At 50.5% G+C, this 140,758-nt stretch overlaps 4 protein-coding genes and 1 long non-coding RNA gene across 14 annotated transcripts in view; 2 read left to right on the top strand and 3 right to left on the bottom strand.

Annotated features, from left to right (window-relative positions):
• Positions 1-5,450: 5,450 nt before the first annotated feature.
• On the bottom strand, positions 5,451-68,746 carry NDST1 (N-deacetylase and N-sulfotransferase 1). 2 transcript variants are annotated; one of them, XM_007071498.4, is made up of 15 exons: positions 68,435-68,746; positions 29,663-30,515; positions 25,913-26,395; positions 25,055-25,142; positions 23,729-23,883; positions 20,660-20,845; positions 19,788-19,916; positions 19,007-19,189; positions 18,174-18,270; positions 17,604-17,727; positions 16,597-16,771; positions 15,891-16,061; positions 13,064-13,173; positions 10,719-10,821; positions 5,451-10,371 (listed from the first exon to the last, which is right to left on the bottom strand). In XM_007071498.4, the coding sequence occupies exons 2-15, from the start codon at positions 30,170-30,172 to the stop codon at positions 10,252-10,254; spliced, it is 2,634 nt and encodes an 877-aa protein (XP_007071560.1). In that variant the 5' UTR covers positions 30,173-30,515; positions 68,435-68,746; the 3' UTR covers positions 5,451-10,251. The 2 variants fall into 2 exon arrangements, with proteins under 2 accessions (XP_007071560.1, XP_043377213.1); XM_043521278.1 differs by lacking the exon at positions 68,435-68,746 and adding an exon at positions 41,344-41,480.
• Positions 68,747-84,897: 16,151 nt separating this feature from the next.
• RPS14 (ribosomal protein S14) lies at positions 84,898-93,649 on the top strand. 3 transcript variants are annotated; one of them, XM_007071497.4, is made up of 5 exons: positions 84,898-85,053; positions 87,514-87,664; positions 89,124-89,285; positions 90,282-90,358; positions 91,497-93,649. In XM_007071497.4, exons 2-5 carry the CDS (start codon positions 87,516-87,518, stop codon positions 91,562-91,564), a joined length of 456 nt encoding a protein of 151 aa, XP_007071559.1. In that variant the 5' UTR covers positions 84,898-85,053; positions 87,514-87,515; the 3' UTR covers positions 91,565-93,649. The 3 variants fall into 3 exon arrangements, with proteins under 3 accessions (XP_007071559.1, XP_037762128.1, XP_043377214.1); XM_037906200.2 differs by having other exon boundaries at positions 85,006-85,102; XM_043521279.1 differs by lacking the exon at positions 84,898-85,053 and adding an exon at positions 85,054-85,189.
• Positions 93,650-94,148: 499 nt separating this feature from the next.
• On the bottom strand, positions 94,149-99,020 carry LOC122461473. The gene is made up of 3 exons (XR_006283391.1): positions 98,867-99,020; positions 96,430-97,458; positions 94,149-95,835 (listed from the first exon to the last, which is right to left on the bottom strand). It is a non-coding gene; the product is annotated as an uncharacterized LOC122461473 (long non-coding RNA).
• A 699-nt stretch (positions 99,021-99,719) lies between these two features.
• CD74 (CD74 molecule) lies at positions 99,720-112,055 on the top strand. Its single transcript, XM_007071527.4, has 9 exons — positions 99,720-100,297; positions 103,843-104,018; positions 104,954-105,045; positions 105,962-106,024; positions 106,373-106,468; positions 106,867-106,957; positions 108,301-108,489; positions 109,747-109,827; positions 110,594-112,055. Exons 1-9 carry the CDS (start codon positions 100,212-100,214, stop codon positions 110,605-110,607), a joined length of 888 nt encoding a protein of 295 aa, XP_007071589.1. The 5' UTR covers positions 99,720-100,211; the 3' UTR covers positions 110,608-112,055.
• Positions 112,056-114,510: 2,455 nt separating this feature from the next.
• TCOF1 (treacle ribosome biogenesis factor 1) overlaps positions 114,511-140,758 on the bottom strand; it is a 38,241-nt gene continuing 11,993 nt past the window's right edge. For 4 of the 7 annotated variants that reach the window (XM_027833665.3, XM_043521284.1, XM_043521280.1 and 1 more), the window contains exons 6-18: positions 140,684-140,758; positions 139,775-140,041; positions 138,722-139,000; positions 129,075-129,249; positions 126,845-126,993; positions 125,094-125,294; positions 123,962-124,244; positions 123,567-123,652; positions 122,326-122,545; positions 119,731-120,291; positions 117,708-117,817; positions 116,862-116,901; positions 114,511-115,120 (exon numbers count right to left, since the gene is read on the bottom strand). The exon at positions 140,684-140,758 is cut by the window's right edge and continues 20 nt beyond it. In XM_027833665.3, coding sequence (XP_027689466.2) covers positions 116,866-116,901; positions 117,708-117,817; positions 119,731-120,291; positions 122,326-122,545; positions 123,567-123,652; positions 123,962-124,244; positions 125,094-125,294; positions 126,845-126,993; positions 129,075-129,249; positions 138,722-139,000; positions 139,775-140,041; positions 140,684-140,758 — 2,442 coding nt within the window. In that variant the 3' untranslated portion in view covers positions 114,511-115,120; positions 116,862-116,865. The remainder of the gene's footprint in view (positions 115,121-116,861; positions 116,902-117,707; positions 117,818-119,730; positions 120,292-122,325; positions 122,546-123,566; positions 123,653-123,961; positions 124,245-125,093; positions 125,295-126,844; positions 126,994-129,074; positions 129,250-138,721; positions 139,001-139,774; positions 140,042-140,683) is intronic. The other 3 variants (XM_027833666.3, XM_043521281.1, XM_027833667.3) reach the window with 2 other exon arrangements.

The following is a 140,758-nucleotide window of genomic DNA, read 5'->3' on the forward strand; positions in this document are numbered from 1 at the left end:
ATGGCTAGTTCTCAGAGAAGTGTCCTGGAGTTGGGCTCCTGTCCGCCTGTGTCAGGCACTCTGTTCATGGCAGTTCCAAGGCCCCATCCGCATTACATCCTCGGTAGCATCCCCTCCATGCTGTACACTGGGGAGTTTGGTGAAGACCGAGCGTGAAGAAATCATTCAAGGCCTCACCCAAAGGCTGGGACAGGAGGGGGGTGACTTACAGGCAGCCACGCTGGGTGTGTCCAGAGTTCTTTAAGAAGAGAAACGGGCCTGATCCAAACCATCTAATCTCGAAATTCCTCCCTGGCCTCAGTTCCGTATTGGGCCTGTCTCTGGATTCTGAGGCTGCATAGGGATAATGTGACAGGCCAATCCACCACTTCCCCACATCTGAACACCCCAAACTTTAGGGAAGTTTGGATTCAGAGTGACATGAGATTCAAATTCCCTGGCTCCAACCTATCACTATTATGCCCCAAGTCTGAGCATATGAAGGCTCCCAAGAGCTTGAGGCACAACACTATGCCATGCATCATGGCTCACTAGCCATCTCGGCTCACTCCAGGGCCAGAATCTCCCTGGGCTTCGAAAGAGACCAGCACGACTAACCACCTCCAGCTCCCCAGTTATCTTACAACCCAGGACAGCTGCTGTTGTCCCCAAGGCATTGCTGCCAGATCCTTCGGCACAGAGATCTAGGAACCCACACACGTCCTCGGTGCTTGTTGGGTGCGGATGAGACAGGGCCAGGCCAGAGAGAGCACGTCCAGTCGGACTGTCCTGAGATTCCTAGCCTTGGGCATCTCCCTGCCTTGCAATTAGCAGCTGAGCGACAAGCGTCTTCCTCTTTTGTAGGGGCAGCACCACTGGTGGGCTGGTGGGGATGTTGGCCCTGTATGGGATTGAGATAGCAAGTGGGGGAGGCATTGGTCAAGCAAGGCGGTAGAAACTTGTTATTCCTTCTTACACCGGAGCTAGCTGCCCTCACTCCAGTCAGCCCCTTGATGTCCACGAGCACCCCATAACAAGAGAGAGGCCCTGCAATGGCTTGGCTTTGCAGACTGTCTTTGCCATGCCTAGCACAGTCATTAAGGCAGCAGCAGCTCAGGGCTGAGATCTCTGAGCAGGTCACTGCAAGGGGCGGGAGCCTGCCAAATTAAGCGCTTCCTTTGTCACACGGGCGACGGCTTTGAAGTCCGTTGTGGAGACCCGAGCCTAAAACGGGCCCCAGTGCGTCAGTGTTGAGGGAAATCCGTTGGCTTGGGAACCATGCTCACCGCAGTTTCCGGGACATCAGGGACAGCATTTCCCAGCCTGACAGGAGGCGGGTGGCTCATGCTGGCAGCTCCATAAGCTCTGAGCCTTAGCCCTCTGCCTGACCATGCCACGGAGGAAGAGGCAGCAGGGGGCTAGAGCCTGCCAGTGTTTTAACGCTAAGGTGCTGAAAAGGCTGAGCACCCTCCTTACTCGCCGTGGTGCCCCACTCGCATGCCCCGTGCTGGAGTCGGCATGCATGGGACTGCATTGCACCAGGGCTGCTCAAAGAAAAGAATCACAGAGTTTATTCATATTTCTTCCTCTCAAGATTTTTAAGGCAACTTCATGACTTTGAGGCCTGACTCGTGATTTCGGAGTGCCCAGGGCTGGCAGGACTGACCCTGCCTCAGGCTCACCCGCCAGCAGCGGAGAGATCCTCTGAGAGGGTGCAGTCTGCTCGTTGTAAGCCCTTCTGCCCCGATGTTACCACTGGGATGAGGGATCGGGAAGGCACTGCAGTGGGCTAAATGCACAGGCCTGATCATCTCTGGGGCCTGTCAGATCACAAGTGGAACAATTGCAGCACATCTCAGTTTAGCTCCAATCACAAAACTGGCCGTGTTTTGGACCCTTGGTCTGTAGAGTCGTAGAGTTTTAAGGCCAGCAGGGACCATTATGATCATCTCATTCATTGTCCTGTATAACACTCAAGCCAAAGAACCAGAATCTGTTCTCCTGTACGGCCGGAGCTCTGCACTCAGGACTACCCCAGCTGGGATGGTGCAAGTCAGGTGCTGGGTTCCTTGGCTAGAGCAGCAGGGGACGGTGCATTAGTTCTGTGGATACAGAACCAGGCCTGGGGAAATGCAGCAGCGGCTAGTGGGGCTCGAGGTGCATTGGCAAAGCAGCCCAAGTAGCCGGCAGGGCCAGCTATGACAGCGTCAGGCAGTGCCAGGTCTGCACTGCCAGCCTCGAGCAACGGCTGGAGAAAGAGATCCTAAAGTTCTCCCTAACGCTTCAAGAAAGGAAGAGGCAGAATCGTCCCCGTCCCTCCAAATATTTGGGGGGAGAGACAGGAACAACTGACGCCTAGCTGCTCACAGCAGGAACTTGTCCTCAAGCACTACCCAGGGATAGAGTCTTGTGCTGGGTGGATGCTGCCACCTTGTGAACCAGCTCCATCGCTGCATGTGCGGGGAAGACACTGGTCTGGGATCACTCCCCCTTCTCATTTCACAGGAGCCTTAGGGATGCAAGGGGTAGTACCGCCATACAGGGAAGGAACATCTCCCCCCCTGGGGTCACCGCACGCCAAGTCCTGGACCCCGTGGCACATGGCAAGACAACAAGAGAGTGCCCAGCCAGCAGGCCCTGCAGCTAGGCTGTTCTTGGCTGGATGAAGACCTTAGTTCATGGCTGTTGTATAGCTCTCCCTCCCTGGCCTGCCATGGCTACCCAGAAAGGCCCTGGATCTCTAGCAGGTTGTCTTCCACCTGACTAACGAGCTTATCTTCTCTGGACTTTACCTCTCATGTTTGGTAAAGGCTAGCACGGCCACGCCCCAGATTTGATCAGACATGGATCTGAGCCTCAGGGGGAAGAGCAGAAGTTTGTAACGTGGGGCAGACGTACACAGGGGAGGGTCCTCGCTGGCCTATGCAAATGTGTGAAGAACCTCGAGTTAATCAGCAATCAACTCAAGCACCAGAAAACTAGTTGAAATGATATGCCGGTGACAATGGTATCTCAGCAGCGCCAGTAAAAAGAGAAGGGCAAATAAACAAGAGGAAGTCATCCGGCTGGAACATACACAGTAAAAGAACGAAGAGACTTTACCTGGTTTTACTAGGTCAGAGAAACTTGGGCTGAACCACCCCCAAGGACAGGTAAGAATCAGTTGCTGTGTCTTTAACCCAAAGTCAGTTTGCGTCAATACTATCCCAGGTGTAACGCAATTGCTGTAAAGGGATCTCTTCAATCCTGCAGGCTCTTGGTGGCAGGCATAGGTGTTGGAACAGCACCTAGCATTGTCCATGGGGCCTGTGGGCACTAACGCAGTAGAAATAGGACAGGCATTGTCTAGCGGAGCAGGATTTCATTGGAGCTAGCTCCCCCAGCCCCTGTTGACCCCACTGTTTATCGGGATGATGCAATATACCGGGGATTGTGCACGTCCCCCTGGTGCTGTGTGGGTCAGAAGCCCTATTTCACTACCCCTGATTCCCTCGTGGATGGAATGGCAGGGACGCGCGATTGTGGAGCAGAATCCCAGGTCGATCCCTGCTGTCACCATGACACTGAGCTAGCAGGATATGCAGTAGCCTAGCAATAGCCCACTGGGATCCCTGTGGTCACAGGTTTACTGTACACCCCCATCTTGTTGCAACCCGTTGAAATCTAGGCTTCCCCAGCTAGGAACTTGGGGGCTGGATCAGTCAGGTTTGGAAGGCGAGGTTGGGTCTCCCATGTTTATTAATTTGGGCTTATTTTAAAAGGGGCACCGCTAACTGGAAACCTAGTTAAAATTAAATGGAGTTAAATTAGAGGTCATTTCTGGTTCCGTGCCTGAGTCTCCCTGCCAATTACTGGGGTTTTATGATCTCATTCTGCTCTGTTTCTCTTCTCCATGAGAGCCGTCCACAAAGAAAAGGGGAAGAGACTAGCTGGGGAGTAGTTAATCAGCGTAAGTTTGATACACAGTGCTGTCAAATGCACGGAGAGAGAAAAACATTTCCATTCTTTCAGTGACAGTCATCTCCAGGGTTGTTGGGATGGACCGTCAGCACCGTTTTGAGACAGACGGGCGATTGCTATTCCAAGAAGTGGCCGCATCACCTTTACGTTGTGCAACGCTCAGCGTGCACAAACGAGGGGCATTGGCAATTCACAGACAGGGAGCTTAGAACATTGAATGCAGCCTCAGAAACGCTGAAACCTAGTGATTTAAAACTTATTCAATTAGGCCCTTACCAATAGGATGCAAAATGACTATAATCAGGCATTGGGGCCTGTACTTATACCACAGCTGGGATCCAGGAGTCAAACTACTTGAAACCATGGCTTGTGACAGGAACACTGCACCAAGAAACCAAACGGAGTGCTTCAAATTAGGGCTTGCAAAATACTGGATCTGAGCTTCATTGGCCTTCAGTTTTGTGTAACAGAACAGGTTATTTCAAGGGAGAGAGAGAGAGAGAAAACATCTGAAAACCGAGAGTAAACCACACACATATCTAACCTCTTTTCTTCTCAGCTGTGACCATTTGCCTGCAAACTGAGCTTTAAACACAGGGACTCAATCTAGCACCAGATCTCCGCAGTGAGTTTCAGTGTTATGTACTTCCCTGTCATTGACTTTGGGAATTGAAAATCATTAACCAAACCACCCAAAAGCTAACGTGCTGTTCTTTTTTGCTCACCCTGCTGGTACTGGAGCAGCATGGACCGAACAGGGACTTTCCCAAGCTGAGGGCACCGACGCCCCAAGAGGAGCGTGAACGAGTGTGTGTAGGGTACAAGGTGTGTGCGCGGAGAAGCCCAGTGTGCCAGGCAGCACAAGTCCCGCTGAAAGGAAGTCCAAGAACAAGTCGCATTAAAAGCCAATGGCATTTGCACGCCCAGCTCACGAAGGGAACGTCTGCATTCAAACGGGGAGGCGTGATTCCCAGCTCTCCTCGAGCTAACACGCTACCAAGAACAGCGGGGCAGGGGCAGATCTATCAGGTATGTACCTGCCTGGACCCCTTGGGTGTGTACTGGGGTGGCTGGCTGAGCCGCTGCCCTTGCTACCCCGTCTCAAGCTAACGCAGGTGCGTCTGTCTAGATGAGCTGAGAACCGCCTTCCAGCTCAAATACGGCTGCACCGTAGGCCTGCTCTGTGCAGTTTAGGTAGCTGTGTAACTATGTGAGTGAGGGGGTGATTTTTACCAGTAGTTATACTTGTCCCATCCCTGATGTGGACACAGGTATACCCCTCTACAGGTACCTGAGACCAGGACGGCAGACTTTCCTTCCCGTACCTTTATACCACGTAGCTGTGGCCAGGCTGGGAGGGTTGAACTATCCCGGGAACATTCAAGCAGTACAGCACGTGCGCTGACAAGGCCGTAGGATGAACCCCCTTAGGGAGCAAGCCGATCTCTCTAACCCTGACCTTCTGTTTTCTTTTCAAGATATTGTTCACAAGCAGAGGCAAGGCAAGTGACTACAAACAGAGCCCCAGTTTATTAGCAGTTCGTTCAACAGGACCATACGTTATTAGTGAGACAGACTCTCTGAATGCCACCCAAAACGGCTGGGTTCAACAAGGTTGAAAGGAGGGGCAAAGACACTCTGAGATATCCCCTCCCCCATCCTCCCGCACCTCCCCCTCCCCCAGGAAATACCGACTTCTCCCACCTTCCACCCCCGGGGAAATTATACAGAATTTCATGCAAAAATAAAAACGGGAACCCCCAGGGGGCTCCCTCTTTTGTCAATAACAAAAGGTAAAAGAACGGTTTTAAAAAGCCCAGCTATTGGGAGTCTCTCTCCCCACTCGCTCTCCAGCGCCGCCCAGTGACCGCGCTAGCGATCGACAGAGGAGGCGGGGCAGGTACCATTCGCCTCTCGTGAAGTGCAACACTTAGGGACCACTCCAGTGGTGGCTTCCGTCAATACGCACCCGGCTAGGTGGTTCGTTCCTCGGGCACCCGCCTCCGCCCCGTTGGCTGCGCGAGGGCTGGTGGGTAGGAGCGCTCAGACACACTTCCCCGTGAGCTAAGCTGAGCCTAAGACACCCTGACGCAACCGGGACAGACTTGCATCAGTGGCTGGAGAAAGCACTTTACGTTCATCCATTCTAGCCTCGCAACATCCCTCTAGGGACCATGGGCCTGGGCATGCAGGTGGGAAACTGAGGCCCTATTGTGGGATCCTGGCTTTACAGACACCATGGGAGTGAGCCTTCCTCCCTCTTGAAAGGCCGAGATATTTTGCACGGAGTGCTTTTTTGCTGCCTTTTCCTTCCTGCTGCTGCCAATCACCAAGGGGTCGGAGAGTCCAGTTCTCCCCTGGCTCCTGGAAAGCTGACAGCAGCAGCGATAGGAGCTGCCTAGGTGCCAAGAGGAGCATGGGCTCATCTGGCTGTCAGGGCTGCTTCCCTGCTTCCAGCCGGCCCACTCCTACCCTGCTCCGTTCCACCTGGGAAGGTCACAGGTTGGTGCCGTGGTTGCTCCCAGCCAGAGACCGCAGCGTCGCGGAATGAATCAGAGAGGGGGCAGAAGCTGCAGGTTGCTCTTTATACGAGCCTGTGTTGGAGGCTAGCCGAACAGCGACTAAAGGAGAGAGACTAGATAGGACTGGGCAGTCGTAGGGTGCGTCAGGCACTCTCTGTCTCTGCACACGCGGCAGGGCAGCAACGAGCCGGCGGATGAGCACTATAGGGCCAGTTGCTGGAGCTAGCTGTTATCTTGGCAGAAAGCAACGGGAAAGGGTCTCGTCTGTTAAACCCCACGGCCCAAGGGGGCTATACTACACATTGGTGGGCACTGCAATGCGCATCGAGGAGAAGAGACCCTTAGAGCAGGGAGCTCTCACATGGCTGCAATGTGCAAGCGTGTGAGTCCAGCACTCTCAGCAGAAAGAGATTAGCGTGTGTGTGTGAGTGTGTGTGAGAGAGAGCACATGCAGATGCTTAGACCGACCCATGGCACTAGTGATTTAAAACACTCTACCTGGCAGGGCCCACAAAGTGCCCCCTAGGCACCAGCCCCGATTGCCGTTTCAGACTCATGCCCCCACGAAGTGAGTCCCCTTCTCACCCCATGGCCACCGCGGAAGCTTTGCTCTAACCTAAGACGCCTGTTTGAGCGGAGAAGGCAAAAATCCAAGATGGCAGCGACACTGTCAGTGTCATCATGGATATACTGAAAACTCCAGCAAACCATTCGTTGGGATCAACGCTCCCCGAGCCATGGCACAGTATGCACCTAATCCACACGCACAGGACGGGGCGACAAACCAGCCTCACTGGCTGCTGGCGTACGTGCCTGGTTTCACTCGCTCCTTCTTACCGCGCTCAACGAGAGAGAGCAGTCTGCTAGCCTCAACTCATCGCCCAGCCCTGCAGCAAGGAGAAGCTAGAAGAGAAGAGAAGATGTCCTGGGCTCCTCTGCTGTAACTGCAACAAGCCATGGAGCAGGAGAACATGCTGCTTCTCCACAGCCCGGCTCCAGCGGGTGGCGGTGGAAACTGCAAGAGGCTGCATAAGAATCACGCTGCATTTCACCGACACCTTCCCCCTCAAAACTAGAGGGGGACGAGCCGATCCTGGCCTGCCCACGGCTCCTACTCTGGTTATTCAAAGGGTACGTCTACCCTGGAGGTGAGGTGTAATTTTCAGCCTAAGTAGACGTACTCGCGCTCTAAAAAGAGAAGCTGCAGGAGCTTGGCAGCCTGAGGACGGCCCCAGGGGCCTGGGTGCGGTCGGACTCAGCCCACCCTGCCACTTCTGGTTCTAGCTCAACATCTGCCTGAGCCGGAAACGACACCTTCAGCTCCAGCGCGGACGTACCCAATGCCGCTTAACAGCGGCCGGAAGGCGGCTCGGTGCAAAGGAAAAGGCCACGTATAATACTGAGACAAGGGCGGCGTGTGTAAGCTCGAAAGCTGGTCTCTCTCATCCACAGAAGGTATCGCCTCCCCCACTTTGTCTCTCTAATATCCGGGGACTGACATGGCTGCAACAACACTGCATATGTAGAATACCGTCATTGAACAGGGGCTGCAAAGGGAGGCCCTCCCCCCCCCCCGCGACTGCTCTCGTGGGAGGCGAGTGTCTGAGGAGGGGAGGAAGCTTTCGTGTTACTGCAAGTGCCAGAGGGGTCCCGTGGCACTGCTGTTTTAAACAGCATTAGGAACGTGCCCCCGGAGAAGGGGGCTGTCCCAGGATGGGGCAGACTCACAGAATCAGAGCCTAGCTGGTGCAGAGGGCAACGCAAGACCATTAGCACACCCCAGGGACTAGGTCTATGCGGATCTCTCACTCCCCACCATTCCAGCATGGCACCATGAGAGGAAGACGACATGGAACTCAGTGACTGGCACGGGGGAAGCCTGAAGGCCTATGGGGGAAACACTCCTTGCTTTTCCGCCTCCAACCCAATCTCCTTGCTAGGCCCCCTTCCATGTGAACGTACTCAGGTGCTAATGCAGTGACGTCCAGTTGGGGAGATACCCGATGAATTAATCTTAGGCGATTCTCAGCTCCCAAGAGTACTGGGTCCAAGAACCCTGCACGAGCCCTTGGAACCTGCTCCATGAGACACTGGCATTCACGTCATCTTCTACAGTCTCCTCTCTTCATTCCTTGTTGGAGGCACCTTCCCCAGGCTAGGCTTCCCAGTTCTCTTTTCCAAACCTCTGTGGAGCAGCGAGATAAAAGAACTCGCCCCCTCCCACTCCTCCTCCCCAAACTACTACACCCAGGCTCTCCTGGCCCACCATGCAAGCGGCTCATTCAGCCAACAGCACTGTCAGATCAACTCTTTTGGGGTTCTCAGCCTTCCAGCTGGGTCTTCCCTGACCCTGGGCCACCTTCGCTCCTAAGTGAGCGATACACCGTCAGCCTGCTTAGGGATCCAGGACCTTCGCCGAGGAACCAATGGCAACAGCTCTTCGTTAGCACGGCTACCGGCCCCGCCCACACCGGGACAGATGGGGGCAGAAACTCGCAGGAAACCTCAATACTGAAACACCGGCAGTGCATAAAACTGAGAGAGAGACAGAGATGGAGCATCAAGGTACTTATCCCGTCATTAGAAAAAGAATTGTCCATCACTGGTCAGTAGATAGACCAGCCAACCGCACCAGCTGCCCACCTTCATGTGTAACAGTGAATGAGACAAAATAAAACCCTAGTATCTCAGGTACAAACTTGTGGCACCAGAAAAACAGAACAAAATTATTAAAATACTTTAGCTTTTAGTATCCAAGAGGGTCCAACGTGCTCAGAATCCTTTCGGCTGCCGTTAGTCCAATGTCTGCCCTGCCCGATGTCTGCCCCCTTCTGAGCTGCTGGCTCGTATATCAAAGCACGTTCCAGTGACGAGGCTACTGGACAACCTCAGTCTTTTACCACAGAAAACACCACGTATATAAAACGTTGCAACACGGGAAGGGGGGCAGGGTGCATATTTTAACTTCGTAACCACTCTGGAACCAGTTCTCAGTTCAGTACTCTTGCCAGATGGGACAGATAGTCATCTGTCAAGCTCCCACCCTTCAACAAAATAAAATACAATAAAATAAAAGGGGGGGGGGCAAATTCATTGGTGACAAATTAAATATTGCCAAGTCTTAAAGTCTTCTTTAAAAAACCCAGAGACCTCTCCAAGCGTTTAGCGCTAGGTCTTGCAGGAACCCAGGGCACTCCATTCCTTTATGCGGTCTCACTTTGTTTTGTTTGAAACTTAATTGCAGACTTCGGCCGGTGCTTCTGGCTGGCCCCTTTGTGCCTCAGACCTCAAACAGCACATTGTGCTCCTGTTCTCCAAGCTAGCTTTGCAAAGAGTTGTCCACATCTTGGAAGGGTGCTCAGCTCCATTATCTGATGAGGAGAGACGCAGAGTTGCTGTAATACTATCTTAGACGTGGAGAAGTTAGCCCCATCCAGGGGTGGAGAAGCAGAGAATCTTCGGGGAATCCCCCCTCATCAGGAAGTGACATCACAACCCAGGAAGCGACAGGGACCTCAGAAGACAACAGCTCTTGGGGAATCTGCCCTGGGTTTGCAGAGTCAGGCAGTCGCTCAACTTTAAAGGACCTCAGAAGAGACAGTTTGCTCCCGTTCGCCACACGGATGACCACATGGGTTCTCGCTCAAAGACCTTGGCTGACTATTGCTCAGAAATGCTCTTCCCTGGTGGCCTTTCCCTCCCGCTCCTGTCTGTTTGGCTCGGTGTTAGATTTGGGATCTTCTTCATGGGCTCGCGTCACTATTGCTCAGTAAGGCGAGGATAGCAGCAGCTACCTAGCGTTCTGGAGTTCCTCCCGCAGCCAGGTTGGCAGCGTCTGACCCATTTTGTACAGCAGCTTGGAAAGCTCTATATTGTGGTCCCGGTAATAATCCCTCAGGAAGGCTCGTGACTGCAACAGAAAGAGGACAGAGATCATCAATAATGGTAATCGTCAGCGTGTGCCAGGAACTTGCTGCAGTCAATGCATTAGAGTGCTCCAGCGCTTCGGATATGAACCGGACTAGCTTTCCACTATCCACCCACCAGCCCCTCCCTTCCATGCTCAGTACTAAACCAGACTCACAAGTGTAAATGCAGTTTTCTAGTGCACTCTGACGTACATGCCCCTCCACCCCCCGCCCCTCCTGTGTTCTGCTGAGACACACAGATGTTCTACTGTTGCGGGGAAACTATTTTGCAAAAACAGCAAAAGCAAGGCTCATTTAGTGGCAATCATGCAAGGTTTCCTTTACTCACATCTGAATCCATCTCAGGGTATTTCCTCCCTTTGCTTTTCCCCAAGCACTTGGTTTTCCCTCCCTCCAGCAGTTGGCACCAGAATCCTTTCTTTGGATCAAACCTACAAGAAGAGGGGAGAAGTCAGTAACATTTATCAAAACATGGCCAAGGAACAGCTTTGTTCTAAGATCCTCAGGGATGGACGGCTCTCCAGGACATGGGTCTGCTACTACCTCAATGTGTTCATTCACGACGTGGATAATGGAGTGCAGAGCATGCTTATAGAATATGCAGATGACACCAAGCTGGGAGAGGCTGCAAGCACTGTGGAGGCCAGGATCAGACTTCAAAATGACTGTGACAAATTGGAGAACTGGTCTCAAATCAACAAGATGAAATTCAGTAAAGACAAGTGTAAAGTACTATAGTTAGGAAGGAAAAAAAAAAATCAAATGCACAGCTACAAAATGGGGAATAACCGGCTAGACAGCAGTGCTGCTGAAAAGGATCTGGGGGCTACAGTGGGTTACAATTTGAATACGAGTCACCTGTGTGATACTGCGGCAAAAAAGGCAGATGTCACTCAGGGCTGTATTAATAGGAGTTTCACATGTAAGACACGGAAGGTAATTGTCCTGCTCTATTCAGCATGGATGAGGCCTCAGATGGAATACAGTGTCCCATTCTGGGCACCACACTTTAAGAAAGATGTGGACAAACTGGAGAGAATCCAGAGGAGTGCAACAAAAATGGTAAGACGGTTAGAAACCCTGACCTAGGAGGAAAGGTTGAAAGAATTGGGCATGTTTAGCCTTTAGAAGAGAAGGCTGAAGGGGCACATGACAACAGTCTCCAAACGCGTAAAAGGTAGTTATACAGAGGACGTTGAATGACTGTTCTTGTCCTATCTTCAGTGGACACAGAGAAGTAATCGGCTAAGTTTGCAGCATAGGAGATTTGGGTTAGATATTTTAAAAAAAAAACTTTCTAACTATAAGGATAGTTAAGTACTAGAATAGGTTACCAAGGGAGGGTGTGGAATCTCCATCATTGGAGGTTGAACAGGTTGAACACACACCTGCCAGAGATGCTCTAGGTATGCTGGTTCAGTGTGTGGGGTTGGCCTAAATGACCTCTCGAGATCCCTTCCAGCCCTACATTTCTAGGATTCTGTGAGATGCTGGCATAAGAACAGCCAGACTGGGTCAGACCAAAGGTCCATCTAGCCCAGTGTCCTGTCTTCCGACAGTGGCCAGTGCCAGGTGCCCCAGAGGGAATGAACAGAACAGGTCATCATCAAGTGATCCATCCCCTGTCGCCCATTCCCAGCTTCTGGCAACCTTCATGGGGACGCCTTCATCCTTCTTGCAGACCGTCACTGCACTTTGGTTTGTAATGTTGCACAGCGCTTTACAGGACACACCAGTCTGTGTAGACAGCAAGCCAGGCCTGGGGCTAAGTAGAGATTTTTACAGGAGCACTGCCCATGGTAACTTACGGTTTTAATGGCATGTTTTAATTTCTTAAGCTCTTAATGAAGGGCTCTCCTAAGAAAAGTATATTTTAAAAAAAGCAGTCATAAGCTGGGGAGGAATATTCTGTGGCTTCTAAGTCGCAGAGGAGGGAAAAGTCATTAATAACTCAACCCTACCAAGCACTCCCTTTCTTACTATGAAAGGACAAGAAAAGCTGCCAGATGGAACTTCAGCGTGACCCACCACACCACCTCCCTGCCCCGTTTCTGGCCCTGGTGCAGGCAGCGAACCGCTCAGTTGCTGTGTCTAGAACTCACGCATGGGACTGGGTGGGCACAGATGGTCCTTTGCCAACAGTGGTTTCCATAGCACCGGAAACGCAGCACGGCAAAATACTGCCCTGGCCAAGCGGAGAAGGACAGACCCTCTGTCGGGGTCACAAATAAGAAGCGCAAAGGGACACCCAGCATCTGGGCAAGGCAGGCGTCGACCTCCCTTCCTCTGCTGCAAGCTTCTGGCCTGCAGGCAGGGAGCTCACAAAACTGTGGTACTGGTGTCTCGGGAACCGTGTTCAGAAAACCCAGCCAAGCCTCAAGGGAAGGAGGCTCAGGTGCCGGTTCTGGTCCCAAGCAAATATGGCTTTGAGTCCTGGGGCAAAATGTTGCCACACTGAAATCAATGGCAGCTTTGTTGCTGATGTCAGTGGGGCCAGGATTTCCCCTCTACCATGGCGCTAATCCAGCTTCATTCGCGTTACCCAACCATCCCCTTGATGGGAGACCTGCCCCGGGGGAAGGGAGAGAAAGCCCAACGCTTGGAATGACAGGGCCGCAGCCCTGAGGGCCACGCCGGCTGAAGGAGGAAGAGGAGGGTACGAAGAGAACTCACGCCAGGGTTTTATGGTAATCTATGACGTTCGTCACGCCAAGGAACTTCTGGACTGTTTCCATCACTTTGGCTGGTTCCGTTCGGAGCAGCTTGCCATCCAGAACAAGGATCTGCAAGAATAAAACGGGGAGGGGGGGTTTAGTCTGGTACCAGCTCCATGCTGGCTTCAAACTGGATCTGTCCCCGCCCCCGAGAACAGACAGGTGCCTTACATAAGAACGGCCATACTGGGTCAGACCAAAGGTCCATCCAGCCCAGTATCCTGTCTGCCAAAAGTGGCCAATACCAGGTGCCCCAGAGGGAGTGAACCTAACAGGTAATGATCAAGTGATCTCTCTCCTGTCGTCCATCTCCACCCTCTGACAAACAGAGGCTAGGGACACCATTCCTTACCCATCCTGGCTAACAGCCGTTAATGGACTTAACCTCCAGGAATTTATCCAGTTCTCTTTTAAACCCTGTTATAGTCCTAGCCTTCACAACCTCCTCAGGCAAGGAGTTCCACAGGTTGACTGTGCACTGTGTGAAGAAGAACTTCCTTTTATTTGTTTTAAACCTGCTGCCCATTAATTTCATGTGGTGGCCCCTAATTCTTATATTATGGGACCACGTAAATACCTTTTCCTTAATCACTTTCTCCACCCCACTCATGATTTTATAGACCTCTATCATATCCCCCCAAGCTGAAAAGTCCTGGGCCCTGGGCTGCTACAATCTGCCTTAGGTACTTCTATAGCCCCCCCGTGCCCGAGCACCCCACTATCTTTACCCTCAACACCTCTGACAGGTAGGACAGGGCTATTTCTGCCACACACACACACACGTTACAGATGGGGAACTGAAGCACAGAGAGGCAAAGTGATTTGCTCAAGGTCACATGGTGCATCTGTGGCAGGGCAGAGAATTCAATCCAGGCCTCTCCAGCCCCAGACTACCACCCTAGCCACTAGACACAATCCTTCCTCTCGCCCCTGCAACTGACTCCACTTTCCTCAGCACTGGCCGGGCCACAGAAGCCATTCGGTGGCCGGTGGCTGAATATGCGGCAGGTGAAACACGTCACATCAGTGCATGAAGCACGACGCTGATTCTCCATTCACAGCTCGTCCTCTCTTTCAGAGCCCTCAGTGAGCTAGGAGCGAACTACCGCTCAGATGGCCCCTCTCTCTGTCCCACTCCAAGAACACCCCCGTCGGCAGCACTGATGCAGCTGAGGACAAGGCACACTCAATGAAAAGTGCCCACCTACAGAACTCCCTGCTGCAGGAGGAATTCATGGCTTTCCTCCTTTAGAGCACGATGCAAGGCACAAACCTGCATGAGCTCTTTCATCCGCAGTGACTTTCAGGCAAGTCGCTTTTCTCTGAAGAACAGAGACATCGGGGCCACAACCCCACCAACGGTGAACCAAAATCTGTCCCAAATTCTCACACTTACGTGCACAGAACTGCGCATTTACAACTGCAGATGTCCAAGTTAAGGGCATAAAATGTGCACACACATGGTCATTTTAGATGCCCAACTAGCCATGTGCATGCACAAATCCGCCGTTTGCACGGGCACATCAAGTGTACGGTTGTGTGCACACAGCTACATGTGCCACAGTTTCAAAAAAAAAAATCTAGCAACACGTCCTTTCCAGAACCATGCCGAGACTAACTCTTGTATGCAGTGCACAGACAGTATGGTGACCAGTGTGCTGTAACTACACCGAGAGCGGCCCGATCACAAGGTATAAATCCGCTGCAGAGAGCGCTATGAAGTACAGAGCTTGTGTTATTTTTGTCATGCACTTTGATGCTGCAGTCACAGCTAGAAAGTGTCTGAAGGGCATTCAAGGACATGAAACAGTCCCATAAAACTTTCAACACCATACAGTCTGCTGTGCATTTCTTCTGTATTGTGTTGTACTCTCTATGCCCTTTGGTTATAAGCTCTTTAAAAAGGAGCCCTGCAATTTGTTTGGCATAGCATACAGCACACACTCAGCAGCCTGGCATAATAGCCCACCAGTGGTACATAATAATCACCCTCCCATGACCACACTGACTGGTTCCTTCCTGGTCTGGACAAGTTTCAGAAATCCCTTTTCTGTGACAAGAAAAGGAGTACTTGGGGCACCTTAGAGACTAAGAAATTTATTTGAGCATAAGCTTTCGTGAGCTACAGCTCACTTCATCGGATGCATTCAGCTGTAGCTCACGAAAGCTTATGCTCAAATAAATTTGTTAGTCTCTAAGGTGGAACAAGTACTCCTTTTCTTTTTGCAAATACAGACTAACATGGCTGCTACTCAAACTTTACTGTGACATAATTCTAGTCTTTTAATCCCTTTCTGAGTGTCTGAGAGCTCAAAAGTGGGACTGAAGGCCGAGCTCCTGGAGCCAGATGTGTGTCTGATGGGTTGACACCTCTCTGCACACTCGTGCGAAGACACACACCCCCTGCTCCAATGCAATGGATACGAGAGGAGAGGAGACTAATACATTCCATGCCAACTCCATCCCCATGATCTGAGAAACCACCACGGAAACTGGGATTGGGCGAAGAAGATGGTTGTGCGCTCTGGGTCATAAACAGTCACAGGTCCCAAAGGCGTCCTGTTACGCTGAGTTCCTGATCACAGCTTGCCCTAACCAGGGCTGGGTATAGAGAGGATGTTATGCAAGAGGCAAATGGCAGAAGCTCCATGAATCCCACGGTAGCGCTTTGACAATGGGATTCTATGCCCAAACGGTGCAGCACTGCTGTCTCCCCCCACAGAGGGAGTGCTCTCGGCACCGCAGTTTGCGATGAGAACACGGCCCAGCGGTTTTGTCCTTCCTACCTGGTTGGCATGATAGCCGTTCAGCCAGCGCTCAATGTGGGTGGCGTACCAGCCCGGTACGAGGCAGCGGTTCTGTAGTGTCCGGAGCTTCTGAGAAGTCTCAGGCCCAGCTGTGATCACCTCATGGAAGGTGTATTTCAGAGCGACTGGATCATCGTGAGCTCGCTGGTGCTGTTGACAGCAGCAAACTGGTTTAGTTTCTCAGGCAGCATGACAAAACCCCAGTGGTCTGGCCAGCGTTACCGGGATCTGAGTCCAAGGCTGCGTGTGAGCTCCTGGGAGGTTTCTGAGCCCCAGTGCAGTCACTGGGCTCCCAGCGTCTAGCTTGCTGCTTCGCACAGAACCGTGGGGTACGCTGCACACACCACACCCTGTTCTGTAGGGCTCTTTCCTTTCCCTGGGGAGTGTCCCGGCCCCCAGGGTAACTGTTTACCCCACCCCACACCTAACTTAACAGACCACTGGATCACCTCTTCCTCGGACATCGGCCTGAGGACGCCCATCTCCTCCGGTGCAGGCCAGGGCCCCTGCCATGGCTGCCAACCCGCAGCCACCCCGCAGGACAGCGCAGAGCGCGCCCGACCCAGCGCGGGACAGCGGATTTTCCGTTCATTCCCGCGCAGCGCCGCGCCCCCGCCCAAGTCAGCCCCAAGCGGGAGCATAAGGAGCCGCCTTGTGAAGAGGCAGCGACAGCCGAGCAGCTGACCTGGTACCAGGAGTAGGCCCGGTCTGCAGGATTGATGAGGATGGTGATGACCTTGGCCTTGGAGAGCAGCGCGGCCGCCCGCCTGGGGGCCACTTCCGAGTCGAAGTAATTGGCGCTCTTCTCGAAGTAGAAGTCAGAGGTGGTGTTGGAGGGGATGGGGAAGAATTCCATGTACCTGCAGAGAGGTCACTGCATGAGGCGGGGGATGAGAGGGCACTCGGGGAGGGCGACAGAGAAATACACCTGGCCCCCTGCCCTGGAGACAACGGAGCCGGACTATTGTATATCACGCGTTCTATATTCAGGATCCAGCACACGCTACCGATCGCCCCCCGCAGCTGCCCTGAACAGCCACCTCATGTCTGACCACTACCAGTCTAGGGCTCCGGCTCCGCACCTGGGGAAGGTCCTGTCTACACTACAGATCGGAACAGCGATGGAACGGGTTCAGGGGACACGTGTGCTGTGACCCGGACCTGGGGCTCTACTGTACATGTGTAGATCAGCCCCCTGCCAAGTGCAGCTCGGAGCCTCCCACAATGGAACGAGGGCTCCCTGGAAGGGGTACGTCGATAAAACGCAGTGAGGCTGTCCTCTGAGATGATATCTTGGCACCGGGCCCTCCCTCTTCCATCGCAATATAAAGAACTCCGTGGCCACGGCACGACTCCGAAGAGGGCGGAGGTTCGAGTACGTGCCGGTAGCAGGCCCAGTCCACATGGGTAACGGGTGTGTTTATTAAGATGCTCTGCAGATGGATCTAGCCAGGCACTTCCTTTGCTCAGCATCTAGTCACCTTACTGAGCCCAGGGGCGGCTTGGCTGAATGGGTGTCTAGGGCAACGGACAGTCTGCTAGGGGAATTTTGGACTCCTGCCCTGACATGTTGGTCCCATGAGCTGGAGCCACATGGCAAACCCCACGCACAGCTCTTCGCTAAGCTTGCAGCTTCCCCCACCCCCAGTACACCCGGGACCCCGGCGCGGGGTAGCATGAAAAAAGGCCTACCAGTCAATGCCCTTGTGATAATTGTGTCCGTTAAAGAACTGGATCTCCTCAAAAGTCTCCGAGCTGGGGTAGTTACTGCTCAGGTCCGGGTGCATCCCCAGGAACAGGTAGAGGGCTGTCGTCCCTTTAAACGGAAAGGAACCAGAGCTGAGGTCGGAGGCACAGCAGTGACCACCCTGCGCCTTAGCGAACCAGACAACGTTCCCTCCCCTCTTTGCCACAGGCTGCCCCATGCATGGCCGTTTGGGGCACCCAGTTCAGGTTCCCGCTCCAGCCCGGCACAGGTAGGCTTTGCCGTCCTCCAAGGAAGAGATGGAGGGTCTAGGACCCAACTAGAGGAACAATACCAGCTCAGACCTGCCCAGTCCTCCAAGGCCAACAGGCGGGTAGGCAGAATGCAGGGAGGCAGCTGCTGGCCGCCGGATGGAGAACCAGACAATCCCCCGCATAAAGAGAAACGGCACGAACGGTGCAATAGCACAGCCGAAGCGGAGATGCGCGCGCTGGGATCGGCTGCGTCGGCGTCACTGGTTCTGTGCTGCGCAGCTCGATGGAGGGGAACTGGAGTACCTGTTTTCTGAGGTCCAATGATGAGAAGCTTTGGGAACCGGTCACATGTCTTTTCTTTGGACCAAATGTCCTTATGCCGCTTGTCCTCACAGGGATCCTGAAACACCGGAGGAAGAGGATCAAGGAAGCGCAACCAGGGGGCGGCTGGGAGAAGAGGCCTCGATGCCCCATAGGCCTTTAATAAATACAGTGAAGACTACCTGTTCTCGTTGATGATGGGTGCCAAGGTTGTAATGAGGAGGGAGAGCTAGAGGCTGCTGGAAGTCAGCACAGAGCTGAACCCTCCTACAGCAGGCAAGAGTTGTCCAGCAGGTAGGGCACTGGACTAGGAGTCAGGACTTCTGGCCTCTACTCCCATCTCTGCCACTGGCCTGCTGGGTGACCTTGGCCAAGTGACAGCCCTGCTCTGTGCCTCAGTTTCCCTGCTGTAAAATGGCGTTAATGAAACTTACCCTCCTTTGTAACAAGCTTTGAGCTCCACGGATACAGATCTGTGCTATGCAGAATCTGAGTGTTACTATCACATGCCCTTTTCTGCACTCATGTTGTGAGCCCTGGGGCAGGGATATGGTCGGGAGCAGGACTCGGTGTGTTGTCCACCCTGGCCTGGATTCTCACTTAGGAGGAAGGCAGTAGGGGAGCAGAACCTCGCACTCGGCATCGCACGCACTGTGCCTAGCTGACTGGCTGCTCGCTTTCAAGAGAGCCAAATTCACTCACAATAGAACAAAATCCAGCCCTCTTTGCCCCTGGTGCGGTCCTCAATTCCCTGGTAGTCCTGAGCCTCCTGTCCCCCATTCAAGCCAGCCAGCCTGAGAGCATAGCCTCTGTACCTGCCACAGTGGATCCTTCTCCGCGGAGAAGATCTGGAAGTATTTCTGCGCCAGCTGCATGGGCGGCAGCGTCTGCAGCTTCAGGTTGGTCCAGGAGTCGAGGAAGCGGACCAGGTGTCTGAAGGTGTACAAGCCCAGGCGGTCATTGCCGTAATTGGACAGGTGGGTCATGAAGATACTGATCTGCAACGGAGCAGCAAGAGGACAGGACAGGAGTTAGTCAGTGCTCTGAGTCCATCTCAGGACAACTTTACTTTGCTCTCGACACTGGGGAGACCTGGGCCCAGCTCTGAACTGGGAGGAACAAACGGGGACCGACGCCGATGATAAAGTCGCGGGACCCCGGACATGTAACACACCCATTAGGAGAGCAAGGGTCTCTGTCCTCCTCTCGTGGCTGCTTCCCATCACAGCTACCAGCCTTAGTCAAGGAGCAGCGTTTCATGCTTTTAGTACTGAACGTCCCTGGGTCAGACCCTGCTGCCAGCCCAAGCGGGGTCAGTTACAGATGGACCTGAGCCCCCCAGTTTGGGGAGAAAAAGCCACGCAGGAGACTGGGACTCTTTGTCTGGTCTCTGACTCTCACTTTTGAGACCAGGAGTGTCTCTGTGGCCAGTCCAATTCAAGGGCCAACATACTAGGCCCTTGGAGGAGGCCCTGCCCATCCTCCTCGACCACAGGCTGAGAGCCCCTGGCCATCACAGGGAAACTCATCTACCTCAGCCGAGGGGACAGGCCCGTGTGCGCCAAGGGGCCCTTCCAATCTCTGCAGAGCACTCACAGGGTTAAGTAGCACAGTCAGGAACAGCTCCCCTCCATTGATGATCTTGTCCAGTTCACTGGAGCCGCCAGGGTATTCGTTATAGAAGATGGTGTGCGTGAACAAGCCACAGGTCTGCCGCGGGAGTACCTGGGGGCAGAGAGGAGTCAGAGCAGGAAGGAATCCGGTGCTCCTTCCTCACCATGCCAAACTAAGGGAAGATCTGACGGTATCAACCTGCCAGGTATGAGCACTGGCCTCAACATCACCTGGGAACCCACCCCGACGAGATTCTTCTACTCAGGAGGGACGGAGCTGGGCTGCTCCTGCCCCCTTTGGGGAGGGGGAAATTCTCCTGACCTCTGAACCCCACACACGCACATATTTCCAGGGGGGGAAATCTTCGTCTTTTGGGATCTGATACCCCTAGATCTTCCAGGGATGCTGGGAAATCATTACCATGATCTCCTGAAAGAAAGGGCGTCTCTGTAGCAAAGCTGCCACAGCTGGCAGGATGCTGGGGACCCGTACTGCAGAGGTGGGTCTTGTTCCTCCTGCTGACTGAGTCACAGCGCCAAACGGTCCATTTAGCCCACCCGGCCAAATCCACCTGCACCGGCCTCTGTGCTGAAACTGCCGTGGCGGGAGTGGTTTGCGACAGTGGAGACTAGACTGGGGCTGAAATGCAGCGCTTCCATTTCATGCCGCCCAGAGAGATGCGCCCAGCTGAGCGTCGCTGCTGGGCAACGTTCAAACCAGTGACCTACTGGTGTAGAGTTCCATGTCTTAGCGGGAACCCTCTGAGCCAGCCGTGCTGGCAACCTAGCTGATTGTGGGAGGTTTAGGGCAGGGAGGGGGCCCAAGGAATAGCCGCAACGCCCCGTTTCACCTACCATGATCCCATTGTGGACAAAGCCCCGTCGGTAGCGGGCTGGTTTCAGATGGGGATACTCCTCCGTGCTCGTGACTTTGATCGCCCAAACCTGCTTCCACGCTTCATATAACTGCACGTGGACAGGGTACACGCCGGAGTGGTGGGGTGCCACGGCGTACCCCATGTCAGTGGGGATGCCATGCTCCTGAAGGAACAGGAAAGAGAAGGTGACTGCGCTAAGCTACAGAATCGGTGAGCTACAAACAACCCAGCGGAAACCTAACTCTAGCGGAGCTCTTCGACGGACAGATACATCGCTCCGAGGTTTTGCTTTAATAGGGTTGGGTTAGCAAGGACGAGGGGCAGAATTCTCAATTCTAGCTCCCAGAGAGCATGGTCCACTGAGTTCCTTGCTTTGTCTGTGATGGTGGAGGTGAGTATCCATGAAGGGGCGAGCCAGCCCCAGTTAGAGCCAGGTGCGCTGCAGGGAGGCACTGCACAGTCCGACCGTACACGACCCTGCCGATGCACCTCAGTCATGCCCTGCTATTCCAAGCCTGTCGGCTGGGCCACACGGAGCAATGCGACAAGTATCCCCCAGGCTGGGGGTGCCGAGTCATCGCATTTACGATCCAAGCTGGCCTGGAACAATGACAGGCAAAGCTCCCATTTGGTTGGCGAGAACACAGTGCTTAGCTGAACCCTTTGGGTCTCAGCCCGCTTTTGGCACAAGGTTCAGTTCGGGTTCAGCTGGGGAATGAGAGGTGGTTTGCTAGTTACCTTATCAGAACCAGTGTGATCAGCCTTAGTTCGGACCCAGAACGCCAGAAGCGAAAAGGCTAGTGCATTAACACAATGGGCCATTGGAAACTTTAGAACCCTTTGGCGGGGGGTATTAACTCCCCACATAAAATGTTATTTGTCGCTTCTCACCACCCGCCTCCCTCCACGAACACAAAAGGGTGTTGATGTTTTATAGGTTGCAGAAGTTCTCTCCAAACACAGGCACTACCAGGGTGGATCAGACCCATGGTCCATCTAGCCCGGTATCCTGTCTGAGACAGTGGCCAGTAAGCCAGATGCTCCAGAGGAAGACATAAAATACGCAGAGCACACCTAGCTATTGCTGGCTCCTCTGTAGGCTCGAAGTCAAGCTGCTAACCCAAGTTAAAAGCTGAGCTGCTATATCTTCACCACCATTTCAACCCAAGTTAGCTCCCCCTTTTTGCTGCGTAGATGTACCCTTAGTAGCTGGCTGATGTCCTGAAACCTGAGGATGTATAGACAGGCATTTCCCAGCTCATACCACCTTGGGTACCTTATAATTCATGTAACCTGAGTCATCAGCTTCTTAATTCTACTAGCCTCTGCGGATGGAAAACAGGTGTCTTGCTAAATTGCGTTAACTAAACACAAGGTAAAAGCCTAGCGAAGGCCTGGCAGGTTGTAGTTTTCATATGAATTAGCAGGTCGAGGTAAACCCCAGGCTCCCAGGTCAAGATAAAGACTAATTCACCTGAACACTTGTCTTCACTAGGCTTGTACCTGGTGTTAGTGCCCTCAAGGTAAGAGCGTATCCTCCCGCCTAGGGAAGACAAGGCCCTAGACTAGACGTCTAGACGTGTTCGCTACGTCCAGTGAACAGGCAAACGCTGGATTAGGAACTCTGGGCACTCTCCACACATTCGCTCCAGGCAATCAAGCACCAGTGTTTGTAGTCTGGAACAAACATTTGGGGTGGGTCCCGAGTAGCCTTTGCCAACGTGGTAGCTGCCTCCAGTTCATTAACTCCAGTGAAAGCTCTAGTGAAGACAAGCCCTTTGCCGTAGCCCCGGGGCAGGGCTATACTTAACACTTAGATCCACCGAACTACCTCGCACAGCAGTGGGAACAACGTCAGCCTGGTGCGACACGGTTAGGTCGACCTAAGCCTTGCTGTGGGCACAGCGAGGGCAACGGAAGAATTCTGCCCTCAACCGTCTCCTGAGGGGGTGGATTTCCTGCAGGGAAGGAAAAACCCCTTCCCCCGCTGTAGGAAGCATCTACGCTATGGCGCTACAGCAATGCGGCTGCACCACCGTAGCGCCCATCGCGTGGACACAGCCGTGGTCGGCACACAGTTTCGTATCGGTATCATTATTTCAGGTGTGTGCGGGGGAGAGGGATGGGGGGGTTTACTCACAATAGTTATACCGTACAACCCCTACTGTAGATGCAGTTACACCAGTATAAAAGTGCTTACACCAGGCAGTATGGCTTATTTCCTGGAATTTAGCTATATCGGTATAATGCCCCTTTATATCAGCATAAGTGCGTCCACACTGGCACAGGGTTTGTAGGGGTATCACTATATTGGCATAGTTAAAGTAGTACAACTTGTATGCAGACAAGTCCTTAGGCTTAAGTAAGCACCTGTGGAACTCTCTGCCACAGGACAGTTATGTATGGGGTTAAAAAACTCTCTCTGTTTTAAGTTTATTGCCTTTTTTTTTTTTTTTATAAGTGGATATGCCTTGTTCTTCTGAGGGAGGGGATGAACAGCAACACAGGGGCAGCCTTCTTGATGCCACTCACGTTTCAGATCGTCTTTGACCTAATCTTTTTAGTCTCTCCCTGCTGCTCCACAGCCTCTAATGCAGGAGCAGACAGATCGAGAAGTATGAGGAAACCTGTCTTAGCATCCCGCCTAGGGAGCCAGTTAAACTGCATTGCCTGGTAGGAGAAGGAGAACTAAAGGTCAAACAAAACTTTATTCAAAGACACTTGGGGATCTTTTAAAGAGGTTCCAGAGGATTCAGGGCTGAGAGGTCCTCATGAGATTTCACTGCACAGATACAGACAGCAGGATGAGGGGAAGGGAGAGGACAGGGGGTAAAAACTGGAGAGGAGAGAGATGAGGTAGCAACTCCTGCTGCTCTTATGCAATGTCCTTCCTCCTGCTCGTTACCATGCTCCCCACAGAATGAGCTCAGTCTGAGAAGGCAGGAGGAGAGACACGAGACCCGGGGGGTTGAGATGCCATCTTTAACTCCCCAGCCCAGCAAGCATCCCCCATGGCTAAGCACCCGCCAGCTGGCATCTTACTCACGACAGCGAATTTCTTGTTCATGGTCATTTGCTCTGCTAGCACCGACTGGTTGTGGAAGAGGTGAGGCTGCATGTGACTCCACATGTGGGGGAACCACCAGAACTCCTTCACGTAAGACAGCAACAGGTCGTCTCCTTCGTCTTCAGCATCTGTGCCTGTCGGGGCCAGACCATCATCAGCCGCAGCCCCGCCGCGCTAAAGCCAAAGAACTCAAGCCCGGCTCACGCGAGAGCTTGAATGTGCAGCTCAGGTGGGGTACGGGATTGCAAAGGGGGGTGCTCTGAGACTGCCGTAGTGAAATCCAGCAGGCAGCAAAAAGCTCAGAGAAGGGACCTTACACTGCCCCACATGTGCTCTCTGCTGCCGCTCGGACCCCGGGGGGCCGGTGGAAAGGAGCAGCCACGCGGGAACCCCCAGGGCACTGTTGTCATTCTGGAGCAGATCGTTATCTTTGCAGTGACCAAAGGTGCATTTGGTGCTTAGCAACCTTCGCTAGCCCTGCCTCTGTGAGAGCAGAGAGAAATCTGGCTCTTCAGTCACCCGTGGCTCGGAAGGTCCTGAGCCCATCCCAGATAGGCTCTGGCGATGGCATGAGCCACCAGAGCGGAGCACAAATCCCCAGTCCCCAAGATGGATCAGCCCCGTATTGTTACGGTACTGAAGACGGATTATTGTGAACAGGTTCAAGCGTCTATCTAAGCGTCTGTTTAGGTTTCACATTCACCCGGCATCGTACCCCATTGCACGCTGCCCGGGGGAACAGGCAAACTACTGCTGAACGTGGTGACTCTGCGACTGCACTCACATGGCTTGTAACCTCAGCGAGAGACATGCCAGAAGTACCAGGAAGGGAAGAGAGCCCGAGCCCAGCCGATAGGGCCTGGCTTCTAACCCTGCCACTGGCCAAGGTACTTGCTCTCTCTCTCTGCCTGTGAAATGGGGCTAACGGTGGGAAGTACTCTGCCATCTACGGCTCGACAATGCCAGAGCAGCCCTAGGGACTCTGATTGGCCAAACCCAGCAAACGCCTTTGCCAGCTAATGCACCGAGTTCTGCTTGTTTGGTTTTCCAGAGGAGAGACTAAAGGGGCAGGGCCCCCTTCTTTCAAGCTCCTGCCATGATACAACACTGCAGAGGCCCGCGTCTCTCAGGCAGAGAGAGCTCTGGGAAGGGGCGTTGGCAGCTGTAGAAGAGCCTCAGCTGCCATCTCCGTGGTCCCGGACGTCTGGGGGTGGAGGGGTTTTTAAGCTGTGCAGGATAGATGCTGCAGCTCGGCAACCGAGAGGGACAGCAAGGGTCTATGGAGGCAAAGCTGCCCTGCCTCACCTGTGTGGAAGAATTTCCCTGAGTAGCCCAGGTTGAAGGTGAAGTTGGGGATGTGGGTGCGCAGCTCATTCTGAGTGTCAAACAGAGCCTGTGGCAGGGAGAGAGAGACATGACTGGTACCCGACACACATCATCAGGCAGTAACCCGCACCTTCGGCAGTGCCGTGCGCTCCCGCTCGGCGCACGGGGCTCGGGAGTCACGCGTGTGACTTCTGCTTCGTGTACTCTAGCAACAGCAAGCCTGCGGAACGGTTCACACCCCCAGCTGATGCTCTGAGGGCACTAGAACCTCCACGTCCGTTCACTAGGTGCACGATCTGCGCACCAGCGTCCCAGACACAGCCCCAGCCCTTGCTCCGTGCACCAGCGTCCCAGACACAGCCCCAGCCCTTGCTCCGTGCACCAGCGTCCCAGACACAGCCCCAGCCCTTGCTCCGTGCACCAGCGTCCCAGACACAGCCCCAGCCCTTGCTCCGTGCACCAGCGTCCCAGACACCCCCACAGCCCTTGCTCCGTGCACCAGCATCCCAGACACAGCCCCAGCCCTTGCTCCGTGCACCAGCGTCCCAGACACCCCCACAGCCCTTGCTCCGTGCACCAGCGTCCCAGACACCCCCACAGCCCTTGCTCCGTGCACCAGCGTCCCAGACACCCCCACAGCCCTTGCTCCGTGCACCAGCGTCCCAGACACCCCCACAGCCCTTGCTCCGTGCACCAGCGTCCCAGACACCCCCACAGCCCTTGCTCCGTGCACAATAGGATCTGTGCCCAAGTGCACTAAGGCCAGGGATCTCTAGTCACATCAGAATCCGCCCCCCCTCCCCCAAGCACTGCCTGGCTGAGCTGGGACAGCGGTACCTTTACGTCTTCGACCTTCATGCGCGTGCCCTCCTTGCCCACGAAGATGTCATCGATGTCTACCAGGAGGTAGCGGTCGAGGGGAAGGGAGAGCCTCTTGCTGGTCAGGAAGGAGACGGCATCCACAAAGACCAGCTTGTGCAGCCAGAAGTTGAGGTTGTTCCCGAAGAGGACTCTCTGGATGCCGTCGTGCAGGCCCAGGTCCTGCACCACGGTGGTGTGCAGCGCGGCGTCGACACTCATGTGCGGGATGGACTCTGCTGACTTGGTCTTGGCCAGGAGCACCGGCTCGTAGGTGGAATGGTTGGACTGGAAGACGGTCCAGTCCTCTCCTGGAAGCAGGCCCTTCTCCACCTCGCTGGGGCGCGTGATGTACAGGAGCGGGGATTTGGGGTTGATGCTGCAGTCCTTCAGCCCGAGGTTGGAGTGGAGAAAGAGTGGGAAGCCCTTCAGCTGAGCACTCAGCAAGCTGTTCTCGTTGGCCTGCCAGGGGAGAGCCCATGGACTGAATGAGAAAGGCCTCAGAGGGAGGGGGAGGGCCAGGGGCAGGCTGCACCAGGGCATTTAAAGTTGTGCAACTCACATTCCCCATGCCTCCCTTGCAGCACCCTGGGTGCTGTTCCCCCACGCTCCCCTCTGGCTGATCCAGGCCACCTCGGTGCTCAGAAGCGAGTCGTGCCCAGACTGCATCACCTGGACAGGTAGAGGCAGCAGTGCAGGGCGGGTGGGGGACCGGTTTGGTTGGATCCAGAGGGGGCGGGCGGGACAAGCTGAAGGAACACAACCTGGGGAAGCAGGAAAGGCAGCACATCACAAGCTGCTTGCCAGCAACCCCCTGAGAAGGAGCACTTGGGGAACCCCCTGGATTCACACACACAGGCTCTGAGCCCAGTAGCAGCCACACGCTACACAGCAAGTGCCATCCTCTCTTCTGCAAAAGAGGGAGCTGGCCTGTCCCCCACCAGCCACATGGGAATTCTGCAGTCTTCATTCCCCGCTGCGCTCCTGCAATAAGGCACCACGGCCAACACGGCCTTTCATGCAGCTGGGGCACCAAACCTAGAGTGTTGATCTTACCCCTAAAACTGAGAGCTCCCTTCCTGCTGCGCCCTGCACCTCCCAGGCCTGCTGGATTGTGACCCCTGCACACACACCACTGTTCTGAGCAGAGAGAAGACTTCCAGGGGGAGGGCTGTTGCACAGACACATTGTCCCATCAGTTGCTGACATTTAAGCTTCCATCACTTGCCATGTTTTAGCGCTCTCTATTTGGATGGAGGATCCCAAATAGGATCCCATTTCAGAGGCTAAAAAGGAGCCTATTGGCTCGTCAGACACACTGAGCTGCAGACAATTAGAAACCGGTAGCAGAACTGTGGGACAAGGTGTTTGATAAACCCCACAGATTCAGCAGACGTTTCCGCGCCACGATCTCGGCCGGGGAGTTTTCCAGCGCGAGCGTTAGAGCGCACGAGTCAACAAGTTACAGAGCATGACTCGCCGAGTTCCTGGACAGTCAGATCTGGGGAATGCGAACGCTGGGGACAGCTCAGCCCTGCAGCCGGTTCCACACCGTTCACACCCACACGGGGACTAGAGCCCATCCATCTGCACACAAGCTGCTAATTGAAACCAAGAGCTGCGTGCCTGAAAGGCTGCTCCAGAGGCGTCTCTGCCCAGCTGGGCAGGCAGGGCTGGTTTGTGTCCCAACCCTGGCGTCCTTGGACAGCAGAGGCTGGAAGTGCTACAAAGGGGCATGCCTTGCTGCTAGGGTGTGGGGGCGCCAATCTCATCCCACTCAACAGCGGCCCCCGCTGCTCCTCAGGGGAAGGCTCCTCGATCGAAGGGGCGGTGGGGTCGAAAGGAGGCCGCTGGGCGTGTGAGGGGAGCGGATTTCTCTGGCGAGGGTCTGGACAGTCCCCTCACGGGCGGGGAGCACATCTGGAACGCTGATGGCCTCGCTCCACGGGTGGGCCCAGCCAGCCCTCATCCCGCCTGCGCTCCCGGCACCGCAGAGTCTTCCCAAAACAGCTGCGCCGGTGGACGCAAGCCAGCAGCCCCTGGGGCTAGTATTTTATATTTAGCCTATTGGTTTAATAGGCAGAAGGGGTTTCCTCTACCGCTGGCCCTGAGGCTGAATACACTGTCTAGTGTTGGCTCCTGTTCCTCTCCTCTGGCCAGCAATGGCTTAGCCAAAGGGCCCGGGGGCTTTACCGCACTCGCAGGTGCAGGTCTCTACATCTCAGGGGTCACTGCTTAGAAAGTGTCTCATCAGCTACTTATTTATGACCTTCTGGGGGTCAATTCTGGGCCAAATTCTCTCTAGTGTAAACAGGTGAATCCAGAGTGACCAGATGTCCCAAAGTTATAGGGACAGTCACGATATTCAGGGTTTTGTCTTATATAGGCACCTATTCCCCTCACCCCGTCCCGATTTTTCACAATTGCTGTCTGGTCACCCGAGGTGTATCTGCATTAGCTTCAGCGAGGCTCCTCTTGTTCCCAGCAGCAGAGGGCTGGGTTCTCTGTCTGCTCACATATTTGCACCCACAAGGATTTATTATGTCTTGAAATTCAGTCCAAGTGGCTGGACTCTGCCCAGTTTGCTCCAGCAGGTCCAGCTCCCCCCACTGCCTGAAGCTGGGAAATCCTAGTTACAAACAGAAGAGCACGAAATCAGAGGCACCACAGAACCGGAGCTTGGTGTGAACAGAAAAGGGTTCCCAGTGCCACTTTCCCACCAGGGAACCCCGCTGTGCTTCCCAAACGTCTGGAACGGAAGGAAACAGCACATCCCTTCTACTGGGAAGGCCAAGCTCCCCGCCGCTGCCCAAGCTGACTGAAATCCAAAGAGACAGAAAGCAAGCGTGAGGGATTGTTCTCCAAAACTCAAAGGATCACAGGAGAGACCCAGCTAACTCTTTGCACCTGTCCTTGGTACGGGACCCCCTTGCAGACCAAAAGGAGACACCTCTTCCAGCTCTGCTCAGAAACAGACAGACAGCTCCCAGGGACCAGCCGATCTCCCCCTGCTGTCACCAGCAGAGCTAGAGAAGACGGCAGCAGTGTATCCTCATCCCCACACGGGGCGGGAGGGTGTGGGGGGGGTGTCTGTAAATCCGCACTTGGCACCAACTGGAAGCACAGCCCTGGGTTTATTAGGCCCCTGAGGGAGACACTTAAAACAAAGCAGCAGTCCCCATGGAGCGTGCCCGGAGCGCGCGCTGGAGGGGCCTGCTGCTCATGTGATCCTTCCTGTGAGCAAACCATGTCGATCTCACGTCAGCTGGGAGTCTGTTACTCACACAACAAATGCCCAGGGCCCAGTAAGGCCTGGGGAGAGCGTCTGCTAGTGGAATAGTTTGATGGGTCAATCCCAGGTCACCACGCTCCCATTGTAAGCAGGTCAGAAGGTCTCCATATACTTCTCCACCTATTTAACCCACCCCTTTACTCAGACACTCTCTCTCAGAGCTCTGCCATCAGCTGCCTAGCTTAGCCGGGCTGGACCTAACTCCTCCCATGGCCAACCGATTGACTACACCTCAGTGGCTCGTCTCTGCAGAGCAATGCGATGGGACCCCAGCCGAGATTCCCAGTGGCGGCAAGGCAGGGGATCCAGAACAGAAACAGACCCTGGGTACCTCCCAAAGAGCTTGTCTCTGGCCACCCTGCCCTGCACGGAGAGCCTGGTTGGCCTTTTGTCTCCCCAGATGGCCCATTCCATCCCCAAGATGCGTCCCCATATACCTTGAAGAAGCCGACAACCCCCACGCCGTACTCCACGCAGTACTTATCCAAGAGCTCGCGGTTCCAGGCATCCAAGTTCACATACTTGAGGATGTTCTCATAAATGATGAGCGCGAAGCGTCCCCGGTCCTTGTCGGTCAGAGTGGGCATGTCCCCCTTCCCGGGGGCAATCTCTGTCCGGTATTTGAAGCGGCTGGATTCCAAGATGGCAATGATCTCCTGGCCCAGCTGAGAGTACAGGCTTTCCACGAACACCAGCACCAAGGGGTCCGTGCGGGACGAATCAGCCACCTTGAGGGACTTCAAGGGGAGCAGGCGGGAAGGGGCGATCTTGGGTTCGTCACAGTCTGGGCCCGGGACATCCCCAGAGGGCTCCAGGCCCCTCTTCCACCCATATAAATAATATGCTGAGATGAAAACACTGAGCAGGCAGAAGGCAAAGAGCAGGAGCAGCACCATCTGAGGAGACACCTGTCGGAAACCCCTCCGGAGCCTCCCCAGCATGGTCATCCTTGCTTCCAAGAAGCCACTGCAGGTTCCTCCCCACCCACCCCGCCCCCCCTCCTGCTCTCAACCCCCTTCACAGGAAAGCACAGTCATAAATTAAAATACTAGCAGGCTGCGTGTGCGTGTGTAGGATCTCCCAGCCGGCAGTCGGGTATCCCCCCTGTCTTTTTCATGTCACCATGGCAAATCCATTCAGAGTCCCCTGGCAGAGCAGAAACACCAGCAGCGTCCTGGCATCGACCTCACTGCCTCTTCGGGGTCGGGCGTTTCTCTCAAGCGGTGCAAGGGCACGTCGGCTCCCTGGGTCCGTTCATGGTTGCCCAATTCTGCTGCAGCTCCGGGCGCTCTGGAGAGAGAGGGGGGAGACAGGGGCATAAGCAAGCAATCCTGGAAAGAACGCACAGAGGGGGCTGCCTAAGAAGTCCATGCTGTGGGGGCATCACTCAGATCCTTGTGCAACAAACACGGAGGCTGCGCTGCGCCAAACCCTCTGTTTATGCCACAGTGGATCCCATTTAACGGATCCCACCGTGTACTCATTTGCATGCCAGTACCCAGAATGCTTTTCAAGCTCCCAACATGCTGGTGCATCAGCTGTGGGAACAGAGCAGGGAGTCTGTGCGTGTATCTGAGAGGCAGCACAGTCTAGTGGTTTGAGCAAATGGAGGCGAATGTGGAATTCCTGGGGTCTTAATCCCGGTACTGCTGCTGGTTCACTGTCTGGCTTTGGGCAGGTCACAATTGCATTGTCCCTCTGTTTCACCAGCTGTGAAATGGGGATAATACCACCTACCTACCAACCAGCTGCAAGGAGACGGTAAGAGAAGAGCGTGGGAATCTCCTCCCAGTTTAATCCATTCAGAGTCAAATGCAATTTAAGCATGCACACGTGCCCCCATTTAACAACCAGTCTGGTACCATTTTCTCAGCTCTGCATGCCACTTCCAAAGCCTCGGCCTGCAAAGCTGCAGTACTTCACTGCCACGGAAGTGCTACGTGGTGTCTCGTCCTTGCAATGGCCCTCAGCCCAATGGTATTTCAGCCTGAAAGCTCAGCCCAGGCCTGGGTCTTTCAGGATTTTGGGTGACCTACAAAAATTGCCTCAAACAGCCGGAGGTCAGCAATACCCCAAGGTGCTAGGAAGACAAAGCCAGCCCTAGCCACCCCCTGCCTCCAATTTGGGAGAGGTGAGGAGTCACATGAAGGGGCTGACACAGCAGCTACGTATAGATCCCCAAAGTTCAGGTATTTTTAAAGAGTCATAAATGACTGAAAATGCAGAAAAAAAGTGCAGTGCAGAGAAATGCTTTTCCAATACTCTGGGCCCGGCTCCAATCGCATTGACACTGGGGCAAATCTATTACTGAAACCAAGGGAGTTATTCTGAATTTACACCAACAGCCGAATCTGCCCCCCCCCCCCGGTTTATTTGAGAACTAGAACACGTGCTTGAGAAGGGTGGGAGCACGTCCCCTGAAGGAGAGGCCGGCAGGATCGTTCACGTCCAGGCAGCAGAAAGGGCCTCGGCGTTCAAAGGTCTACTTTGGAAAGACACCTGCAGGGAACTCCACACCTCAGAGGGAGGAAGCATCAAGGCCTCAGCCCATCTCTCTCGCCCGCCCACAGCTGTGCGCGAGACCGCAGAATCACACAGGATCTGGCAGAGATCTACCGAGCCAAGCGGTGTCTGTGCCGGCTTAGCTGCGGCGTGCAGCGGACCGCACTCATCTCTCGCTCCCCGGGGCGCCCCCGGCCCTGCTCTGCATGGATCAAACCTGCCCAGAGACAGCCGGAGAGGACAGAGAACTAGGTCAGTGGCTCTCCTCGGGTTTCACACCTTAGCAGGTGGATCGGGCTATTAATAGACTCTGATGAGTCACCAGCCTTACAGGGAAGGCTTTTCCAAAGGCTGAACAACCCCATCTTCCATGTAAATCACTTGGACGCTGCCTGCCTCCAGCTCCCCTCCCCATCCCCCCAGCACTCGCAAACACAACCCACGCCTGCAGCCGACAGACAGAGGCCGTGGGCCCCCGCCCCGGCAGGGACTGCCGAAGGGGCATAGACACCTCCCGGGAAGCCGGCTCCACGCACTCTGCAGCCTGGGATGTGGCGTGGAGGACTCCGCGCTGAGCGAGCGAATGGTTGCTTTCAAAATATAATCCAGAGAAATAATGGGATTACGTTTTGGGTGGCTGAAAAGTAAGAGGGATTATACGTTGCGACTTTGCCTGGTAATCCTGTCATTCCTGCCTTTGCCTGGAGCCAGGCGATCACAGGCCCGCCACTGCAACAGCCTCTGGGCCAAATTCAGAGGGGAGTCGACATCCTGCCCCTTTCACAAGCGAACTGCACTAATCCAGATGCTGTCTGGACTTGGCTATGTCAACACTGCATCAGGAGGCGTGACTCGGCATGTTTAGGCACAGACCAAAGGTGGCTTGAGTAACAATAGCAGGGAAGCCCCGGCACCTGCCCAAGTCAGCCCTGCCTGCCCAGAACCCAGATACGTACTCGAGCAACTGGTCCATTACGCTGCTGTTGTTCCTCAAGCTAGCTTTGATCTAGCTATATCAGAGCTCGCTTGGGTACGTCTACACCTACTGCAATAACAAATCCTGATGGCAGCACAGACATCCCGAGACCCCCATCCACCTACCAGTGGGGAATGTACCTCCCTTCCTTACGCATCACCGGGGGATTCAGCCCAGCAAGCCGGACTGAGTGGGACTCACATGCCAAGGGGCCAGAAGAGAGGAGCGGAGCGGGATAAATAGCTACGGATGTAAAATACAGCAACCCCTATCCCCGCTTCAGGCTTCCCAGCATGTCAGTGACACCAGCCTGGATTTCCTCACTCATCGGGAAGTGGGCACAGGCCGATCTAAGGGAGTCAGAGCTTTACCGCCTTCCATATCGCCTTTGAATCTGGCTCTTCCTGTGTGACATGCGCAGGAGACCGGAGTCAGAAATAGACCAGAACTGAGCCCCAAGAGCTGATGAAGCCACAGGTGCCCTGGCAAGTCATGAGATGTCAAAATAAACTGAATTCTACCCTACCCACCAGCAACACCCACTCCTGGCTCTGGCAGCAGAACAGAGCAACTAGAAATAGAGCCAACTTGGTAGAAAATAAAAGGGGAGAATCCTCACCCCAATCAATGAGGGACACTCCTTTGCCACTCTACCCAATTATAATTAACTAGATACAGAGAGAGATGTGGCTTTCCCCATTCACATTTATACACCCCCTCCCTGCCCTCACTCCCTTTCTTGGTCTCTCTGCACTGTGCAGCCTTCATAATGAATGTGTTGCAATGATGAAGACTTCAAAATACTGATGGAATTCCCAATGCAGTTCAGAGCTGCTGGGGTACACGACCCTGGTTCGGAGAAGGCAGGCTTTGCTCACGCAGCACGTATGGTATTGGTCTTTCACTCCACCCCAGCCTCCGCCTGTTTTTCGTCCCTCTCCACTCTGCCTTTCACCATTTCTCCTAAGCAGGGCAGGAGCCCAAACATCATCAGAGCCATCGTGACCAGGGTGGGGAGGTTGAAGTTAGGCAGGATGAGTTTCTGCATCTCTAATTCCCAGACCTGAATGATACAGACAGTCCGCCAGGTCTAAAGACGGGTCTGAGTCAAACACATCCAAACTCTGAGAAAAACCAGAGTTGGCTAGGAATTTGTCACCTGGGGCACATCTCTGAGGCAATGAGAAAGTGACCAGTCACTTCTAATCCCAGCTGGTCACAAAACAGAAATACTTTTCAAACATTTGTGTGAAAAGTGTGTCCCTTTTTTTGCTCAAAAATTTGAGTTCAACCAACTCTATTTGTAATAGACAAGCAACCTTGGTATGAAGAATGAGATCATCCCCACCCAATCTCCATGCAAGGAAAACAAAAGCATAAACAGTTAGCATTCACTCATTATTTTAAGATTGCATTTTGAGCTTTAGTTGCAAGACTTAATCCCTGAAGAAAACCAAACCCCTACACCCTGCAAGCCAGGTGGAATATACATCATTTTGGGGCGTCATCTCACGTGCTACTTGCAGATGGCCTCACTCAATCCATTCAGCTGAATGTACAGGAGTGAGATCTTTGAGAAATGCTAATTGTCTATTGTGGTGCAATTCTCACTCACCAGGGATGTCTGTTCTGCCTCAATCTCTCTCTGACTAGGTATCTTTTTAGGCATAATTGCGATCTATAGATTATACCCACACAAGTAAACAAAACAGCATGTGGTGATTAAAGAGAACCCCAGCACCAACACACCACAGCCGGACACCCCAGAAGCAGGCCACCGTTACCCTAGGCCAACAGAATTATTTTCAGACCCCCCTTTTTTTGCTGTTCTATATAATAGTTTTTAACTCTGATTCCTCGACAGATGTATTTTAATCATAGCTGTTATTTTAACTATCCAATGTTGTATTAGTACTCCATTTCACCTGCTTCCTCACATACAGGCAGGGCACTTCCTGAAACACACCCGGGCAGGACTTCCATCCCCCACTATTCCCGAGTGAGAACGCAGCGTGCATGTCCCTCTTGGCCCCCGCAGGGCAAAGACAGGACAGCCAGTTGCATTACCCTCTCTCTACCCTGCTTACGCTTTCTAGGAACCCCCAAGGCCGCAGCTCCCCAGGGCACAGTACTGCCTCGCGTTAGCCTAAGCTGACTGCAGACCCAGCGCTCTCTGCCAAGGTGCTGGTGATAATGAATGAGATGCTCCAGTGGCCATGGAGATACCATGGCAACACCACACTACTGGGAAACGCTGCTATACCCATCCTCGCCGACTGTAGGTTAAAGCCAATACCCTGCCCTAAAACAATATTACCCTTTGCAAGAGAAGGGCAACGCCCAGTTTCTTCTGGTCTGGAGTGCAAGATTACCACCTGCTGGAGGAGAGACAGTAAGGAAAGGAAACAGCTGGCCACGATCCCTGCTGTGCAATAGAGCCTGTGTCAAATCTGGGAGCGTTCAGAAGAAATCGTTCAAACACATACACACAGTCTCTACATTAGAAAATTCAGATCCAATGAGGCTGCTTTCCCCTCCTGCTGGAGTTCACAGCGGCCCGCTGGATTAAGAGTGCGGCTGAACACTCCCGTTTAGGCTCCCAGGGTGCATTTACACTGCACCATTAACTCAGGCTCTTGCCCCTGGTTTCAGCCATTAACCCCCTACCGTCCACAGAGCAAAGTCTCTGACCTGGGGGTGGTGGCGCTTTGAGCCTGGGCTAGCTGCCCTGGCTAGCAGGGTGGTGGGGGTGAGAAGCCGGGCTTTGCTTTAACTCAGGCTGGAACACACCCGCTTTGCAGCAAGGATGCAGGCAAAAAGGCCACTCAGTAGTGATAGTCCTCCAGTGCCTTCCCACAATTCCCCCTCAAGGACAGTCAAGTGTTCCCACAACTAACTGGGAAAGAATCCTAGAGCACCTCAGAACAAAGGGCCCCGGGATACGTCCCCCGACACACAATGCAGAAACACTGCAGACATGGCTACGCAGGTCGGGCTTTGCAGTGGGGACACTCACACCTGGGCGAGGCTAGCCCAGCTGCTCACTCCGGTTAACTGTGCAATGCAGACAAAAGTGCAGTGATCCTGGTACAGGACAGAGAGGAGGAGCGAGGCTGGACAGGCCCAGGAGACTGTCCTACCACGCCTCATGAGCCCTTACAGTTAGCTTTGATCACCACGTCAACGTACATTTTCATCTTCAAAAAACTGGAACGAACCAGACATGTGCAATCTGTTAGCAACCCATCACTTGGCTCTCATGTTTCAGCTCTTCCTGCCGGCCTGTGTTTAGGTCAAAGCCTCTTCGGAACAGGGGTCTTGTGTTCTTACCGGTGTGTAAAGCATCATGCATCCCTGGCACGACACAGCACAGACAAGCAGAGTTCCTAAGGCTGGCTGCAGAGATGCCACACGCTTTGGGTTGGATCGACGGGAGGCGACTCGGATATAAACGCAGAGAGATGACAACACGCTCAGCTCTTCCCTGATGTGAGGCAGAGCAGCACCAAACGGGAGATGTTAAAAGGGGAATGAGACAAACAGAAAGGCAGGGAGAAGCCACAAGCTCTTCTTCCCTGCAGGCCTTCTGGACCCAGGCTACAGCTTTCCCTGCTTAACCCCACTGATGATTTCGCCTAGCAGCTGCAGTCCTGCTCCGCAGTCTTCCTGGGTTATAATTCACTTATTATCTTCCCTCCATGGATTCAAAGCACCATAATAAAAACAACAAACTCATCTCCCCCCACGAGGTGGATAGTATCACCTCCATGTGACTAATGGGGAAATGAAGACACAGAGAGGCTAGGTAAATTACCCAAAGCAAGGCCAGCTGCGAAGCCAGGGACAAAATCCAGATCTCTTGCCTACCAACCCTGTGCTTTCACCACTAGACAACACTTCCTCCAAGGGCACGGGCTTCACTTGTGTTCACTGAGGCCCATTACATACCCATTCTGTATAAAACAACCTGCAGACACAGCCGGTCACTTCAGAGCAGGGTATTTTCAAACACAGAGTCAGGGCAGATTGCAAAAGTTCTTTGCAGGTTAATTTCTTTGCAACCTCTCCCATTCCAATCACTCACAACAGATCTCAGTCCCTTAAGCCCAGCTCAGCAACTCCCGCTTAGCAGCTCCATTCAGCCAGTCAGACAGAGTTTCCCAGCGCGACAGCTGTTTGAGTAACAATAGTGCTGCCACGTTTGACCAAATTCCTCCGCAGAAGCACAATAATAATACTTAGCACTTTTAATCTCCCAAGTGCTTATCAGACATTAGTTAACCATTAAACTCCCTCACTCCTCGCAAGCAGAATGTACTCCAGCACTTTATTTTGATGGGAAATATGTACACACGCACACACCGAGTATCTCTAGATCTATATTTATCTAGAGAGAGATGGAACAATTTATCAAGTCACACGTCTTGGCCCCGCTAGCAAGTTCCTCCTCAATTTCTTACTTCTTTCATCATTTCAGATCGTACCATTCCAACCAGCCTCCTTCTGCCACCACCAATCCTTCCTCCTGCATGGAATAAAGTCACAAGCCCTCGTTAGTGACATCAGAGTTCCCATGGCTACAGGCTGCAAAGTGACAGCCAACAGATTTAATGTCGATGCATAGAGAGGCAGAAAAGGAGACAGTTACTGACAGGAAGAGATTATGCATTTGACTTTAATCACCTGCAAGAGAGAGAGACCAGGAAAGAGGGGGGGGGTGAGGGGGGGAGGAAGTGTTACTTTCAAATCAGCCAGGGCTTTCCGAGGGAGCTCTCATTACTGCATAGCGCTTTGAGAACTTGTTGGGGTTTTTTTAATTCAGTTTATAGCAATCAGCCACTGGAATCTTAACATTGAAAGCTGCTTCCTCGCTGGAATTTTCCATCTCTTCGCTGCACACGCACACACACGTCGGCTCCCCTAGGGCTCCTCACAAGCAGATGGCGAGATGCACTGGGTTTGTCGCCGCACCGTTAACGGAGCTCACGAGCGGTTGGCCCGTGACAAGAGGCCAGACTGGCTCTCCGGTACGTGGGCGCGAGTGGGAGCAGAACTCTCCATCGGGCCCATCGGCTTATCCTTGGGAGGTCTTTTAAGGCACCATGTAACTGGGCATCAAGCGAACTGGCTTCTAGTCCTGGCTCTCCCTCTGCGGCCTGGGGGGAGTCACCTTTTCAAACCTGTCCATGAACTTTGGATGCCTCTGGGTTGTAGGTGCCTAACTCGACACCCCTCAGGCCTGATTTTCAGAGGTGCGAGTACGGGTTGCTCCCATGGAAGCCAACCGGGCTGCTCAAGGCATCTCGAGGTGGGTGGAGCTATAGGTGCTCAGCACCTCTGAAAATCAGGCCTAAGATGGTGTTACAAAGTGAGCCACCCAAAAACTGAGGCATCTACAGGCAATTAGGGCCCACATTTGAAGACGCGGGCCCTAGCGTCTTGGTGCCTCAGTTTCACCATTTGTAAAACGTGATACTTTCCCTACCTCAGAGGGCTGTCCTGGAGTAAAACGCATTAGCGTTAATCTGTGCTTTTGAGATCCTCACCTGGCAGGCACTACTGAAGAGCACAATACAAGACAGTAGCTAGGCAGTTTGGAAATCAGCATCCTATTCCAGTCTCTGCCAATAGTCTGCTGGGTGACCTTAGTCAAGCCAGTTCCCCTCTGTGCCTCAGTTTCCCTTCCCACCCTCAGTCGTGTCCATTTAGATTGTGAGCTCTTTGGGGCAGGACCCGTCTCATTGTGTTCATACAGCACCTAGCACAACGGAGCCCCAGTTGAGATTGGGGCCTCTAGGTGCAATTAAAACTAATACTACTGTAGGGTGGCTCAATCCAATGGGCTGCCGCCATTGATTCCAGGTAGCAAAGGGAACCGAAGCCTCCCTTATGGAAGAATTTCCACGGACCCAGCGAAGGGGAAAGAAAACCAGCGAAGGGCGGTCGGATTCCAAGCTGAGCAACACGGTGACAGTTCAATATTCGTTTTTTCCGCCTCCATGGAACAGCGGAAAATAGGTGCACACGCCGAAGCCTTTTCCCTCGGCGCACATTAGTTCCACTCACACCATCAGGTCTGCAGCTTGCCACTAAGGCAGAAACTCGTACTTCGCTTTTGGCCTCTTCGTGTCACCGCCTGGAACATGTTCACGGTCTGCCGCGCCGAGCCCAACAGGCATTAGTCCAGCTCGCTACGCAGCCTGCCGGAAGCAAGTGGCGACGGCTCTCCACCAGCCGGGATGACGCGGCAGCTCCCTGCTTAATACCCTGGTGAGCTTTTCCAAGCCCGCAATGCGCCGTCGAACACGCGTGCCAGAGTGCGCCGCCTCCGTGCGATGCATTACCCCAGAACCGCGCCCTGCAGGAGACTAGAGTCTGAAGGGCCCTCGGCTGGTTTATTGAGGTTGTGCCCCGCTCACTAAGCTCCTCCCCCCACCTCCTCCATCATATTTCACCTCCGGCAGGAAGTTGGTACGATACCGGTACCTCCATAAGTGACGCAGGAGCGGACAGGGCAAGGGGTCTTTTTAAAAAGGACCATCAAGGTTGACAGGCCCAAAATTCCACTAGTGCTAAAAACAGCTTCTTTTCAATCTCCTCCTGCTCCTGAAATCTCTCTGCTCCTCCCTAGGGAGGCTGCCATGTTATTACAGCGTTCGCACACCACTTCCCGAGGCAGCCCGCCAGCCTCGAACTCGGAGAACCAGGGCTCCTGGGGCACCCACAGACAGGTGTGCAAAAGGGGCTCAAGGAAACAAACTGCACAGCCTCTCCCCGCAACCAATTCTGGTCCTGGGAGCCAGCCAGAGAGCTCTAAAATATACAAAAAGAAAAGGAGGCCTTGTGGCACCTTAGAGACTAAGGTGTAGCTGTAGCTCACGAAAGCTTATGCTCAAATAATTGGTTCATCTCTAAGGTGCCACAAGTCCTCCTGTTCTTTTTGCGAACACAGACTAACACGGCTGCTGCTCTGAAACCTAAAATATACAAGAATCCTGCTCTACCGGTTCATTTAGGAGGGCAAAATTTGGACTCGCTTCTCTGCTGGGGGGCAGCGAAAGGCGAAGCTGTAGCTCAGACAAAGCCCTGATGTTTTTAGCACTCTACAGCCAGTCTACACTTCCCCAGCTTTCCCTGCTGATAGAACTGCAGCGGTCGTGAATTATGGAGCACGATTTTCCTAACGTGGGCAGGGCCTCAGGGAGCGAAAGTCTGGTGCGTTTCAATACACCCTGCCTGCCATTAATAGCTGAGCGGGAACGCAGCGCTAGGCAGGTGTGCCTGCCAAAAACAAGCCGGTATGCTAGGTGCAAGAGTAAATTCACCAACTCGGAGGCCGTCCACTCCGTTAGATTTAATAAATCAAATTACCCTACTGTCTATAAACACAGATGATCAGACACATATCAAGGTCCGAGAAGGTGCATTTGCCAAGTCTGCCAAATGTCACCACGAAGCTATTTCTGCTGGTCAATTGGTATTTAAATAACTTGCAACTCTAGATTTAACAAGGATTGTAAGGGTGAAATCCTGACTCCACTGAAGTCAATGAGAATTTTGTCACTGATTTCAAGGGGCTGCATGTCACCCTTTATCTTAAAGGGGCAAAGTCATCTTAAAAATCACCCTTTTCTCTGCAAAGTTTTACTTTCTGCTATTTCGTGTAACCCCTAAAATTACTGAGGAATACCAAAATATTTCTTTCAGTCTGTTTACTCTGTGCATTTGATAACATTGGGATCTAGTCAGTGTCTCTGGGTTTGTATGGGTCTTTTGTCACGTGGCAGAGAAGAAAACTTTTTTTTTAAAAGGGAAATTGTGGTTTTACAACCACAAAAGCTGGCAGGCAGATGCTGGGGTCGGTGCAGCACCTGAAAATACTTTAACCTCATTTGTTTTAACTGGATCAGGTGTCCTTTCAAACAACAGCTGGTTATTAAATACACGTGATCGAAAATTAGGATCTAAATATCAGCTATGGGGATCAAACCACAGTGACATTAAATTTCACAGACATTTGGTAGGTTTGTAATATACACCCAACGTCGGGACCTGGATTACACATGCTGCTGTGGAAAGAAGTAACTGAAAGCCATTTCCCATTCATCCTCTGGGCAGACACCCATTCAATGCCCAGTGGAACAATCCATTCATTCCTTTGATCGTATCCCTCTCCCCAGCTTTCTGCCTTGCTCAGCACGTGTTTGTGGTAGAACCTGTACGCTTACCAAACCCATCTCCACTCACGTTACAGATCACAGGGCAGGAAATCTCTCATCTTTACAGCTTCGCAGCCAAGCAAGGAACTCTTTCAAAATGCTGCCGAGTTTTGCTCCTGGGGAAATTATAAAGCGCGTGCAAAGTGCCAGAAAGTTGGATTAAAAAGGGGGGAGGGGAGGGAATCACACACACACGCCCTAGCATGCAGGGAAGCACCTTTCACGCTGCCCCCATTTGGTACCCTGAAGGCTGGCGGTTCGCCACTGTACTTAACGCAGCCACTCCTAATCTGAGAGCCCTGACAAACAGCATTATCATCAAACCAGCTTTCCAGGCATACCCTCCCTCCCCCGTAGCACTGCCAGCCAGCGTCAGTGTGCCAGTCATCATGAAACATTAACACGGCAGCTCCAAACTCACTCCTGCTTTGCCGTCTTCCCTCCGATCTGGGGCAACTGCTCTCCCAGGGAACATCGCTGCTTTTACTCAGGCTCACCGTAAAGAGAAAAGGGGTGGGGGATGTGCCACAGTAGGGTTAAAGGGACAGGGGAGGGCGGAGAGTGGAAAACTACTGATGGCAGAGACAGAAAACTCTCCCGCTTTTGCAGGAAATTAAACAAGAAGAATGAAAAGCAGCGGCCTCCTCTTTGCCTGCCACTCACACGCGGCCCAGAGTTACACCCCTGAATCGACCGCTACTGTCTCTTTAAAAATTGCGCTAAAGAAAAGGAAATAGGCAGGCATAGCCATGCAAAAGCAGTCTCCCTGGAGCAGCAGGCAGGCGTCCTCATGTGCCCACAAAGACAGCGACCCCACCAACTGGCTCTCAACTCTCCCCAGGTCAGAGGCCACATGCCCACCCGGTCATTTTGACCATGGAGAAGAGATTGGGGCATAAAGGAGGGCAGAGGAGAGGAAACCCCAACATCCCATTAGCCTGAGCAGCGTGAATGGGAACCCCGCTGGGGAAGACAGTAAGCAAAGCGAACGTGAAGCTGCTGGCTCCATTTGCTTTCCCACCGATTTGTACTGTGAAATTCGGAAAAGCCACAGCCCTTCTAATTGCACGGTGTTTTCACACCTACTTTGCACGTGGGCCAAGTTAGGAGGACACAGCTGGGTCCCAGCTACATTGTAACAACCCTTAGCCAAGCTGGAACCAGGTCCCAGACTCAGTTATAAATGTAACACAGCCCAGGTAATTCAGAGCTTGTTGGTTTCAAACCAAGGGAAGGAGTTGTAATTAACCCTTTTAAAATACGATTCCACGTGAAATGGTTTCCGACGGGGTGCGGCTGGCTGGTGCGCACGGGGATGCTTTAACATACAATGCGGCGGCGTAATGGCCCATTTACACTGCAAAGTCCCACTGGGCTGGCATACATCTAGGCTGCAAGTCCCACTGGGCTAGCACGCAATTGTCTGGCAATCTGGGTGCAGGGGCAGGCATTTAGTTTGCACTATGGCTGGGTCAGCTTGGTTATAAAGCCACGATGGGGAGCCATGTAACAGCCTGGCTTAATTCTGTCTTACAAAAGGAGTGTTAGAACAGAGACCCCCCCTACAGGTGCCAGACAGATGCACGCTGGCAGGATTCCATATGTAGTGTGGACAGGCGCCAAACGAACAAGGCAGTCATTGCAAATATTGGGAGGGGGCAGGACATAGGGCCTGATTTGCCAAAGTGACGGGCACCCACAACAGCCACTGAACTCCCTGGCTGCTCAGCTCCAGCCCTGACACTTAAAATTAGTGATCACAATTCAATCAAACAGCCTGCTGGAAAAAAGAAGAACTCTGGAATCCTCCTGCAGCCCATGCGGTTTAGGGCCTGTGCTTTTCAACTGGGCCTGGCCATTAGTCAAGAGCCACTGAGAAAATCCAGGGCTCTAGGAAGGTCATTGGAGTTCAGGCGAAGGGGGTAGGGTGGGTGTTTGCTGGAGAAGGAGACTGCCACGGAGGAGACAGACTGCGGTCCCAGCCAGCACCACTGGGGGTATGCTATTGCCACTCGCCATGGCCATGTGTGAGCCGCGGCTACGAGAGGAGCCAGAGGTCGCTCCTTTTGCAAGGCCAATGTTGAGCGGAGGAAAGCTTGGTACAGCCCCCGCTGGATGCCCGGGGGGTTTCTGCTCACGGCAGAGCTGAGCTGCTGGAATCCCAGTGAGGCTCAGCTGGGGTGGGCGTGCAGGACATGAACATGCACACACTTCTGAACCACGCGACTAGTGAGCACCGGAACTGCCCCCCCCCCCCACCCGACCACCAAGTCTGCTCTGCACGCGTCTGATCTCGGGCTGGCCAGACCCACAAGCCTCCAGAGGGGACCACTGGCTTTTCCTTTATGAGCCCAGCTGTGCCATCTCCTTCCACACCAGTGCAGGAGCTCAACCATCCCCAGGAAACCAGGGGTAGAAATGAAGACAGCCCAAAGCACCTAAAAAATATTCCTCCCAACCACACTACATCAGCGGCCCTGTTCCAAGGAATCCTCCAGGAGCGGGGCCCGCACGGTACTATTTCCTCCGCTTTAACCAAATCCCAGGGGATGGCCCCATTCAGCCAGCCCCACAATCTTCCCTTATGTTCACACAGGCCCTGCTCTCAGCAGTTGCACCTCCAAGGGAGACTGAACAGCTCCGGCTGCATTAATTGGCCACACGGGATCGGTTTATTCTGCTCTTCCAGAGTGTAAAGGGGAGAAATGTCATTTGAAAACCCTGACTTCCCCAACACGCACACACCCTTCACCGGAGACCTGCTCAGCTGGAAGCACGTGAGAGCCCCTGGCGCTTCCCAGCTTCAAGAGCTAAAGGCAAAACAAAGAGGACAAAGTATGAAACCAAATCCTTCGTCTCGCTGCGGGGCTTCCCCTCCATCTTAAACCTGATTCTGCCCACCTTTCAGGAAGGGATTAAATATAAACCTGGACGTGCAGGGGGTTAAGGCTGGTGAATCTCACTGGAAGTCTGCAGCAGAATCCAACTGTTTGGGGAAATATTTGATTTCAGGGGTGAGGGGAGGAAAGCATAAATAACCAAAGTTACAGGTGGAATCAGTGAGCTCAGCGGGTTTACAAGAGTGGGACTGTAAATTAAGCCAACCCAAGGATCACCATGCCGGGGGTGGGAAAGGAATCCACGGGAGTCTAGTCCTGGTTCTTTGGGTTGGGATTTTCAAAGCCATCTAGTCGAGCTGGAGGTCCAGTTCCATTCAGTTTAGGGAACTGGGTCTCCAAACCCCTTACTCAACTTCAGGGGGAAATCGGCATCTGTGCCCAGAGTTCATCCCAGGCAGGCACAGAACCCTGCCACCTGTGCCAGACAACTCAAGGGGCCACTTTTATGCCACGGACGCTCTTCCTCTGGAGATAGTCCCTAGTTTATTCAAGTGACCCTTTCTCCTCCTGTCTCCCCTACTTCCCAGCTCCCCCGGTGACATCTCTCACACCCTGCAATCTCCTATGGCAACTTGGCTCTCACTGAACGGATTCCAATCCTGCTGGCTTGAAACCGGCATACGGGAAGTGGGGTGGCGGTGGGCGCCACTCCCCAAGGAAGGGGAAAGTAACGGTAACTCCTCCTCCCCCATCAAGAAGCGTGTCACTGTCAGACGCACCCAAATACGTTCTTCCCACATCCCCCTCCCTCCAAAATTCCTTCATCTGTCTCCTCCAAGGCTACAGCCCTCGTTGCTCCTTCTCATAAGTGAATTTTGCCTGTGGTTTTTTTAATAAGAAAAGAATTCCTCTCAAACTTGCAAGCTGCCCTTCATGTGTCCCTTCCTCCTCCTCCCCCCACCAACTATAAATCTGATCTTGGAGACAGCAGGGGAGTCTTGTCTGGACTAGCACTCCGTGCGGGAGGGGGTCCCAAGAGATCCACATATTGACTCATTTTTAAAAAGATGAAGCTGAAGGAAAACACTGAAATATGCTGAACCCTGGAGGTGTGACAGAGGTGCTGGGAGCCAAAATGAATGAGCTTTTCTGGATGCAGTAGGGCAAGTGGGAAGAATAGGATTCCTTTGTTTCATCTCTTGGGATGGCGAAGACTTTTCTGATGCTTCCATTACACAGAAATGAACAGTAACTGGATCCTGATGAGGCAGAGAAGATAGTAACATGGGTGATTAAAGATGCAGGTCAACAACTGCAGGTGTATTTTTTTAAGACCAGGATTGGATTTTTGTGTCCTAAGATGTTTGTGCAGAAGTTGTTTAATTAGCTGGTGGCAACAGCTGATTTCCTTGGTTTTCTTTCTCAGCTCTTTCCTGGAGGGAGGGTGAAAGGGCTTGAGGGTACCCCACAGGAAGGAATTCCCAAGTGCACCTTCCTGGGCTCTCAAAGTGGTTTTTGCACTTGGGTGGTGGCAACATCTACCCATCCAAGGTCAGAGAAAAGCTGTAACCTTGGTAGTTTAATACAAGCCCGGAGTGGCCAGTATTAATTTTTAGTATCCTTGCGAGCCCCCACCTTCTGTACTCAAAGTGCCAGCGTGGGGAATCAGCCTTGACAGCATGTTTGTAGGGAAATTTCAAGATGCAAAGCACTGCTGAGAATTATTATTGGAACAAATCCCTAAAGTCTGAAGAGCGTGGGAGTCGATGGGTAATAAGTCAGCACCATCATCATCCTTACAGACAGCTTTTCATTTCCAAAGCATTCTTCAGACAATCATTGCACCCCAACAACTTCCCTGTGCAATCAGATATCATGGCAATGAAGCACAGCCTAAAAACCTAGGTTGTAGTAATGCTCAACGAATGCAATGGAAACCCACAGTTACAGTGGGCGAAGAGGCACCAAAAGCTTTTGTAAGAGTCAAGATGGCCCCATCAGAAGTGGATGTGTGCACCTCTGGCCTGTTCTATGCTTCAAAAATTTAAAATCGACCTAGCTACGTCTCTCAGGGATGGGGAAAATTTTGCACCTGGAGCGCCATAGTTAGTTTGACCTAGCCCTCCATATAGACGTGGCTAGGTCGATGAAAGGATTCTTCCATCGACCTAGCTACTGCCTCATGGAGTGATGGATTTATGACACTGACGAAAAACCCCTTCCATCGACGCAGGAAACATCTACACTACGGTGGCACAGCTGCAGCATCCAAAAAACCTCCAGTCTGCATGGAAGTCTGTCCTGCTTAACCAGCCAGCCTTTGGGAAGAAAGCTGCCTTTCCTTCTGCAGAACTGCTCATGGGAAACTCCTAGGTAAGGATTTTTCTAAGTCCCGAAGTGGAAGCTTTCATGGGTGCAACCCTGGGGCACAAACCACCCTTTAGTTAGCTGGAGTGGGGGTACTCAGACCCTTCCCCTATCCAGCAGGGGGTGTCGTGTGGCACTGGTATCTTTGCACAGTACTCAGAAGAGGTCATTTATTACCTCCACTTTGCAAATGGAGAGGCTCCAACCCCCAAAGGGAGTCACAGCAAAGCCAAGCCTAGTGCTCAGTCCCTAGCCCACAGGAAGACCACGACAGCAAGCGTTATGGCCATAAACACAAAGGAGCTTTGACCACAGCAGGCTGCACTTCCTGCATGTATCAAATGAGTGCTTCACGATGCTCCCACTGACACTAATCCATACCAGACAACAACGGCCTCCACAGAGAGGGCAGGTACAAGTCCCTCACCCCCCACCCTTGTTCAGAGCTCACTGCTGTTCGCTAACAGCTAGGCCGTCACTCTGCAAGTTGTTCTTAATAAATAATTCAGAACCTCCCCGCTCCCGATTCCATTACATACCCTGGCTGCAGCTTGGAGCAGATTCTAGCCACCTCGCATCACAGCACACAGTCCCAAGACAACTAGGGAAAGTAGAAGGAAGCTGGTTTTTATTTGAAAAGCAAGAACCTAGAGGTGTTTTTTCACGGCCAGGATAAAAACCAACTTCAGGTGAGATTTCAGAGCTGAGCCTTCCAGCAGGCCAGGCAGAATCTGGGCCATCATCACTACTGCTGCGGGAAATCAAACCAGAGATGCTAGGTTTGGATTTCTCTCTGCCCTCAACACTGAGCTTACAATTCTCTGACTTTTTCTTCCTCCTCCCTCTGGCACGTGCACAGTAGCAAGGAACAAGAGAAAGGGCCGGAGCAGCAGGATTTTCTGGCATTAATGGGGTACCTACGGCTGGATTAGGGTTCCTTGTTTGTAGTGTGGAGTGGACAACTCTGTTACAGAGCCTAGACCGAGATTTTCAACAGCAGATAGTGAGTTTGGGCACCCGACGTGACACCCTTAAAGGAGCCTGGTTTTCAGAAAGTGCCGAGCATTCACCCTCTGAAAACCAAGCTCCTTTAAGGCATCCCTAGTCACTTCTGAAAAGGTGTCATGTGGTTCCTAACACGGTTCTATAGCCAGGTTGTCTTTGGTTCAGCTGGAGATACCAGCATCAGCCACAGACCATCGGCACAAATTCATCTCTGCAACCACTAGAACCCGACCCTTCTGTCAGTATGGACCCTGTGAAAGGTTCATTTTCCTTTCAGATAAAAAGCTTCTTTGATGATTTTCAACAGTGCCAAATTTGTGACCATTTCTTGAAAGGTACGAGTCCAGCAGTATGGTACGAGTGTGAAAGACAGTCTCCTGGACTGGACCTGTATGTTACACACCTGTTAGTCTGTTCACCTGTGTCCTGGACATCTTGTAAGAGACTCATTTTGCAGTCCACAGGGCTATGTCTTTAGAAGAGAAACATACTCATTTTCCAGAGCCATGAACATGAAGGCATATGGGCTATCTACCTACAAGGGAGAGACAGATGATTCTCCAGAGGACACTGGGTAGCTAGCCCTCTGTCCACAGTGGCACTACCATGTCTACCCTGGCCTGGGAACACAGCTCAAGAGCCAGGTTTGAACACACGCCCAACTCAAACTGTTCTTACCACTCCGAGGTTGGTTGACGTGGTTATGGCCAAACCCAGTTGAAATCATACTGAAAAACAAGCCTATTTGTAAAGAATGGTCCTAATACATTCTATCATGGCCAAGACTAGTAGCCCTGGGCCTTTTCAACTGCATATTTAGGCCTACATTATGCTATGGGAGCATTCGTAAACAAAGAGCATTAAATGATGGCACATTCAAACAAACCTGTGCTAATCCAGCCGTAGGCATTTGCAGTTACCTGGATGCTAGTACACACTGTTACATACCTGCGGGTGCATGCACCTGCAGCAGTGACCCAATGTGCATTTACATGCATGCGTCCTCACACCAAACCCTCCCCGCTTACGGCTAGCGTCCAACTCCCCACCCTCTTAACACTGGCCTTGTTGACGAGTCCTTTATGGTGCTGCCGAACAACTGGCTAGGAAGTGCTGGGATTCTTCCCCCACCTCTTCCTCCCAACACCCCGGGCACATGTCTCTACAGTGAGGGGTTGGGCCTTCACCGTGCCATTCAACCATAAGGTCAATGGTCTCGCCCCCAAGTGCCGGAGGAGAGGTTCCTAAGAGGGCTGGGAGCAGGAGACCATGGCTTTGGGAACGTGGAACATTCAGAAAAACCACTTACCCAGTGGAAGCAAACCGTAGGGCGGGTGAAGAGCTATCTAATCCTCAGAACAACGTTGGGACCAGAACAAATGAGGCTAAATGAATGAATGCAGACTGCAAACCAGGAGGAGGTTTCTAACCATTGGAGGAGCGAGGTTCTGGAGCAGCCTCCCAGCGAGGGCAGTTTTAAGATGCAGCATGAGACATTTACGAAGAGGATGATATGCGGGGTTGTCTGCAATAGCAGGGGATGGGGTTCGATGACCCAGGAGGTCCCTTCCAGTCCTATGTCAAGAACTCGAAAGCCATGGCTCAGTAATGCTGATGGCCCGCTCCAGCCTCTTCCCCTCACAGCCAGCAATCTCTGGGGAGGGGAAGTGAAACCAGCAAATCGGAAGTTGTCAGCTACTCCCAGATGCAGATGGGCTGCGTGACATAGCCATTTGCCACCCGTAATTGTACAATCCACACGTACAGCATCGGGAGCAACTCGCAGACCCCCACCAATTCCATGACTCGTTGCCACGTACAGACAGCTCGGAAGAGAAAAGGGCACCTGCAGAACAAACAATTTGCTCCAAATGCTGACCCCACCCCCCACCGCCAAACGATGCTTAATCTGGTCTCTGCTAGGTGTTTTGCTGTCAGCCGGCCTGGGAAAGATCTCCATCACCGGGTGGAAGTTGGCACGCTAGCCAAGCACGCACAGTGAGGCATGGCTGATGCTAGCACTGCTCAGCACCTCCCATAGTCTGCCAGGACATAACCAAGGAGAGGTCTCTAGCCTCCAAGAGCCCAGAGAGCACTCCATAGACAAGGCCGGGTGCCGTGGAGTTGGGTCTCCAGGTTAATCCACACAGGCCTTTAAATCCTCCCGCCCCCCCGTGTCACATTTTAGAGAGATTTAAATTCTAGGTGGTGGCGTGCAATCCCCAAGTGACATCCTCTCCCGGGCAGTATTACAATCAGTGCACACCACAGCTAATGTTTGGAAAGCCCCGGGAAGAGAAGTGCTTTACGAGGCTACAGTTACATATCCGGTGCACTCGAAGGGGAAGGAAACATTAACAGCTAATTTCTGCCCTCCTCACCAGCAAACCCAACCTCTCAGGGACACTCGCCAAGGCCACCGGACTGCACAGTCCCCATCAGAGCAGCCATCTTGATTATCACTACAAAAGTTTTTTTTCTCCTTCTGATAATAGCTCATCTTAACTAATTAGCCTCTCACAGTTTGCATGGTAACTTCCAACTTATATATATGTCTTACTATAGGTTTCATTCCATGCATCCAATGAAGTGAGCTGTAGCTCATGAAAGCTTATGTTCAAATATATTTGTTAGTCTCTAAGGTGCCACAAGTACTCCTGTTCTTTTAGCAGATAAGGAGCATCTTAGCCAGAGATTACTCGGATTTCTTAATTGCTGAGCAAACAATAGCTCCCCCAAATCAGAGGATAAAACAAACAACTGCCAGGGTGCTTTTATGAAGGACGGGAGGACAGTGGCGCTGGAACATTTTTAGTAATAGGGGTGCTGAAAGCCAGCCCCCTTAGCCCTGTCTGTGCCCCCACCCCCCGCCCACCCCCAGCTGAGGCTGGGAGCAGGGCTGTGCCCCCGGGAGGGATGGACCTGAACCAGGGTAAGGGGGCCGAGGCCACAGCTGGGGGCGGGTGTGGGGCCAGGAGCTGAGTCCCGGGCAGGGGCCGGCAGCCTGGACCCATGTGCAGGGCCAAGAACAGAGCCCTGGCCCTGGAACCGGGCGCAGGGCCCCAAGAGCGGAGGACTGGGAGTGGGGCCCAGGAGCAGAGCCTCGGGTGCGGGGCCAGGAGTCGGGCCCTGGGCACAGGCCCCAGGCCAGGGAGTGGGGCTGGCAGCCAGGATCTGAGCCTCAGGTGAGGGGTTGCGGAGCAGAGTGTGGGTGGAGGCCCAGGAGGAGGGCATAGGCGCGGGAAGCACCCCCAGGTTTTATGCGCAGAGCCAGTGGCTATGGAGTGGGGTCAGCCCCCAGGACCAGAACTGGGGAGTGGAGCCCTGGGCATGGGACCAACGGTCCCACATAAAACCTGGGGGTGCTGCAACACCCTCCGTACCCCTACTTCCCACGCCTGTGCGGGAGGGTAGTTTTCTGTGCCTGCTACCCAAAAGATGTAAAAGGAAAATGAATTAATGTGTTTTCTTTGGTTACAGGAAAAGATGACCTTGGAGTGAAGGCATAGGACGTGGAGTCAGGACCCACTACGTGACCGAGGGAGAATTACTTAGGCTTTATCTAGATTTAACAGGGTTTGCCAGTATAGATAAACTAGTACAGCTAGACTGGCACCCCCACCTGCTCCACTGGGACCCAGGTTGTACCCACAAAAGAGGATTTTTGCCAGCAGAGCTTAAACCAGGTTCCCAAACAGATTAAGCTAAACCAACAAACAGACTTTTATGCCGGTGTAACTGCCTCTGTATTATGGCTTTTGCAGGCACAGCTAGGTCTGGTAGAGGTATATTTTTCACACTCCTAACAAGCAGAGCTGGGTTGATGAAGCTTTCTAGTGCAGCCCAGGCCTTCAACTCTCCAGCCACAACACCCAAAGTCACTTTGAAAGTCTTGGCCTCCACACCCCAGCTTATCAGGGATATCATCTACCTGCATCACAGGCCTGTTGTGAGCACTATTTAATTAGTGTGTGTAAAGTGCATTCAGCTCCTTGGATGGAAGACACCGCAGGAGTGCCAGGTATTGTCGCACGGATTTTCTGGGTTTGTAAAACATCCAACAAGCCACCTACACGTTAACGATCCCCTTGGCTGCTTCTCCCTGGAGAGGGATTTCCATTGCTATCTGCTGAAGGGTATACGATGCTGTACTTGACCATGGTGTGCATTTGCACGGAAAAAATTCAGAGTTTCAATATCACAGCTAGTAGGGCTCTTTTCAAGGGTAGGTGGGGTCAACTGTCTCCTTTTCTAATAACATTGTGACCTTAACACAAGCTGCCTGTAATGTTGTGTCTGCTCCAGCTGTGAACAAATCAAGTTGTAGCTGGGGCAGTAGAAGCCAGCTAGGAATGCTGACAAAATCCAGGCAGAATGTATTCAAAGTCCACAGTATTTCATCCACTGGGGATTTTAGCAGAAATCTCCCCTGCATTTTTCAGCTCTAGCTGACTATTTCCCCTCCATTTTAATACCAGATCCTATTGGTAAGGCACGTTCAGAAGTTACTAATATGATTATTCTCATGAAATGCTGCTGCTGGACCAAGTTTTATAGAAATCCCACAGCTTGTGCATCTCCCGGGCCACAAATTTTAAATCCAATCTTTTATTTATTTCTAATAAAGCTGGTTAACATTCTTCAAACAAAATGGGTTTGTCAAAAAAGGTCTCTTTTGAAAATGATTTTTCCGCCCCACAATTGTTAACACTTGTGTATGTATATGGCGTGGGGCGGGGGGGGGGGGGGAATTGGTTATTTTGGGAGGGGAGAGGGAGGATGAAAATCAGATTTTGGTAAAATGTAAAATTTCTATAGCCACTTTGGTAATTTTTCAACAACACCAACACATCAAATATTTCGCTAAACATTAAACGAAATGGGTCCCATTTCAAACATTTCACAAGGAAAACAATGCTGACATTCCAGCAGTTTTTGTGAAATTGGTTTCCATTTATCAACCAGCTCTCTCGCAGAGGATTCCCCAGCCACCACAACCATCCTGCTGCTGAAGTTTCAGACTGCATTGCTCAGTGAAGTATGGGGGGCGCTGGTGATTCATAGATACTAAGGTCAGAAGGGACCATTGGTGACTTCTGGAACACAGCCTTGTGCTACCGAGCCGTGTCCCACCCTGCCGGATCCATTGCTGGTAAAATTTACCAGGTTTGCCATTAAGGAGATCAGAATGTCAGCATTCTCACAGGCCTGGATGGGCCAGTTGCTCAAGCAACCATTGTCTGACATGGACAATATGGCCAGTTATCTTGACTGAGAAGGTTGTGGTGCGAGACAGTTCTCCCAAGTCTTAGCTGCATCTGATCACCTTGAATTGCATTACATCTCGGTCTTGACTGATCCAGTGGGAGCGAACCCTTGCCCGGTTTTGAAGGGCACAGAGGCAGGGACTGACCAACAGAAACCAAAGTTTACCAAATCACAGGTAGCCAGCCGGCATGTCCTCCTTAACGGTTCTGAAGAGTGAGCTGGAACGGTGCTGCAGCCATGTTTAAACCGCACCTGTGCGTATGTCTTCACTGCAGCTAAAAGCTGCAGCTCGCCAGTGCCAGCTGACTTGGGCTAAGGGGCTGTTTAATTGCTGTGTTGACATTCAGGCTCAGGCTGGCGCCTGGGCTCTAGGGCCCTGCGAGGTGGGAATGTCCCAGAGCTCAGGCTGCAGCCCGAATGGTGAAATGTCTACACTGCAATTAAACGGCCCCTTAGCCTGAGCCCAGTGAGCCCAAGCAGCTGGCACAGGCCAGCCGCAGGTGTCTAAGTGCAGCGTAGCCATCCCCTCAAGGTCTCAGCCACCAATATTTGCCGGGAGGGACAGACAGACGGATGGACACAAACACACACGCCCCTGAGGTCCCTACTGAGCCCAGGAGACAGTTCCCAGATCCCATATAGCCCTGTCTATGCTGGTCAGCTCAGCCATACAAATGAGTGAGCCAGAACAGCTGTTTAAATCATGATTAAGCAAAGTTCAAGCACCGTAGCGTTTGCCCCAGTGCAGAGGGAACTTAGCTCTCCAGAAAACAGCAGGGAGACCCTAAACTCACGGAAATTCACCTGGAAACAGACATCTTGTGCCCCTGGCAGTAGCCCAGTAGTCCCAAAGGACTATAAAACCCATCAGTGGCTGGGTTACTTCTCTACAGCCTACCCACTGGTCAGACACACGGGGCTGCAGGCAGAAAGGCTGCCCAGTTTTCCACTGCTTCAGAAGGGGTAGCCCTGTGGCCTTCGGGGCCTCCTTTCAAGGTGGGTCCACAGACGAATCAGAGCATGCTCTCAATAGCCAGGCTGCTAACTGGTCTATTTCTGCCAGCACCTTCCTTTGGAAACGCATGTTTCTCTCTCTCTCTCTCTCTCTCATATCTCTCCCTGCCACCCCTCTTTCTCTCTCATCTTCTGACATTCACATGAAAGGAACAGCAGGGGGGAAGCGCAGCCGCAGCCTCAGACTCCAGCCTGCCTAAAGGGAAGCTTTCTGCATAAAGTAGGCCAGCAATGGCTTTCATATCATTAGCCTTCTAATACTCCGTCTCCCCTCAGCTGGTCCTGCCCTTCACCTCCTGCCTGGCCAGGCGACACATTCCTTCTGCTAGATGCGAGCCATGTCAGGCCTTGCTTACCTCGCAGCCACCAGCTGATCCAGCAGATTATAATCCTGAGTACCTAGCACAGACTCAGCAGCAGATTCAAGGGCCTGGCTGAGCACAACCCAAAGCAAGTGCCTTCTAATTCAGCAGCGGTACTGTGATTAACAAGGGGCCCCCAGTGCACCGGCATCCATGAGCCTACAGAGACAGGGCACATGCCCACGCGAGCACATGGGGCCGTGGATACCAGATGCCGCACACAGCCCAAAACCTTCCTGATGCAACATCAGGGGAGGGTAAGAAGATAAACTCAGATCTAGGGCTCGTGCACTTTGAATCCTAATCACATCACAGACAGCCCCTTTCGCCATTCAAATTGTCTTTCAAGGAGAGTCTTTTAACAAGAGTCTGCACTGTGTTTTAGCCCTCTGGGGTTAGAATCATTATTGCAATTTCTTGTATCAATTATTCATTGCCTTGGGAAAAAAATATATACATTATATTGATCTTTTCTATTCTAGGACTAAGGTTATCTGCAATCTCCCTTTCCGAGGGGAAGGCAAAAAGCGAGCCGCTTCCTTTGCTCAGGCGGAGCCGGCGTGAACAGTCTGTGCTCGAAATTTAGTTTAACACCATAGACACTCACTCACAGGCGTGGACCAACTGCTCCCTCTCCCCCTTCAAAAAATTACCTCCACTTTTACAAGGCGAACAAAACGTGGGTTTGTGCCCTGTTAAATCATGAGAATAAATAATAACACCACGTATTTCTTCTATGGCTCTTCCCTTCTGCAATCTCAAAGCACTTTACAAGGTGGTCAGATGGGGCACCGAAACAGACAGGGGTGTCCTCCAGACTTCCCAGTAACTGAGCCTCTCCAGTCCCAATCAAGAATGCTATCCATAGGCCACACAGCCTCCCCTTTAGCTTCTTTATGACGTAAGGCGGCCTGAAGAGGTTGGGTTTGTTTATAAGGTTTTGCCTTGCTTAGACTTCCCCCCCTTCCCCGCAGTTTCAGGAATCCAGATCTGCTCTTCCCAAGAAATCCTCCAGCAAAAAAAGACGGAAGACTCAGAAATGAGTCTTGGGAGTTGTAGCCCACAGAGCTAGCTTAGACTTTTCTTTTACTTAGCAGTAACGCAGGGAACCTACAGGCCTGTAACCTGTAAGACCCTGGCTTAAGCAAGTTAGCCTAAGTAAGGGGCGCCTATGACTCTTAGCATAGATAAATGGTCTGACAGTTACCCTAGATCAGGGGTCGGCAACCTTCCAGAAGTGGTGTGCCGAGTCTTCATTTATTCACTCTGATTTAAGGTTTCGTGTGCCCGTCATACATTTTAACGTTTTTAGAAGGCCTCTTTCTATAAGTCTATAATATATAACTAAACTATCGCTGTACGTGAAGTAAATAAGGTTTTTAAAATCTTTAAGAAGCTTCATTTAAAAATTAAATTAAAATGCAGAGCTCCCTGGACCGGTGGCCAGGACCCGGGCAGCGTGAGTGCCACTGAAATCAGCTTATGTGTGCCATAGGTTGCCTACCCCTGCCCTAGATTTGGGGGAACTGAGAATACCTTGCTCAAGAGAAGGAGCTGGTACATAACACCACCAGGCCACCACAGGAACCCTGAACTGATACTGGGTTGGATATTTTAGGATAGAATCATTGGGAGATGTTTAACCACAAACTTGCTTTAGCAGTTGGTGACGTACATGATAATGAGCGAACAGGCATTAATGTGTTCATCTATAGGATAACTGCACCCCAATATTATGAGGATGAGGAAGTTAGATTTACACATGGAAGGCTGGGCATCTGAATGAATATTCATGGTAGTACCCAGACCCTATAATAAGCCAAGCCACCACGCTGCGGGGGCTAGATGGTCCATCACTGGCCCTTCAGATCTTTATTGTCATCTACCACCAACCTTTGGACATTTGGGGAACCTGGACCATCGGACTCATGTGACATGCCAGGTTTGGGGCTGGTCCTTTGTGTCTCACCACCGGTCCCTGAGGAAGGGTCTGAGTATATAAGCATATGCAAGGGATGACACCAAAGACAACAATAATACAGTATTACGGTCACTTGTTCCTGTGGTTTGGAACTTTCCTGTCTTTACTGATTGTTTTAATAAACATGGCCAAGGCTGTGCCTGCCCTCGGTGTGAATGTCTTTGCCATACATGACTAGTTCCCTACACAATATTAATTCTGTGGAGCCTGATTCTGGGATGAGAACCCTATTACCCCAGCTCACTAAATTAATAGCAATTGGCAATCAATACAACTATTATAAAGGATCAAGCTACAGAGTTCTCAGTCCTTAATTCAAGCTGCTGTTAAATCCTTAACTAAGAGCATTTCTTTTGTTGGTTAAATGAAATAGGTTCTAACAAAATAACTCTGAAGTGTTGTAAACCAAAATCCCTTCCCTCAATTAATTACGTTTCGCTTTCTTGGAATCTGCTATGTCATAATCCTAGCAGGTCTCCAGTGATCCATAGTGTCTCACAGGGTGATCATGGCCTGAATTTTAAGTGCTTAAAAAAAGAGAAAGAGACAGGAAATTACCAAAAAAAAAATTTTTTTTAAATCCCTTTAAAATTACAAAAGTAATCCGGGCCTTCTTTATACATCATACAGAAGCCAAAAAGCGTGCAAACTCCATTTCCCCCCCACCCCTGGCACGTCACCTTTAACCTCTGCACAACTTCTGAAATGTGGGCGGGACGGGAAGGGAAAATAAGACTACACGCCAAACTGAGTATGACAGAGCGAACAGCGAGCACGATAAGCTGACCCTCAGCTGATGGTCAATAAGAGAGGAACCCCTTCCCTGCCATGCACAAAAGACCAAGCCCACAGCTGAGCCGATACTTGCCACAAATGAATGATTTGCTTTGCCAGATCGTTCTTAGCAATTTGCCAAGGCCCACCTGTAAAATGGAGACGCGTGAGCCGGCTGATTTCGCAGAGGGGTTATGAGGGCCAGTTTGCAGTGTGCTTTGAGATCCTTGAGGGAAAGGTGCTGTAGAATTGCAAGACATTGTCAGCAATGGCAGCAACATTAAACCCATTAAAACAATGCAGTGATCCGTCTGTGCTTCCTGAGTTGTAGCTACCCCTTAAGGGAGACACGGGTCACAAAGTCTCCACTGGTTATTTCCTCCTGATTGATTTTTCTTGACAACTTCCCATGATGGGGATTTTTGAAAATGCATCAAGGTGGAAGTCCCAGTTAGTCATATCTAAAAATAAGGACATTTTCCCTCCCCTGCTCTGCACTCATACCCGCCCCCCCCCCCTTTGCCAACATATGTACCACAGATTATCACTTTCAGATGGATAATGGAGCCATACACCGACTCCATTACAGAAGAACCGTTCTGTAAGCAGATGCTATCCAAGCTAACTGAGCCCAAAATGTAGGTTTTGTAAAAAAGCTTTCCTAAAACCAAAACATAGACCAGTTCCGTGTCCCCCCTGAATTCTGCTGCAAACAGTTTTTAAAAAAAAACAAATAAATAAATATTCCCCACAATTGCTGTAGCATCAAGTCAGTTTCTAGGATTTTCCCTTCCAAGTTTTCATGCACTAACTAGAAAACGCTCTAGCATGTCCCCTATTGGTTTCATCTACTCAGTTAGACTACAAGCTCTCTGGGGCAGGGACCGGCTGCATGCCAGGTCTCTTGTGATCAGACCACGCATAATAAATACGAAAAACCTCTCTCCAACCCAACAGAAATTAAAAAACAACCCTGAAGGGTAATAAACAGTGAAGAGCAAATGAGATTTGCAAAATCCTCTCCTTTTTGATAACCTACAGTGCTACTAGGAACACAGTGATTTTTAAGCCCTTTTAAATGCAGTTTCAGGGCCCCAAGTTCAAACTCTCTGCTTAGATCACTGGTCATCAGCCAGGTTTCTGAGCTCACCCAGACAAGTGGCATTTCCTTTTTAAGCATGCTGCCCTCTCTAATAGTCAATCTGCCCTGAGCCCCAGGAGCGCCTGTCCACCTCATTGTCATTCCAGCAGCAACAGGCGGAGTACGTGGCATAGGAGGTGACCTCCAGAGAGCATCTGCTGCTTCATTCTGACCTGTCTCGATGATAGATACATTGATAAAACCATCCTTCCCGACATTAAAGTCACATGTCCTAGTTACTTCAAGCCAACCAGATTTTTCATCCAATGCTCTTTGTAGCACATATTCCCACAGCTGCGTCCCACAGCTCAGACTGGTAACAACCCAATGTTCCATTAAAAACTGCCAAGGGCTCAGACAGTTTATCAAACACACTCAGTAACCGAGCACTGGCCTCACTGCACTGGGCCATTCGCAATCTGTAACCCTGTAAACAGCAACAGACTAGCTCAAACCTTCCTGCAGAGCTCGGAAGGAAAGGGGATTTCTGGGGGCAGTTACCTGACATGGGGAGGAGGTGCACGACGACAGATTTTTCTCAGCTCCAGCTACTTCGCCTGCAAATCATTTTCCTCCAATATAATCATGGAGTTTGCATGACGGCACAGCCCCCTGGGCAGATGCTGGGGTTCGATTCTCCTCTCACTGGGTATAAATAGGACTAACTCTGCTGAAATAAATAGACCTACACAGGTATAAGGTATAAGATGAATGAGGCCCTAAAAGCTTTAAAAATGACCAAACCATATATAGCATTTCACTGTCATTGTATCCAGCATCATTGCCCCTCGCCAGGCGGGGTAATACAGGAGACATGGCTGTACAACCAAACCCGTGTTCTACAACCCACCTTTCAAACTAATTTGAACACAGTACTGTTCTTTGGACAAAGACCCCATTAGCCCCCCAGCCATTCACCACCCGACAGGAGCTAGCCTGCGTGCCCTGCAGCAGTCCACTTTGCTTCCAAAAGGTGGGATATGGCACCTCACCTCAAGGATACTGACCATTTGGACAAGGCGGCATTATAGACCACGCTACACCGCCCTGCACCGGCATCAGCTGTGCGATATTGAATCTCTCATTAGCCCTTTGACTCCTACTCATACTCCATTCTTAGTTATCACAAAGACCTACAGAGCACCTCGCCCAGCCTGTTATAACAGCCCTATCTGCCGCATACACAGCCCTTGCATTTGCACATCAGTTGTTACAGTCTTATATAAAAGAAAGCTCTTATATAGAGCAGAAAGGACCCACTTAGCCCAGGATTGTTCCAAAGAGCACAAATATCCAGTGTGGACCACAGGCCACCTTACCCTCATTTTATGAAAGGCAACGGCACCAAGTAAGAGGTTGAGAGGGATTCCTGCCCTTCTCACATGACAAGTATTCGGCCTTATCCGCCTCCTGCTTCCGAACTCAAGGAAGCACAGATCTTCCGATATAACCTGCATTCCTTGTTAACATAATCTTCTTCAATCACTGGGCTAAAGAATGCTCAAGGCGCTCAGGCTGCAGGGCTGGCGCTAGACAGAGAGAGGATGTGCCTGGTACCACACCTCATAAGGTGGTTGTGAAAAAAGCAGATGGCAGTTGGGGGCATACGTGGAAAGCCAGCGAGTCTCCCACAGAAGCATCTGAAGGAATTCAGATTCTCTCAGTTGTGAGAAGAAAGCCGCAGTTAAGAGATAGTAAACGCTGCAGGGTGGCGGGCTGCTTCATGTGTGCTAAAAGGCGGCTATTTTTCCAATGAGGTTTATAATCATCTTTGATCAGAAGGAGAGCTGCCAGTCAGGCTGCAAGTCTGCCTTGAAGATGATGGAATTTAAAGAGAAGGGAGCCCATCAAACACCCAGATTAAGTAATTCTAGAAGTAGAGATCTGTCTGTCATTGACAAAACTGGGCACACCCACAATTACACTCCAGTGACAATAAACCTCCAAACAAAATGAGCAGACTGACAAAAGGAGAGAGTCTTTTGTCACCAGGCTGTGCTAGGCAAGATCAACTTCCAAAACACTTTAGGTTCCACTGGTGGACACAACTTAAAATGTGGTACCAAGGGCGGATCAGATCCCCCCTGCAGAGCTCTCTGGGCAACATGATTTGTCTCTCCCTGGCTTGTTTAATTGGCACTATGTTTCTGTATGCGAGTGCCAGGGCCACAAAACTGGGTGCCTGAAGTAGGGCACCTAACAAAGAGCTGACCTGCTTTTCAGAGGTCTTGAGCACCTACAACTCCCACTGATTTCCATGGGAGCAGATGGGTGCTCATCACCTCTGAAAATCAGGTCAAACACATCCACTTTAGGTCCCTACATGAGGCTTTCATGTTAGAACTTACCAATAACTGCCAAAATGTTCAACTATGTATTTGGGGGACATCTCTCTGCTCTGCACAGAAGAGTGGGGAAAGAGACCTAGGGGATTTCAGGCCTCCCCTATGTAGCTGACGGTGATCCAGGTGGAGTAGTAGTTTGGGAAGCCTTTGTCCTCTCTGGGCAGCTAGGAAACAGGCCCTGCTGTGATCTGAAGCCATATCTTGCTGGGGAAACATAGCAGCTGCAGCCCCAGTTATCCTGGAGCTCGCAACCTAGAGCTAACCACCACCAATCCCATAAAGCTGTGCAGCCTGCAGTCACGTGCGAGGTGCCGGGTTGACTCATTTTCTGAAGGCTCTTGCCCATGACTTTTGCAGAGCAACATGATTCATGAGAGACACTAAGCCCCCTCCCTGCAGCCGCGCTGCTTGTGACTCACTCAGACTTCCCAGCTGTCCTGGAACTCCGGATTCTCCAGATCCCCAGCATCTGGGGACAAAGAGGGAACCAGAGTGGGGGTGGGGAGGACGGTGTCGACCATTTCAGTCATTTCTCCTCTCTCAGTGTTTCTTCACACGGTTCTCTCCCACTGGCACCATGCTCAGGAACAAAGCCCTTTAACTCCTCCGGGGCCAGAGTTCATGTGAAAAGATTTCCACAGAAAGCAGCACTGGAAGTCCCCCCCCCACCCCATAGGCCCCCCCATTTACTGGTTTCAGGGAAAGGCATGGGGCTGTGCTCATCCTGACCTGCCCCCCACACCCAGCACAGCCTTGAGCTGCAGTTTAACACAGTTTTTTAAATGTAATTGTGTTTGTTTTGCTGTTGAAGCAAAGCAATTCTTCGCCCCGCAAAACCTAGCAGACGTGGCCAAAAAAACCCAAGTTACCTGCCAGGGATTAAGATTTACCTTTCCCTAAAGGCCACTGCTTGCTACATTAAACAAATAAATTGGTTAGTCTCTAAGGTGCCACAAGTACTCCTTTTCTTTTTGCGAATACAGACTAACACGGCTGTTACTCTGAAACCTGCTTGCTACATTGTATCCTGGAGCTGGGCCTAATACACACTGCTAGACAAAGGGCCCAAAACAGTTTTAAGGTCCAAAATCTGTGAAGCAACTGGATAGAAACATATGCTTTATAGGCTGGAAACCCTAGCTCTCCGTGGGTATAAGACAGTCATGTCTATTCCTGGCAGATCCCAAGATATAGGACTTTAATAATCTTGCTTCCCTCTCCATCACCTCAGTTCGGACATAATTTTAGCAGGCACTACATAAAGGAAAGCTACAGCTAGAAACTAAGGCTTTATATCAGCTGGAAGCATGAAATCCCATCTCTAAAACCTCAACAGTAGCTCCCCTACTGTAACCAGTGGCCTGTGAGGCAATGCCCAGTGGACTGAGATTGCTGGCAGGTAACACGGTGCATGTCTCCTCCTCGTCTTAGGCACAGCTAAAAATACTACTTTCCCATGGATGCAATTTTTGTAGCTGTCATGGGGACATAAAGCAACTGGAAATGGGACTGGGTCTGCCACCTCAAACAGGAAGGGATGGTCTTTACTAGACAGCCTCTCTGTGGGTCGAACATGCCATGATAAAGTTTGAGGCTTCCTGGCCCGAAGCATTAATCTTGCAAACCGTTGGAGTTCTAGATTGTCAGATGCTAAAATCAATGCATGGTATGAAGTGGGGGAGAGGGGGATGGGAAGCGAGATAGTAATCAGAGGGACCAGAATCTCATGACCTGCCAAAGCTAGCAGCATTGTGACAGAGGAGCAGAAATACTTTAGAGCAGTGGGTTTCTATCTGTGGCCCACGGACCCCCTTAGAGCGTGTCTAAGGGGTCTGTGAAATATTGTTGTTACCATAGAACAGCGGTTTTCAACCTGGGGCCCACAGATTATGCCTATGATTGGAGGTATGGACCCCTTTAGAATTTGAAATTATTTAGGGTTCCGCAAATGAAAAGAGATTAAAGCAGTGGGTTTCAAAGATCAGCAATGTACACAGTAATGACAGCATCTGCACCATTCAACAAAATCATGAGAATTCCACCCTGCAAAGGATTGCAAGGAATTCTGCTGTTTTGCCCCCCATAAAAAACAGCCAAGCAAAAAACAATCATCTAGTCTTCATCCAGTTCCATCTGTCTGTAAGAAATAGTTGAAGAAACTGACTATATAGGCCCCATGCCTGCAACTAATAGCATGCAGGTGGACTAATGGGGCTCCAAACAGATGCAGCAGTCCGCCCAGGTACTGCCAATTGCAGAATTGGGCCTCAGTCTTTGTATATATCTCCACCTCCCTTGATAGCTGCATTGGTGATATACTATTTGGGATTTATTTTAGTTCAGTAAAGAGTGAAAATTCCACTCCAGGCTGAAAATGGGTCCCAACCCACAAAGCAAATAAGCTGTAACTGACATAATATTTTATAGTGATGTTCTGATGACTGCAGTTGGAGTTTGTTTTGATATTCAAATACTTCTGTCCATCTAGGTACTTATATGGCCCCTGCCACTGCAGACTGAGCACCTATGCCTGGCTGCATATTTTCTAGTTTGAAGGATGCTTCTAGGGGGTTTATGTCATTGCACTATTAAAGTTATTTCAAAAGCACCTAGAGCACGTGACAGATACCCCTACCTCCCCAGTTTCACATATAAAATAAACAAGCAATCCAAAGGAGGAGGTGATATGCCCACATCTAGAAGAGAACATAACTACCAAGCCTCAGGGTATATTAAGGTTAATAGAAGTCAACATTCCAAGAAAATGAGGGAGGACTGTCTCCCCATTCTTTTATCGGTGCAGCACTGTTTCTGGAGGCGTGGCTGCTGAGTAAACAAGACAAACAGCCCACTGATTTCCAGTGCAAGGATTATCCCCCTAAATATTACAGCTGCAGATCTCACACTATGCAGGACAAAGCAAGACCAGCAAAGTGAACTTTGCATTGCCCCAAAGTTTCAATTATCTCGAACCGACAGAATTTGAAATGTTCCATTGCCCTACATTTATACCCACCAACAACACAGCTGCAGTCCCCCCAAGATAGGTACGACAGGCCTGGTCAAGCGCTGGAGACTTTCCCAAATCAGAAATACAATTTAAAAAAAGCCGAATAGAGAATGGAGAAAGTGAAAAGAGTGAGAGTTTTGGAGGAAAGAGAATAATATTAGTAAGCTTGGAAGGAATTGATTTTTTATCAGTAACCACTGATTTCCCCAAGCACCCACAAAGCAATGAACGAAATATTTCCACCAATAATAACTGAAATTTACACACAGGCAAAGTAAGAAAAATGCTGCTTGATAACTTTGATATAAGGATATTTACTTTGTATATTTTGTCACGTGGTGTTGACAGTTTGTGTTCTAATGGTCATAAAGCTTTAACTTTCTGAATCACAAAGTCTACCATCAGTAAATAATCGTCTGGCCACCCCTATTGTCTGACACCCCGGACCCATTAATATCCTGCAACTGTGAAAATTTAAAATTGAATAAAAAAATGCCTAAAAATAAGCATCAATATTAATCGGTGAAATCATTAAAAAAACAAAAATCACATTCTGCCAAACCTAAAGTTATGCAACTGCTGTTTACAGTCTCCCCTCAATATGTTCTGGGTAAGCTTTGCTGAGTGAAAATAGGAGATATTTGTTCTTGACATTTAATGGGAATAAAAACATTTGAGATTGCATTCCAGACTATTTTGGAATGCAAAGTTTCTGGGTGGTTTGTTTTTTTTTTTCCCTCAAAAGCACCACAAAGTGGTAGTTTTCATATCAAAACATGCAAAATTTAAGTGTCAAATGTTTCAATGCAAAAAAACCCCCACCTTTAGTTAAATACATTTCTAGATACTGAAACTTTCTGTTTTCACTCAAAAATAGCCCAATTTGCAATTAAGGAAAAAGAAGAAAAGCACCCATTTCCCCGAGTCACAGATAATGCCAAAGACCTCCCATTTTGAGATTTTCAAATTTTGTTACAAACCTTTTACATGCATCCCAAGGCAGCGATTCTGCAAGCCTGTGTGAAGCAACTTGTAAGATGAGGGCCCTATGGAAGACATAGCAGACAGCTACAAGGAGAGGAAATGGGAGGAAACATCTTGGCTGTGGCCTGTAGGTAGGTGGTACCATTCCAGAATCATAGAACTATAGGGTTAGAAGCGACTGCAGGAGTCATCTAGTCCAACCTCCTGCCAAGATTCAGGATTTGTTATGTCTAAACCATCCAAGACAGATGGCTATCCAAATGCAAACGATAAATAATAAAACAAAAAGTAAATGCATCAGACAGACCAGTTCCAGTGAAATTCTACCTACTATACACTGAAGTACAATAATGTCCCAAGTTGCTGCCAGAGACTGTAGAGCGGCTTAGAGACTTCTGTAAAGCAGGGCTCTACTCTATGGGCTTGGCTACACTTACGTTTTATAGCGCTCTCACTTGCTGGCTCAGGAGTGTGAAAAATCACACACACACACACCCCCGAGCGCAGCAAGTCAGAGCGCTTTAAAGCGCTAGTGTAGACAGGCTCCCAGGGCTCGGAGCTAATCCCCTCGTGGAGGTGGATTACCAGGAGCGCTGGGAGAACTCTTGGAAGCGCTTTGAAGTTTCGATTGTAGCCATGCCCTATATATTGATGCTTTTAAAGAATGCTACTCATTAAGAAACATTTGCAGTCAAGCTACTCCTTGTGTCATCTCCAAAGGGAAAAGAAAAGGAGACTGAAGGTACATGACAATGCCTGCATCTCCCCGCTTTGGGGGGGTGTTATAACCACCATTCAGCACACCGAATTAAATTCTTCTGTAGCATAAAGGGGCCCTTGCACTTTCATCATTTAATTTCCTTCTTCTCCACCCTTTGCGAGGTTCACTCAGAAGCCAGTTTCCTATTGAATTCATCTTGGTTATTTTATCTGGAAAACAATGATTTCCTCTCCTTCTGTTCCCCGGGCAGCTGAAATGAACAGGGATGTTGTTGTTTATATCCTTGTTTATGCACCATCCTCAGTCAAGCCAGTTCCAAGAATAGCTATTGTAGCAATCGCTACTGTGACTATCAGTCCCGCAAAGAGGCTGCTTTGTTGTTGAATGTGTTGTTTTAAAGTTCTTGGCAATGAAGTGATGTCGCAGGTTGTTTTTGTAAGTAGATATTTAGCATGAACAACATCCCTCATGATTCTAAGCTATTGTTATTAAACATTTAGTAGCATCCAGAGGTCCCAAAGTGCTAGGCACAAATGCACAGCCCCTGCCCCAAGGAGATCACAATTGGATCTGCATGTGGTATGGAGCTTCCAGCTGTCAGTGTGGTTCTGAACAGAAACAAGGGCCTTCCCCTTACTTATCAAATTGTAGGATTGGAACCCTAGCGTAAGAAATGCAGAGTTTGCAGTTTACAAGCTCGGGCACAGTCTCTTATATTTATTGGAAAGATTATTAAGCAGGCAGGGCTTGTGAACCAGTCACAGTAAGAGGATTGGTATCTAGGTGCATGAGAAAGGAGGTGTGCCCAACTCGGCGCAGAGCTGCTGGGAATTAAAATGGGATTTTTTTATTTTTTATTCTGTTAAAAACCAATCCGGTCATTTGTTGTTGGTTAAATGCTATTTGGTATTGTCATTCAAAGGTGACGGGGGGCCTCCCCGCAGAAACTGAAGCTGCTTCATGAAGGCTCCAACCAGAGCAACACAAACACATGCAGTTGTAGGTGTGGAACATTAAAGCAATCCACAACAGCAATTTGCAGATTGCCTTTAATCCTGTTACTTTTAATTAATGTAGTTTACGCTTCTCCAGAGCAGTGACATTCATGTAGTTTAAGATCTTAAACATGTCTCCTTTTGTAAATGTATGTTGCAATAGTGTTTGGATTTCTGGAGAGGTAGTCTTTATTATTTATTACTAACATTACAATAGTGCCCACAGATCATGGTCACCTGTAGAGCACTGGGCTAATTCAAAGCCTGTGACACAGAGATCTCTGAAGTTAACATATTCACATTTATTCCTGCATAATATTTACTGCTGGATTCTTTCCTCCCATAATTCCTAGCACAGCACATTTGAAGAAGGGAAGGGTTGAAGGATATCAGGGGATTTAAAGCTTGATAGAGCCAAGAGACATCTCTGAAGAAGCTGGGGCCCCTTTCATCTTGCAAAGCTGGAAAGGGGGGATGGGGAGGGGAAGAAAGCATCTCCAGGCTTCAGCCACTTCAAGAGCTTATTGCTGTTTATATCACAAAGTAGCACAGAAACACCACCTGCAGAATGTGCCTTGACCTACTGAGCAGCTCCCCGACCTTTCCTGGCTCTCATGCTTTCTACGGGCTCTGCAATTCCACATTGTCTCCTTCTAGGAGTGACGCAGGGAGAGCTGCCAGCAACACCTGCAAGCAGCTGAACTGCTCTGGGCATCTCAGAGAGATCCCAGGAGCAGCTTTTGGTAAGCCTCCTGCTCTGAACCTCATGCTCCCCTCTTGAAAGAAGGTAACTGCATGTTAATAAATCATCTTAACGGAAGCCCTATCCGTGTACCTCTGTCCTACCCTATCCAGATACCCTCCCTCTACCCCTCCCCTCCTCACCATTCTCCAGAGCCAGGACAGGGAGGATCGCTCGCCTTCTGCCATCCCTCCTACCCATGGAGTTACTTCTGCAACCTCTTCAAATCCCACCTGAGCACTTGCCCTGTCACCCTTACTTGTGCCAGCAGCTCCACAGAAATAAACGTGACCTCTCCCACGAGTAGGAGTTTGTAGGACTGGGCCAAACGACTGAAAATCCTTCAGGCCAGAGGTCGGTCATTCTATAGCTTTGGGTACACCAGCACTTTTCAGGAAATTTCCCGCCACTGCCCTACCGCCCACAGGGCACTAATGTAGACAAGACCTCCGCACCTTCACCAGCATCTCGGGTAGGCCTAAAGTTGGATGACTCAGTGGCAAAACCCCCCGTGGCCTCTCCACACTAGTACTGCCGCCAAGAGAGCTGCAACGGTGCTAACACAAGGGTGGAAGACTTTACGTAGCCTGTGAAATACACACCTACAACATCTGCCTTTTCCCCTGAGCTCACAGTCAGCTCCTTCTTTGTGTAGAGCACCCTGCAATGCTCTGTACAAAGAACCCTGTAATGCAGTAAGTTGCGTGGCGCTGACCGGGCATCACTGATAACACTGATGTAACAACCCAGCAGCCACTCAAATGACTCCACGTGTCCCAAATACAAAAGGAATTTTGTCATTTTAATTGTTACATTTGTTCAAGAAGAGAACCTCCCCCAGCACTCTTATTCATTATGTTAAAAATACACATTTCTCTTACAAAGAGGTGCAAAAGAAACACACTGAAAGATGAGTAAGAGCATTGTCTATATTCTGTACCAATAGTCCCTGTGTCTCCACCACTCTGGGCTTTGGGGCCTCCCCATATTCTGGGCAGGTAAGAATAGCAGGTCCAGGGATCAAGTCCCCAAGGATGTACAAAGCCCTGCGCAGGAAACACAAGGCAATATTTGGAACTTGCTATTTTGTAACTCCTCAGCCCTAGCTACCTTCCAGGAGAGGCTGGGAGGATCAATTAATGTCTGTGAAAGCACTCTGAAGAGGAAGAGCAAGGTAAGCGCCAAGCATTATGTCAAACTGATATTTATATAAGTATCAGTATTTGTAAACCGTGCCCTGGCCAGGGAAGGGCTCTCACAGGGACAGCAGGAACGGATTTAGCGCAAGCCGCCCAGATGAAATTGTTTGTTCTTGTAGAGAACAAAATCAGATCCAGTTGAGAAGCCTGTGTTTTTCATAAGCCATTGAAATGCAGACATCGCATCCCGGAGAAGGCGCGGCGGGGGGGGAGAGTGAAAGTTACAAAGCGGGGAGGGGTGGAGGGAACGACACGCGATTGCAACAGGACACAACAGAAACCCCCCCGGAGGCTGCTCTCTCTGCCGGGAAGCCTGGACACATGGCCCGGCCAGCGCACCGAGGACAAAAGTTTCCCCTGCTCTCTGGAATGCGGGGGGAGGCGGAGAGAACTCCCCGCGAGGGACCCGACCTGCGACCCACCCGGCGCCCCTCCGGCCCTCCCCTCGGTTCATCACCTCCGCTTCGGACACGGCCACCCCGCCCGGCTGCGCCCCGGGGGCTCCCCCATCACAGCCGGGGGAGAGGGGCGGCAGGCCCCCCTCCTCAGCCCCGTTTGCAGAGAGCCCGAGCCCCAGCCCCGCCCGGCAGCTGGCCGGGGCCTCCGCGCCCAGCTGCTGCCCGGCCCCGTTCCCGGGGAGAGCCGCCCAACTTTAGCCCCGTGCTTCCGCGCCGGTGCAGCGGGGCCTGCAGGCGGCTTGGCGGCATGCGCCGCCCACTCATCCCCGGGGCGGGAGGAGACGGACCGGCCCGCAGCCCAGTTACCTGCCGGCCGCATGGTCCCGAGCCGAGCCCGGCGCAGCCCCCGGGGAGCGGGCTACGGGGCTGGGGGCAGGCGGCGGCGGCTCGCCCGGGCCCCCTCCCGCGCCGCCGGCTGCATGCAGCCCGTGGGGAGCCGGGCCGGCTCCTCTCCGCTCCCGCCGGCCGGGCAGGGAGGGGGCTGCAGGCGCTTCGCAAAGGCCACGGTGCCCGCTCCGCAGGAGCCCCCCCGGACACCGCGGCGGCGGCTGCTGGTGCGGCTGCCCGGGGTTAACCCTGCCGGCCCCAGCCTGCAGCCGGCTCGGCTGCCTGTCCCAGCCCCTCCGCCCGGATCCGCCCCCTGCCCGCCGGGGCTCCCCCCGCCGCACCGCCCCCGAGCTCCACCCACCCGGCCGAGGGGCCCGAGCCCCGGCGGCCGCGCGTCCCGGGGGGAGCCGCGGCGCTGAGCCCGCAGCTCCGGGGCGGAGGGGCAGATCTCAGCCCACCCAGAGCTGTAACCGGCCAGCGAGCGCTGCATGTGGGGCAAGGGGGGAGCATTGCACCGCTAGGCGCCGGCAGAAACACGGCCACAGGGCTGGCGGGGCTCTGGACCCGCACCCCAGGGTTACTGGCTTCCAGCACACAGGGCCTTCGCTCTGCAAACTGCTCCCCGCAGGCACCGCCGGACCTCGGTGTCAGGGGGACGCGGGCAGGATCAGGGCCGGACCTGGCGGTCAGCACTGGACAAACTGGAGGAAGGGTTTAATAGTTAATTCCGTTCAGCTCCTGGCTCCAGCGCTGATCAGACTGGCAGGTCCAGGGGGTTCGAGTTCAGCCTTAAAAAGCTGACTGACACGTCCGCAAATGCATAAATGCCTCCCATTCCTGTTGACCCTGTGCCAGGGAGCGTACAGTCATAACAGACCCCACATTTTGCTCCAAAACCAAATGAGTAGGAGAGAGTTTTATCTCGGAGTTAAAGCTACTTGGACTGGAAGCTCCTTGGGGCCTGGGCTGTCTTTTTGTTATGCATGGCTCTGATCCCTGAATGGACCCTTCACTCTTGACTGCATGACAAGTAATAATTAATAAAGAGTTTAGCAAAACCTGGGGGAGAAGGTAGCAATATTTCTCTCTCTTCACCCAGGCCTGCCTAGGATATCACAGATGCCCCTACGCCTCACACCGAGGCCACTAGGAACTTCATGGTGACAGCATGAATACAGATCTTCCATTTCCAAAAGCACATGGATGGCAGGAGAGAGATCACTTGATCATTACCTGTTAGGTTCACTCCCTCTGGGGCACCCAGCATTGGCCACTGTCGGCAGACAGGATACTGGGCTGGATGGACCTTTGGTCTGACCCAATATGGCCATTCTTATGTTCACAGGCCCCTACCATTTGAACTAACAGAGAATCTCAGCTGTATAGGGCCTATGACGCACAGCTGAGCATCAGCTGTTAGACACACCAGTGCGTGTAATAGAGCCGGTAGAAAAATGGTGAAGATTCAGTACAAAGAATTTTTGAAAATGTTCAAGAAAAAAAATCAAAAATTCACAAAATTGTGATCATCTCTCCTATGAGCAGGTACCTATGTCTGTCTATATATAGATCACATACATGGTGATCAGACCTCTGTGATAAATTACATTTAACATGAACCTTTGATCACTTCACCTCCACTTTGCCCACTAATCCATCTCTGCCTGGACTGCTGCTAACATTCCAAACCTTAGCTTTAAGCAGAAAAGGGCATTCCTTCTTTTCCCCAAATCTTATGCTGGTCCCAGGTAATGGGGAAGGTACTATTTAGACCTGAATCAGTACAATGTTTTAAGGCCTGATATTGTGTGACTTGTTGTATCTAGAAACAAAAACTTTATATATCAGTTTGGAAATCACTGTATGTAATCAGGACTTGATCAATTGCCCTGGGATTTTTGGCTGGTAAATAAACATCGGTAGTTTTTTTTATGATCTTGAGTTCTCATAGCACATGGCAGGCTAGTATATTTTGTGCCCAGGATGGTAACTTTTAACGAGTGATATGTCCAAGTCACCGCACACACGTCCCAATATAAAATCTTCACACCATACAATGCCAGCATGTATTCTCCAAGCACCATAATTTTTTTTTAATAACTATTAGAGAAATTGCATAGAGGGTTGGGGTTTTTTAAGTGTTATTGGTTCTAAGTTTGGATTTTTCCTCCTGTGAATTTGACCTATTGTCTCATAATTTTAATAAGCTTTAGTATATTAAAGTTATTAAAAATAGACAATGGGCCAAATTCAGACCTGTCGTCAGCCTGTGCAGCTCCACTGACATCCCTCGAATTACATCACCTAATACCTGGGGTGAATTTGGCCCTGTGTACTTTAAATACAACCCTGTTCTATATAAATACAGGAATGGGAGGAGGGATGTCAGTGATGGTCTCTGATTGTCAAAGCAAGGGATTGGCAACTGAGACTAGATCTTATATTCCTAGCTCTAGGGCTTTTGCCATGGCTTCAGTTTACCCATCTATAAAATGGGGATAATACTACTTTCTTACAACCGCCCTGTAAGGTAAGTATCCGTTTATGTTTGTAAAGGGCTTTGAGGTCTTAAATGAAAGGCACTACATCAATGCAGAGCATGTATTAATTACTATTATTTTTATGTAGTTAGCTAATGATTCCCAGGAGTCCGAGAACCTGAACTGATTTCCTGTCCCCTCCTGGTGTGGACTGCGAGTGCTGGAGAAGAATCTGCACTGGATTTCAGTGGCCACTTGACTTTAACAGCCCCACAAGTACAGTCCTTTGAACTGAGGTGTTAGTCAAAGGCCCTGATTAACTGACCAGTTTATGCTGACACTGTTCTGGAGTCTGAGTTAATTTTTACACTGCATGGTGAATCAGAACCCTTTCAGACTGCATGAGAAAGAAACATGGATTCTGAACACTCAGTACATCCACAGATCTGCAGTGGGGTACAGCATGGGTGCAGGAACCCAAACCATGTGGAATCGGGACCTAAGATTCAACAGACATTCATTTCTGAACTCCCTCGGCCTGATGTGCAAGCCATTCCTTTCTCTCCGCTATTCAGCCCAGCACCCCCATGCTGCAAACAGGAAAATTTTATTTATTTCAATCTATAGCACATTGGGCTATGGTGGATTATCCTGAGTTATGCGATAATCTCTCAATCAAAGGGCCCCTATGATTCCCCCAGCCTGGAATGTGTTTGATGCTTTGCTTAGTGATATTTCCATAAAGTCCCTTCTCTCACAGCTGTTCCCCAGAGGCAAGCTTGATGGGGTGTCCTGAAGAGTTAGGCAAGGCTATGCTTTGGTATAATTGGCATGTCAGGCTGATGTCTCCTACAAAGAATCCTTTTATCTTTTTGTTGGGATGTGTGCGTGCGTGTGCGTGAGCCTCTCCTGTCAGATTTTAGAAGCCAATTAATTCTGAGGCTTCCCCACTACATAACCAGGATTTGATACGAAGCTGCTGGGTCATCATATAATTCCAGCTCGTATACTGGCTGAGAGACAAGCGCAAGGTGCCGATTAGAGCCAACTGCCAGCTGTACACTGGACTTTGTCTATTTCAGTCTCTGCTCCAACCTGCACAAAAATTCCCTGCATTCCTAGCAGGAGGAAACAGACTTGACACAGCTCCCCGTTCTGTCCCTGCCCCCTTCCTTCTGCCCAGAGGCTAACAGTGGTTGGGTTAATCAGCAGTGCAGGCGGCATGAGCCTGTCTCACCACCTTGCCATGTGCAACAAGCAGGATTTCTCCCCACCAGGGACACTGTTCTGGCACGGGCGATGGACCGGTGTGCAGCTTCTGTCTCTGCTATTCCGACGGGCTACAGCCACCATGCAGATGCAAAAAGAAAAGGAGGACTTGTGGCACCTTAGAGACTAACCAATTTATTTGAGCATGAGCTTTCGTGAGCTACAGCTCACTTCATCGGATGGAGAGATGCAGCAGGAGTCAGTGGCAGGGACTGAGAACGAGAGACGACCATGGGTCAATGTTGTCTCCTCAAAGGAATGACCAAGAATATCACAGGTCCATGGTGGCCCTCTGAGGGTTCACCGAGAAAGGGACAGAGCAGCCCAGGCCAGTGGGGGCTCCGCAGGTGAATGGCATGGAAAGAGATGGACATGGTGCAGCGCAGATTGCTAGGGCTTCTTGGATGAACAGAAAGGCCAGGCAATAGGCAGGCCAATGGAGGGACAGAGAAGCGAGTCACAGGAAACAGCAAGACAATATGGGGGCGGGAGGGCAACATTTTTTAATGTAGACCAGACCTCAGGGTGAAATTCACCCTTATGCAGAGGGCCAGCACCAGAACTATGCACCATTTAAGTCACACTTAAGTCCTGATTTGATGTCAGAATTGGGACATAAGTCACCCATGGGTTTGATACAGGTCCTCTGCATGGGGGTGAATTTCACCCTTAGAAAATCATTTTTAGTGAGAAAATACAAATAAATGCCTTCTCAAAGGTGCTTTAGGACCTCACATGGCAAATCCCAAGCCCTAGACTGCTCATTCTGGGTTTCCAGGGCTGTCTCGGCTCTCACCACCTGGCCCACAAATCTGTGTTTCATTATCCAGTCATTGTGGTTATTGCACATACTGAGCGAGAATGTCCAACACTGGGTGAAGAAGACACTGTGAGGTTTTCTGTCCCACAGCCAATAGGAACAAGACAGGCTGCAAGATCTGTTTGGAATTTGGCCTCCGGCACAGTTTCCTGGGATGGTTTCCCATTAACCAACAGCGGAGGAAACAATGTCAGTCACATCAAACAACCAACAAACCAAAGAAACAAAAACTTAGTAGAAAGGAAACAGAGAACCGCAGACAATTATAACTGCAAATTTACTAACAAGCTCAGAAGCAGCTATTGAAGTCAAATACTTTTCATCCTCAAAACATTTCAATTCCCTCACATGTTTTTTTCCCTAAAGATCTTTGAATGTTTTGCCCGATCCAAAGTAACTTGAATGTTCAGAAAACAAACAGGAATCGTTTCAACTCTGAACTGCTGTAAACTGGATGATTTTTTTTGCCAGCCTAAAATCGTCTCTGTAAGCTCAGCCAAAAATACTTAGCTCAACCAAGAAAAGCTTATTGAATACCTACTGGCCCATGTGAGAGTTATAGTTGGGGGATTCACACAGAGATCATCATGCAACAAGCCAGCCATGAGTAATAAACAGCACATAACAAAACCCTGTGCACAATCTACACAGTTCACAACCTCCGGTGGTAAAGTTTTCCACTGACTAATTTGTTAAACTCTTGGCTCAGCATTTATAAATACATTCTTTTTTAGAGTTGTCTGACCCATTGAGAACATAAGGTTGTTTGGAAAGACACTCATATTGATCAGTACCAGTTTTACCATTACAAATAAAATCAAGTGGGTTTTTTCCCTCTCCATTTTCAGCTGCAAATTTAAAGGAAACCAGTTCTATTCCTGCACAATATGACAGGTTTCAGAGTAACAGCTGTGTTAGTCTGTATTCGCAAAAAGAAAAGGAGTACTTGTGGCACCTTAGAGACTAACCAATTTATTTGAGCATGAGCTTTCATGAGCTACAGCTGTAGCTCACGAAAGCTCATGCTCAAATAAATTGGTTAGTCTCTAAGGTGCCACAAGTCCTCCTTTTCTTTTTGCACAATATGAGTTACAGACTCCGCTCAGGCACAGCTGTTTGAAACCAGTCTAGCAGCTTCTCTCTGTATCATCTACAATGTATTAATCAACACCTCCACGTTCCTAAAGAGTTAGGAACAACCCATGGTCCCACTGATGTCAATGGCAAAATTCCCATTGATTTCCCCAGGACCAGGAATTGGCCCTGGAAGTATATGCCAAATCCTTAATCATCTTTACATCAGAATTAGGGGGTTTTAATCTTCTTAGAACCTTTTTTGATGCACACATTTGAAATATCTATTTGAACTGCTTTTCTAACTGCGGGGGAAACAACCCTTACAAGTGAATTGAAAAGCTTTTTACCTGCTAACAGCTGCATCCAGGGTACCGAGTTTCTCCTACAGAAAGTTCTTAACATCACTGGGGCAAGGGGAGAAGTAGTAAAGATGTAGTGTTGGTGAAAGGTACCATTTTGACAGGCCCAGAGACCGAAGTCCTCTGATTACCTACAGGATGGGTACTGCAGAGGCAACAGACAGTAGAACAGGGAAAATAACTTTTTCAATTCAGTGCAGTTTCAAAAAAATAAATGTTAAAAAATTGGATTGGGTTGAACCAAATCTGAAATGTTTCAAAATGTTCAGTGAATCCAAAAAATCCATTTTGGGTCTGTTCCAGACCCGGGGTTCAAATTCAGGTCTTCAGCAAGTGCCCTAAACACTAGGCTAAAGGTGGGGAGGTGGCAGGGTTACTGGCAGTGGCAGCAGCATCTCCACTTCCTCTTCCGGCCGTTTTGTGAATGGCTAAAACGGTTTGTGTCCAATTTGTGCATCGTTTCTGGCCACCCAAAACTGCACTTTTCATGGAACCAACTCTTTGTCTGAAGCATTTTGCCCAGCTCGAGCTGACAGTATCCTTTGGCTCCTTATGACTCCTCCATCAGCGTGCCTTTGCCCTGGTGAAGGCAGAAGAAGGGAGTCCAGTCGATGCCCTTTGCAGGCTTGGCCTCTCTTCAGAGCCTGCCGACCCGACTTGTTTTGGGTGGCTATTTTTCAGATGCAAACGGTTTGCCCATCAGGAAGGGACCCAAGAATGGTGAACACAGCTGTCGCAGGTCACCTAACAGCCATCAAGAGGCTGCAGCTGGGAACATGCTTCCGAGTGCGGGCAGACAGACACCCTGGGTCTGCTCAAGCTAGCGTGCTATAAAAATAAATCGTGTCGCTCAGGATAGCACGGGGGGTGGCTTGGACTAGTCACCTGAGTACAAACCTGCTTCAACCCCAGGTATATACTCAGGTGACTAGCCCAAGCCGCCAGCCACACTACAGAGCTTCCTGTGCAGCTGGGAACATGCTTCCTGGCAGTGTAGACATGCCCTTAGTTACTACAAACCTGGGCTGGATTCCCACTGCAGCTGATGGGGTCATTAAGAGTGTGCACTGCTGACACAGCAGGGGGCAAAAACCAGAATCCTGAACTCGGGTTTTCAGAGAGACAGATTACCAGATACGTGGCTTTAAAAGGGATGCTGTCAGTTTAAAGATGGGCCAAGATTACAGAGGGAAAAGACCAATAGAAACAGTTCAATTGTTTTCATTTAATCATGAGATGAGCTTTGAATTCCATTTGCAGCGTCCCTGTGTCTGTGGGTTTCCCATCCATTTGGGAGGCTTTTGCCAAGGAGCAGCTGGGATTTTAATTAGCCATGAGGAGCTCAATCTGGAGCATTTTTTAATGCAAAGCAACAGGGGGGCTGGAACAATTTGTACAGTGGGGGTGCTGAGAACCATTGAACCAAACTGTAAACCCTGCATATGATGGAAACCACTTCAAGCCAGGGGGCGTGACAGCACCCCCAGCACCCATAGTTCCAGCACCTATGCAAGCAACACAAGAGAGCTCGAGGAGGCAGTCCTTACAGTTTGCAGCTGGGTGGCTTGCATGACAGGCATCCATCTTGCACCTTTGCTACTTGGGCAACCAACGGGACACTCTAAGCGCCCACACTGGCTGCTGGAAAAGCCCAGAATTGCAGGCTTGTGGGGTGACTTCACTTGCCAGGATACACAGTTCCTGATGCTAGGGGGAGGGTAGGAGAGGAAGGATCCTTCCCTTTGGAAGTGAAAGGAGAAAACACCCTTCCCACGCAGTGCCTAGAAGGACTTAATACATTTATCCGCGGCTGTGGGACTGTTGTGTGTTTTATTAGAAGCTCATCTGGCAGCCTGGTGTCTCTGTTACTATCAAATGAGGTTTGCAGCTTCCTTGCTTCTGGGTCACATCTGTTCCAGAACCATCTGTATGTGGGTCCAACCCCCAGAGGACAATTCTGTGTGTGATCTGCCCTCCCCACCCTTGCACACACCCACGTTCTTCTTTGCAGCCCTCTTGGGATAAATTCATCCAGGCTTGCTCACATCCCACTTCACCTTTCCTGTGTTTTTGAGCTTGGACAGGCCAGGCGCATTTAGTTCCAAGCCTGACCACCACCTGACTCATGACTGGTTGATGTATGAACTCTACCGCTCCCCACTGCTATCACATGGTGCTTGTGGAAAACTACTGTAATTACTGGAAGGTCCTGGATGATTAAGAAGCTAAGAGAATGCTGAATGGGAAGACCAGACACTTAGACAAAAAGAAAAGGAGTACTTGTGGCACCTTAGAGACTAACCAATTTATTTGAGCATAAGCTTTCATGAGCTACAGCTCACTTCATCGGATGCACACTGTGGAAAGTATAGAAGATCTTTTTATACACACAAAGCATGAAAAAATGGGTGTTTACCACTACAAAAGGTTTTCTCTCCCCCCACCCCACTCTCCTGCTGGTAATAGCCCATCCAAAGTGATCACTCTCCTTACAATGTGTATGATAATCAAGTTGGGCCATTTCCAGCACAAATCCTGTCATTAGTTAGACAAGGATCAAATGGAAACTGTGGAAAACTCCACCTCTTTTCTGGGGCATTTTCAGCCTAGTGTGGAAACGACTGCAAAATGCCAACGTCCACATGAGAGAGACAAGGTGGACGAGGTAATATCTTTTATTGGACCAGCTTCTATTGGTGAAAGAGACAAGCTAACAGAGCTCTTCTTCAGGTTCACATTACTTCTTCAATACCTAGAGGCTCCAACCAACCAAGATGGCGGCCTCACTGTGAGGTGCTGTACAAACACATAGGATGAGGCAGTCCCTGCCCTGAAGGGCTCACAATCCAAACAGACAAGGCAGACAAAAGGTGTGAGGGGAAACTGAGCACAGAGAGGAGAAGTGACTTGTCCAAGGGCAGGCAGCAAGGAGGAACAATGTCTCTCTTTCTTGTTTCTTCCCCCACCCCTTGCCCAAAATACAAACTCCACCATCAATCATGAGTGCTGCTTGTACCACTGGAACCCTCAGCTGGAATTACAGCAGCCCTAATTAAAGTATGTGGTGAGGGAATCTTATCCAATATGAAACATAAAGAGCCGTGATGTAGGTGACAACTGCTCAAGGAGACAGGAGCAGTACAGGATGGCCCACGTGGAGGGAGCTAGGAGTTATCTGGGTGGAAGTGAGCAAGGGAAATGTAGTTTGCACAACACAAAAGCATTCCAGAACAGTGCACTCCATGAGCGTGTGCAATAGACTCCTAAGGAAAGCGGGAGAAGCTCCAAGGCTTGAGTCATTAACCGCAGACTGAACAAAGCCCTGGGCAATAATCTGTAGGGCGTGGCACTGCTTCGGCAGGGGAATGGAGTAGGCAGAGTTGGCTGCTGGAACACAATTCTGGTACTTCTGAAACCGTCACTCGTACATGCTTGTACCATTAGTGCCAGAAAGCCCTCCTGGCTTCCAAAAAGTGCCAGAATCGCACTCCAGAGCATTCTGGCACGGCTCAAGCCCTGGGACGAGGTGACCGAAAAAGTCTATGAGATGCCTTGTGGTGGCATACCTGTAAACTCTCGGAAGCGAGGAAAGGCCATGGCACACTGAAAAACCACAGGAGTTGCTTAGTCTTCAGACCACCATTCCAATGCCAGAGAGTCACTATGTTCTTTAGCTCTGTTAGCCCCACCCGTCCCCCCTTCCCATCCTCCTCTCCTCAGTCCCTCGCTGGACTGGCCATCATCTTTCAGTCAAGGACTGCAGATAGCACCTTGTGGAGGCGATCACCTGGCAGTCAGTCGGACAGACAGACAGATGTATTTATGTCCACTATTCCTGTCTCCCTCAGATAACATGGTATCTGAGCACGTGGGTCCAGTGAAGCCTTAACCCATCTCTGGGCTGCAAGGACAGCCGCTTTGTTCTGATTATTTTTTTCCTCAAGCGCTCCTTGGCTCCTGATACTTATTCTCCCCACTTCCCCATAATCAGATATAATCCTCGGTCATCAAATTTAGTCCCTGTGGATGCAGCTATGGTGTCAGAAGCAGAGGGCTTCAATGTTAGAAGGGCAATAAGCAGCAGGCGAATTCTTTAGAACGATGGATGTTTTCTTGCCAGCGGCTACTAATAACAACACACACAAAATACAGGAGCAGGATCAGCTCAATAAAGGATTTCAAATGTTTTCCTTGGGCCACCAGTGAATCTTTCAACTTTGATAGACACTGGAAGCAATCCAAAACTTAAACAACTCTCTGGAGTAGTGCTCTCAGGCCATCAATGCGATTTCATACACCCTCTAGTGGGAACTCTGGGCATAGCCTCCTTCATATATCAAGCCATCAGCTCCTTTTCTGGCCCTATATTTTTAATCAGATATAAATATGTTCACTCCGTATATAAGGTCTGAATCCCGTTCAGTTGGCTGATGCATGTAACCCAGTTAAAATCAGTATGGCTACCTGCATCTTTATAGCAAACAGGGCATGGCCCATTGCTTGCTACCAAGAGACCCAGTCTTGCAAGGTTCCGAGCACTCTCATTTCCCACTGAAGTCTGAGCAGATGAGGGCACTCAGCACCATTACATGCAAGAGGCACTCAGAAACTAGGCAGGATCAGGGCAAGGGAGGATATCGCATCTGTGAATAAATCAAATTCAATCTACCTTTCCAAAGACCATCTGTGATGTTTTCTCTCATACTGTAATCAGTGGGAATGGGGAAATAGTCACTTTCTAGGTTGTCTTAATGAAAAACCTTCCAAATGTCAGAGGTTTTTTTGTTTTGTTTTTTTGTTTGGTTGGTTTTCTGCAGTGGAGGGGGTTCAAATCTCCTGATGATAATCATTCTAAAAAGAATCTATCCCAGTCCCTGTGCTACCATTCACAGCTACAAAGTCTATGCCTTTTACATTAGTCATCTGACTGCCTCACAGAGAATTATGTATATTAAAAGCTTCCATGTTAGCTCATTATGAGAAAATGTTTTAAAGAGTAATGTATATTAAAATCTCTACGTATAACCCCTTGTGGGAAAAATTCCCAGAGACCTCCTTATATTCCCACATAGATAATTTTTTCACAAGAATGATATAAAAATGTTATTTAGCTATATCACAGGGGGTTAACCAGATATTAACTGCATTACAGACCTATTTAGTTTTAATAGACATCTCTCTAACATAAGGTAATGCATGCAGTTGGGACACATTAGCAGATAAGATTTGTCTAGGGTTCTTTTGGGATCAGATAACTGCCAAATGAAGCCAACTGATTCTAAGGCCTAAAACGTGGACAAGAGTTTTATAGTAGATTTTGCTAGTGTTTTCGGGTTCTTTTAAATGATTTAGGCTTAGAGCAGCCACTGACGCATGCCCAGAATACAGGCCCTCGGTTGGTCCTGTCCCCGCTGGTGTGACCTCACATGCACCGTGCATCCAAGGTCATGCTGCATGAAAGATGCCATTTTGCAGAACATGCTGCCCTGCCCCTGCCGGCATGGCCTTGCCTGCACCATGTGCTTGAGGTCACACTGGTGGGCTGCTCACGAAAATGGCATCCTCTGTGTGCGATACTGGACAAAACCACGTCCGGTTTTATATCAGCACCAGATAGGGGACAAACCAGGTGAAAACAGGACTGTCCAGCTTAAACCTGGGCGAATGGCCTGCCTAGTTAGGCTTTGTATTTAGGCATTAAGGGTCTGATTCAAAGTCCAATGCTAGTCTTTCCACTGACTCCAGTGCACCCTGGTTCAAGTCCTAGGCCCAGCTCTAGCACCATCAACAGCTAGAAGTTTCTTTGACAGCTCAGCAAATGGGGGATGGCTCTGTAGAGTCCAATCCTGTTTTACGGGCATGTTCATGCAAGCTCGGCGTTTTGCCATCAATTTCAATTAGATCAAGATCGGATCTTGAGGGAGATTCAGCGTTAGTTTTGAATGGTGTAAGGGGAGGACGCAGACATCTTTGAGTGCCTGGTGGTGCGGAGTTAAAATCCTTCCCTGAAGAAAGGCATGGACTCTTCCCCTCCTTTGTGATAGTACATCAGCTGTCAGGAGTGCAGGCAAGCGTCCTAGGTCAGGAGGGCTGATTGGAGACGCCGAGCTGTCCGGGATTCAGGCCTTATCTACATGCAGAAGTTATACCAATTTAATTTAAACTGATTTATAAATCAATCTAGGCTTGGGCTGCACTTAAAAAAGCTTTACTGGCATAACTCTGTCTGTAAGGGGTGTGATTTTTCCCCAGACATAGTTTTGCCGGTAAAAGCACTCGTGTGGACATTGTTATACTGGGCCAAGACACTTTACAGAGGTAGAGCTTATTTTGCTTCACAGCAGCTTTATGAATTATAAATTATAAAAAAATTAAACGTGTAAAAACAACCTTTCATGCATCTTGCATCCATCACAAGGCCATGAAAAGGGGCATAAACGTAGTTACTTGTCCTTTGCAGATCACCCGTAAATCAATAACAAGACCAACCCTGATTGGCTCTTGATCCAGGCTGAATCCTTGTGTCTTGTGAAATGGTCCCAGACTACAGGTGCTCTCTCAGAGAATGAAGATGGTTCGAACCTGCCAGTTTGCTGTGAGACTCCCCCCCGCAACCCCCGGCCCCAATCTTTGCCCCTTGAAAATGTTCGTCTCAGAATCTGAGTCCAATGCAAGATGACAGTGATGATGTTAAAGCAAACATGCCTCATCAGAGAAACAGCGGCTGGAAGGGTGCCCACCAGCAGTAGCCAAGCAATGATTTCTTATCCAACAGGACTTCCCACTCTCATTTCTAAATCTATCCAGGGCTGTCGAGGTGTGACAATCTGAATGAAGTATATATCATAAAATTAAGTGAGATTTAAAATGTCTCATTGAAATACACAGCAAAATCCTCTTTAACAGGAGAAAGAGCCTGTTTAAAAAAAAAATTCCCTTAAAATGAATGCAAAATTAATGCATCTCTTTCCAGTTGAGTGCAAAGTGGCAGGTCAGCTGGTTTATGTTGTAAACACTTCCCACCAGTACTCCTGAAAGATAAATTAGCTGTAAAATAGTCCCTGAATTAGATTAAATCAAGGAGTGTATTAAACTTATTTCAGATCTGTCCTTCGACACTTCTGCTTCTTGGCCTGATTCTTGCTTCCTGCACTTGGCACAAGAATGTAGGGGGGGAGGTGGTTTTAAGACACTTTCCTGCTCTATATTCTGCGGATGGCCAGGACTCTGCCTCAGGCTGCTCCAATTTACACTTGGGCAGCTCATGACCCCTTAGGGCCCACAAGGCAACAAATAACTGGGTCCAGCTACAGCTTTCCCAGGGCTGATGCTTTCAAGGCAAATTAATCAAGGCCCATCTGACCAAGACACAATTACCACCAGTGAGGAGAGAGCATCATCTCCCAGCTAGCAGAAGATGGCTGGAAGCAGGTTTTTTCCTGTTTTTCCCCTTTGCGGGTGATGCTGTGTAAGAGCCCCTTGTTATCAAGCAATCCATGAGGGTTTTTAGTGTATGGACTAGGGTGACGATTTAGGGACAGACACCTTCCGACTGAGGAGATAGCATGGAGGACACAAGCTCTTCAAAGGGTTGAGAGGCCACTGCCTCCAACTGCTTAAAATCTAACTGAAAAATTTAGGTAAAGAATTGGGGGAAGCGGGAAGTGCCGTCTCCGGTTTTCTTTCTTTCTTATCTCGGACAGGCTCGGTTACTGTAGTTACAGACTCCTGTGGGTAGGTGTACTCTATCACAGGGCGATCTTGGACCTTTGAGGGCTCAAGCCCCATCTCTGACCTTCTACTACACGGGACTCAGAGAACTGGGCGCAGGCGACTGACAGACTGGACGTAAGCAACAACCTGGAGTAAGAACGTGCTGGAGGCTCTCCTGTAACTATGGCCTGGGAAGGACCAGTGGTGACTCCCCATGCTGAGGGGAATCGGGGCTGTTTGGGATCCTTCCTGTAGGGAATTCTGAGGGGAAGGCTTTGGGAATTGATTGGCTTGGTAGGAGGAAGCCAAGCCTGAGGTGGAAGCTCAGGATGGGAGGATTGGACTATAATTCCATTATTACCAAACGAAATCCCAGAAGGGGAGATTGTGTGTTGAACTGAAAAGTGGGAGGGTAATTGTACAGAAGAGAGGAATTGAGGCAAGACAAGCACTGGATGCCACAGGTATAAGATGCACACTCATGCTGCCCGATACAATTGCCTTAAAGTTTGTCATGACTGGTGTGACGGATGGGGGATGGGGGTTCTCTGTAATAAGTTATGAATACTGTATGTGACCTGGTTATTGGGATGTTTACTGTATGCGTATTTTGATTTGGTTTAACAAGGAAGGTTGTAAGAAAAACAAACAAGAAGTGAAACAATTGCTTGAGATAAGCCCCCCCCCCCCGGTAACACTCCAGGGTTGTTAAGAGACAATGCTCGAGACATTAGTTGTGAAGATTCTACCTCTTGGCTCCAGCCAAGTTATGAAGCTTGTTTTGCCACGCAGGGGCAAGGCTGGGAACCAGCGGCTCAAAAGGATCCCTGGTTGGTTAAAAAGCGACTCACTCTCTAAGGGGGCAGCTGCCGAGACGGCTGTGAGGTGCTGTTCAGACTGAGACCAGCATCTGCTGGAGTGTCTGAAAAAAATAGACCCACTTGATGCATCATCACAGGGTGGGAGGGCTTTAGGTCAGACAGATGCGTGTGCAGACTGTTTTTAAAATCCTTTCCTCTACTGGGTCTACTGGTAAATTAAACAATTTATGTGCTGTCTGGTCACCGTATCCACCACTGGTTACAGACTCCCAAAGGGAAGACCCGTAGGTGTGGAACTCGGTTGTAAGTCTGGTTACATGGTACTGTAGCCCCAGCCCTGGTCTAAGAGCGGGAGAATTCCACTCTGGATTAGTAATGGTATGAGGGGTACTCTCAAAGACCTGAGGGGGTGCCCTGAGAGATCCCAAAAGGGGACAGAAGTGCAGCTAGCCCTGTAATTGCAACAACCAGTATCTTGTATTTTTTTCTGCACTCCCATTAGAACCTTTGTTTTCTCTACCAGTCTTTGCTCTAAGTCTTCGTGCTCCTTTCAGTCCTCAACCCATGCCCTGAAAGTTTTCCAAACTCTTCTGTATCACTGTTGGACACTTTACAGTTTTGGACTCATACTGTAAGTTATGTTTTTAAATATATATTATTAGTTCTTGTGCAATGGGATTGATAGTTCCTGCTCCTCTTGATGCATACTTAGCCACTCTCTCAGGTCCTCAGCCCCCATGGAAAAAAGTCATATGGAATTTAATAGTGATGAAAACAGTAGGGTTTTATAGAATTGTAATAGGATTCAGTACAAGCTAATCTAAAAATTAATAACAGGGACTAGAAAATTAGTTTCTTTCTGTAGATTTTTGAGCCCTTCTATAGCAGGGATGTAATCCTCTATTCGATTCTAAAAATAGGATGGTTCCAAAAATCTATAGGAAAGTTTGCATTTTCTATTATATTCCATAATATGAACTGGCCCATGGAGGATCTCTCTGAATATTAAATTGTGTGAGATCTCAGGGATGTTCCTAAGGAGTGTATAAACTCAGAGAGCAATTTCACATCCCGGGCTGGGGGGGACAGGATATGCCTCTTAGCTACATGAAGGAAACCCTGAGCTTGCTCAGCCCTCAGTGTGTATGACGTATCCCCTTCTAGTGGCTGGCCTATCGAAAAAGATATGAGCCTATTCCTGCTACCAGCTAATGGACTTACCCCTTTTACTCAAGTGATAAAGATCCGATGCTTTCAGCACTCGTGGTCCTGGGCTCTCCCCACTGATGGCCTATGGTGAGTGGATGGGTGGTGTCACATTAGCTCCATATGTGAGCAGAGGGCAACCACCCATCCCTTATTTTAAAGGGACCATCCCATCCCTTATTTATTTATTTAGATGTGTCCCTTAGAGGGTGACCACCCAGCCCTTATTTTAAAACGGCTAAGTACCATTTTATACATTACACTGACTCTTACGCTAATTGCATTTTCCTCTTGAGGGCGGCAGAAACGTACAGGAGCGAAAAAATACAGGCTGCCCTCCAGGAAATGGCATTCCCCTAAACCCCCCCTTGCAGGAAAGCGCTGTCCCTGGTTTTGCACAGCTGGCCCCTGCGCCTCGCACGTGGGGGAACCCCTCGCCTCGCTCACCGCAAACCGCGCAGACGCACTCGAGCCCAGCACCAGCCCGGCACGAGAACTCCGCCATCGCTGTGAGGGGCAACAGAGGCCCTTCCAGTAGGGCGCCGCCATCTTTGTGCGGGGTAACGTTCGGGTCCCCTGGGCGCCGCCATGTTGGGGGTGGTACCGCTCGCGTCCTCAGACGTACCCAAGCGTGTTATTAATTATTAAGTCGTTCAACACAGTAAAACGCGCCTGATTACAACGCTCAGCGCGCGGGTACGGATTTTATAGAGAATGACGCCGATTGACGTGGATGTGGGGGCTTGACCCCACTCCGTCGAGGTAGCACTTCCGGGTGATGCTGACGCTGACCTCTGCCCCCGTGACCCCTCCCTCTTCCTTTCCGGTGTTGGGTGCCCGAGAAGACGCACAAGTAAGTTCCCGGGCCCGGGCTTGCCGTCATCCGCTTCCATCCTCCCTGGGTGCGTCCCGCTGCGGCCTTTGCCGCCCGCAGCCAGCCTGCCCGGGCCCTTCCTCGCCGATATCGAGCCGGCGCGGCCGCCCGGCGGGTGGGGAGGAGGCCGGCGGAGTGGGGCGCTAGGCCGCGGGGAAGCCGGCCGCTAGAGTGGCCGAGCTGCCCGGTGGGTGGAGGGGAGGCCGGGGGAGCAGGGGGAGCGAGGCGCTAGGCCGCGGGGAGCTGGAGTGGCCGAGCCGCCCGGCGGTTTGAGATGACAAGGGCCGGTGGGAGGCTTCGTTTATTTTTCGCTCCGATTATGCAACGGGTGGGTCCGGGCCAGGGTCCCGAACCACTCTCAGCCCGGGGCAGCTTCCCCCGGCTTGGGAGCTAGCGGGGCTGTTGTGGGGAGGCCTGTCCTAGGGGGAAGAAGCTCGTGGGAACCCCTCTTCGATGCGGATGCGGGGAGGGAAGGTAACAGCCCCATGTGTGGCTTGGGGCTTGTGTCCTGGGATAGGGGGAGTGGGCTCCTTTCCGAGGCTCCGAACAGGAGGGGATGCTGAGGTTAACAGCGTGTGCATGGCAGGGCACAGTGCTGCACACAAGTGGCTTCCAAGCATCCCAGTCACTCAGGTGTCTTTTCACAACCAGAAATCCCTCTGGAGGGAGGGGAGAGGGCCACAGTTGTGTTTAATGTTTATTAGGGGGGATGCAAGATGTGTCAGTCACTTCATTAGACACTTGACTGGGCAAAGAGCTCTGCTAAACCGTAGTTGCGTGAGTGGGGAAGATAGATCAGACCTACTGTTTTTAGGCACAGATATTTGTGCCTGATAGATCGCTAAGGCCAAATTAATGCCTGCTATAATTTCATATATTAATAGGTTTACACCATGAATAAACTTGGTCTTTTTAATCTAATCTCTTCTGTTATATGTTAGGGGCAGACAATAGTTATCACTACGTTCAGTTAAGCTTGAAGAAACCCCAGTTTACCAGTTTTAGACCTAGGAGAGGTACTACACAAAGGATAAGTGGTTTAGTCTTAAGTTAACACATCAGGATTTTTTTAGGCTGCCTTCAAGGTTATGCTTAATGATCTACTGAGGAACATCACGCTAACTGAAGGTGGATGCAGTTTAGTGCTGTACTGCGCACATCCCAAAGCGGTCTGTTGATTGGTCACACAATGCTGATGTTCTCTTCATTTCCAGCTGCTGAAAGTATTAAATATTATTTTTCCATGCTGTGACTGTAGATATTATTTGATTGTAAATGGGAGAGGAGGTGGGTCATAAAGTTGCAAAGGGGAATGGTGGTGACCATGAGACAATTTATCTGAAATGTGCTCCACACACTATGAAAAATTCAGGGTATCCTGTCACCACATCACTCTTGTATGTTTCCATAGCCAGAATGTTGGCAGAAAAGAGAGACTTAGGTTGCCTAGGTTAGTTGCAAGTTTTCTGTTAGCACAGAGGATGTCCTGCATCCATCTACACTTGTTTTGGGTTTAAAGGAGGTATCGGAGATGTTATTGGTAAACACAAGACAGGGAGTCAGGATTCCTGAATTCTATTCCTGGCTGTGCTTCCAACTCCTAACTGTAGGCAAGTCAGAAGTCTCTCTGTGCCTTAATTTCTAAAAGGAGAAGACTACCATACAGATTTGGGACCCCCTGAAAGTGGTTCTATTTATTTGTATTATCGTAGGGCGTAAAGGCTTCCACCCAGATTGGAGCCCCATTGTGCGCTTCATGTGTACATAGGGAGAGGCAGTGCCTGCTCCATGCAGTTTACAGTCTAGGGCAAGAGGCAATCGTAGGCAGGTAACAAAGGCAGAGAGTTGAAGGGCCATACCTCAAATCAGACAGCAGATCAGTGGCAGTATTGGGAATGGAACCCAGTGCTTCTGATGGAGGGCTGATTATGCACATGATGATTTTAACTGCACGGTTGCCATCCAGGCTCTCTTTCATGGTAAGCCTTGTGTGGAAATGCAGCAGTGGGCGATATTTATGGAGCTGCTGTTAAAATTTCAGAGAGATTAAGAGTGGCAATGGCATATAATAAAGCCACTCTGATCTCCAGATTATTTAATATACTAAAATGTGGAAAGTGAGCCTAATGCTCTTCCAAAGGGTTAAGTGAGCTGGTTTTATGGATGAATGGGTTGCCTGGTCCTCTTCAGTCTCTGGAATGTCCTGTATTCCAAACAAATAGATTATTGGTGCATGTCTCATCTGTATTGATCAGTACCCAGTTCATCTGCAAAATGCCTGTTGTGTTGATTTAAATACCCTTCAAAAGTAACTTCCCATTCATAGGAGTATAAAGGACCAGAGGCATGTATGGCTCCCGTGTAATTCCAGGAAAAGAACCATCTTTATTGCTCCTCTTCATGACCGCACGTAACTCACGCTCTCATTTCCCCTCGCAGAAATGGCACCGCGTAAGGGTAAGGAGAAGAAGGAAGAGCAGGTCATCAGCTTGGGACCGCAGGTTGCCGAAGGGGAAAATGTGTTTGGCGTCTGCCATATCTTCGCTTCCTTCAATGACACTTTCGTCCATGTAACTGATCTCTCCGGCAAGTGAGTACTGAACGCTGGTGACATCAGAACCATACAAGGCTCTGTAGAACTTGCTTTCCCTTGGTACCGCCCGTACAAGTTCTTAACATGGAAATTGTGCATATGCAACAGTTATTTTGGTTCAATAACTCAAGCTGTTTTCACTCACCTTTATCCTTAAGGCTAAAGTATGTGCCCAGTATATGTGGATAAGTGCATCATATCATACACTTACCTGTTGAACTTACCTAGTTGCAATCTAACTGACTCTTCTAGGTCTTGGCTACAGGAGAGGGTTGCACTGATTTAATTGAAATTGCTTAAAAAAATTTTGTAGTTAAACTAGAAGAAAAACCTGTATAGAAACCCTTATTTTGGTTTGAGTGGCTTATTTCAGTGTAGCTTAAGTAGGTAAGGAATCAGCTTAAGCTAAATTGATGCAAGTTGCCCTTGAACTGAACTATGCAGGGCTTTGCACCCTTATCTTCTGAGCAGAAGGCAGTCGAGTATTAAAATGAGTCAACAGGGGTATATACCCGACACTTCTAATGCTGCTGCTTATAAAACACATGGAGGTACCATCACATAAAATGTCCAGACATACATCTGTGTTGAAATAAGTGTTTACAGAAAGGAGAATTAGTACTGCCACTGTACGAAAGAGATGACTGTAAACTGCTTGACAGTATCTACCATATCAGGAGCAGGCGTTTCCATTTGCCTTCTTGGCTATTTAGTAAAGATCTTTCTAAAATATATAATCTAATTCAACCACAAGATATTGGGCTTGATGCTCAAAATTTTATGGCCTGTGTTATTCAGGAGGTCAGACTAGATGATCGTGTGATCCCTTGTAGTTTTAACATTTATAAACTTATTTTGGTGCTCAGGTGACACAATACAGACAACTTGTAACAGGGTTTTTAATTGAAACTTGTTGGGCCATCTTTCACCATCTTCTGTTTTTGCTTAGTGACTGAGACCTAACAATTAAGGCATATCTAGATGAGAAAGTTGCATTAATCTGACTTAAAGAGTGATTTTAAACTGATCTATTTAGATCTGTGTAAAGGCTGTATGGTTAGTTAAACCTGTTCGAAAGGCTGTATGGAGATGCTTATTTTGGTTTAGCGTAAGTCAGTTAGAAACATGATAAACCGGAATAAAGTACTGTTTAAACACAATAAGTGTCCACACAGGGCTTTGCCCCAGTTTAACAAACTCTGTTAGTAATTTATACATTAAATTAGTGTAACGCCTATATGGAAAAAGGGCCTTGCTCCCTTCAGAAATGACCTTAGAAAAAGTAAGACAGATTCATATTAATGGTTGTCACATGGCAACTTATGAACTGGTAAATATATAAAATGAAATCATTTTGTGTTTTGAATCTTCTGCTTCTGTAAGGCTTGCAGGTTGTGATCAGGCTCTTTCCTGAGTATTGCTTTTTGCCACGTACAAAGAGATACTGTCTTTTCAGGGAAACTATCTGCCGAGTGACTGGTGGTATGAAGGTGAAGGCCGACAGAGACGAGTCTTCGCCCTATGCTGCTATGTTGGCAGCTCAGGATGTTGCCCAGCGGTGCAAGGAGCTGGGCATCACTGCCCTTCACATCAAGCTGCGAGCTACAGGTGGAAATAGGTGCGTGTGACAGGCTCTGCTTTGACATACACAGATGTTGTGCGATGGCGAGGTAGCGCTTGGGTCCTGTTGGTGACTGAATGCTAGGTTATGCTCATCAGGTGGCCCAGAGTGAAATAAGGTGTTGCAGTTTTCACACAGTCCTGCAATCTCACTTCAGTTGTTGCTATCACAATTTTAATATGGGCAGCTGTTCTGAGGGCAGCAGTGAGAGAATTTGTATCTCAGACACACTCTAGCATTATTTTATTCCATGCATCTTTGCAAACTCGATGCGTTTTTTGTGTGCAGGTGGGGCTTGTTCTGTTAGCAGAAACAGCTCCATGTATAGAGATGTACATTTTCAGTTGGTGAAACATGTGAAAGCCCTGGCCCACTGACCCATGGAGATAATATTCACAGGACTAACATTAGTTCAGTTCAGCTCTGACCTGAAGGAGCCAGGCTTATAATGGGCTGTGTTTTAATTGATATGTTAAGAACTAGTTTGATGGGGAAGGTATTGGTCATTCTACATAGTAATGACATCTTGTGAATCCATTTGTCATTAGATGAAAACCTGGTGTAGGTGGGTTACAGGAATCTGTTTTTTTCCTAAAATATGTCTCCACCGCTTTTTCAGCAGGCTTATAGGACTCTTGTTTCATGTTGTTCTTGGAAGGGGGAATCCCCTATTGTAGCTGTGTAATGGCAGGAAAGATCATGTTTGATATTCAACTTTATTAACATCTCTTCTGCCCCCTTGTCAGGGGTGCAATTACCATGTATATTCAGAATTGCATTGAAGTATATTCTGCTGACTTACTGTTCCTGCCATATGCATGGGTTAGACAAAAAGGGAGGCATCTAATAAGAGTTCCAGCATTTTCAAATTCTGGATAAAGGGTAAAATGACTTAAGCTGCATGTTGTTTCCTTGGGAACGGTGTGCATTCAGCTTCAGCTGTTTGGTGAACGCTTCTCTGACCTGATCTGTTGCCTGTTTTATTATTTCTAGGACCAAGACTCCTGGACCTGGTGCCCAGTCAGCCCTCAGAGCTCTAGCTCGTTCTGGAATGAAGATTGGGCGCATTGGTAAGTGTGGTGTGCAAATGGGGTATTTTAGATAAATAATGGGAAATTAGTATGTGTTCCCTGTTTCGAAATCCTGTCACCAAAAGAACTCTGTGCAGATGCATCTGTTGTTGTTTAATACCCTGAATTACATGATGGCCAGGTCTGAGATTTATTCCCTGTTGGTCCTACAGAACCCAAGCTTGACCATCTGACATATTGGATTCCACCTGGTTACTTGTGCTTTTTGCCTGAGGGTGCTGAGTTTCCTTTAATTTGATGTGTATGTGCCTAGAGGAACTGGAGCGCTTTCAAATTAAATAAGAACCCACCAGCAAGTGGCATGTGTTTTCAGTATGGGCTAAGGATTGGTACCTAACTGCAAGTTGTATGTGCTAAACTGCAGTTGTATAGCAAGATAGTGATGGGCCTCTGGTTTAGAGTCACTGAGTCTTTTGCAGTAGCTGGAAGATCACTGACCATGATTTACTGGAGTGAAAGTCCCAAAAGCTGCTGCCAAAAATGCCTTTTCAGTGTTCAAAGAAACCTATGGGAGGACTATGGTGTACATCGATCTCCTATAGGAACTTGTCTTGCCTGTTGCTGCTGTGGAAGTCATGTGACCTGCAGTCTGTTGTTTTCTGTGATGCGCCATTTCACCTTCTTTCCCCACCCATTTCAGTGTGGATTTCCCATATTCTAAATGTTACAAATGTGGAAACTTGCCACACACTAGTCAATGCGCAAGTGAAATATAGTACCTCCTGCACATCATTTCCCAGGCCGCCTCCTGAGAGAAAGTGTGTGTGTTGGGGGGAATTCCTACTCCTTGCAAGAAAGGCTTGGCTTTTGTGTGAGGAAAGGTGGCCATTGGGAAGCAAATGTTGATTTGGCATTATAATGCCCCTTGCACACTCAAAGCGGAGTAAAAATTATTTTGCCTTTTGTACTAAATCCTCTTATCGTTAATGCTAGATCCTACTAAAGGCTGGTTATTGTGTGAGGATACATTATTACCACTTGAAGCCAATGCAGTTCTTCACTGCTGAGGCCTTGGGTGGTGTCTGGCAGGGACTTGGATGGTTTATTTTCTGTACCTGGAAAGCTGTTTGAAGCAATCTGCAGTCATGAATTGTAATGTGTAACTTTCTTTCCACAGAGGATGTCACCCCCATCCCCTCTGACAGCACTCGCAGAAAGGGTGGTCGCCGGGGTCGTCGTCTGTAAACCGTGGCTGGCTTTTGTTTCATCATTAAATCTCTCAAAAAAATTTCTGTTCTCATTTGTGTTCTCTTAACACGATCTATGATCAGAAGGCTAGCCTTCGGTGTCGTGTGTCCTTTGGTTGTCATTTGAAAGCCCTGTGGTTGTAATGTCTTGTTTTCATGGAAACGTTCAGAAGTCTGAATTACATACACAAATAGCTTGATCTCGGAAGATAGGTTTCCTGTTTATGTTGTAGGGCTCCTGTTCACACAGCTACACCAGGGGTGCCATATTTGTGTATAAACTGGTAGAGCAGTTTAAAAGCACTCTAAAATTACAGCCCCACCAGACGTTCTAAGCCATGTTATACTTCCAGTTACATTTCTATGAAAAATACTCTCTTCCTAGTAATTTTGTGCTCCCTGCTGTCATATTTACCCTTCACTAATTCCTGTCATGATCATATGGAAGGTATGCGCTCATCTGTGCTAAATGTATATTCCAGGTGTCAGCCCAGGGAGGTTTAAAAGCAGAGAGTGGAACTGCCTACATTCTGTGACTCGGAAGCCCCTCTCCATGTTGAAAGGTGTTACCCGTCTTTGGGTGGCTCTATTTCAAGCTTGAAGATAATCTTCCTAATATCGTCAGACAAAGCCCCACTCCTTTGTTCTGCCAGTGTCAGGGTGACGTCCAAAATGGCTTCTGATACTCTGCTACCTTCGTTACTATATATGTTTTTCAAACAAGTTGTCCTCTCAGCAAAGCCCCATGTCCTATAATGCAGGAAGCCCAGTATCATGCAGTGCTTTGTTCTTGCCCCTCTCCCAGTAGAATAGCCTTTATTTTGAAATGGCACTTTTTTTATGCTGTCCCAAGCGTGCTGCAGATTGTTGTTAAGATTCGTAATGACTGTAGGTGTTGCAGGGAGCGAGTGGATTTGACAAGTCGATGTGGCATTCGGCCCTTTTTTGGTCCCTAAGCGGCAGTTACAGCCTTCAATGCTGTGGAAAAGATGTCTCATTTTTCCCCGCTCAAGCAGAAGTGGATTCAAACGGAAAGGAACAGGGTTTGAATTCTTCCTTCCACGCCTTAGCAAACCTTAACAGTAACTACATACCCTACTGGACAAATACCTCCTGGTTTTTGCCACGAAGCAATAGCAGGCAAGTATGTTAACTTGAAGCTTCTGCTAAAATACAGCAGTGAAATAGTTAATGTCACCATTTCAAGTATTATTAGACTTGAGAATCAATGTCTCCATTGAAATAAAAGGGGCAGTTTGTAAGTCTGAGCTGTTTAATTGAAAGTTTAGATTCTGAAGCACTATTATGCAGCAAACTCAGAGTAACTTAAGTGGTTCAGACTCATGATATACACAAGGCCCTACATATTGGAGACATGGGCTCAGAAATTGAGTGCTGTGGTCTCCTGTGAGACCTTGGCCGAGACTTCAGCCTGCCTTTGAACCTTTAGGTTTGAGAATGAACATAAAAAGATGGAGCTACTTTCACGTATGCCCTTGCCAGCTTTGGCTCTTAAAACACTAGTCTCCCATAAGAGGATTTGTCCTTGGCCTCTCTCCCTTCCTCAGATACTGGAGAGGACCCTCAGATTGAATCCCTTTTCCAGGTAATTGGCTAGACGTGGTTCTGAGTCTGAACCAGCACGGAGCACCGCCATGCAGCCCCTTGTGGCTCTGTGTTGCCTTCCAACTCGGTGCGTCTCTCCTTACACTGCAGGGGCTGCGATTTAAATGGTGGAGAAGAGATGCTTATAACTGAAGCCACTGCTGGGGTTTATTTTTGTTAATAGCCTTTGTTCAAAACCAACTGTAGCTCTGCAGCTTGCAGACCCTTTGTCCTGACTTCTTGGAGACACGCCTGCTTTGGGAATGATCTGCTGACAGTGCCACTTTATCTCGTCCAGCGTCTTTCTTGTGGACTGTTACTTTAATAGCTGATATTCTTGGAATTCCCCTTTGTGTGAAACATCCCTTGCCTGGATGGGTGCTAGCGTCTCCCCTGACATAGCCAAACTGTCATTTGTAGCTTTATACATATCATTGTTACATGGAAAGGCTTTTAGAAATAAAGGTTTTGTCCTGTTTCTTTTAGAGAGTTTTATTTGTAGGAACAATGACTAGCAGCATTTGAAGTTGATAAAGTCTCCTCTGAATTCCACTGCTGGGAACCAGCCAAGGAATGAAGGGGAACATTAATGCTATCCAGCCAGTGAGAAATTACCCACGGCCTGATGTCGGAAGTTACCAGGCAGAAGGGTGTTCAGAAAGAACAGAAAAGTAGATGTGCTCAGAGGAGGTTCAGGGAGCTGGGTGCCTTATATTAGTGAAAGAGAAGAAAGTATAAACCAGTTAATATTTCTAAACCGCCTAAGCTTGGTGCCCTTACTGATGTGAGGTTTCAGAGTAACAGCCGTGTTAGTCTGTATTCACAAAAAGAAAAGGAGTACTTGTGGCACCTTAAAGACTAACCAATTTATTTGAGCATAAGCTTTCGTGAGCTACAGCTCACAAAGCTTATGCTCAGATAAATTGGTTAGTCTCTAAGGTGCCACAAGTACTCCTTTTCTTTTTACTGATGTGAGACAGTCTATTGGAATCTCCATTCCTATTAGGCAGTGACTTAGTCCCTTCTCAGGAAAAAACAATCCCACACATGTACGTTGGGACAGATGGATGCTTGGCTTTGGAATTTAAATACATATGACATGCAGCTTCTGAAATTTGTTGTGCAGTTTTTCCCCCCTTTTTTCAATCAGATCTATATGCCAGTTACTTAGAAACCGTTCCCAGCTGATAAAGTACTACTGCTATTTGGGGCTAGAGGTTACATGAAGCATCTAACTCTGGGATTCTGCAGGGGCCCTGTTTGCCCATTAATTCTACTGCCCAAGATGTGTTGGTTTTTAAATGTAACTTTTATTTGGATACACAAGCTTCTGGAGTACATGAGTGTGTCTGATCGGGTATGGCAGTTTGTTTCTAATGAATGATTTGGTGCATACACACAGCAACGGGGTTGCAGAGTTACTTGTCAAGGTGAGTAGGAATTGTTGCCATTTGACAACTGGGGGAATGAAGGCATGAGCGCAGTTAAATCACTTGCACACATTGACTTGGTGAGCCATTTTAGCATCGATCTGAAACAACCTAGGTGTCTTGCATCAGAGTTTATAGGGTGTGCTGCATGGTGCAGTGTTTGGCCTCAAGGGGTGAAATGCAGTGTGTTCATAATTTTTCCTTAAACAAGATGTGGGAAAGAGATTTCAAAGGCACTCAACCCCTGAGCTGAATGTACTGATTTTGGGGGTAGCAGAGGGGGTGTTGTTTAGACCTGTCGAGTTAGTTGCATGTCAAGCCAGCCAGCCATGGCTTAGCTACCGGTGCGCACTTCTCGTTTTGTGCTTGAGGATGGGGGTGGCTCAGATGAAAACATTCACCCTTTGTGGCAGTCACTGCAAATCCAGAAAAGGGAGCTTGCTTTTTATTCCACTTACTGATACTGATGGTAAATGGGAGTACTCCAGGGCAGCAGCATCTTACCTGTCTTCTTATTTATTACTAGGATCCCCAGTCGAGGGTCAGGCCCCCATTGTGCTAGATGGTGCGCAGGCAGGTAACAAAGATGACAGTCTTTTCTCCAGAACTCTACAACTAAATAATAAGGGGCCAAATGCAAGGTTCTGTCTCAGCCCTTGCTCAGGCAAAATTCTCATTCATTTTCATGTGTTGGTCTGAGCAAAGAACTCAGGATTTGGCTTAATAATCATGAATCTTCAGAAAAGAAATCAGCCCTGGGCCTGGTCTGCAAAGTGTTTCCTTATGTCTCTGAGTATAGGGCCTAGTGGCCTAGGAGCACTTGTCACTGCATCTGCAATAGGAGAGACTGAACTTCTCCCCTGTCACACGTCAGACGCTTTTCTCTCTCACCTCCAGACATTGGTCCAGTCTGTTACATGCACCTGTCTGTTACGTCTCACTGGCCGTGTGCCCTCTGGTCTGAACGACATTCATGTACGTTGTAACATACCCACTTGCTTGAGTCTATGGAAACCCCAGAGAGCAGAAGTAACGAATGAGGAAGAGGAACCGAGTTGCTGGGGAGTTCCCGTTTCTGGAAGGATGTTGAGCAGAAATTTGGGCTGCTCCTAATTGGCTGTCTAGTTCCTGGCCCTGCTGACCTGGCATTCTGTAGGCAAGGTCGTCCGTGGCTCCTGGAGGGTGAGCCTTGCCTTGATGACGACTAGTCCCATCAGCCGTGATCAGATGACACCTGCAGTTGAGAAGAAGTGAGGTGACTAAACGAACAGCCCGAGGAGAGCTCTGGAGAACGTGCTGGCTCTAACTACAGCTGTAGCAAAATCCCCCTGTCTCTGATCCTGTCAGGTTTTACAAGCGAAGCAGCCTCAGGCCTGGCTCTATTTGGACAGGAGACCCCTATGATGCAGCAAATTCTGTGGCAATATAGTAGGTGTCGGACAAACAACCCAGCACCATGTCATGGGCCCTATAGAGTGTGGCTGTGGGTGAGACCTTTGGGATGAGGCATAAATTAGAGGTAAAGATCCCACAGCCCTGTTAACTCCATTGTCCTGCCTCCCTAAATTCCCCCTGTAGTTTCAGTTGGACACAGATTCCAAATACGTCATTGGCAGGGGAAGTCACTCAAGCAGGGCCAAAGCGTGAGGAGGAAAGAATGCCTCTGTCTGAGGAAGATGCATAAAATACACCCCTACCCAGCGCAAGGCTTCCTACTATGTTTGGGGTTTCACCCCAGGCCCAGCTGTCATTACTGGCCCTTCTTGATTGTGTGGCAATCTGTGCTCTCTGCCATCGCTCCCAAGCCCTCTTTCCTGTACTTTGTCACCTGCTGTCTAGGGTTGCTATGTGCAACATGGCGCCTTCATCTTCTGGTTTCAGTCAGAGTTGGATTGAATCCTTTGCTGTTGTCTTCCACCCTCAGGATAGCTGCATTTCATGAGTGGGTGAAGTGAACTCACTATATCCCTTATCTCTAAGGTACCGTGTGCTTCAATGTTCATTCCTGCTGGAATTACACTTAAAAGTAAACCTGGCATCACGTCAAGTTTCAGGATACATGGCTTTGCCCAGGCTGATTAAACTATGAAATCCTGGGTCCCTAGATTTCTCTGTGTCCTTTTGTCAAAAGCTCCTGACAGCCACGGAGTCCAATGTTTTTGCCACTTCTGTTGGGGAAGTGTAATGACCCTCTTCAAGCCATGTAAAGTGCTCCCTAATGGGTGTCTTATGAATGGTGATGACTCGTTGAGATCCTCTGATGAAGGGTGCGGTAGAAGTGCAAAATATTATAATCGGTGTAAATTAAAAAAACTGTCAATGCAACATTGTGATGGAGATTTTAAATGCTCAGAGTAACTGCTCCAACAGCAGCTGGTACTCAGTGCCCACATTGATATGGGATATTTTCTTCTTATGTCTTAATGTAAGGGACATGCCTGAACCAACCTGCAAACCCGTTTTCCCCGAATGTTGGGGAAGTTTGGATTTTGATCCAAGCTCTGCAGAACTTGGAGCTTCTCTCTCAGAGGTTGGTTTGTGGGTGACCTCATCAGTTGCAAGGTAGAAATGCAATTTGGGAGTCTCTTTTGAAACTTGCTTTAATACCAATTGCTGATGAAGTCTCCGTTGAACTTGGGCAGAGTCCATCCCCAGATACATGCGCACCAGGCCTGCTGCTTTCAGTGGGAGTTGTGCATGCGTATCTAAGCTGGCCTTTTGCAATAGGGCACTGCTCCTCCAGTGTTCAGCGTGCTCCCTGCTGGGATGCTTTTGTTTCTAGGACAGTTTTTCAGTCCATTAGTCTCCTAATTATTTCCCTTGCCAGATAATGCAAAGTTGCTCCATGTGCTTTCACCTGGGAGAAAAAGCAAATAGTGTATGTCAGGGTTCCTTCCCCACTCTGAACTCTAGGGTACAGATGTGGAGACCCGCATGAAAGAACCCCTAAGCTTATTTCTACCAGCTTAGGTTAAAACTTCCCCAAGACACAAAGTCTTTGCCCTTGGATTAGGTAAACGCTGCCACCACCAAGTGATTTAACAAACAATCAGGGAAAGGACCACTTGGAGTCCCTATTTCCCCAAAATATCCCCCCAGCCCTTACACCCCCTTTCTTGGGGGAGGCTTGAGAATAAACAAGATGAGCACAAACTAGCCTTGGATTTTTAAGACCCAAAAAACCCAATCAAATTCTTAAAAAACAGAACTTTATTAGAAGAACAAAAAAAGATAGGAGAACAACTCTGTAAGATCAGAATGGAAGATAATCTTACAGGCAGTCAGATTCAAAATATAGAGAATCCCTCTAGGCAAAACCTTAAGTTACAAAAAGACACAAAAACAGGAATACACATTTCTTCCAGCACAGCGAATTTCACAAGCCCAAACAAAGAAAACCTAACGCATTTTCTAGCTAGATTACTTACTAACTTTACAGGAGTTGGAGGGCTTGCATTCTTGATTTGTTCCCGACAAAGGCATCACACAGACAGACAAAAGCCTTTCCCCCCCACTCCAGAACTGAAAGTATCTTGTCCCCTCATTGGTCATTTAGGGTCAGGTGCCAGCCAGGTTACCTGAGCTTCTTAACCTTTTACAGGTAAAAGGACTTTGCCTCTGGCCAGGAGGGATTTTATAGCACTGTATATAGAAAGGTGGTTACCCCTTCCCTTTATATTTATGACAATGTGTATAAAAGCATGTCCGATGCTTTCTCCATGTGTGATGTGCCCAAATAATGATTTCTGAGAGGATTATAAAACATGAATGTCTTGGCTTTCATGTAGTTGAAATCTCATAAGTAACCTTATTGTAATGTTCTGATTTAATTTCCTAAGTTTTCTAAAACGGCTTGAATGCTGAAATGCTCCAGTTATTCTTATTTGAATGTATAATCCCTGAATAAATGCCACTATGTTGATCTTAAGTGTTCAATGCCGCAGATATCCTCTCATACACTAAATGTATTGCTGGATCTTGGTGTATTAAAAAGTTAATAGAAAATGCTGTTTTGCATATGCATAAAACACCACTTTAAATACTGATAATTTAGGATCCAGTGCTGCAAAGACTGATTTACATGAGTAATCCTTACTCCCACGACCAGTCCTGTTAGCTGCTGGGGGCCTTCTTGTGTGTCTATTGTTTATCCCTGGGAGTAGGGATTTGTAGCACTGGGTCCTGACCAAATCAAATCTTTTCAGACACGTCAGTTTCATTATTTCTGGCTACGGGCCAGATTTTCCAAAGTGCTCAGCACCCACCTGTTTCCATTGCTGGTCTGGGGAGCTCCGGGGTGCTCTGTGCACTTCCCAAAACCCGGCCACATTATGCCGTGGTCTGGGAGCACTGCGCTTTGGAAAATCTATTCTCAAATCTCAGGCAAGCTGACGTATGGAAAAGAAGCCATTTTAAGTCATATAACTGCAAAAAAGGCACTTGTACCTGCTTTAAATATTTCCTTGACAGGCTGAAAGGTTAGCCAAACAGAACATGTGCTGAGAGCACCCTGGGAGGGGTCAGCCCAAAGGCTAACGTAGTACTTTTCAAATAAAAACCCTCCCTCCCTTTAAATAAAAAGTAGTGACTCTTCCCGTAAACCCCTAGCATGGCTAGTCCTACCCTAATAATATGTAAATGAGCATAATTGTGATTGGGTGTGTCCTTAGTGCTGACCCATTGACATTTCCCCCAATAACCCTTTTGCAAGTGATAGGATGAAAATATGTAAAAGCTAAGGGCCAGGTCCTCAGCTAGTGAAACAGCACAACTCCACTGGAGGCAATGGAGTGATATCACTTTACACCGGCTGAGGATCTGGCCTCAAAAGTCAAATTCTGCCCTAAGATGCTTGTGCGGGGCCCCAAGTATGTAGCTCAAAAGGCAAAGTCGGCCTCTAAGCCATTATGTGTGCGTGCGTTGGTGTTAAACATTGCAGAGCTCACAAGTCGTCCTGATCTGATGCAAAAAATCTTGCTTCAGAACTGATCTGGGGGAGGGAAATGTTGCCTCTTTCATCCTGAATGGCCTCTTTCAACACACACTAGCTGCTTATGCTAAACAATCTGTTCCACCTTGTATTTAGCTGGGACATCGGGAGCACCTTTCCCAGACCCAAAGAAGAGCTCTGCGTAGCTCGAAAGCTGCTTGTCTCTCACCTCTAGACACAGGTCCAGTAAAAGAGTTTCCTTCACCTACCTTGCGTCTCTTACATCCATTGGGGATTTTGTATTATAGACAATGAGAGCACTGCGCTGGTTCCATCCACTCATGCAAGTCCAAGATGAGGAGTGTGAATTCAAAGGTTTGCCTAGAAACAAGTGATGCCCTCTGAGTAGCCAATAGGATTATTTCTAATGCCACACTTGAAATAATAGTGCTGGCTGAGGGCTCTCTGTGGCTGGACTGGGGGTGGGCAGGCTTTGGTGGGGTATTTCCAACTATTGATATTTTGTAGCTTTCACTTCCTAGTTTTTGTGCTTCGAGAAGGTTCAAAGGAACAGGACCTAATTTCCTTTTCAACATCAACTTAGAGCCAGTGCCGGGTGCGGCAGAGCCCAGAACATCGTCGGCTGCAGAGCAGAAATCAGCTAGTGGGCAAGAGGCTCCATGGAAGACGAAGACAGACGGGACCTGATCTCCACCCAGGAGCGACCTGGTGATGGCGTCATGGCCCCAGATTCTGGAGCACAGAGGTATTCCTCATCTAGGTTTTCAATCCCCTTTTATTTGCATTTCTTTGGGCAGGGGGAAGTAGGGAGGGCTCTGGAAGCAGGAGAAGGAAAATGGGCTCCGTTAATGGAATGAAGGAGCCATTTAAATCTTGGTAGTGGGGAAAGTGTGAGCTGACGGAGTTTCAAGGGAAATGAGTTCTTCAGTGGTTGACCTGACCAGACTCCCAAGCAGGGCTTGAATGTTGAATTTGAACTTGAATTTCCCTTCTTTCTCCTGAACTCAGATCTGGGCGGCTGGTTACCTTATTTTAACACGTGGGAGAGTAGGGGTCTCTTTAAAAAGACCAGCATTAGAGCCCAGCTGCGTGACAGCTTGTGATGTCTGTGCAAGGATCTCCCACCCCGCAGGAGGGGCTTTCCACCAACGAGGGAGAGTTGGGAAGCTGTTTGCCCTTTATTCCTTGCCCCATGCTGCACAACTCCCTCGGGAATCTTTGGCCCTATTTGTGAACTGGCCTCGTGGTAACCAAAGCCCGACACGGGAATCATGCAAAATCTCTTGAGTTATTTTATACCCTTGGCTGGTGACATCTGTGCCCTGCTTGGCCCTGTTCGTCCCAGTTCCAATGAGCTGTTTAGACATGATTCTGCGTACCAAATACACCCTTCTCATTGTTTGACCAGCATGTGCCCTAGACACCCGTGCAGCAGACTTGACCCCACCTGTCTGTGGTGTGCGCACAGAAAATTGGGTCTATGGCAGCACAGATCTGACCTGTAAATCAAGCCACAGCTGGCCTATATTTTTAAACAAGATCCTTTATTCAACACCCTTGATTGCCCCTTTCTGGAAACTCTCCCCTGGAGAATGTGATCTTCTAGGTGCATAGCATCCCGGAGCTTGGACAATATAACTTTATTTTGTGCCCCCATCTTCCGCTCAGGGTGCTAGCGATGCTGTTGTTTAATATCCAGTGTTTCCGGAATTCCTCTTGGCCTGAAGCATTGCTTGGATCAAACTTCCTGAGCGGATATCTGCCCTCCTCCGGGCTGTATCTCCCACAGTCCCTAGCATTTGTACCAGTATATACGATCCTAGTGGAAAGGCTTTGAGAAGAAAGGGCTTTCTCCTGTGGTTTTGTAAAACTGCTGCATTTGTACAAATCAGTAACCATCCCTTAGCACAGGGAAATTCATTATTGGGCTGCAGCCAACCTGTCCAACCACACCAGACCAAACAGCCCCAGCCACTGAGAAATCAGATGTCTCATGACATCAGGAGTTGCCAGGCAGGAAGGTTTGCAGGACAATCAGAACAGGAACTTAGGGAAAAGAAGGTGGGGAAAGAACCTGCTTGACCAGGCCTGGATCAGCTCCAGGCTGAATTTACTTTTTATGTCGCTGTGTGTGTGTGTCTGTGCTGTAGCAGCCACAGAGACAGCGCACGCACAAATCGTGTGTTCTCCGACCGATAGGCCTGATCCTGCAAACCCGTACTCCTTTGAGTAGCCCTTACTCATGTGAGTAGTTCCATTGACGCCAATGGGACTGCTCCGTGAGAGAGTTTGCAGGATCTCCTCCGACAGCGAGAGAGCATGTCTAGCACAAAGCTTCTTGGAATATTTGTGGTACGCTTTATTACTTATTGCCTTGGGCCCATCAGCAGATGTCTTGCCATCTTGTTAGTAAATGAGGGTCCCTCTAATCTCTCTGATCAATCTAGCTGCCTTTCTAAAACTCCCTCCCCCTCCTCCCAATAACACCTGCTAAGATTGAAGGCTGGGTACAAAAAAAGGTAGTCTGCAGAACTTGGAGCTTCTTTCTAATAGGTCGGTTCGTGGGTGACCTCATCAGTTGCAAGGTAGAAATGTAATTTGGGAGTCTTTTTTGGAACCTGCTTTAATACCAATTGCTGACGAACTGCGTCGAGCAAGTTGAACTTGGGCAGAGTCCGTCCCCAGATACATGCGCACCAGGTCTGCTGCTTTCAGTGGGAGTTGTGCATGCGTATCTAAGCACAGAGCTGGCTTTTTGCAATAGGGCACTGCTCCTCCAGCGTTCAGCATGCTCCCTGCTGGGATGCTTTTGATTCTAGGACAGCTTTTCAGTCCATTAGTCTCCTAATTATTTCCCTTGCCAGATAATGCAGAGCTGCTCCGTGTGCTTTTGCCTGGGAGAAAAAGCACATAGGAGTGTGTATAAAAGCATGTCAGATTCTTTATAAAAGCGATATTTTGTTAGGGTTTTTTAAAAACGTGCCTAAAGTTTAGGCTACTAAAATTATGTGTGTGTGAAATGAACTCGCAAAAGAACTATAATCAGTAAATCTATGTGTATGGAAGACAAAACAACAGGAAAAAGGAGAGATGAACATAATGCAAGAAGAGGTGTAGCAGTATGATTATGGTACTTTATCCATTACCCGAAAATAGGGACGGTCTTCATATACAATCAAATAGTTCTTTATCACCCAGTAATCTCTAGATTCCTTTATCCTTGTGAATAAAGCCGTTCCCATTAATCAGGGGTTTCACTCTTTTATGTTAAGTTTTGAGTCTGATTTTCCAGAGTCTCCAAATTATATATACATTTTCAATTGTAATGTTTGACAATTCTTCTCTCTTAAGCACGCCGTATGCAAAAAATGGACTGTCAGAACAGGAGCAGCAACATGGCCAATTTTCTAACCTCCTGCCCCAACATAATCTGGATTTTCTCATGACAAGTTGAGGATGCTACCTATGGATCTGATCCAATACCCACTGGAATCAATGGGAGTTTAACCATTGCCTTCAGCTGGCATTGGATCATGCCCTACATTGAGAGAACGTGAAAAATATGGAGGCAAAAGGCATTTAACAATTGTGTACATAAACTACCCTACACTGACATGCTTGCAAGTATACCATGTACTGCTTCAGAACCTCTTCAACTCTTTACTCCATGTGGCCTCTTTGAAGAGTTCTCTTCACAGTCCTAGATGTTTGATATTATTTTCTCCAGCAACCAACCCCCGGCACTCCTACCCCAAAAAACGCACACTCACCACACACACTCCCTCTCCTACCCCCCATTTAGAAAACTGTTTCACTTCCCCTGCCAAGTCTCACATGGAAAGAAGAGTCTAGTTTGGACGAAGTAGCCGATCGGTCCAATCTAACCCAAATCTCCATGGCGTTAGTGTGGGGAGGGCATTGGATGAATGACAGATGCTTTCAGGTGGGCCGGAGCTTGACACAGCGGAATACGCTGAAAAGTTCAGTGCCCAGACTGAGGATGGGCCGCCCTGAGAACAATCATTTTACCACTAAAGAAAATAATTACCAGAACTAAACCCTCCACTGCACACGCATGATGCACATCTCCTGGGGAGAGGATGAGAGAGAACAAACTCTCAATGCTCTACTGAAAGCTGTGCTGGTGATGAGGGTGGTATAGAACCCCTGGAGAATAGCACGTCCGCTAACAGTGCCAATGCAGTGTATCCCAAGAGGCTGGCGGCTGATGCAGGTGGCTGCAGCTTGTGTTTGCCCTGCACTAGCCTCCCTCTGTCTTGTATCTTGCAGGAACTACTGCAGCCGTGGAGCCGTTTACTCTGCTGTCTCCATCTTGGTGGCCCTGCTGATTGCTGGCCAGGCCATCACCATTTACTTCGTGTATCAGCAGAGTGGCCAGATCGGCAAGCTGACCAAGACCTCCCAGAATCTGCAGCTGGAGGCCCTGACCAGGAAACTCCCCCAAAGTGAGTAATTGCCCAGCATGATTGCACTGTGTGGGCACAAGCCTAGGTCAGTTGGGTGACGTGGCAGCTGTACTTCACAGTCCCAGAGCATCCCCCTGACTCTCTTGGCCAGTGGAGAAATGGAGGAAAGAGTTCTGGAGAGTGCTATTAACAAGGTTCCTGGAGTCATCTAGAGCTCCTGCTCCCCTTCTGGAGACGGTGGTTTTTGTGCTGTCTTACCCTACTGAGTCTCATCATGTTTCCTTCCTCACCCCCACTTTTGAAGAGGGGGAAGTGAAACTTGCAGGGGTGAGAGTTTTGATCAGAGTGCATGGAGACCATCTGAGCGCTGCTTTATCCTTCTGCCTGTTTGCTGCATGTGGGAGGAGGGAGCCTTTCTGGTGCTATTCCTGGCCCTCGGGGTCGAACCTGGCTGTGATACCAGTACCTACCAAAAAGAAAAGGAGTACTAGTGGCACCTTAGAGACTAACCAATTTATTTGAGCATAAGCTTTCGTGAGCTATAGCTCATGAGAGCTTATGCTCAAATAAATTGGTTAGTCTCTAAGGTGCCACTAATACTCCTTTTCTTTTTGCGAATACAGACTAACACGGCTGCTACTCTGAAACCTGTTAGTACCTACCAAGTAACCATTTATTGCCTTGGCCCTGGGAAACGGGCTGGAGCCTTGCCAGGGCTGGCTGGAGCATTGGCCACGAAGTCCGTGACTCCATGGGTGTTTCCCAGCCTGGGTAGACAGACTCACACTAGCTCTGCTGGACATCGCAACACGGGAACAGCACAGGATAGGCACTGAGCTCAGGCTGAGGGTGACAAAGTCCCATTAAGCTAAAACACAGGGACCCTTCTGCTGATTCGACTCCCGCTTATGGAGACACTGATCCCAGAATGGACTTTGGGGGTCCATTCATCTCTCTCTCTCTTTCCTCTGCAGGTGCCAAGCCAACTTCCAAGCTGAGGATGGCAAAGTTCAGCATGCCCATGGTCATGAGGGAGCTGCCACTCGCCCCGAAGGAGGACATGATGGTAAGAGACGTCCCCTGGATCACTCTGCATGTAGTTTTGGATGCTGCTTTGGCAGCAGTTTCGTAGTCTATTTGGGAACATAGTTGAGTGGTTTCTTCCAAGCCTTGGGCCATAGCTGCTCTGTGGTCAGCAGTGAGAGAAGCAGAAAGCAGCCCCGGCCATCCTGCTTCTGAGACCTCAGCCAGCACCTTGCAGTGCACGCTGCTCACCAGCAGCTTGGGTTTCTCTTCTGTGGCTGGGGCTCCTACTGCTGGTTACTGGGTCCCAGCTCCTACGGGTCCGTTCAGTCCTTGGATCTTCTGCCAACTAGAGCGACACACAAGAAGTGTTACGGAAACCCACCCATTAGTACCTGGATGGAGACCACCATCTCCAATCTGTTGCATTCACGCCAGTGAGGGAGGGGTGAAAGTTCTGTGTCCCATTCCCCAGGCCCTGGCCCATTTGCTCCCCAGAATCAGAGGTAGTTGCCTTGCTCTTTCTCCTGAGCTTGCTTAGGGTGGAGTTTGTGTGCTGAGTCCCTCTCGGACAGTGGCTGAGAAAGGGGAGCAGGGGGAGGTGGTCAGCTTGATATTTTCCAAAGCTCAGCTGTTCTTCCGTGTGCTGTAGATAGGCCCGTGCAGGGATCACAGGCTTTGAGAAAGGTTCCACTTCCCGGTGGGGTCCAGTATTTCCAGGAATTAGCCTGCCCTGGGGTGAAGAAGAAGTTCTGCTGAAGGTTCTTGTGGTGCAGCGTCCACTCTCACCAGCCTGGCTCCCTGGTAGCCAAGTGACTCTGTGTCTGCCAAAAAGAACCCCCAAGACTGGTCATGTCCTGCCCATCCTGTTCCAGCTAAAGGCCATCTGCTTTAAGTCTCTGGCTCTTCAGCTCCTCGTCCTGATCATCACAACTCCAATTCTCTCTCTCTCTCTCTAGCCCCTGGAGAACACGGCCATGCCTAGCAACAGCACCACGGACCAAGTCAAACACCTGCTGCTGGTAAGAGCCTCCTTTCTGTTCCTGTGGCTGCCTCTGTCCCTCTCATGGGTCTGTCTGCAACACCCATGTATAGTTGGGCACTTCCACAGACCCACTTCCTTTCAGCCCTATTAGCTTATTGGTTCTTCTGGGTGAGGGGTATGGACTATTAAAGAGCCATTGGATTAGGAGCAGCCTTGCTTTTCTTTTTCTCAGTCCCTTCATCTGCTGCTCTCATTCGCTTAGGCTCATGGCTTAGTGTTCCCTTGTTCCCGGGGGGCCGGCTTAACTGTGGCAGGTGAGTTCTCTCTGGCTCCTAGGTGTCAGCCCGCTGTTAACGCTGTCCTGTCCCTTTTGGTCCTCCTGTAGCGGGCAGACCCCAGCAAGATGTTTCCTGAGTTAAAGAATAACCTGATGGAGAATCTGAACCACCTGAAGCACACCATGACAAACCAAGACTGGCAGGTCAGTGCTCTCACTCGGTCAGCTGGCTAGTGGACCAGCTGCAGCTCCAGCTCCTCCTTTGCACCCATTCCAGGGAATAGCCTGAACTGGGCTGGTGATGGAATGGGGGTCTCCCACTGGGAGAATGGCTGCATTACATGGCAAAGCACAGCCTGCATTCGGACTGCTGTCATGGTTACATTATCACCATTGCATGGGAGGCTGGGGGTTCACAGGGGACCCCAGCTCTCCTGCTCCTGACTTTGTGCGGCAGACATGAGAACACAAAAGCGGGGAGGGCTCCAGTGTCACCCTGATCAGATGGGGGGAAGGGAGGCTATGCCAGTTGGCTGGGGCATTTGTTTTTGTTGGGTGCATTTTATTAACAACACCTTCTTCCCCTTGTTGGTCTCTTGCAGTCGTTTGAATCCTGGATGCACAAGTGGCTGCTGTTTGAAATGGCCAAAACCCCCCAAACTGTGCAACCTACTGAGGTCCCAGCAGATGAAGGTATCAGGGTTATGGGTCACCAAATTCCTTTGGGGTAGGAATGGTCCTTAGGTAGCAATTGCAACCCAGGAGATCACTGGCCAAGGTTCAGAGCACCTTGGAGGGCAGTGGAAGCACGTACCCTCTTGGAATGGTTTTGCTCTTTGGTAGCTAGGGATTTTTTCCTTCTCCAGAGTCCTCCTGTGTTCCTTTGAGAACTTCAATTTTCGCCAAACTTGTAGTCTTCACCCCATCCTTGAGGCTGCAAGTTATGGCCACTATTGGAGCACTGGGGGCACATCAGCCTGAGGAGTTGCTGTTGAGGGATGTCAGGGAAAATCCCAGGGAACAAGGGTTTGAGCTTTGCTGGAGGCCGTACAAAACCTGATACTATGGGACTGCCTGCCCGAATCCTTGAGGCTGGGTGTGTCATGAGTCTGCTTTTAGCGGCTAGATTTCCAAAGCTGCATCCCCCTCTGGGAGCAGAGTGAGCCCTTAGGCCAATCGCCGCTGCCCTAAGAAAACCTGGAAATAGATTGGTTGATATTTTGGCTCTTCGCAAACCAGAGGGGCTGGCCCACTGGCTCTTTGCCTCGCAAGGGTTGCTACTTTGAATTCTGCGCCGTCACAACAGAAGCAAAATTCATTCCTCCTCCAGGGTGGGGTGACCCTCGTGCGCACACATGAAGTGTCTATAAAGAACAATTCATTTTTAATCCAAATTATTGCAGCTAAATGGGGGATCCTCATGGAAGGGGGCCAGTGCCCTGATTAAGGCCACCCCCAGCAATAGGAGCATCCTATGGGGACAGACAAGAACCCATTTTTAAACAAGTCTGAAAAGCCTTATAATCGCTTACAACCCTGTATTGGATGCAAAGGTGAAACTGAGATTTCGCTGAGATGCCTTTCAGTTCCTCATTTAGCTGCTTCAGTATGGAGAGCTCCAAGCCTGGATTTCCATGCCACTTGGTCACTCAGCAGTGGTCAGATGCATCCCCATGAGCAGACTTTATGTTAATACTGTCTCCATTAAGCAGCAGCTGTCACCCTTTGTTATCATGACGCTCAGTGGGTTTCCTGGGAGCAATCCCAATAAAGCCGTTGTCCCAATGAAGGTAGTATATTTTTGCACAGTGGTATTCCCTATCCCTTCCCCCAGCCCTCCCTGGGGTGGTGCCGAGGGGCCAGCCCAGCATGGAGAAGTTCTTTGCACAATGTATCCCACCGCCGCTTCAGTGGTCCCGCAAGCAAGCCGTTGGATTGGCTGAATAGCCTCAAGGGCTTAAGAATGTAGGTAAGACCCCAGCAGGGGGGAAGAATAAAACATACTCATGAGTATTTTCCTGTGCTTGTTGCTTTAGTGCAATCTAAGTGCCAGGCGGAGTCAAGTTTTAGTGGTGTCTACCCGGGTCGGTTCCGCCCCCAGTGTGACGAACATGGTGACTATCTTCCCAAGCAGTGCCATGCCAGCACGGGGTACTGTTGGTGCGTCTACAAAAATGGCACCAAGATCGAAGGCACTGACACCCGTGGAAAGCTGGACTGCCCTGGTAGGAGCTTATTTCACGTTGGCCGGCCAGGGGCAGGGGAAAGGAGCACATGTGCATGGAGACGCTGCCTGTGATCTCGTATGTTCTCGCTCCGCTAAGCCGATGAGCGCAGTGGGCGTTGTGTCAATGTAGGGCCATGGGACTGGCTGGTAAATCAGTAATTCTGGGGATGTTGAATCCAGTCCAGAGCGTTCATTGGGAAACAGGATTCAGAGCACTGCCGTGCTCCTGTATCTGTACTGGATCCTCTCCTGCGAACTCCTGAGCACGTTCAATTGTCATGGAAGTCAATGGAGCTGTTTTTTAGACACGCCGAGCACCCACAACTCCAAAGGAAACCAAGGAGAATTGTGAATACTCAGCAACTGGCCCTGTGGGAGTTGAGGGTGTTCAGCATCAACCAGCCAGTGCTCAGTGCCTGGCAAGATCATCAACGGGAAGAACCCAGATAACACAGTAGGAAATGCAGCCTATTAGGAGCAAATATAAGGTGGAGGATCGTAGACATGGGCAAATGACAAAGGGTGAGATTGCACTGCCTATGTCTGCCCAGAGTTGGCTGAAGAATGGGAACTATCCCCTTTGCTGGTACACCCTGAGTTCTCACTACCCCATATCCTGGGAGATCATTGATTCCCTACTACTGGGCGCCATTATGGTGCTACCATCTTTTCTGAATGGAGCACTCTGAAAATGTATGAATTGAAGCTTCCGCCCTTGTTGGCTTAGTCAAATGGAGATAGCTGTCACCATCCCAGCCCGGCCTGGCCAGCACCCGTGTCATATGTAGAGGTCCCAGAGAACCAGGGCAGTAGGACTATCTCAGCTGTGTCCAGACTCCAGTTTGGGCCCACACATGGCTAGTGCCCCACAGAACCTTCCCTGAAGAAATGAAGGGTCTTTGCTCTCAGAGGCGGGGGAAGCTATCCACAAATCCCCAAGCTCCCCATTTTCATCCCACTGCTGAAGGTGCTGATCCCAAATACAGCTGTTAGCCACAGAGAGAGAGAGAGAGAGAAGTGAGATGTCTAAAACTCCTTGGTGAATCAAACACTGAGGAAAATCAGAGCCCACACTTCAGTGTGTTGGGCAGGTTACGATGAATACATGCATGTAATGATCCAGGCAAATACTGTAGGGAGACTAGCCCTGGCTCAGGCTAGCACAAAGCGTCCCAGGTGTGTTGGTAGCCGAGGTGGACGTGCCTGTCTCAGGTGTGCTATAAAATGCCGAATCTCTTCCTGTGTCTTGCTGCAGTTACTCCGGGTGGTTTGGACACTGAAGAACTGATGTACTCAGGTGTGGATCTGCTGAAGCTGGAGTCTGGCAAAGGGAAAGGTAAGAGTCTGAGCCAGCCTAGGGCTGGGGGCTATGACTTGGTGAGGTGATGGGGAGAGTTGGCTGGAAGGTGGCAACGATTAGATTCCTAGGCCCAGTGGCTGAGTGACATGATGCTGTGTGTATAGGGATGGTCATGAGTAAGCAAGGGAGATGAAGGAAGGACCTTTGCTGTCTGGGCTATAGCGGTGTTTTGGTGCATCACCACTCCCGTCAAACTACTGAGGCCCAGATGAAGGACACAGGGAAACTAGCACCACCAGGGAAACATAATGCTATCTCTTTCAAAGGAAATTAGTGCTTCGTCCCACTCAGGTCTGCAGCTCAGCATCCTGTAGTAAATCCGGTTGATCTGGGCTGGGGGATAGATGAGAGGTATGGATATCCCAGAAGCTGGGACGCAAAGGTCTTCACAGACCCGGGCCACCTATCCAATGGAATCGGGAGCAGCGAGGAAAAGTGCTGTTTGGATTTTTATTTTCTTGCTGTGGTGTGGGGGGTTAAGGCTGGCACCAGTGGCTGCATGCCCAGGTGTATGGATTCTGGATGGGAGTGAAATCTAGCCTTCACCCGTCATGTCACTTCACATGACTCATGTCAATCCAGCCGGAGAGGTGCTTTGTATTGGCCTCACCCTGAAGGTGGCTGGAGCAGAACAAAGAAATGACTGATCGTTGCTTCACTGAAACCTAGCCAGATGCAGTGAGTATCACTTCCTGGGTTCAGGTCTATCTAATTTCCTCCTTCTTTTCTCCCTCTCCCCCAGACTTCACCAAGTAGAAGAGGACGCAGAGGCCTGGCACCTTCTGTCTCCGCCTCCAGTTTGCAGAGTTACCGCTCTTTTTCACTCATGCTTTTAAATTGCTTTCCTGAATTACAGCAGCAGCCGCTGAGAGCCTCTGTTCAGGCATTTATTATTGTTTATCGTCTTAGCAGGCGATCCAAATGAGTAGATTATAGATCCTGTCTGCCAAACCCAGTGCCTCTCCCTGTACCAAGATGTGCTGCAGCAAGCCAGCAGAATATTAGGACTTTTAGTGGAGAAAGGATGCAGTGGCCCCCTGAATTGCAATCAAAGGCAGGCAAAGGATAAAGCTCTTAGTGCTTTCTTGGCTAATCAGAGCACATTAGCCGTTGCATGGACAACCACAGGTGTCTGAATAGCGAGGGGGCTGGTGCAGTACCACAGCTCCTGTAATATCAGCACTGTCCAGTGGGAAGAGGGGATCCAGGTCCAAAACACGGTCAATTTCAATTGAATTATCTCAGTGAATTGTTAGATACGCTGGACATGATCCTTCCCTCCCTTACAGTGGTGTAACTCCATTGACTTCAGTGGAGTTGTCTCTGATTTACACCAGTGTACGTGAGGAGAATCAGGCCCTATGTTTGCTTATAAATGGCTCTGAGGGTCTGGATGAGTTTGGTCAGCCACTGGTGGAGACTTGTCTGGTTGTTCCAAGAACCAAGTACTTGTGTGTGCGGGGCGGGGGTGTCCATAAGGTTCTGACTGCCACAGCCCCGAATGATAATGCTGGGGTATGTCTGTATCTCAGGTGCAACCTCCAAATTCACTGAACCTGCCAGCAACCCTTAAACATGTATTCAGTGCTGATGAGTAGCACAGGCCTTCTCTCCCCCATCCTAAAGGACCAAGCTGGGGTAGGCAGCACCCCACCCTATGAAGCACATGCTATTCCAAATTACATGGGCAGGAGCATTCAGCCACTGAAATACCCTGATTGCTTGAGCAATGCTTTGCGCTTCATCACAGAGTTAGAGCTCTTAGTTTGAGAACCTGGCTAGCAGTGGGTTCTGAAGCGCCTCTGGGGCCATGGGTCACCAAGAAGAGGCTGTAGGAAGAGTTTGATATCACTCAAGCTAAAGAATGGGTCAGTGGCTTTTCCTTACGCTGAACAGACATTAAATGCAGCAGCAATGAACTCTGATCTTAACCAAAGTAAGTGGGCTTCTGGGGGACATTAGCGTACTAGAGGAATGCAGGCTTCCTATATTTTTTAAACAGGCAAATGATTTTATATGGCTGTATTTCCCCATCCGTTGCTTAACCCTGGTATTTGGTAGGATCTTTGTTGAACAGGTAACGTAATAGCTAATCTTGGAACTAGAATTGTGTGTTTTTGAATGTATTCTATTGTTACAGCATAACCAAACTCACAAGGCTGATGATTTCAAATAAACTTTTAATAATGACCGCCACTAAAAAACTGCCTGGAAGCTATTTAACAAGCATTTCTCGGTCAGGCCAGTGTCTTGTTAAAAGTAGTTGGCAAATCAGATGTGATTCAAAATAAGTCTCTAGCAAGTGTATCTGTTCCGCTGCCGATGTGGGCTTGCCTGTGTTTGTATAGGTGGGTGTCTGCCTCCTGTTCTCCACAGCCTAGCCCTCGGGACTATATGCTTCTGCTCAGAGCATCGCTCCTGCTCCTCCACAGCTGTGTGCAGGGTCCCGGCCTCCTGCCCATACTCGCAGTCCATCCATGCTGTTTACTACCTCATCAGTCTGCCTGAGGCCCCTCCCCCCACTGCTAAACTTTCCATAGCACAGTGCAGCACCCATCAGGCCCTTTGATGGTACCCATTTCCGCTGGTACCAGCTGGCGGGTGCTTTCTCTGAAGTGAGGGCTGGACCATCTCCCATCCTTCAGGCACCAGCCAGCACAAAGAGTAGAGAAGGCCTTAGGGCCAGGAATGACTTATCGCCCCCTCTGGCCCAGATGTGTGGAGAACCTTTTCCACTGGTCCAACTCAGTGTTCGATGCTTGCATCACGTCTCCATAGCCACAGACTTCCTGCCTGGGCCTGTCGCTCCTTTTTCCTTTAGCTTTCAAAGGCACGTGGAATGCGTTTTGCAGCTGAAGTCACTGAATTTCAAATGCATGGTCCTGGGATTGATTGTTTTCACTCCACTTGGTAAAATGAGGCAGGGCTGGCAAGGGATGAGCAGGAGCTTGTGGAGTGGTGCTATTGCACGGGGGAGAACTCCGGGGGCAAAGGGGCTGCTGAAGGCTGCCCAGTCCATGACTCCTATGCCAAAGGACGTGTCTGAGCTCAGCCTCTCAGAGCTTGGCCTGTTCCCCCATCAGCACAAAGGGTCTTGTTTCACACCGGAGACTGAGGAACAGCAGTGCCTCTTTGTCTCTCCCCACTGAGGTAAAATACCCAGGGCAGGCAGCTCTTTGTACCCCGCCCCATACTAGGGCCTGCCTGCCAGGGCAGCTGGAGGGACTCAACTGTATCCATTTCAGGTTATGAATACTTGGAGTCTGCATGGCTGACACAGCTCTGTCCTTTTAAGGCAGACAAATTACGTTATTGACCAACTGCTCCCCTCCTTGTGTTGGTTATGCCTCTGAGGCTATGGTGCGGGCAGAGTTTGGGGCCTGCTGGAGAAACCTGAGGAAGCAGGAGCACTGTGAAGTATGTTTTTATAGGGTGGTAGGCTCCCCAGTAGCAGCCTTCAGCCCCTAGAGTCAGCATTAGCTTGGATGAGCTCAGCTGAGCCAACAGGGCAGAGGAATTGTAGAGAACCTCCCCTGCAAGCTCTGATGCACGTGTGGGCTGGGACCCTTTATGATTTGCATGTTCACCCACACAACTTAGTGCGTGAGCAGAGGCTGCTCCGTTCCTGACCCAATACCTCACTCCTTACCTAGGGGGCCCACCTCCAGGCATGAAGAGGAAGATGGTCTCTGCCGCCCCTGCCCCTAAGTGGAGGGTCCCATTAGCACCCCCTGGGGTGGTGGTTCTATGACATGAATCTGGACTAAGGCACCATACAGACCCATTTTGCACTGGCCCCCCCCGCCCCGACCCAGCCATCAGAGAGCAGCAGCTTGTGGTCCCTGCCCATGGGTCTGCCTTTGAACCTTTCACCTCTGGCTCCCATCAAGTTGCCCCTGCCCCTGGGCTGTAGGTCAAAGGTCCAGTGCTCCTGCAATGCCTAGTCAGCAGGAGGGTCTCTAAACGACCATTCCTACCAGCCTAACAGAGCAGGGCACAGCTCACTCATCTTCTCCACCCATCCCCCTTGAGGTCTTGTCCTCGCAACAAGAGAGAGGTGTGTTCTTAACTCCCATTGACTAACTCAAGCTAAAAGCCCAGAGAAGACAAGGCAGTTTATAATCTTCAGACACATCAGCAGGGTGAGTTAATGCTGGAAGAGCGGGAGGGGGAGAGGAGGAAGAGCCTTGGCTTTACCTGGACACACTAGCTTTTGCACGCTGGCATTGTAACGTGACATAAGCAAAGACAAGGCCTCAGTATCATTCAGCCAGACCCAAGGATCTGACCTGCAGCTACTTTTTAATCGCCCCTGCCCCCCCCTGAGAGTCCAGACTGCCAGGGCCTCACATACTTTAAACTTTCAGTAAAGCAATCCTCAACTGCTATTTAACGAGCCGCTGTATCCACCATATGTTATGAAGGGCTTAAACGCACATAGAGTATCAGGGTTGGAAGGGACCTCAGGAGGTCATCTAGTCCACCCCCCTGCTCAAAGCAGGACCAATCCCCAATTTTTGGCCCAATCCCTAAGTAGCCCCTCAAGGATTGAACTCACAACCCTGGGTTTAGCAGGCCAATGCTCAAACCACTGAGCTATCCCTCCCCCACGTTCCTTTTAAAAGTGTTGCCCTTCCTAGAGCCCAGTCAGGGACACACTTCCAATCAAAATCAATTTTATTTCTGTGTTCCAAAAAACAAAACCCCAAGAACGCAGCCTAGGCCAACCGTGCCTTGTGCACGCTGCTGCTTGAATACAGCTTCTGACGGGACCGAGGAGGTAATACCCAGAGAACCTGGTTTTAAAGTTATATTATAAAGTGAACCCAAGAGCTGTTAGGTAGGTAGCAAAAAGACAGACCCCGTGCTCACAGAAAGATTGGAAGTTTCTCTTAAAAAATATAGCTCTGGAGAGACATTGCTGCACATCACTTCTAAGAGGGGACACGTCACACTGTAGGAGCCGGCTTCTCACTCCCTCTGTCCAAGGGGCTGCTCCGTTTGGTTACAGTGCAATGGCTGGGGGGGTTCCGGGAGAGCAATATACACTTAAGTCCATTCCCAGCCAGGTGGTGGATGAGGCAGCAAAGTACAATGCTTGGCTCTAAAAGTCACAGTTAAAAGAAGAAGTTATAAATTAAGATTTAGAAGTTTAAGTATTATCTTTTTCTTTAAAAAAAATAATCGAAGAGCGTTTTCATCCGCCTTCTGATGAGCTTTCTTCCACCCCTTCGTCATTCATTTGTTGTCGGCCGTCCAAGGGAGTGCTCTATGGGGAAGAAAAGATTTTGTTATTTCTTCTCTAAGTCCATCCCACAGAGATGGAAAGGCCTATTACACGGCCACAAAGTGACCCGTTAACTCCCCTAAGCAAGGATCCCCCTTCGTAGAGGGGCAGTGCGATCTGCTCTTACATTTCCCCTGGCCTCAACTTCTTTGTAAAAAGGCTTATTAATTCTAGTCCTGTCACTCACAAACCGTCAGGACAAATGAGCTTCCCTTGGGCTTGTATCCAAAAGCGAAAAGGGTCCTTGGCTTGGAATTTTGGATGCCGGATTCTCGCTCCTAGGTCTTGGTGCCCTTGTGCTAGAGAAGTGGAGCTCCAAGCTCTGAATGCATTTTGGTCCCCAAGGCGGTAGTAGGAGGTTTGAGTGTGAGCCTTCCACCTCCATCCCCCCAGCACTGGCATTCGTGGGCCACCCTGTGAACCAGCCTGTCAGTTCTCAGCTGAGCAGGAAGTAAAGACTCCCAGAGAAAGGTCAGTAAGAGAGAGATGGACAAATTCCCCCATGACTAGTAGCACCTTCACTTCTGTTGTCTAAGTTCAAACATCCCTCAAGCTCTGAGAGCAGCGGGGGCAGAGTCCTACGCTGTTTGAATAGGGAAAGTAATGCCAGCAACGCAGGAGTTGTTGACCACAAATAAAGGGTGCCAGCGGCACTCGCAGCTGGGGCCGCGAGGAAGGCGGAAAGCTGACTACAGCACTGCCAATGCTCGGGTGAGATGCAATTCTGGCTGGCACTGGAGCCAGCCCAGTGCTGAGGAGAGAAGTGCCAGCCTGCTAGTGAATCTGAGCCCTTGGATTGGCTGGCTGTCCCACGTGCCTGCCTCCTGGGGCAGAATAACCTAATCAGAGCTGGTCAATCTGGAGCCGAAGAGCCCAGCAGCTCAGGGTGACTCTGCCCCCTCCTCTCCTGGGAGCAGTGGGGCACCCGTGCTTCTCCTCTACTCTAGCACCTGGCCCAGAGGGGGAGGAGATCAACAATCAGAGGAGACCCGCAACACACACAATACATTGTCTCAAACAAACCAACCAACCCCCCCACCCTGTGATTTTTGGCCTCTTGAGGTTGGCAGTGCTGTGACCAGAGAGGCAGTTCCTGCACGGCGTGTCGCTGGTGACAATTAGGAACTGGCTGGAAGGTTCTGGGCCAGCCCGTAAGCTCAGGGGCTGGTGCAGAGCCAGCCAGTTGGGGAGACTTGCTTATACTTCCTGGCACTACAGCTGCTCTTAGGGACCAAAACCGCCAGGGCTCGGGGAATTCCGGATCCTGTGCTGGGAGCAGAAGCCCAGATGCGAGTCCTGCACAGACAGATCTTCAGGAGAACTGACAGGGGCCTGGCGAGCTGTCCTGTCACTACTGCTTAACTCTGTGGATCCAGTTGTTCTCAGAGCCATGCTTTGTGGTGACCCATTCCTGCTGAACTCCGTGAAAACCTAACATGTACATCAGGAGGAAAAGGTCCCATCTCGCTCTCCTCCCATTGAAAGCTTGGGCAGGACTTCAAGGGGGAAAGACTGAGCCCTGCATGGTGCTTTTTCCACACAACTTCTTCCTATGCACGGGTATGGGTCCACTCCCCACCAGGGCACGGAGGTCGCTTGTTAAAGGCCATGTTTTAAAACAGGCCGAGTCAGGTGCCACAGAACAGCTCCTCGCCACCCAAGAATACAGGTCTCAGGGTCTGGAGTTCAAAGAGCTAAGGACACGTCTCCATGGCCCACTTACCTTCTCACAAGGATCCCTCGAGCTCAGCATCTTTCTTCTTCTAGGAAAAAACGGAAAGAAAAATTGGTAAAACCCCTGTATGAACTGGACCCAGCAGAGCCAAGTCTATAGCCGGCGACAGTCGCTGGAGGCTTCCTTGCTAACTCCATAGAAATGGACATTTCCTCCTCACACACAGTTTCATCGGGTGGCTGAGATCAGCTTTCCAGTTGTCCAGAGGCTTTGCTCCTACTGCTATTCCTCTCTCCTGCCTCTTTCCCCCACCCTCTCCCCTTCACCCCCTGCCCCCCCTGCAGTTTTTAGCCGAATGATTCATTTCTCTCTGCAAAGTGATTGCAGAGCCTGCTGGGAAGCGCAGCCAGGGCTTCCCCACCGTGATCTCTTTGCTGGGGAGAGGCGCGAGCCCCCTGGAGCAAAGCTCTCTTTATCGGCAGGAGCAGGGCGGCATGGAGCACTCCCTCCACACACAGCCAGGAACTCAGGCAGGAGTGAGCGAGTCTAAGCGTTAGCACAGCAAGGGAAAACCCATTCCCTCCAGCAGTGCCAGCCACTGCCCCTCTCAGCACCCACCTGCCCCCACGCAGGTCAGAGGGCTCGTCTAACACGAAGACCAGGTCAGTCCATCCCTCTCCAACACCACTGATGCTGCCATGCCTTGAAGGGGCCAGCTGTAGGGTGCAGCTCAGTCTGGCCAGGCAACCAGACGCTGCTGCTGAGATGCTGGAGAAGGGAGCCACGGATGCTGATCACTTTGTGCTCTGGGTACCTGCCTACTAGGGACAAGACAGAGGCCAGCCCTCTCCCACCCAGCTCCAGGGGGATGGAAGTGTGTACACACCCGCCCACCTTTTTTTTCTTTTTTTTGTGGGTGGAAGCAGACCCGTCCGTGCTCGCCTCCGCTCCAGATGTGGCCTTCTTGCTTTTCTTCTTCTTCTTGTCTTTCGCGGCCTTCTTCTCTGGGAGAGACAAAAGGACCGGGGTGCATGTGAAAGGGGACTGGGTCAGAGCTGCACTGGGGGTCAGACACTGCTGAGAGGTAGGGAGGGGCAGGGGGTGTCTCTGCCTCGCCCAGCAAGCCTTTGGCTATACCCCTGCTAGCAGCTTCCCGACCCTTGCCTTGCATTGCTCCATCAGGCTAGCAACGGTGGCAGTGAATGCCCAGCCCTGCCGTTCAGGGCCCACCCGCGCCCGAGGGACATTTCGAGAGGGAAGCTGGAATGCCTTTGAGAGCATGCCCCGTTCTATCCCACGCTGCACAGGGCACATGCAGGCGTCTCTCGGGCTGGAGGCACTGAGGGGGGCAGCGGCAGCTAGGGCCTGTGCTAACATTTCAGCCCGCTCACATGGACTGGGCACAACTCTGTGGTGACACAGCCCGGGGCACATTCCCACCGCAGCTGATACTGCGAAATGAATTGGGGGTTCTCCAAGATGGGGCATGTGTGGGGGAGAGCCAGGCTGGGAGATCACTGGCACTGAATACACATACGATTAAGAAACAGAAGAGCAACATGAGCAAAACTGTTCTACGAGGTCTTAATTCTTGTAGGGCTGGAGCACCCCACAAAGCCCACCCTGGACAGCCTGTCCATCTACCCCACACTGCGCTGCCGGGCCCCTCTCCTGGACGAGAAGTTGGATTTTTGCATGATCGAACAGGATCTGCTGGGGTTTCGATTGTCCTCTCCCTTTTCTGTCCTTTATTCTGATCCCTCCCTCCGGGAGCTGGCACCTCTAGTCTGCAGTCCTGTGCTCTGCCAGGTACCGTGGGAATCTACAATGCACTGGTGCGGAAGGCAAAGCCTTAGCAGGGGCTACCTGCAGGGCAGGGGCAGAAACTGCTCTTTTACTTGGAAGTGACAAAGTGCAGCCCAGCTCCATTCTCTCTCTCTCGCCCCCCGAGCAGCGTTAATGGCACGGAGTCATCTTCGGGGATCGCTGTGGCTCACTGCCCCGCTGGAACGTACCCTAACAATACGCAGCCAGGCAGGGCCCGCTGTGAAGCGCGGGAGTGCCAGGCTGGCGCTGTGAAGACGACAGCTCCATGCAGAGCCTTTCCAACATGGGGACATGAGAACACCCAGCTCATCAGCACTTCTGCCGTGCACTCGGGGAGCTGGTGCTGATCACAACCCCAACCTCCATCCTGCCTGGCTGGGAACTTCACCCTCCGTTTCTCAGAACATGCCTGGGGCCTTTGTCAGGCACCAGCTGGGAGCTGGCATTGCCAGCCAGCTCGGCTTCAGCCCTTTAGGGCCGGGCAGGCACTCACAGCGCTGCAGGGTTTCACCAGCGTCCCCAGGAACAGCTCTGTACAGCTTGTAACTGGCAGCGGCTTGCCCCGTCCTCGGAGGCACGGCATGCACTAAGCCTGCCGGCTGGGTCCTGCTGGCATTCAGAGTGGGGAAGGGAGGGGGCCCAGAGTGAAGGGCCAGGGCATAAGGGCATTTCTGGAGAAGGGGCGGAAGCAGACAAACTCCTCCCTCCAAGCATCGCTGCGACGGACTAGCAAAGGCGGCAGGACGGCTCTGCGGACAGACACGTGCCCGGTGCCTAAGCCAGGCAGGTGGGCAGGCCGCCATCGGAAGCAGAGCTCGTCACTGCCCGCAGCCACCTTTTAACAGCAGAGTCATTCTCTGACCCGGGGTAACATTTATTCAGTCGCTTGCTTAACTAGTTCAGCTCAACCCTTGACTGGATTTGGGGGGCGGCAGCGGAGCCCCAAGCTAACCCTTAGGAACCAGGCCCTGGGTGCCATTTAGGGGGTCCTGCAGTGGAGACCAGCGTTGGGGTGAGCAACGGGCACTGGCCTATCTACAGAGGAGCGGGGACAGTCGAACCGGGTGAGGGACAGCAGCAGGGCCCTTACTTTTACTGGCTTTCTTCTTCTTCTCCTTGCTGCCGGCTGGTCTCTCCCCTTTGCTTTTCTTCTTTTTGGGAGTCTCGAGGCTGCTTTTCAGCTTCTTTGGCTTGGGCTCCGCGGGGCCGGCGTCCCCTGCTGCCAGCTTCCTTTTCACGGAGGATTTCTGCTTCTTGTTCTCTTTGTCCCCACGTTTTGGTGCTTTCGCTGCTTTCAAAGCCTTGGCTGAGGCCGCAGGGGTTTTCTTCACTTTCTTCTGCTTCTTCTTCCCTCCCTCCAGCTCCCCCGGCGCTGGCCCTCCCGGAGCCTTGGCAGCAGTGGTAACCCCGTCTTCGCTGTCGCTCACCGAGCTCTCCCTCTCCGACTGAGCGATGGACAGTAGAGCATACGGGGACGGCGTCCCCGGACCGCCTGCCGGACCGCCAGCATTCTGAGTCACCACCAGGGCTTTCTTTGCCCGTGAGGCTTTGTAGCTGGCGCCTCCTTCTCCCGCTTTCCCTGCCGCCGTCTCTTTGCTAGAGGCCACTTTTGCGGCGATCGCTTCGGCCCCAGAAGAGGACGACTTGCTCTCTGTGGACACAATTTAAAGAAGAGGATTTAGGGAAGAGATCTGATTATGACCCAACCCGCTCGAGGGAGGCTGGTGTTTAAGAGACGCCTTCAGTCCCCACCCCCAGACACGGTAATTTGTAGGTAGTGGTGTCATATAGAAATAGGCACTAATCTCCCCAGAAACATAATGGTGTATTGTTACAGGGCTCTGTGAAGGGGAGTGGGGGAAGTGCATTAACTCAGAGTACAAAAGCCAGGTTTGGGCTACAAATTAAGAGTCCAAAGGGCTCATAAGAATGTAAGAATGGCTGAACTGGGTCAGACCAGATGCTTCAGAGGGAATGAACAGAACAGGGCATTCTGGTCCCCAATGTGTGCCCTAAAAAAACCCTCAAACGAAAAACCAAACAAACAAACAATTTGAGAATTTTAAGTCTCTACTCAAGAGAGGCCCAGATTAAGAGCACTGGCTGGATCTGCAGGTGTACAGACACGGCTGTCTCAAGACAATGCTCTTACGTCCCTCGACTTTGAGAGTAGATTCTAGATTACAGTGATCCCTTGCAGACATCTTGTCAGACTTCCTGATCATCACAGACCACAACACAGCTGTGTAGGGAGGATACCGACGAAACCCAACAGATCTTTCAGTCTTGGATTTCTACTATTCACTTACAACCATTCAATGGCGGTGGGGAGAAAGGTTTTTAACCACACAAAAATGATGGAGGTATGGAACCATATATGGAGGAGAGATTAACAAGGCTGGGACTTTTCAGCTTGGAAAAGAGATGACTAAGGGGGGATATGATAGAGATCGATAAAATCATGACTGGTGCGGAGAAAGTAAATATGGAAGTGTTATTTACTCCACAAAAAATAGGGGTCACCAAGTGAAATGAATAGGCAGCAGGTTTAAAACAAACAAAAGGAAGTATGTTTGCACACAACGCAGTCAGCCAGCCTGTGGAACTCCTTGCCAGAGGATGTTGTGAAGGCCAAGACTATAACAGGGTTCAAAAAAAGAACTTGATAAGTTCATGGAGGATAGGTCCATCAATGACTATTAGCCAGGATGGGCAGGGATGGTGTCCCTAGCCTCTGTTTGCCAGAAGCTGGGAATGAGTGACAGGGAATGGATCACTTGATTACCTGTTCTGTTCATTCCCTCTGGGGCACCTGGCTCTGGCCAGCGTCGGAAGACAGAATACTGGGCTAGATGGACCTTTGGTCTGACCCAGTATGTTCATACATTCTGTTTCAATCATCCACCGAATAGCTCTGTTCCCTTGTGTTTCCCTTTGGCTGACTCTTCCCCAAACAAACATTTCTGAATGACACGTAACAGAGAAAGCTCCATGGAAGATGTAGCAGGTGAGTATTTTGTTGGTAGCATTTGATAAAGTGATTCTTAAATCGGCATTTATCAAGTGTTGAGACATTTTCCAATCAAAAATGGTTCCCAGGAGAAGTGCAGCATATATTTGAAGACAAACACCTCGCAAGTTATCAGGTTAGAGAGCTCGCATTGCTTGCTGGTCTTTGACTTTAGAAAGAAGTTTGGCAACTATCACTAGAAATGTTAGTTAAACTTCGGGATTCAGAATAGCCTTGCACATGGGAACACCCTGTAAGCTGTATAACTGAGCAGGTGTATGCTTCCCAAAACTTCCCAACCACCCCCTCCCGAAAGGATGCAGAAGCCCACGACAGCTTGCAATGTTGCTGGAGGTGTCCAGCAGGGGGCAGCAGCAGACTGTCACAGTAAAGGACACGGTGGACTTGTGATTCGCACTCTTCACCTGGACTCAGATTTCAGAGACGGAGAAGACCTAATAGATCATCTACTTCAGCCCCTGCCAATGCAGATTTGTCCCCCCAGCATATATTCTCCAAGCTCATCTGAAAGTCCCAGCTGATGGGGTTTCCACCACTTCCCTTGGAAGATTACTCCATGGTCTAGGGTGTCTGGAGCCCGGATATAGCGCACATTTAGGAGCCAGCTCTAAAGCTGCTCGGGTTTGCAAGCTAGATCACAGCCCTAGGACTAACCTGCCTTCTGTTCGGCTGCCATCTCCTCAGCATCCGTGTCGGAGTCACTGCTGTCACTCTCCGTGGCGTCAGGCAGGCCTGCTTTCCCAGGTTTGGCAAGGGTGCTGGCAACGGCGGCTGCTTTTCTACACCCCGGTTTGGGGGAGGTCAGGGAAGCAGGTTTTTGCCCTTGGGGTGCTGCTGGAGCCTTAGGAAGGCCTAGATAACCTGCGAGAAGGGACTGAAGAGCACACGTACGCTGAGTGAGACACACCGTCACCGGGGCTGGACCCTCTTGCCTTCACCCAGGGCATTTTAACTGCCACCCCCAACTGCCCCTTGAGCAGCCCTCCAGATCGGCAGGCTCCCCTCAGCTGCCCTTCGTGATCTGGGGCCACTGGAAAGCGGAGAGACAGAAGCAAAGTGCACCTACCAACACACGACACAGGGAGACCAGGGGTTTGTAGGGAGCCCACTGAACCTTGGGCTCTACCCCACTGCTCCATTATTAGCCTCTCTCCTGTCCCACACCCCGGGCCATGGAGGTGGGTACAGGAGTGTGCTGGGGGTACCCCAGTGCTGGGCAGCTGGGTGGCGGGGAGTGGCACAGCTGGGATAGCTCACAGAACAAAACCCAAACAGGGAGATTATGTATATGGCTGCTTGACGAGTTTATGACATATGTCGTAATCCACTGTATATTTGCTCCTTTGCTCTCTCCCGGTTAAATGTGCCTGGGGAGGTTTTTGACCATCAGTGCATTCCTATGCTTGCATGCAAAGCTGATGCATTACAGATGTACTGCGCTCCCTAGATATTACTAATAAAGGGGGTTTACTGGCTTAGACATGGGTTTAGTTACAAATACACGTTGCTGCTATGAGCACGGATAGTCTCCCTTGTTTGGCTATTTCAGTGCTGCAGGGCACCAGGCTTCCAGTATGTGCCATTTTATTCGACGGCCATGTCAGTACAGCACCAGGCAAGGGCAGAGCCGTGCTGCAATCTGTCCATCAGCGTGCAGGAGGGTCCCGAACACCCGAGTTCAAAGTCTTCTCCCCTCTCTCTCTCTCCACGGGAGGCACCTGAAGCCCAGCACCCTTCAACCACCCCACCCAGCCGCCGGAGCGGGTGCAACTTTAGGACTCCAGGGCGGCAGCAGTGGTTTACCCCGGTGCTGACTCTGGCCCGGTGTCTGCTCCATCTTACAGAGCAGAGGAGAAAGGCAACAGTCCCAGCCCGCAGGGTATAGGACTCCTCACCTGCGAAGGCTGCTCTTCTTCCTCGCTGGACTCTGAGGAGGTGCTGTCGGCCTCCTTCGTCGCTCCCTGCTTCTGGGGCGCCCCTGCTGGAGAAGCAAAGTGCCCAGTGAAGTCCTCCCACTGGTCCAGCCCAGCGCGCGCCCGAGAGCTCTCTCTGGGCGTCGCTCCCGGATACAGGCTGCAGCGGGGCTCCCCAGAAACGTGTGCTGCAGAGAGCGTCCGCTCCTCTACAAGGAGCCTGCTGCTTCTCGTCACTCACAGCCTCGTGGGTTAGCAAGACCCATCCCGCCAGCTAAGCCAGGCCCAGTGCACAGCGAACCCTCGTTCTCCATGCTGCTTGCTGGGCCGGCCGCCCCCAACCACTACTGGAAGTCCCCCAGAACAGCATCTCTTACCAGGCTTCAGGGGCTGCTTGGCCATGTCCTCCTCCTCCTCGCTGTCGGAGGAACTGCTGCTGTCCGGGCTCTCCCGGCCTTTGCTGGGTGCGGGCGGCGCCGCCTGGCTCTGGGTGGCCCTGCCTGCAGCGTGAAGTCCTGCTTTTCCTGCGGCTGCGACGGGACCTTTGCCCTTGGCAGAAGGGCTCAGCAATGCAGGGGCATTTGCTTGCGCACCCTTCCCTGCAGGGGCAGCAGCTTTACCTGAGGCAGCCCCATGCTTCAGGCAGGAAGGAGGAAGGGGCTGAGGGCAGGGAGAAGGAAACAAGGAACATTTTAGACAAACTGGGGATGGGGGATTCATAATTTCCCTGAGCTTTCCAGAGCATCCAGCGTACCCCGAAGGCTGGGAGCTCTCATGGTGAGGGCCTAGATGATCAGGGGGATGAGGGGGGGAATCTCTCTCATGCAGCTCATGGGCAAGTCACTTCACCTCCGTGACTCAGTTTCCCCATGGGCACAATGAGGAAAATGCCACCTGCCTCACCGGTGGTGCTGAGGAAGCTACGATACCCGAGGCAAATCTGTAAAAGGAGTGAAGATCCTCAAATCGAAGGTGCTACCAAACCTCAGAGTCTCCTCAGTATCAGAGGGAGGAGAAAGCCCTCAGGGACGCAGCTTGTGCCCGCTGCTCTGGCTACCCCTCAGTCTGTGGCTGGGGGCAACAGCAGCTCAAATCAAAGACAGATGGAGAGGGAGAGAGATGGTCTGGTCACTCCAGATCTTTAGTGTAAAGAGGTGCAGGGGAAGCTACGAGACAGCACTGACGTGAGCCCGGAGCCATTATCTGGGAGGCGGCCAGCAAGACAGGCCTGCGGGGAACTGCTGAGAGCTGAAAAGGAAGTTTTCAGCAGGGCGCTCTTACCAGGAAAGAGCCAGTTTGAGGGGGAGAACTGCAGCCTTCTCAGTCGAGGCGACAGGGATTTCTTTCCCCCCCTGCGTTGGGGTAACTGTGCTTACCATGGCTGTTAGAGTCGCACTGCAAGCCCCAGCCAGCCTCTGGAGGACACTCCGCCAGTCCAGGCCCACAGGCTCCACCAGATCTCCTTGCAGCGCTGCGTGTGGCTCCGCACACCCAGCATTTCTTTCTTACCTGGCTTACCGGCTTCTCTTCCTCCTCGCTGTCCGAGGAATCGGAGCTCGAGCTCTCGGGCGCTTGGCCAACTGCGGCAGCAGCTGGCTTCGCAGGGCTGCTGGCCACTCTGTTGGCCCCTTTCCCAGTGGGCAGCATGGGCCCGGCCGTGCCCAGAGGCTTTGCGGCTGGGGCAGGTTTAGGTTTCACCTGGGCCAGTTGCTAGGCCAGACAAGAAAGGAGGAACGTCAAGACAGCATGGTGACTTTTAAAGAAATACAGCAACAGAGTTGAGGAGCCTGGAAGTCCAGGGAATTAGACCCCATTTTCCAGGAGGAAAATGCATAGCCAAGTAAGCCTCTGTGCTCAGATCCCAGGCTGATGGGGACATACCGAGATAGAGAACAGGACAAGAGCCCCCTGAGAAGTGTGCTCTCCCTCTCTTTTCATACACCCCACGTGGTTTACAATGATGATTAACAAGAATGTGTAGCATTTCATCACAGCCCAGGCCTATCACCTCCCCAAATGGGAGGGCAGTGGCCACTGGGGGTTGACGGGACAGCCCTGGAAGGAACACCATGCTCTGGGAAGGTAGACTATTGGCAGAAGCAAGTGAATACAAAGAGAGGAGGGCAGGGGAAGCGATCAGTCTTCTGGTGTCAGTTACAAGCCAGGCTACGTGTGCGGCCTCCCACACCCAGCAGACACCCAAGCTTCTACGTGCCGGGGCTCCGTGGGATCTCGCAGGTTTCTCGGATAGGACATCTGGTGCGAGATGCGATCCAGGGGGCTGTGGATCCAAGGTGTCTTTAAACATTTTTGGCCGTGATTTAAGAGCTCAAAAATCACAGTGACTGCTTTTACGTACCTCTAAAATATCAACCCTCTTAATAAAGGAGCCCTTGTGCCAGCCTGCCAGCTGGGGAGCACACAGCTTTCTGGTCATCCACAACACAGGGGCATCCCGTTTCTATCCCCGACTCCCAACAACAGGGCCAACTAGGCTGGCACTTTGTGCGGCACGGACACTTCTGGGAACGGGACGGAGAGCACCTAGCCCCTCTCCCAGAGGCCAGCGAGCAGGTACCAATGATTCCAACACCTGGGAGCAGAGCTGGAGCCAGGCAGCTGGAGCTGAAAGGCTGTGGGGCACATCTGGAGCATTGCGCAGTTCAGGAGGCACTGCTGGGAGCGGAGAACCATGCCCCGGCCCACTAGAAGTTAGAAAAGCCACTGAGGCCGCTCTTATTTATGGCAGCTTCTCCGGTGGCACGTGGGCCACCCTACAGCACTGAACAGCTGGAGTACAGAAGATTCTGGTCAGTACATCCCTGCCGGGCTTGACGGGGCGGGGATGGGCAGAAGAAGAGACAGGGGGTTATGCTGGTGCTACAGGGCTTGGGGACCCCTCCTGGGCTGGGGGAATTCTCCACTGTGGGGGGATCCAGCTGTTTTCCAGCTTATTTATTCTACAGGAGCGGCACAAAAAGAGGCCCAATTATGGGAAGGAATGGGCCTGTATGGACTATCGCTGTCACAAGGCAGCCAATCCCTCCATTGCTTCTAACCTCCAAACCCTAGCCAGGCCCCAGCTGTCTGGGATCCCCAGCACTGACGGACATTTCCCAGAGCTGGGTTTCCTGAAGAGCAAGGGCTCCAGACAGAGTTTCGCTAGTCACCATTCCTCGAAACCCCAGCTCTCAAAGCGGCCAGCTCAGCAGAGCTTCCTCCTCATCGCCTGACAGCCGCGTGGTCTGTTTGCTAGTTACCTGCGGGGCTACCCGATCCTCCTCAGAGTCAGACTCCTCACTGGACTCCTCGCTGCTATCTGCTGCCCCTGGTGCTTTTGGAAGAGATGCTGGAAGGGCCTGGGCCTTCTTGACGCTAGTCAGCTGTCCTGCAGCAGCGTTCTTCATTGCTGAAAGAGGTCGGAGAGAAACCCAGGGTAAGACTGCAGGCTGTTTATAGGAAGACAATGGCTGGAGAGACGAGGGAGGCTGCCGATGCTTCAGTGTTCTGATTTTAGCCTGGGAGAGAAGACCCTGCTGGAAGGGGAGAGCTGCTAGAAGACAATGATTTCCTTTCCTAACACCTCCTTCTCCGCAAGATTTCTCTTGCTGCCCCCAGGCCCTGGCTTTCTCTTCAGTACGACTGAAGGGGCCCAACAGGGCATGGTGCGAGGGGTGGCAGAGGGATGGAACAGTTGGGAACGCCACGACCATGCCAGAATAGCTGAGCTCTGGAGCTGGAGAACCCTTCCCTCTCGCCTTTGTGCAAACAAACAGACAACCACCACCAGAAGCCGGCAGGAATCAGTAGTGGAAAATGTTAGCAACTGACAGCTGAACAATGCCCTGTGCAAAGCCTGCTGGAGGCTTCTGTTTATTTCCTAGGGGGCTGCTGTCTTCCATATCCCACAAACCCTCCCACCCCGACAGCTGGGGAGAATGTCAGCCCATCACACTTTGGCTACTAATAAAGCTGACTGGGAGGGTTTCTGCCTGTTTCCTGGCAGCAGTTACACCAACAAGCAAGAGAGGCCAGCCGGCCTATTGCCTGGTGCTTCCACTAGCCCCAGAACACAAACCAAGGGGGTGTGGGAGGTCTGGACAGCCGTGCAAGGGCAGATCTGTGTACGCTCAGGCTATTCCTCTGTGCTATGGGCAGGCTCCACTTCTCTCAGCACTCAACCCCACGTGTAGTGCTAACAAAAGCTCCCCCCACCTCCCGCGGGCACAGGCCGAGTCCCGTTTTACCAGCTCCCTGCAACAAAGGACTTGACATTAGCTCAAGCTCTCCCTGCAGGAAGGTCCTGCAATAGCCATCTACAGGTGCAAGACTTCTTTGTAATGAAATCGTTCCCTCCGGCATCCTCCCTGCATCCAGGCATCAACTGCTGAGATGCCAGAAATAACTTCTGGTTGCTCATGTCACGAAACCCAGCAACAGAGACGAACCAGCCTGGAGCATGCGTTATCTGCTAAGGCAATGCCTCTACACTGCAAACAGGGACATTGCTGTGCAAAGACCACAGCCACCTGGTGACCACTGAAGGTTCATGTCCATGGAAGGGAGGAGATGGGTCAACTGAAAACAGCAAGAGTCAACTCGGACAGTCATCAAGCCCCTACATTTACTGGGTTCCCATGGGTTGTCCCAGTGCTGCCCCAGCACGCCACTGGCCACACCCCGAGTTTCCTTTGCAGGTCTAATGACAGGGGCCCTGCATCTTCCCGGGGGACTTAGACCTTGCGCTCTCTGGGCCTTGTAGCTGCAGAGACGCCGGAAGACTCTGGAGAACGGGGCAGCAGCAGGGAAGCAGGAGAAGATACGTATTCTGCCTGGCAGGCTCCTCTGCATTTTTGGTGATCTTCCTCTATCCCCACTTCAGACATAACCGTGTCCTCGTGAGACTCCATGTTGTAGCCAGCCCCGGCCCAGTCCAGGACAGCTGCCCCTTCCTACCCCTTCATCAACCAGAGTGGTGCAAGCCTTCCTCGCCTGCTCCAGGAGGAATGGGGATGACAAAACTCCCCCAGGCCACACAGGAGGGGAGAAGTGTGGCTTCATTCATTACTAGTAACTTCTTCCATCCACGAATCTCAAAGTGCTTATTAATTATTACGCCAAGGCTCCTCCCTCCATCTGCACACACTGGGGAGTATGTTAGCAGCTGACCCATGCTGGCAATGCTGGAAGGAATAGAAAACAGAACAAAATAACCCCCCGTCCCCCCCAAAAAAACCCCAACTCTTGTGCCAGTTTGGAAGGACACTCTAGAAGAGACAGAAGGGAGTTGCACGGACAAGTCTTGCTAACATCAACTTCAGAGCGACTGGCAAAGTCTGCATCCCCTGGCAGTTCAGAGCGTGCCTGGTGATGGCTCTTAGGGGGCAGCCCCGTCTAGAACACGCCAGCTGCTCAAGCTGAGAAGAGAAGCAAACCCCGTGAGTATGGAGGAGAGAGGCCCTGAATACCAAGGGAAGGCTAGAATCTTACCAGCGTTAGGAGGCGGTTTCTGTGCTGCCTCGTCCTCCTCGCTGTCTGATGACGTGCTGCTCTCGCTCTCAGAGTCCTTGCCCTTCAAGGCACCTCCAGCTGCTTTCCCGGGGCTCCCAGCTTTACCCACCAGGCTGGGCTTGATGCCAGGGGAAGGCTGAGGAGTTGGTAATCTCTTTAAAAAACAAACAAAAAAAACAACAACACTGAGCCAGGGTTTGTTTCCTTCACCCCATATGCTGCTGTGATAATTTAAAATGCTCCCTTTATCCCCAGAGAACATCACAAGTTTGGAGATGGATCATGTCCGAAACCAATGAAATGCAGCTACCTCTCTTGGGTGGGAGGCAGCAGCTGTTCGCAGCAGAGAGAAACACCAGCCAGCAGTTCAGGCAAGAAGTATACCGTATCCAACTGGAAGAGCGCAGGGAAAACTTGGGGGGAGGCCATATTTCGCTAGAAATTAATCAGGGTTAAAACCCGTACTCTTTCAAAAAGGACCAAGGGATCTTTAATGACCAGGGGTTCAGCACCTCATTATCATGTCTCACCTGACAACTGTACGGCACTATCAATAGGCCAAAACAGGGCAGTTTGACTTGGAAGGGAGAAGGCCACCTACAGAAAACCCCCACTGCCTGCAGGGGCTAGATGTCCCTTGGAGACTGCTCCCTTGAACACTGACTGTCGGACCCTGGTGGCTTGTGACACTTTGAGGGACCCGAGCACAAGGTGAAACGACTGCAAGAGTCCACCATCACAGCAGCTGCCTCCTGGACACAGCATTAGAGAGGCGTTTAAGGGAGACAGTGTCGCACCGTTCCTAGGAAGCACTTTGTCCAGAACGCGAGCAGTTCATTTGTCCATGAGCCTAAATAAGCAGCCGTGCAACTCGAACATGGCGCTTGGGTTGTACAGCAGCTGGCCGCGTTTGGATTTCTGTGACTCAAGGCAGCGTGTGAGCCGCGTCTCAGGGTCTTGTGCAGCTGATGAGTTGATGCAAAGAGGTACCAGTTATTCTGGCATGTGAAAAAATTATTCCAGCCAGGTCTGATCTTCTGGCTCCCATGCGGCGCAGAGAGAGCTTCCATGCTCCTCTCACCCTTTGGCTGCTTGCAGAGGGTGTGCTAAAGAGAGGAAGTCCCACTTGCAGGAAGTTCAGGAGACTTCCCCACCCTCTGGGGCTCTTCAGGGCCGGTGAGGCTCTGCACCCGCTCAGGCACGCAAACACGGCCTGATCTTCACATGCTGGGCTGAATGCTCAAGAACCAGTTTGCTCTGGCAGCACAAGAACATAACTATGGCCATGCTGGGCCAGCCAATGGTCCACCTGGCCCAGGATCTTGTCTTCCCACTGTGGCCGGTGCCAGATGCTTCAGAGGGAATGAACAGAGCAGGGCACTTGTTGAGTGATCCATCCTGTGGTCCAGTCCCCGCTCCTGGCAGTCGGACGTTCAGGGACACTCCGTTTGCCAGGCACAGTGGGAGCAGAGTGCCACCCAACCTGCCTGTGACCCACTTTTGGGGCGGTGTCCCATGGCCTGGGAGCCATCACCAGAGCTCTTCTCAGGGAAAACGGAGCGTGACACTAGCTCTACCATGAAGGGCCCAATCCCCCCCCAGCATTCATTCCCTTTCCCCCGCGTGCTGGACTTGGTACACGGGCTCTCCCTCAATACCAGAGAAGAGATAGAACATCGCAGTCGTTCTGACAGGCGGAAGGGGTGGCTGCTCCTTGCCAGTGGCCAAGAGCCCCAGGTTTGCAGCTTCGTGAGATGGAAGACTGTCAAACCTGGCTTTCTGGCACGGCCCTGCAGAGCGCTGCCCCGGGGCAGCGTTTACTGCATTTAAACCAGCTGCTGAACAGACGTCAGTATTGGAGTGTTTACCCATTACAGAAGGGGCTCTCCAAACAAGCCAGGCATATCCAGGCTCTGCACAGAGACACAGAAACCTCCACAAGGACGAGAGAGGAAAACAAACTGGAGTCTCCGTTTTGTTTTGGTTAACATGAGTCACTAACTCCGAGAGAGGGGCCAGCTTCTAAATGGCAAATCGAGAGCGTTATTGGAAGCGGATGTAGGGATTTAAATGAGTCACCTACTTGGGAACACACCAGACTCCTCCCTACTCAGACACCAGCACTTGCGGGATATTGGATCTAGTCTAAGTCATTTGCCTCCAACTTCCTAGTGACAGGACAGACTCTCGCTCACGTTCAGAAAGCGAGCCCATGTATAACAAGGACGTATTAGGGAACAGCTCAAGGACCTGGAAGACAATCAGACAGCAGCATCTGGACACTATGTAAGATTATTTCCCTAAAACGGCCGTGGTATCATTTCATTTCTACAAGGCTGCCACGTCCTAGTGACTGAGCCCAGGCAGGGCTTGGCTGAACTACGCCTGGCTGTAAAACGCCCCCAGGTGAGCTGTGCAGAACACGATCCAGGCCAGCGTGTTTTATGGACCCAGGAGACTGGAAGAAGCCTAAAGCAAAGGGGTGGAGGAGCAGTCTGCCATACTAGAGATGCTGGTACCTGGGAGAAATTCATGAGTAACTACAGATTGAGCTTCTTGTCCTCTCCTCCCTCGCTTCCTTTCTCTCTCACTCTCTGCTGGCCTACAAATAGCTCCCGGCCCAGTGGTGGGAGCATGCCAGAGTTGAATCACCCCTCTACCCCCATGCTCTTTAGTTTATTTGCATAATGCAGAGAGTCAGAAAGCGAGCATGCTCCCCAGAAGCTGTATCAGTCACACGCCAACTCTTGCCTACCGGCATGCACAGGAAGCACCCCCAGCATACCAACAACGAGCTCAGTAACTGGGATGTGTCACGACATAAAAGAATAAAGACTGCCGCTCCAAGGTATGAGCTTAGGACGCAGTCACGCTTCATCTCCCCAAAGGGTCTAGTGGACTATCGCCTCAGCACCGAGTCCAGATAAAAGCTCACGGCCAAATTTTCCGTCACGTCCATTAATACTACATGGCTCCATTTCTGGGTGCCGACAGGAGACGTAGACTCGCTGCACGTCTAAAGTGAGGCACCGGAACATCAGTGTGCCCATAGGACATTTTTGGACTTATTGCACAAGTGGGTTTGGAAAGTCTGAAAGAAGCAGGAGCCTGCAGTTTCTTCAAGGTCAATCTTGTTTGCTTCCCCATTGCACCGGGAAAAAACACAGACACCAAAACACCACCTTTGCAAACAAATGTCTTTGACTAAATAATCCTAAAATCTTCAGCGGTAAACATACTAAATAAGCAGTTTGATGTAGAAATGATGTTCATTTTAATTGTGCTAATCCGCCCCTGCAGTGAAAGATGAAGCAGCTTGCAATTCTCTGTACCTGTCTGGATCTCGCTTAGAAGCGATCGGAAGCTGCAGGATACAGTAAGTCAGTGGTTAAATATAGGCCCAAGTACTTCATGTTCTCCATCTGCCCAGAGACGTTCCACTGGGAGAGCCGGATTGTGGACACAAAAGGGCAGAATGGCTGAACGCCTACTTCCATTCCAAGTCCTTGGCTGCTGGCATCATGAAAGCCAGCCCATTTTGGTTACAGCCTCTCTCGGCAGCAGTGACTGGTACGTGGGAATCCCAAATTTGCAAACAGTGGCAGAAGGAGATATGAAATCCTTTAAATCGCCCTTCAGCAAGAGAGACAGCTACTTCTGCCTGGGATGGGTCTGAGAGGAGATACTCGGAGTGCGGCATTAGGGGGGCTGTGTTGGTGAGTATCTGAGTGTCTGTTGTGGGGACAGTTTGTCAGTTTGACCCTGTGCTTGATTGTTTGAAAAGTGTGAATTGGGAGTGCTTTGTTCCAGGTGAGCCTTGAGTGGGCCTGACTGTTCTAAAAAGCCAGTCAGCTGCGAACCAGTGGAGCGGCGAATAATGGAGAGGCTAACAGAGGGAGTTGGCCTCGGAGTTTGCCAGGGGAGAGCCCACTGAGGCTTTCGTCTTGCAGGCTTCTCTGAGTAGTTACTACAGCACCTGATGAAGCTCTTAGAAGGAAGGTAATATGTATGGTGAGTGTTCAGCTGTTGTGACCTGCACAGGATGTGCCATGTTTGTCTTTCTTCCACAGGACAGAAGCGACTTTGGCTGTACAAAGTGCAAGCTGGTCTCCATATTGGAAGAGAAGGTTGAAGGTCTGGAGAAACAAGTATCGACCCTGCGTTGCTTAAGAAAAACTGAAGATTTCCTGGGCAGACATCAGGATATGCTTCTACGGACACAATGTTCTGAAGATTCAGAGCAGGCTGCGCAGCGGGGACAGAAGGACGGTGAAGAAATTTGGCAGCATGTGTCCTCCAGAAGAAGAAAGGGGAGTGTCCATGTACCAGCAATGCAGATACAGGTAAGGAACTGTTTTCATGGTCTCTCCACAGGTACTAATGCAGAGAGTGGACTAGATGATACATCTGAGGACAGGGAGCAGAAGGAGAGACTCTGCCGATTGGAAGGCATGAGATGCCCTGTCCTAGGGATGTGGTTCCACGACCACCGCTCCCAAGAGAAGGAGGCAGGTGGTGGTGGTGGTCCGGGACTCTCTCCTCAGGGGGATTGAGTCATCTATTTGCCGCCCTGACCGGGAAAACCGAGAAGTCTGCTGCTTGGCAGGAGCTAGGATTCACGATGTGACGGAGAGACTGTGGAGACTCATCAAGCCCTTGGATCGCTACCCCTTCCTACTTCTCCATGTGGGCACCAATGATACTGCCAAGAATGACCCTGAATGGATCACTCAGACTCCATGGCTCTGGGAAGAAGGATAGAGGAGTTTGAGGTGCAAGTGGGGTTCTCGTCCATCCTCCCTGTGGAAGGAAAAGGCCTGGGTAGAGACCGCCGAATCGTGGAAGTCAATGAATGGCTATGCAGGTGGTGTCGGAGAGAAGGCTTTGGATTCTTTGACCATGAGATAGTGTTCCAAGAAGGAGGAGTGCTAGGCAGAGATGGGCTCTACCTAACAAAGAGAGGGAAGAGCATCTTCGCAAGCAGGCTGGCTAACCTAGTGAGGAGGGCTTTAAACTAGGTTCACTGGGGGAAGGAGACCGCCCTGAGGTAAGTGGGATACCGGGAGGAAGCATGAGCAGAAGAGTGCAAGAGGGGAGAGCTCCGGCCTCACACTGAGAAAGCGGGATGATCAGCGAGTTATCTTAAGTGCCTATACACAAATGCAAGAAGCCTGGGAAACAAGCAGGGAGAACTGGAAGCCCTGGCACAGTCAAGGAATTATGATGTGGTTGGAATAACAGACTTGGTGGGATAACTCACATGACTGGAGTACTGTCATGGATGGATATAAATTGTTCAGGAAGGACAGGCAGGGCAGAAAAGGTGGGGGAGTTGCATTGAATGTAAGAGAGCAGTATGACTGCTCAGAGCTCTGGTATGAAACTGCAGAAAAACCTGAGAGTCTCTGGATTAAGTTTAGAAGTGTGAGCAACACAGGCGACGTTGTGGTGGGAGACTGCTATAGACCACTGGACCAGGGGGATGAGGCTTTCTTCCGGCAACTAACAGAAGTTACCAGATCGCAGGCCCTGATTCTCATGGGAGACTTAAATCACCCTGATATCTGCTGGGAGAGCAATATAGCGGTGCACAGGCAATCCAGGAAGTTTTTGGAAAGTGTAGGGGACAATTTCCTGGTGCAAGTGCTGGAGGAACCAACTAGGGGCAGAGCTCTTCTTGACCTGCTGCTCACAAACTGGGAAGAATTAGTAGGGGAAGCAAAAGTGGATGGGAACCTGGGAGGCAGTGACCATGAGATGGTCGAGTTCAGGATCCTGACACAAGGAAGAAAGGAGAACAGCAGAATTCGGACCCTGGACTTCAGAAAAGCAGACTTTGACAACCTCAGGGAACTGATGGGCAGGACCCCCTGGGAGAATAACATGAGGGGGAAGGAGTCCAGGAGAGCTGGCTGTATTTTAAAGAATCGTTAGTGAGGTTACAGGGACAAACCATCCCGATGTGTAGAAAGAATAGTAAATATGGCAGGCGACCAGCTTGGCTTAACAGTGAAATCCTTGCTGATCTTAAACACAAAAAAGAAGCTTACAAGAAGTGGAAGATTGGACAAATGACTAGGGAGGAGTATAAAAATATTGCTCAGGCATGCAGGAGTGAAATCAGGAAGGCCAAATCACACCTGCAGTTGCAGCTAGCAAGGGATGTTAAGAGTAACAAGAAGGGTTTCTTCAGGTATGTTAGCAACAAGAAGAAAGTCAAGGAAAGTGTGGGCCCCTTCCTGAATGAGGGAGGCAACCTAGTGACAGAGGATGTGGAAAAAAGCTCATGTACTCAATGCTTTTTTTGCCTCTGTCTTCACAAACAAGGCCAGCTCCCAGACTACTGCACTGGGCAGCACAGCATGGGGAGGAGGTGACCAGCCCTCTGTGGAGAAAGAAGTGGTTCGGGACTATTTAGAAAAGCTGGACGAGCACAAGTCCATGGGACTGGATGCGCTGCATCCGAGAGTGCTAAAGGAGTTGGCAGATGTGATTGCAGAGCCATTGGCCATTATCTTTGAAAACTCATGGCGATTGGGGGAGGTCCCGGACGACTGGAAAAAGGCTAATGTAGTGCCCATCTTTAAAAAAGAAAAAAAAAAAAAAAAAAAAGGGAAGGAGGAGGATCTGGGGAACTACAGGCCAGTCAGCCTCACCTCAGTCCCTGGAAACACCATGGAGCAGGTCCTCAAGGAATCAATTCTGAAGCACTTAGAGGAGAGGAAAGTGATCAGGAACAGTCAGCATGGATTCACCAAGGGCAAGTCATGCCTGACTAATCTAATTGCCTTCTATGACGAGATAACTAGCTCTGTGGATGAGGGGAAAGCGGTGGACGTGCTGTTCCTTGACTTTAGCAAAGCTTTTGATACGGTCTCCCACAGTATTCTTGCCAGCAAGTTAAAGTAGTATGGGCTGGATGAATGGACTATAACAGTGGTCCCCAATGCAGTGCCCGCAGGCGCCATGGCACCCGCCGGGGCATTTATGTGCGCCTGCCTACTGACAAGGGAGCGCTTCCGCTGGACAACCCGCTGCCGAGGAGCGCGGCCGCCGGACAACCAGCCGCTGAAATGCCACCCAGAAGCAGCGTCATCGAGAAGCGTCACCGCCGAAATGCCACTGCTTCTCGGCGGCATTTCAGCAGCGACACTTCTCAGCGGCATTTAGGCAGCAACGCTTCTCGGCGGCATTTCAGCAGCTGGGCCCGCCATACTCTTCTGGGAAGATGAATATGCTATTGCAACAGAAGGGTTGGGGACCACTGGACTATAAGGTGGATAGAAAGCTGGCTAGATCGTTGGGCTCAACGAGTAGTGATCAATGGCTCCATGTCCAGTTGGCAGGCGGTATCAAGTGGAGTGCCCCAAGGATCAGTCTTGTTCAGTATCTTCATAAATGATCTGGAGGATGGCGTGGACTGCACCCTCAGCAAGTTTGCAGATGACCCTAAACTGGGAGGAGAGGTAGATACGTTGGAGGGTAGGGATAGGATACAGAGGGACCTAGACAAATTGGAGGATTGGGCCAAAAGAAATCTGATGAGGTTCAACAAGGACAAGTGCAGAGTCCTGCACTTTAGGACGGAAGAATTCCATGCACGGCTACAGACTAGGGACCAAATGGGTCAGCAGCAGTTCGGCAGAAAAGGACCTAGGGGTTACAGTGGACGAGAAGCTGGATATGAGTCAGTGTGCCCTTGTTGCCAAGAAGGCTAATGGCATTTTGGGCTGTATAAGTAGGGGCATTCCCAGCAGACTGAGGGACGTGATCGTTCCCCTCTATTCGACATTGGTGAGGCCTCATCTGAAGTACTGTGTCCAGTTTTGGGCCCCACGCTACAAGAAGGATGTGAAAAAATTGGAAAGCGTCCAGCGGAAGCCAACAAAAATGATTAGGGGACTGGAACACATGACTTATGAGGAGCGGCTGAGGGAACTGGGATTGTTTAGTCTGTAGAAGAGAAGAATGAGGAGGGATTTGATAGCTGCTTTCAACTACCTGAAAGGGGGTTCCAAAGAGGATGGATCTAGACTGTTCTCAGTGGTAGCAGATGACAGAACGAGGAGTAATGGTCTCAAGTTGCAGTGGGGGAGGTTTAGGTTGGATATTAGGAAAAACTTTTTCACTAGGAGGGTGGTGAAGCACTGGAATGCGTTACCTAGGCAGGTGGTAGAATCTCCTTCCTTTGAGGTTTTTAAGGTCAGGCTTGACAACGCCCTGGATGGGATGATTTAGTTGGGGATTGGTCCTGCTTTGAGCAGGGGATTGGACTAGATGACCTCCTGAGGTCCCTTCCAACCCTGATATTCTATGATTCTGCCTCAAGTAGAGTATTCTCCTCAACTAAAGACATTGTGGGGAAAATGCATTCTTCACCCATTACTATTGCTAGAAGGGCCAAGTCTCACTGGTATTGCACAAATTCATGATGCAGCATAAACTGCCCCTTTCCCCGACAACACCCCTCGTTCTGAGCCAGCATTAGGATTTGAATCGCAGTGTAGAAATGCCGAGAGACAGACAGACTGGGATAGCACCAATCACTCAGAGAAGTTCACTGAGCCAGCAGACCAGGACAATCCAATGTAAAAGCCAACATGCAGAGCTCATCGGACTCCCACTCCTCCACACCAAATGGGCACAGAGAGAGAGAAAACTCTTGGAGACACAGGGGGAACTAGGTCACAATCTTGCACACACCATCAGACTACGCCTTGCTGGGGTGCCATCTTCAGGAAGACAGAGCGAGCACTTGGGGCCACCATTGATAAGGATGCGCCCTACCAGTAATGACTCCCACGGGCAGTGCTCGCTGCCAGATTAATCATGAGCAACTGAGAAGTGCCAATCCACTCCGTGTGGATTCCTGCCTTGCTAAACACTCAGCCTGACCCCGATCCCACTGGAAGCAATGGAAGTTTTGCCATCAGCTTCAGTGGGAGCTGGTTTCGGCCCATGCAAGCGTGAGCAGACTTTCTGTGCACACAGAAAGCAAGCCCAGGCTGCTTGTGGCCCCATACGTATCCATTCTGGGACCTATGTCACGAGTTCCAGTCAAAAGGAAGCAAGAGGGGAAGGCTCCGACCAGCTACTATTCATATGACAGACCAGCGTCATTGTTTGGATGCAGGCAAATGAACTGTTTCACTCTGGAGTTCTCCATGTACAGTTTTTGCTGGTTTGGCTCCTCACACTGCTGAAGAATGGGAGATGTTTTAAGCCAAGTGATACTATGCTTCGGGCGCCTCCCCCCCGGCCTTGGCTTGTATTTTACTGTAGCGTTTGCAATGACTTCTGTTTGATCTTGTTGGCAGCAGCCAGTTCTTTGGCAAAGCCAAACAAGTTCTATAAAGGAGCCAGAGAATTCAGTAACTATAAACTAGTCACTTGGAAACAGCTGGCCTTTAAAAGATGCATTAAAGCAGGGGGCCGTCAAATCAGAAAACAATTTATAATAGTTCTACAAAGCAAAGATGGAGGAAGGTGAAGGGATACCTTGCCCAGGGCTGCGATTTCATGCATCAGAAAGATTTAGCATCCTAAGCATAGCAGTATGAACAGCCAGACACTAACACAACCATCACCAGCATCTCAGAACCCAACTAGAGGCAATAATTACAAACCTTCTGGCTTATCGGCACTGGGGGTGCCTCGTCCTCGCTGCTCGATGAGTCGCTGCTCTCCGAGCTCTCTTCTGGCTTTGCACTCCCAGCAGCCTTTGCAGCGGTTCTGGTTGTTCCAGGCCCCACGTTGGCCTGGCTGGGCACAGCTGGTTTTGAGGGCTGCTTCCGTGGAGCTGGAGTCGAGGCTTTTGCTGGAGCTGTCTTGGAGGATGGAGGAGCGGTTGAGGCACTTTTCACCCGTGTCGCTGCGGCCTGGGGAGCTTTTGCAGATGAGTTGGTCTAGAGCCAAGAGACAAGACCAGAATAAACACAACAGGAATCCCTGACTTGGGGTGGGGAGATGCGTCTTCCCAGGATAAAATATAAGGGATCAAGATGTAAATCTGGGAAGTGACTGCAAAAAGTGGTAAGGCTGAAAATGCCAAGAGAGGATGGGGGACTAGTGTGGCGAGCCAGGCGTCCCTCGTCAGTCCTCCTGGCCACTGGAAGAAATCTCCTAGAGTGAGGGAACAATGACTGAAATTCCTCAAAAATCTGCTGTGTAACTGGTCACAGCGGCAAACAAACAGTGGGGGGAGAAAAGGCTGCCTACTACACAAGAACATGAACGGCTCTGTTTAACATGCACCATGGCACAGGAACCAATGGTGAAAAGGACCAAACCTCCCCTACCCAGACACAAAAGCAGCAGAAATCAGGTAGCGCTAGAGTTTGCAGATATTGCAGATCCAACACTCAGCTGTGAATTGCCATCTTTCCATGGATCAGATATAGAACTCGGAAGGGTTAGAGTAGAATTTTCCTTTCTTGGGTGGAGAACGCCTGTGTTGGATTTTGGTTAAAAGCACTCATGCAACTTTTGCCTGTTGAAATCAGCACACTTCATTTTCAACTGGTCGCTTGAAGTTTACAGTGGAAACAACCTGGGACCATTAACTACCCTGTTGCAAGTGCCACCTTGCAGTGCATTGTGCCCCTTTTACAAGGTTCCCATTCATAGCATCCCCAGGCCTCGGGACAGGTGTGAGGGACGATAGGCTCAAACTGACCCACCTGTGCTGCTGACGTGGCTTCCTCATCATCACTGTCCGACGAGTCGCTGCTCTCAGAGGTGTCCTCTGCCTTTGCACTCCCAGCAGCCTTTGCAGAAGCGGTCACCTTTGCAGCTCCGGGTTTGCTCTGGGTTGGTGTATCTACTGTTGGTTTCCACGGAGCTGGGTCAGACACTTTCCCTGGGGTCCTCTTGGTGGGTGCTGGAGTGGCTGGCGCGCTTTTCACTGGTGTTGCGTTGACCTGCGCTGCTTTCACAGCTGGTTTTGTCTGGAGACGAGAGAAGAGACTCACTGAGGAGGGGTACGGAACATCTGTGCAGGAGTGTGGGTGGGAGGAAGCCGAAAGGAAATCGGGGGCGAGGTTAGCTCAGGGCACAGGCCTTGATCAGGGGGTGGGATTAGCTACAAACGAGAGTCCCCCACTCTACAGCAATACCACAATTCAGTGCAAGGCCCCTGGGTCGGGCAGCAACTGGTGACTCTGTGGTAGGTTAGTTTACGCTAGAGATGGCGGTTTGGGGACTTTCGTTTCATCAGCATAACAGGCTGCGTCAGTCATTTTACACTCTCTGGGTTCTCAGTATCCCACATGTCTGCATCGAGTGCATCCTACAGGTCAGAGCGGCTCAGGGTTTGCTCCTCCCTCTGCTCTAACCCTCTAGTGAGGGAGCGGGACCCAGACCTTCCCTTTGGAGCTGACAGAGGCTGGGAGGTGCTGTGGGGTGGGGTGGGGATGGGTCTGTTTCCTCAGTGCCCTGGCTTCAGAGAAAACTGTTCCTAGTCCCTACCCCACTGTCAGTCTGGGGAAGGGCCTTAACAACACACAGCCCTGGGAGGTTAGAGGATATGTATGGGTGGTGGCAGTGGGGAATGCTCAAAGCACTCAGTGGACCCTCTTGGAGGTAGATACCTGGAGCGCTGGGGTTTTTAATTCCTCTTCAGAAGAAGTCTCATCGCTCGAGTCCTCACAGCTACTCTCTGCCTT

The sequence above is a fragment of the Chelonia mydas genome, chromosome 8, assembly GCF_015237465.2.
Source record: "Chelonia mydas isolate rCheMyd1 chromosome 8, rCheMyd1.pri.v2, whole genome shotgun sequence".
Lineage (NCBI taxonomy): Eukaryota > Metazoa > Chordata > Testudines > Cheloniidae > Chelonia > Chelonia mydas.

Coding starts and splice junctions, on each gene's coding strand:
- NDST1 (XM_007071498.4), bottom strand. CDS start 30,172: ATGACCATGCTGGGGAGGCTCCGGAGGGGTTTCCGACAGGTGTCTCCT. Junction 20,846..23,728: donor TGAACAAGAAATTCGCTGTC/GTGAGTAAGATG, acceptor CTGTTCCTTCAG/GAGCATGGCATCCCCACTGA. Junction 10,372..10,718: donor ACCCTGAGATGGATTCAGAT/GTGAGTAAAGGA, acceptor TTTCTGTTGCAG/TCACGAGCCTTCCTGAGGGA.
- RPS14 (XM_007071497.4), top strand. CDS start 87,516: ATGGCACCGCGTAAGGGTAAGGAGAAGAAGGAAGAGCAGGTCATCAGC. Junction 89,286..90,281: donor CGAGCTACAGGTGGAAATAG/GTGCGTGTGACA, acceptor TATTATTTCTAG/GACCAAGACTCCTGGACCTG. Junction 90,359..91,496: donor AATGAAGATTGGGCGCATTG/GTAAGTGTGGTG, acceptor TTCTTTCCACAG/AGGATGTCACCCCCATCCCC.
- CD74 (XM_007071527.4), top strand. CDS start 100,212: ATGGAAGACGAAGACAGACGGGACCTGATCTCCACCCAGGAGCGACCT. Junction 104,019..104,953: donor GACCAGGAAACTCCCCCAAA/GTGAGTAATTGC, acceptor TTTCCTCTGCAG/GTGCCAAGCCAACTTCCAAG. Junction 106,469..106,866: donor TGACAAACCAAGACTGGCAG/GTCAGTGCTCTC, acceptor GGTCTCTTGCAG/TCGTTTGAATCCTGGATGCA.